This window comes from Notamacropus eugenii, chromosome 6 (genome assembly GCF_028372415.1).
Source record: "Notamacropus eugenii isolate mMacEug1 chromosome 6, mMacEug1.pri_v2, whole genome shotgun sequence".
Classification (NCBI taxonomy): Eukaryota; Metazoa; Chordata; class Mammalia; order Diprotodontia; family Macropodidae; genus Notamacropus; species Notamacropus eugenii.
This window is the reverse complement of record NC_092877.1, coordinates 44,861,392-45,005,570: the sequence shown is the minus strand read 5'-3', so window position 1 is coordinate 45,005,570 and position 144,179 is coordinate 44,861,392. Positions and strand designations below refer to the sequence as shown.

Below are 144,179 nucleotides of genomic sequence, written 5' to 3'. Positions count from 1 at the left end.
CTCTTGGTCACAAGTTTCTCCTCACTCCATTCCATCAGCTATGAGATTAATCTTCCTAAAATGCAGCTCTGATTATATCATACCCCTACCTCTTCATTCAATAAACTCCAATGGTTCCTTATATCTGTAGGATCAAATTAGAAAATCATTTGTTTGACTTTCAAAGCCCTTCATAACCTGGATCCTTCCTATCTTTCTAGACTTCTTACCCTTTATTTCCCTTCATGTACTCTGTTGTCCAGTAACACTGACCTCCTTGCTGTTCTGTCTCCCACATCTGACCTGTTTCTACTGGCTCTCACCCATGTGTGGAATATTCGCTCTCTCCATCTCTGCCTCCTAGGTTCCTTGGCTTCTTTCAAGTCTGAGGCAATGTCAACTCTTACAGAAGCCTTTCCCAGACCTCCTTAATCTTAGGCTTCCCCTCTAAGGTTACTCATAGTTTATCCTATTTATATCTTGTTTATAAATAATTATTTGTTGTCTCTCTCCCATTAGACTCTGAGCTTCTTGAAGACAATGATTGTTTTCTGACTTTCTTTGTATCCCTAGCACTTGGCATAGTGCCTGACACATAGTAGGCAGTTAATAAAATGCTGCTTGACTGACTGACCATGACCTTTGTATGTATGAACTTCTCCTCATACATGCCCATATGTACATTCCTGTATATGTCTTTTTACCAGCTTGGATTCTGCATCATCCCAGCTGGTCTTGCCTGCCTCCTCTCCAGTGCCTGCATTTGGGAAAGCGTCCCTCCAACTCCACCATCCATGGGAGCTGCCACCTCCACCTCAGAGCCTTTTCTTTCAGGGATGTGGATTGTAAGTGCCTCTCAGGGCATACATACCAAGAACCCCAGAATTTGAACTTTGGCTATTTTTCCTCTTGACCTTAAAAACCAGGAATGCACAATTTGGGGAGAAATTCCAAACTCCTGATTGTTTGTCAGTCATATTTACTTCATCCAGTCCATGTCATGTTGGCCCTATTTGGGGAACAGGGAGATACCAAAGGTTCAGTCCTGGCTCAAAGTATAGGGTGAGGAGGACAAAGAGAAGGAGACTTAGGTCCAAGCTTTGCCCTTGGGGAGCTCACAATTGGGGTAGAAGGAAGGAAGAGGCTATAGGAGGAAGAAGCCCTGCTGTCAGGGGAACTCAGTCTATAGGGGAGAGAAAATTCCTGCAAAATCATTATTTAGAGAAGAATATAAGATCCAAGGCTGGAGTCTAGTTCTGTATAATGAATTCAGAGAAGGAAACTATCAATGCACTCTGGATCAATCAGGAAAGACTACATGGAAAGGGCCTCTTAGTTAATTTATGACAGAGTATAGATAATTAACAGGGCAGAGAAATTCCTCCTCACAGACCATTCAACAAGAGCTTGGCAAGTACAAGAATGAATTGGTTTTGATTTAGTCTGTCTTCCTGGTCAGTTTTGGGTTCTTAAAATGGAGTAAAGGGTGGATGCTAGTCACCCAAGAGTTGACCTGTGGGTAAGGGGAAATCCTGACACCCAGACTACCACTAATTCTCTTAGTGTGACCTTAGCAAAGTAATACCTGAACTCACTCCTTTGTAACATGAAGGAACTGGGCTAGTGTTGAGGTCCTTAACCTTTTTTGTATCATAGTCCCCTTGGGCAGTCTGGTGAATCCTATGGACCCCGACATATTATGGCCTACATCCGTAGCTGACGGAAATGCTAAATTCAAAGGTTCATTGAAATACAGATGGAATTCGTTGTTTTATCCAAGTTCATGGACCCCCTGAAATCTACATGGAGCCAGGTTAAGAACCTGTGAGAGGTGTCTAGAAATGCTCCTGGGAACTCAAGGGGTAGGTTGGGAATATGTGGTCCCTAACCAGAAGTCATACCTACATCCATGCCTTTCTACTCCACCATCCTTAAGCCAGAAAGTAAGTGAGGATTTTGTCATGTTGCATATTTCATATGAGAACTATGGCATATATTAATCATGTAGCTCTCATGTTATACATCATAGATCACTGGGAATTCTCCTGGTTTTACATGTTACATGTAATGTGTGTGTTTGGGAAAGCCACATACACTGTGATCCTTGCATGTGTCATGAATTACACATAAATCACCAATGGCATATGGCATGTGTGTTAGGGATAAAATCATGGCTGGCTTCCAGGGTCAGGCTGCCACGTGAATGGGGCCACACCATTTCTTGTTCAGCACAGGTGCCAGTCAGGGATGTTTCTGGGAGCAGAGTTTTAGGACAGAACCCTCACTGTGGTACCTCAGTCACCGATTTTAGCCTCACCCGCCTCTTGGTCTTCTTCTCCAGCTCCTTCGGAACAAAGCGTATGTCATCCTGGCCCTGTGCTTTGGAGGTGGCATTGGTGCCTTCTCAGCCTTCTCTGCCCTTCTGGAGCAGATCCTCTGTGTGAAAGGCTATTCCAATGTGAGTAGGGGATGAGGAGTATGGGGAGGGGTGGGAGGAGGAACATGATAAAGTTGGATGCGAACTGATGTCCTGAAGACCCTCCTTAAATGGAGGAACTGGGAGGAGTATGCCAGTCATTCTCCACTCTCTCTGATTAGAAGAAGGGAGGAACCCCAGAGACGAGGGGTGTTATGGAAGTGTGAGATTCAGCATTTCCTCCTCTTGCAGAATGATGAATTTCTGGAGATCACAAAGTCCAAGAGAGTAGCCAAGTGGGAAACACTGGACGTTCGAGGTAGAAGGGACCTCCCTCTCCTCAAGTCCTCTTAGTGTACTTATATTTGTTGTTACATATAGATACTTTAATTCCTCTATCACATGAACCTTAGGCTTCCATTATTAGACTTCTTTAGTTTATTTATTGAACCCTAAACTACTTGAAGGCAGGCTGTCATTTTTCAGTTTTTTTATGTTCTTATATAGTCTAGGACATGGTAGACCATTTAGGACTGTTTGGCGTGGAATTGGGGCGTTGCTTGTGAATCTCTTCTCCTTTATCAGATGGGAAAATGGGGACTAAGAACAATGGGCCAATCAACAAACATTTATTAAGCTATATGCCAGGATCTTTTGCTAAGTCCTGGGGATACAAAGAAAAAGCAGAAACAGTTCGTTTTCCTCAAAGAGTTTACATTCTAAGGGGGAGATGCCATATGTAAGTCAGAATATACAAGAGAAATAGAGATTGGATGGTAGGTAATCTCCAAGGGGACGGTACTAGCAGGTTGGGGTTAGGGGAGTGGAGGAGGACCAGAAAAGGCTTCTGCTGGGAGGTAGCACTTGAACTAAGTCTTTAAGAAAGCCAGGGATTCTCAGAGTTGGAGATTAGGAAGAGAGAGCATTCCAGACATTAGAAACAAAGGCACAGAGGCAGGAAATGAGAGTGTTGTGTATAAAAACATGGAGGCCAGTGTCATTGGATCATAGTGTGCATGGAGGGGAGTAAAATGCTAGAAAACTTGGAAAGGTGGGAAGGGACCAGATGGTGAAGAACTTTAAATGAGGAAAAGGAATTTTCTCTTTGCTCCTGGCGGTGATAGGGAACCTTTGGAATTTATCAAAAGTGGATGGGGTTGGGAGGGTTGATCTGATCAGACTTATGCTTTAGGAAAATCTCTTTGAATGTTGAATGAGTAGATCAACTGGGAAAACACTTAAGGTTGGGAGACCAGTTAGGAAGCCATTGTAATAGGCCGAGATAAAGGCCTACATAATGGTGGTGGCTGTGGAAGTGGAGGAAAGGGCATATATGTGAGAGATGTAGAGAAAGAAATGACAACATATAACCATCAATTGGATATGTGGGGTGAGCAAGAGAGAGGATGGCGATGCCCTAGACAGTAAGAGAGAGGCTCAGGAAAGGTGAGAGTTTTGGAGGAAATGTAATGAATTTTGATCTGGATATGTTGACTCATCTTCTCTTAGCCAGTCCTGGTACCCAGGTCTTCTCATTCTCACAGTCCAATATTCTGTCCACTGCATGGAGCTGCCTTGGAAGGCCAGTCCATCTTACATCCTCCATATCTTTTGAAGAATCACTTGGACTTTGTAGGATTCAGTTCAATTCAACAAACATTTCATTCGTGCCTACTGTTTGCAGAGTCCTGTAAAATCTGGTTCTAGAAATTCAGAGTCTAATGGGGTTGAGGCAAAGGATATGGGATATGGACTGACTTGATTAAGACAAAGTTATGTGTTTGTCCTTCGTTGCTGAAGAAGACCATGCCATCAGAGAAATGATGACATGACTTGCACTTGACTTTGTTTTGAGTGAGGGAGGGCCGTGCAGGTCACCAGCCTCACTTCTCCTCCAGAGCCATCTGAATCCAGTGACCAGATATTCACCAGGATGACTGGAGATGACCTAAGATGAGGCAGTTGGGGTTAAGTGACTTGCCCAAGGTCACACAGCTAGTGAGTGTCAAGCGTCTGAGGTAAGATTTGAACTCAGGTGCTCCTGACTCGGTGCTCTATCCACTGCACCAACTAGCTGCCCCTTAAGACAAAGTAGAGAATGTAAAGTGCCTAGTAGAGCTAGGAAGATGGACTTCAGTTTGTATCTGCATTACCCCGAGTCATGGTCAGACCAGGCTCATGCTGTGTTCTATTCAGATTTCATGCAATTCGACGAATATTTATTTTTATTTTTTAGTAAGTTTATTTATTTTGAGTTTTCAATATTCACTTCCATAAGTTTTAAATTTTCTCCCCCTCCTCCCTTCTCCTTCCCCAAAATAGCATACAATCTGATATAGGCTCTGCATGTACATTCCTATTAAACATATTTTCATATTCAACAAATATTTATTGAACATTTCTAAGTACCCGAGACTGTGCTATGCTTTGTGAGTCTATACTTTGTGGAGAAGGCATCAGCTTGTAGAGGAGAACATTTCTTCTCTGGGAGTTGCCTATCACAGGCCCAGCTCATATCTTCCCTTTGTGTTAGCCACAATTTCCTTGCATTATTCTCGGATGGGAGGCCGGTGATGCAATCTTTGGTCTTGGTCACCCATGAAATAGACGGCTTATAAAATAAACCCAAACAGTCTCAGGTCTCCACCACAGCTTCCTTCCTTGTAACAGTCCTAGCAAATGTTGTGGGGTGGGGATCAAGATGAGACAAAATGACCCTCAGTTTTGTCCTATAAGCCTTCTGCTTTTTTGAGTGTTGGTAGTAGAGTGGTAGAACGCATTTAGAAAAAGCGACCAAAAATGTGAAGAATTTCACAATTTTAATTTTAATGTTGGTATTCTGAATATTTGTGACATCCTTATCTAATGACCAGTGAGTATTGTCTATACAATTGGAAGAATATTCTCACTATAAATGACACCAGAAAACCTAATCAAGTTGCAGCTAAAAGAAAACATCCTCTCCCCTTGGGGAGTGCTGCTTCTATTTGTCCTTCACTCTCAAAGAGGACCATGACATCCGGAAGGTGATGCCGTCGCATGCAAATGAATTGGATTTAAGTGAGGCAGGACTCTGCAAAGTTGCCAGCCTCACTTTCACTTCTGGAACCATCTAGGTCCAGTGGCAAAATATAGATCAGGATGACTGGAGGTGACCCAAGGTGCAGTGGGGAATCTTGGCCTTTTCAAGCTAAGGGCTTTAACAGGTCTCAGTTTGAGGCAAAGTCTATTCGGTGATTAAGACTTAATAAGAGAGGCAAATACAGGAGTGAACAGGGTATGTGCCATCCTATCCCATAAGGCAACAAGAAATTTCAGTTCCAATTCAACATACATTTATTGAATGTCTATTTTATGCAAGATGCTTGGGATTCAAAGGTCAAAGTGAAAAAGCCCTGGCCTTCCAGAAACTCCCAAAACTATGTGGTGTGGCATTAGGGGTGGTGGGCTGCAAATGGGATATAGAATGTACACAGGCATTAGATGACAAGGAGAGGGAAGATCCTAGGGAACAACTGTGAATAAAAGGAGAAAGTATCTTTCTGTAGGAAGTGGTATCTGCCTGAGCCTTGAAGGACTTCAGGGGTTTGGAAAGATGGAAATGAAGAGTTGATTTCAGGCATGGGGAACCAACAGCCTTTGAAAAGGCACAGAGACAGTCTAGGGAATGTCAGCTTCAGAGACCAGTTAATAGCCACATTGGGCTAGGGTTGTAGACTGTATGAAGAGTGCCTGGCATATTTTGTTGTAGTTGAGTCATTTCAGTTACAACCAGCTCTCTGTGACCCTATTTGGGGTTTTCTTGGCAGAGATACTGGAGTGGTTTGCCATTTCCTTCTCTATCTCATTTTACAAATGAAGAAACTGAGGCAAACAGAGTTTAGTGATTTGCCCAGGGTCACACAGCTAGTAAATGTCTGAGGCTAAATATGAACTCAGGTCCTTCTGACTTCAGGTCCCAAGCTCTTTCCACTGTGCCACCTAGCTGCCTTGCCTGGCATATTGAAGGCATTTAATAAATACTAGTTCGACCTGCTGATTAATATGAAATGTCTGGGAAGGTAGGCTAGAGCCAGGTTCACTGGGCTAAGGTGAATTTTGTTTTCCCCTACAAGTAAGAGGAAGATTTTTAACAAGGCAAGTGATGTGACAATACCTCTCTCTTCAGAATATCGATTTGTCAGATGAATGGAGGAAGATGACTTGGAAAAGAGAGGGGCTGTTGGAAGGGAAGGAAGTAGGAAGTGGAGAAAGGAGGCATCTTCAGAAACAGGAATGTCAACCTCTTTGGGCTCTGAAAGGGCAAGAAATACTTATCAGAAGACAGTCATTGAGCTCCCAGTGGACTTTTCGAGGAGCACAAGGGAGATTTCCAGAAAGTAGAATACAGTGTTTGCAAAGATAAGAAGCATGGACCCTGAACCCAGAATTATATACTCAGCAAACCCTAGCATGATCAATGAAGACAAGGGATGAATAGTTGAGAGGCAAATAGCCTTTGAAAAAAGTTTGTAGAGAGATATATCCACTTCAAAGAAGTCTTTGAACTCTAAAAGCCTCCTTCCCCAAAAGATAAACATTTAAAGCAATCAAGATAAAGCAGTTGCTAAGAAAATAAGACCAAATCACTGCAGGTTCAGGATTGTGTTTCAGAGAAATGGATAATCTAGATGGCAGGGAGAAAAAAACCCCAACGAACTGAGAGGGAGAAAAGACTGCAGAGAAGGATAATCCCCAAATGAAGCCCTGATCTTGATAAAGGGGACATCTAAGGTTTTTGTTATTGTTGTTGTTCAGTGGTTTTTCAGTCATATTTAACTTTTTGTGACCCCACTTGGGGGATTCTTGGCAAAGATACTGGAGTGGTTTACCATTTCCTTCTCCAGATCTTTTTCTAGATAAGGAACTGAGGCAAACAGGGTTAAGTGACTTGCCCAGGGTTACACAGGGTTACAAATTATGAGCCCAGATTTGAACTCAGGAAGATGAGTCTCCTTGAATCCAAGCCCAGTGCTCTATCCACTGCACCACCTAATTGTCTTGAGCAGCAAATAGTAATGCAATCGAATGAAAGGTATAGTCCCTTGTGGAAACTAAAATTAAATGACTTGTGAGTACCCCTAATAGTTAATGAACATGATATAAAAATACTAAATAATCACCAGTAGAATATGCAATTCTTTTAAAAAAATTTTTTGACTACCACCTTCCTCAGTCTTCCCCCTATTCTTTCAGCCCCATTCTCTTTTACTCCCCTTTTCCTTTACTACTTCTTTCCTCCCTTTTAGCTTCTCCTCCCTTTTCTTTTCCCCTTCCCCTCCTACTGCCTATAGAGCTAGTTAGATTTCTATACTTAACTGAATTTGTTGTTCCCTCTTTGAACCAAATCAGATGAGAGTAAATCTCAAACAATGTTCATCTCCCTCCCCTCTTTCCCTCTACTGTAATATATTTTTGTGCCTCTTCCTGTGATGTAATTTACCTTACACCCTTAAATCACATTTTTATTACCACATCATTTACTTTATTCCCGCTCCCTCTATCTATGTATATCCCTTTTATATTTCATAATAAATACACAATTCTCAAGATTAACAAGTGTCATCTTCCTGTATAGGGATGTAAACAGTTTGCTCATATTGAATAAAAAGTTTTTTTTCCCCTGTTTACCTTTCTATACCTCTCTTGAGACCCGTGTTTAAAGATCGAATTTTCTATTGAGCTCTGTCCTTTTCATCAGGAAGGTCTGGAAATCTCTTATTTCATTGAATGTCCATCTCTTTGCCTGAAATATTATACTCAACTTTGCTGGATAATTGATCCTTGGTTGTAGTCCCAGTTCCTTTGCCTTACAGAATATCATATTCCAATTCCTTTGATTTTTTAATGTAGAAGTTGCAAGGTCTTGTGTGATCCTAACTGTAGCTCCTTGATATTTGAATTGTCTCTTTCTGGCTGCCTGCAATATTTTCTCTTTCACTTGATAGTTCTGGAATTTGGCAGCAATATTCCTTGGTGTTTTTAGTTTGGGATCCCTTTCAGGAGGTGAATGGTAGATTCTTTCGATGACTATTTTGCCCTCTGGATCTAGGACTTCTGGGCAGTTTTCCTTGATGATTTCTTGAAACATATTGTCCAGGCTCTTTTTCTCATCATGACTTTCTGGTAAACCAATAATTCTTAGATTTTTTCTCTCCTGGATCTATTTTCCAGGTCAGTTGTTTTTCCAAATAAATATTTTACATTTTCTTCTATCTTTTCATTTTTTTAGTTTCTGTTTGACTGATTCTTGATGTCTCATAGAGTCATTAGTTTCTACTTGCCTTATTCTTATTTTTATCAAATTGTTTTCTTCATTTAACTTTTGCATCTCCTTTTCCATCTGTCCAATTGTTCCTTTTAAGGAGCTATTTTCTCCAGTTAGTTTTTGTACTTCCTTTTCCATTTGTCCAATTTTCCTAGTTAGGTTTTATGCTTCCTTTTCCATTTGTCCAATTTTCCTTTTTAAGAAGCTGTTCTCTTTAGTGAATTCTTTTTTCATATTTTTAAAATCATTGGCCAGTTTTTCTTCTATTTCTCTGATTTGACTTTTAAAATCCTTCCTGACCTCTTCCAAGAATGCTCTTTGGGCTTGAGATCAGTTCATATTCCCTTCTGAAGTTTCAGATGAGAGTACAATCTCAATGCTGCTCTTTTTTGGTATAAGTGTTTCGGTCCTTGTCCCCATAGAAAGATTCTATGGTCTTTTCTTTTACGGCTTGCTTCTTACTCATGATGATCACCCTTTTCCTGGCATATAAAGTAGATCTCTGCTTCTGGAGCACAAGGGGCTCTGTCCCACAGTTCTTGTGCCTTGAATTTGAGGCATTGTGTGTTGTGTCCTCTGGTTCTTTCAGCTGGAAGCTAAAATACTGCAGCTTACTTGGTGCTGAGCTGGTTGGTGTTTGAAAGCAGAGGCCAGGTGAAGGCTTTCTGGGTATCCCTGGAGTTACTCTAGGGCTAGCTGTGTTAAGTATGGGGGAGGGGTGGTCTGGCCACAGGAGGTCTCTCCTGCTGAGTTAGAGCATAGGCAAGCTCAGCAGTTGGTGAACCCATCTATGCTAGGGTCTTCCTGATTCCCCTGGGGTGCTGAGGCACACCTGGGGTCCTGATGTTGGCAGTTGTGAGCTCCACCCCCCTGGGGCTCAGGATCTCCTCCTGGTTTGCTGAACTGGGGTAGTCTGTGACAGCTCCAATCCTGCTCTGGTCCCCTTTAGTCACAGCAAGAGGAACTCTCCTTAGCAATTTTCCTAGCCTCATGGGCTAAGAGACTTTTGCCTAATCCCACTGTTCCAGGATTTTTCCTGGGGAAATATTCTCTGCACTCTTCAATGTCAACAAGGGGAGGGAGATAACAATTACTTATCACTCCACCATGTTGGCTTCTGGAAGTTCTCAATTCTTTTTTTAAAGTAACCAAATATTATTTATAAGTGGAATCTAAGGATAGTTTAAGACCAAAAAAATAGTATGATTTTCTCAGCAACCACAAAAACCCAAAGACAACATATTAGATGCAGAGAAGGCCTTTGATTAAAAGTCTTCTTTTGGAGGACTCACTTGGATTAAGAAAAAAAAATGAAATAGGAATAGTAGGGCCTTCCATAATATGAGAAACCAATATTTGAAAGCATGCATTAATAATATATGTAATGGATAAATTGCCTTTAAAAAGAGCTGTTAAACAGGGATTTTCACTCTTGCCACCACAATTTAACATGGTTTTAGAAATCTTACCAGTGAAGCATGAAAAAGAAATAAAAAGAATAAATATTGATAACCAATAAGTAAAACCACCTCTATTTGCAAATGACAGAATTGTGTATCTAGAAAACCTGAAGCAAAAAAATTAACTGAGTTAATAAAAGCTTTTAACAAAGTATTGGATTAAGCTCCCCTAAATCTGCATGTCTGGGTATTGACACTTATAATCAAGAGAGAGTGATGGAAAAAAAAGAAAAAGAAGAAAATAGCTCTTACAATAATGGTAGACATATATCAAATACCTGGGCATTATTTTATTGAGCCACACTTTTTGAGATGGGGATCCTGGGAATACAAGCAGTAGCAGCTGGGGCAGCTCCCCTTTATTCCCCATCCTTGGAGTGCAGAGGCTTTTCTTTGAATAAAGTCATAAATCAAGAGCTTGAAAGGACCTTGTAGGATATTTAGCTTAGTTTCCAGCTAGGTGGCATGGTGGATAGTGTTCTAGACCTGAGTTCAAATCCAGCCTCAGATACTTACTAGCTGCATGACCTTGGGCAAGCCACTTAACCCTATTTGCCTCAGTATCATCATCTATAAAATGAGCTGGAGAAGGAAATGGCAAACCACTCCAGTATCTCTGCCAGGGAAACTCCAAATGGGGTCATGGAGAGTGAGGTCAGGAAGCTGGACACAACTGAAGCAAAGAAGCAACCACCACCACCACCATCTCTTCATTTTACAGGACGGAGAACGGTGAGGCCCAGGGCATCCACACTTCAGCAGTTACAATGAGTGGCAACATTGGCTGTCATCTATTAGCTTGGTTGTCTACAGTGCTGGATTCTACCTCCCCATCACTCTTGCTCCCTGAGGCCACTGTTTCTCCTCCCACACTCTGGTATTTGCTTGGCCACTGACAATCAGACTGACGTGCAAGGAACAGGAATGGCAAGGGCTGGACAAGTACACCTGCTAGGACAATTGGCAGAAAGAATTTCCCTGGCCTCTTGGATACCAGCTTGGGAGTTCTTATTTCACCTTAGAAGGTCAAGGAATTGCACATCTATTTTGATGGTCGGAGGTTTAATCAAATCTCTATCCCCAAATTGTAATCACCTCCTTGATCCTGAATAAAATGTTTGTGAAAAGTCCAGGAAGATAATGTCTATGGTAAACTAAGTCTGAAGGAATTGGCATGATGTTTTAAGTGCTTCTGAATCAGAGTTGGGGGATAGGAAAAGATGGCTTTTCTTATGGATATTTTCCATATCTTTCCATCTATATATATATTCTTACCCTCTGCTGATGTTCTACTTGTCTTGAAAGGCAGCATGATGTAGTGGAAAGAGCCCTGAACTTAAAATCAGGAGAGAGATGGGTTTCAGATCCTGCCTCTGATATCAGTTGTGACCATAGGTTTTGCAAACCCTTCAGCATTATATGGGTGTCAACCTCTGTGGAGAGGTTGGCCAGGGTGGCTTGGGCATGTCTGGGCTGTTTTTTGCTGGGTTCTTTCTCCCCTTTGTTTTCATATTTGCCTCAGTGAGCTTCCTACGGTCCCAGGATGTTGAACCTAGAGAAGGTATTCAGTGAAAATATCCTTAGGCACAGCTAGTCAGCCTCATTCAGCTCCCTTCCTTAGGATGTGCCCATACCACAGGTCAGGAATTTTCTCTTACAGGGTATGGGCATGTGGAGAAAATCAAGGAGAAGGGAGAGGGGATCTGGCAACCCAGACTGGTTCTTTACTCATTTAGTTCAATCATACCCTTTTCAATCAGCAAAAATCCATCTTTTCTCCCTAAGCTACCCCTTCCACCATTTAGAATAAAAATAAATTGTGTGTGTGTGTGTATATATATATATGTATGTATGTATGCATATATATGTCACAAGTATGTACAGTCAAGCAAAGCAAATTTTTGCATTTATCATGCTCTATACTATATATATGTATCTACACTAGTTGTTGTCTGTTCTTGAAGAGGACCAAAATGACATTACCATGGTAAAGTAAAGTTTCAGTGTGTCTGATTGTGGCTGATCAGACCAATATGAGCTCAGAATGCTCTCCCACAGATTGGGCTCAGATAGTCCGTGTGAACATTTGGGGTGGATACTTCAAATGTGTGCATCCTATGTTTCCTTTGTGCTGTCTCAATTCTGTTTTGCTCAAAGAGCACAGCACCTTTTCTTGATGTGGGCATGCCATGCTGAGCGGTCCTGTGCCAGTGTCTCCCATGTCACACAATCAAATCCAAAGTTCTTGAGAGAGACCTTGAGAGTGTCCTTGTATCGCTTCTTCTGACCATCATGTGATCGCCTGCCCTATGTGAGTTCTCCATAAAATAGTCTTTTTGGCAAGTGTACATTTTGCATTCAAACAATATGGCCAGCCCATCAGAGTTGTGCTCTCTGAAGCATAGTTTGAATGTTTGGCAGGTTAGTGTGAGTAAAGACCTCAGTGTCTGGTACCTCATCCTTCCAGGTGATCTTCCAAATCTTCCTAAGACAGTTCAAATGGAAGTGATTCAGTTTCCTGGAATGGCGCTGGCAGACTGTCCATGTTTCACAGACACACAACAATGAGGTCAGCACAACGGCTCTGTGGACCTTCAGTTTGGTAGTCAGTCTAATACCTCTTCTCTCCCAAACTTTTCTTTGGAACCTCCCAAACACTGAGCTAGCTCTGGCAATGCGTGCATCAAACTCATTGTCAATGTGTACATCCCTGCAAAGTACACTGCCAAGGTAAGTGAACTTATCCACAGCATTCAGAACTTCTCTATTTGTTGTAACCAATGGTTCCATGTATGGATGATAGGGTGGTGGCTGATGGAGCACCTGTGTTTTCTTATTATTAGGCCAAAATTAGCACAGGCAGCAGAGAATTGATCCATACTTTGTTGCATCTCAGCTTCAGAGGCTGCACTGAGTGCACAATCATGTGCAAACAGAAAATCATGCATCAGCACTCCCTCCACTTTGGTCTTGGCTTGTAGCCATTTCAGATTGAAGAACTTACCATCAGTATGGTAGTTGACCTTGATACGTTGTTCATCCTCATTGAAAGCATTTGTCAACATGGCTGAAAACATGATGCTAAAAAGCATGGGAACAAGCACACAGCCCTGTTTCATGCGATTGGTGACTGGGAAAGCACAAGAGCATTGTCCACTATCCAGAACCGGGGCAAACATGCCATCATGAAATTGACGTCCAGTATTGATGAACTTCTCTGGGCAACCAAATTTTGACGTAGTTTTCCAAAAGCCCTCATGACTAACAGTGTCAAAGGCCTTCGTCAGATCTACAAATCTAAGGAGCTGCAGCATGTGCAGCAGCCACATTCCAGTAAACCGTTTCGGCATATGGACCAAACCAGGTTGAGAGTAACACAGCAGTCTCAAACTCATTAGTGAGTTACGGGGGTGTCTACCCCAAGCATGTTTGTGAATCTACATATGAATTGTGTATATATATATATATTTATACACACATACACACAGCAGACATCTACATAAAACTTCTTTTACATAATGTGAATTTATGCTCTGTCATGGGGAAAGGAAGGAGGCAGACAGTGGAAGAAGGGGGCTTTGAGAGCCAGGGACAGAGAAGTAAGAACAAAAAGAGGAACATGAGGGCCAGAGTTAAGAGGAAGAAGGGGGGCAGACACATGGGGGCCAGGGTACAGACAGGAGAGGATTGCATACCAGAGCTGGGTACAGACGGGCTGATGGATGGAAGATGGTAATATATCATAAAGTTAACATATATATTTTCCTGGAATGAGGATTTCTTTCAGATTTTTTTTTACCTAAAGTTGAATTTGCAATGTGAATTTACATAAAACAAGAACTGCTTTCACATATTTCATTCTTCCCTATGATTCACCTCTCTATCAGGAGGTGGGTAGTGAGTTTCAGCATTAATCATCATTAGTCCATCATTAGCCGTTCTGAACCGTTTGTCTTTTCAGTATTGTTGTCATTGTATATAAACTGTTCTTCTGGTTCTGCTCACTTCACTCTGAAACTGTCCCCTTCATCATTTCTTAAAGCACAATTGTATTCTATCACATTCATGTCCCATAACTTGTTTAGCCATTCCCAAACTGTTGGACAATCTCTTGGATTCCACTTCTTTGCCATCTCAAAAAGAACTCCCATAAATATTTTTGTACCTCCATAAGAGTTTGCTTTGCTTAGTTTTAGCCCTTCATTTAATTTATCCTTCTTCTAATTTCACCTTTTTCTTTCTTGAGGGAAATGGATTTCTGTACCAACTGTGTGTGTGTATATGTTCTTCCCTCCTTTGGCCAGTTCAGATGATAGTGACATTAAGATGCTGTCTCCATCCCTTCCTCTTTGCTTGTATAGTCTTCTACTTGCATACCCAAACTATGTAAAATCATTTCTCTTGATTTTTAATGGGAGGTTTTTGGGGGCTCCTGGTGTCAGTGGGGTCTCCAGGATCACAGCATTTGTGGGAATCTTTGGGAAGGAAGTTATAGCATCCAGTAGGTGAGGGAGGTCCCTTGAGGCCATGGAAGTGGCCTTCGGTATGAGCAGGTATCTTTTGGTGCTGTTAGGAGAATTTTCTGATATCTGCTATTTGCTTCTGTTTCTTTTGCCTTCCTGGGCATGAAGCCAAAGGGTGTTGGGGGGGGGCTATCAGGGATGTCCCTGGTCTCCGAGCCCATACACATTAATCCATGTAAGTTTTTGCCACATACAGGAGATTAGAGGGGACTGAGCAGTTCAGTTGGGCATGGTGGAAGTGAGTCTATGGTTGGGATTCAGGAGTCCTGGGTTTGGTCACTAACTTTCTGTGTAACCTTGAGCTAGCCATTTAATTCAGTTTCTGATTAATATCTACTAAGTACCCAATATGTGCAAGGAATTCGGTCTTTCCAGACCTCAGTTTTCCTGTTCTCTATAATGGTGAAGATGAGGTGTGGCTCATCACAGAATGAATATTTACAATGGAAGGTGGTGACTTTGTCCCACCATTCACAGATGCTCTGTTTACTTCCTGGTACCGTTAAGATGGTACAAAATGGTGATGGTGATGGTAATCACTGCTAGTGATGCTGGTTCTCTTTGTACTCTCAGTTGTTAACAGCATATTTTGCACATAGTCAGTGCTTAATAAATGCTTATTGGAATCAGTAGCATTAGTTGTGATGGAAGTCATGATGGTGGTGGGGGTGGTGGTACCTTGAGTGATAGAAAGTTACATTAAAATGATTGTTTTTCTAATTATCCTCTTAATCTCTTCTTAAAAGAGAGTATCAGAAAACATGTGACTGATAATAGCATAGGGCCTCCACCAGGAGAGGTTCAATCAATGTTTGTTGAATTGAATAGCCATCTCAGAAGTGATGACCTCATTGATAGGCATGTCAGTGTATCCTAAGGACAAAACCAGAGACCTCTGAAGATGTATTACACTTTTCAACAGGCAAGAGTTCTAAGGGAACCTGCAACCTTAGAGGGGTACAGGTAAAGTTTACATAAGATATTCTATAGGAAACATGTGCCAAATATGCTAACTAGGTGTTTTGGGGTGGGATTAGGGGTGGTTAAGGAGTGGTCAGTTCTTAAAGGAACATGCACTTTTGTATCTACTGAGCAGGTATTTTACCTACAGTTCATCAGGGAAATAGCCCAAGGGGGCGGGGCTACCTGGAGGTGTGGTTTTAAACCTGAAACATCACTAAGTCAACCAACTGTCAGGGCTGGTTCAGAAATACCAGGTTGTTCTCATCAATGTCTTGTTAGACAAGATAAATGTAAGGGAGAATACGTATGGCTAAGTCTAGGATACATATGATTGGTCAGTGAGTAGTAAATATCGTTATGACCCAGTACACATCCTGTTCAGCCAGTACACAGCTGGTTCAGACTAATAAGTTCTGTAGGTGCAGTTGGCTGCTGTAGCAGGAAGGGAAATAATGGTTGTTGCTGGGGCAGGCTGTGTCCTTGGGCTGGGGAGAAACTGCCTGAGACGGTGTTTTGAGGTTAGGGAGAAATGTGATTTTTAAAGAGAAGTGTGATTTTAGAATTGGGGCCCAGCTCGTGCATCCAAGCACCCCATCACTGTGACCTCTAATGACAGTGTGACCTAATCCTTTTTTTTAGGAATTTTCTGGCCTCTGTGGTGCTCTCTTCATTGTGTTTGGGATTATTGGTGCTTTAGTCCTTGGCCTCTATGTGGACAGGACCAAACAGTTCATTGAAGCCACCAAGATTGGTTTTTGTCTGACTACGTTAGCTGCCATTGCTTTTGCCCTGGTAAGTGTCTGTCCTACATGTTTTGCATGATTTCACATGTATAATGGATACCATGTTGTTGTCTTCTCAATGGGTGAGGGAGGGACTAGGGAGAAGAAGAGAATTTGGAATTCAAAGTAAAAAAATGAATGTGTAAGTGTCTACTCTAGGCCATAATGGGGACAGAGGAATCTTTGACATCTTGCTGATCGAGACCAGTCCCTAGGGCAGGACTTGGGTATGATTTTCTTTCTACCTCTGGGGAAAGGGAACCCATTGGACAGGTCATGAACCCAGGAAGGAGTCTTCTCAAATTCATGGCTAGGCTGAGAGAGGGAGAGTGAACAGGATAGGGTATAAGAATATATTCTGGGCCTAGTTAGAAAGGGGTGTCAGAGGCTAGGCCTAAAGAGTTGAGTCAGTAGCCCCAGGTGAGGTGATAATACTCCTCAGGTCCAGGTTACCAAGGGGCAACAGTAGGGATGGTGAAAAGGTGGTGCTATAGGCAGGAGAGAGAAGGAGAAAAGGTGATCCTGGGATATGGACAATAGGGATAGAAGGATGAGACTGTTTGTTGTCGTTCAGTTATTTCAGTTATATCCAACTCTTCATGACCTCATTTGGGGTTTTCTTGGCAAAGATACAGGAATTGTTGGCCATTTCCTTCCCTGACTCACTTTACAGATGAGGAAACTGAGGCAAACAGGGTTAAGTGACTTGCTCAGAGCCACACAGCTAGTAAATGTCTGAAGCTCGATTTGAACTCAGGAAGATGAGTCTTTCTAACTCCAAACCCAGTGCTCTATCCACTATGCCACTTAGCTGCCCTATATAGAACATTTATAACTCATTCTCACAACAGCCCAATGAGGCTGGCAAGGCATGGATTATCACAGGACTATGCAGTCCCTTCCCCTCCCCTTCCTTTTCCTTCCCTTCCTTCAAAATCTCAAAAGATTTCAAAAAGATGTCAAAAGTTGCTTGGTTTAACCTCTGTCTGATTGAGAATCCCCCTCACTATTCCTGATATGCAGTAATATGTGATCATGGTCAAATCATTTGATTCCTTAGAATCCTGGTTTCCCTATCTGTAAAATGGAGAAAGGGAATAAGGATTTGTTAAGTGCCTGCTATTAAGTGCCAGACCCTGTGTGAAGCACTTTACAAATATCACCTCATTTGATCCTCACAACCACCCTAGGAGGCAGGTGCTTTTATTATCCCCATTTTACAACTGAGGAAACTGAGGCAGACAAAGATTAAGTGACTTGCCCAAGGTCACACAGCTAATAAGTGAGCATGGCCAAATTTGACTCAGGTCTTCCTGACTGCAGGTCCAGTGCTCTATCCATTGCTCCACCTCGCTCCTTTTTTACCCACCTTACAGGTCTGTTGGGAGGATCAAACAAGATGATAGATCTTCATGATACCCTCTAGATATAAGTATCAACTAATATTATTATTAAAATGGTAGGGAACTTGCCATCTCCCAAGATAGACTTTTGGGTTGCTGCAGTTTTTAGGAAGTTCTTCCTAATTTAAGTCTGCATTTTCCTGATTGATTGAGGATTTTGAACTCTAATTTTTCAAGTGATGATGAATAGTTTGTGTTTCCTCTTTTAGAAATCATCCATGTTCTTTGGTTATTTATTCACTGATAGGCGTGGAAGCACCTGGAGAAGAGCAGGGAAATATTGGGTTATGCTGGTAAATTTGTGCCAGTGCTTTCTTGAGCCAATACGTCAGATTTTCCTCAGAAATATTTAACAAGAAGGACTTTTCCTTCCTTCCTTCTTTCCTCCCTCTCTTTCTTTCTTTCCTCCCTCCGTTCCTCCTTCTCTTCCTCCCTCTCTCCCTTTTTCCTCCCTCCCTCCTTTTTTCCTCTCTCCCTTTTTCTTTCTTTCTTTTTTCTTTTGCTTTCCTCCCTGCCTTCCTCCTTTTCTTTCTCCCTCCCTCCCTCTTCCCTCCCTCCTTCCCTCCTTCCTTCCTTCCTTCCTTCCTTCCTTCCTTCCTTCCTTCCTTCCTTCCTTCCTCCCTTCCTCCCTTCCTTCTCCTTCCTTCCTTCCTTCCTCCCTTCCTCCCTTCCTTCCTTTTCCTTCCTTCCTTCTTCCTCCTTCCTTCCTTCCTTCCTTCCTTCCTTCCTTCCTTTTTCTTGGTACTTTTAAAAGCAATCAAATTCACTTCCCAATGACTCTCCTACAACACAGATAGACAGTTAACCAAAACAAAGGACAGATTGGCACCAGACTTCTCAAGAATGTTGTCTGGGCCTTCCAGTGCCATCTTTCTCACCATCCTCTTCTCTTCTCAACCCCATGTCATTCATTTTCTTTTTCACTGCTGTGTGAAGACTGCCCTCTCCAAGGTTAGATCAGAGGCCTCCTAATCACCAAATGCAGTGACTGCTTCTCCATCCTTATCCTTCTTGTCCTCCCAGCATTTGAAAAGATTGCTCACCTTCCACTCCCACGATTGTCTCTCCTTCCTTGGCTCTCTTGATTTTAAGGTCATTTTTTTCTTCTTTCCTTTGCTGTCGCAAGAATTTCTCCCTAATCTGTTTCCTTTTTTTAAATTTTGGATACCTTCATTTTTTGTGGTTGTTTTGCAAAATGTCTTTATTTTTTACGTAATTGAGCCTATCCATTTTGTTTCCAGGACATCTAGGGTGGTCCAGTGGAGAGACCGCTGGGCTTGGAGTCAGGAAGATTCTTCTTCCTTGAGTTCAAATCTATCCTCAGACACTTAGTAACTGTGTGACTCCTGGCAAGTCACTTAACCTTCTTTGCCTCCATTTCCTCATCTGTAAAATGAGCTGGAGAAGGAAATGACAAACCACTCCACTATCTTTGCCAAGAAAATCTGAATGGGGTCATGAAGAATCAGACACAACTGAACGACAAATTTTGTTTCCAAAATAAAGTCAGTCCTTCCATTTGTTCTGTAAGCTTTTTTCTTCTCCTTTCAATTGAGATTAATACACCACTTCTTTCTTTTAGCTTCTTATATAACTTCAAAAATATTTAAATAATTGGTCCATTAGGAATTTATTGTTGTAAAGGGCAGATCAGTCAAAAAACATTTATGCTATATTACACTATGAATACAATAGTATATCACACATTTTACTATGTGCCAGGCACTGTGCTAAGCATTAGGGATACAAATATGAAAAAAGAAGACAGTCCCTGCTGTCAAGGCGCTTAAAATCTAATGGGGAAAGATAGCACCCAAAAGGAAGCTGAAAAGGTGTGGGGGGATTTAATACTGTATTTTTTGCCTTACTGATATCTAGTTATTCCAAAAGTTATTATTGAATCTGGTTCTTTTCCCCAGTGTTTTGTAATGTTGGATTTATGAAACATTGATCTTTTAAAATATATTTTGTTCTACTTCTGGATTTTCTATTTAGTTCTATTGATTATTTTTCTTTTTCATATTCAGTGTCTGATCGTTTTCGTTATTATCACTTTAGAATCTATTTTGAAATCTGCTTGAGCAATTCCCTCGTTCCTCAGTTTTTTTATGCTTTGCCTTTACATTCCTGTAACATTGTTTTTCCACATAAATTTTATTATCATTTTATTGCTTCCTATGGAGCAGCACATTGGTATTACATTTAGTATTTCACTGAACCTACTTTGTGAGTTGAAAGAATAATTGTAGATGTCGTCATACGGATTACATGGAGTCTCAGGACATTGTAGGGAGGGCTTCCTTCTTGAGGGCCAGAGTCTTTCAGAGGGATTGGCCTAGCCATTCCACATGGGCATAAAAGAGGGAAATAAAATCACCCATTCCCCAGATGGTGACATGCACTTAGTTGGATATTCTCTTTTGCTAATTTCTCGGTGCATCTAGCTTGGACTGGCACCTATCAGTCAGGGGTTCTTAAACCAGGGTCTCTGACCTTATTTTTCATTTTTTAAATTTGGTATCTCTATTTCAGAATACTTAGTTTCCTTTGGAATCCTCTGTATTTTATCTTATGCATTTAAAGCCATTATTGTGAGAAGGGAGTCCCTAAGTTTCTCCAGGTTGCCAAAGGAGTCCATGACAAAAGGTTAAGAATCTCTACTCTAGGTGAACAGTGGGCTTAAAATTTAGTAATGATAATTTTCATATTAATAGCTAGCATTTATATAATTCCTTAAGGTTTGTGAAATGCTTTGCCAATATTCTCTCTTTTGACCCTCACAATAATCCTGAGAAGTAGGTGCTATTATTATCCCCATTTTATAAATATTAATAATAACAACTTATGTATACCAAGAACTGTGCTTACTGCATGTGCTAAGCTAAATAATTACATTTATTATCGCATTTGGTCCTTATATCAACCCTGGGAGGAAGGTGCTATTATTACCCCCATTTTACAGATAAAGAAACTTAGGCACAGAGATATTAAGTTACTCGCCCAGGGTCATACAGCTAGTGTGGCAAAATCTGAATTTGGATCTTCCTGACTGAAAGTCCAATGCTTATCTACTTCGCCACTCACATTGGATATGTGACAAAGTGGATTCTTTTTCTTTCTTTCTCTTTCTTTCTTTCTTTCTTCCTTTCTTCCTTCCTTCCTTCCTTCCTTCCTTCCTTCCTTCCTTCCTTCCTTCCTTCCTTCCTTCCTTCCTTCCTTTCTTTCTTTCTTTTCTTTCTCTTTCTTTCTTTCTTTCTTTCTTTCTTTCTTTCTTTCTTTCTTTCTTTCTTTCTTTCTTTCTTTCTTTCTTTCTCTTTCTTTTCTTTCTCTCTCTCTCTTTCTCTCTCTCTCTCTCTCCTTCTTTCCTTCCTTCCTTCTTTCTTTCTTTCTTTTTTATTAATCAACTTGACAAAAATTATCTTCAAGTAAAGTTTGGGTTATGTGACCACTAAGGTCCCTTTTAACTCTGAAATTCTGTGTCCTTGCATCCATGCATATCTCCACTGTCTTGAGTCATCACCAGTTTTGATTTTTTGGAGTGTTAGAAGATTTAGAGCCATGTGGAATCCCCGAAAAAATATAGGTATTAAAAAGAAAGGGTTTATGTGCCAGGAGGTGGCTTAGGATCACTGAAAATACCTCATAGTTTCTCAAATGTGATTAAGTCCATTATTTTTCTATTGTGCAATTCTGTGCCTAGTTTGATTATCTTATGTGCATCATATCTTCTCCACAGGATAAGAGTTAAACTCAATTCTCTCTTGGACTTTCTCGAGCATGAAACTTCATTCATTCATTCTCTCAGCAAAGAAGTTCTCCTAGTCTTTTCTGTTTGTGCCTTCCATAGTCTGTCTCCAGTCATGATTGTCTAATCCAGGTGTGGGGAAGCTGCCCCTGGTCTAATCTTTCCAGATGACAGTCAAACTGTAATTCTCTCTGTCTCCTTCTAGATATAATAACAAAATAACCAAGATCTGTGTGAGAAAAAATCTTGCCAAACCAGAGTAGTGTAGTATCTAATTCCCTAGAGTATATTCCAAGGTCAGTTCCAAAGGCTGACTTTGAAGTATGACTTTTTTCCACATGAGTCCTTTGACCTTTGTTGTTTTCCACTACAATGCTTAGATTTGCTGGAAAACTGATTCTGGGAACAAAACTTATTTCCCACAACTGTTCTACATGTTTTACTCCCACTTCTTTGGACATTTCTATTTCTTGAAGGAAAGTCTTGCTCTGACCATGATGGATGCTTTTTGACAAGCGATGTCTTTCTTCCTTCTGGCAACTTCGAGGACTTTTTCTTTTTCTTTGTTTTGAAGTTTGACGATGAATAGACTGGGCCGGTTGAATTTTGAATTTCTCTGTTGGGATGCCATACGTTAGAGTGTAGCTTTAGGGAAAAAAAATAGTTCTGGGAAATACACTTATGCAAGTTCCTGGAGGCTTTTTTTTTCTTTTATATCTTTCCAGGTCCCTCAAATTCATCCCTTCCCAGTCTTCTTCCACCTGAATGCTTTTTGGAGCTTGTTTTGTCTTTCTACCTCTTTATATGTCACTGTGTCTTCTGCTTCTTTTAGTGTCTCTGTGCTGTTCTCCATCTTGCTGAATTTTGTCATCTCTTCTGAGATTTTGGGGGGCTGCATTCACTGCATTTACATTAATGCCTCTCTGGGTTTTTATTTGTTGGTTTTAGCACTTTCTTTAATTCCTTAAGTGTGCCTATTATCCCTTAACACAATGTTTAGCACATAATAAGGACTTAGGAAATTATCATTGGCGATGTTCATATTTCTCAGGATTGTGGTTGTTGTTTTTCAGTTGTGTCTGACTCTTCATGACCCCATTTGGGTTTTTCTTAGCAGAGATACTGAAGTGGTTTGCCATTTCCTTCTCCAGCTCATTTTACAAATGAGGAAACTGAGGCAAATAGGGTTAGGTGACTTGCCCAGGGTAACAGCTAATAAGTGTCTGAGACTGGATTTAAACTCAGGTTCTCCTGACTCCAGGAGCATTGCACTTCCTTAGCTGCCTCTGTTCATTTGCCTTTCTCTTGTTTCTTTTCATAAACTCCGTAATATGTGCTTTATTGCATCAGAACCATCCTTCAGATTTCTTATCATCCCTCTGCTTAGTTTTAATATACTTGTGTGAATTTCTAACCATTGTGTTTCATTTTGTTTTTATGTTTAAAAGGAATTGTGAGGGTGCAGGCTCTGCTGTTGCCTTTGACTTATCTCTACCTGAAAGGTCATCCCTTGTATAGAGACAAAACATGCCTCTCTAAAATTGGTACTTTCTCCCTCACCTCCCCCCAGGTCTGTTAGAGGACTTGAAATATTTGAAAAATTATTATGCTGCTAGGAAATGTTCTCTTCAGGCTAAACTGCAGGCTCCTCTTCTTTTAACTGACACTCCTATGGTACAGAATCAAGTCCCCTTGCCATCCTCTGGATGCTTTCCTTTATCAGTATCCTTACTAAAATGTATTGCTGAGAATTAGACACAACAGATCCAGAGCTAGGCTGGCCTGAGGTGAGAATATGGCAGGGCTGTGTGATAGCGTAGATATGATGGAAGCTTCTTGAGAGCAAAGATTGTTTCATTTCTCTTTGTATCTCCAGCATCAGCATCTAGCACAATGTTTAAAAAATGTGTGTTGGTTGATTGTTTGGCTGTCACCCCCTTCCCTCTGGATATTACGCTTCTATTAATAGAGCCCACATTTAGGGTCTGTTAGTAGACATGGGCTCCTGTGGCACACTTTGGACATATTGAACATCCAGTTCATTAAAACCTCTGGTTCTTTAATTTTTGAGTTATTATCTAGCCATGCTTCCCTCATTATGTTATCTATGCCATTGAGCTGGGTTTTTTTAGGACTCTTCATTTATCTCTATAAATTCCATCTTACTAAATTAGGTCTGCATTCTGGGCTCAAGATGTTTATAAAAACTTTTTAACAAAACAAGTGTTATTAAAACTTCTCTTGGGAAGAGCAAGTATGTAGACATACCAACAGCAACAAAAGATTTTTTAAAAAAGCAAACAAAATAAAACTGAAGAGAGATTAACAGCACATGCGCTCATCTTTTCCTGTTATTTGCTGATTCTTTACCCCAAACTCCAAGCTACGTATACTTACTAGCACAATAAGAACCAAGTCATCCCTTCCATTTTTGAAATCCTTTAAAAAATCTTTTTTGGATATGTTGTAGTTATTCTTAAGTACCTATCTGTAGTAGGTTTGTTTATTTATTTCTGCCCTTCACATAAATCGTCTCACTTCAGATAAATTACATGCATGTCTTTTTGTATTTACATTCTCATGTTTCTTTGAATTCTTGACATTTGCCATTTCTTATAGTACAATAATATTCTGCAATACCTAGATTTTGTTTCTAGCTTTGGGGAGTTTAGGAGGGATATTATAAATAGTGCTGCCAGGAATATTTTTATATCCGTAGTTCTTTTTTCTCCATCAGGGACCTCCTTTATCAGTAGTCCTAGTAGTAACCCCATTGGGTCAAAGGGTATGGCATTTTAATAATTCTTATTTACGATTCCATATAAAGGCATCAACAGTGGAATAGCACGCCTGTTTTATCACAAATGCCACAAGAATCCTGTTGAAATAATTTTGGATCCCAGTTCTTTCGTCTGGCTTATTAGCTATACTGCTCAGCTTTGTGCCATCCTACCAGTTTGCTGAGGATAGCATCTATGAATTCATTGATAAAAATATTGAGTAGCACAGAGCCAAGGACCGATCTCTGGGGACACCATTGTCTTGCCTCCCAATTGAAATTATTCACTACATCTATGGCCCCATCACTGAGTCAGTTCTGAGCCCACCTAATTGTAGCAACACGTAGCCCAAACTTTTCCATCTTGTCCACAAGCAAAGCACTTTGTCAAATGGTTTGCTGAAATCTAGGTAGCATCACCACCTTTTCTTAGGTACTTACTATTTTTAAAGCCCTCTACTTCACAGCATTTCTTTGGTTTATTAACCCAATAACTGTGTCAAAATGTGAAATAAGGTTAGGTCTGGCATGGCATAGTTTCATAGAATGGGAATCACAAAACCTCAGTGGAAGATACTAAAAGGCCAGAGAGTCCAACTTTAGACTGAAGGACTACACAACCACTGTGCTGACCTCATTATGGTATGCCTGTGAAACCTGGACAGTCTACTTGTGCCATGCCAGAAAATAGAACCACCTCTCTAGAGAGAGATGGAAAGCCTGCTTCCTTTCAGTCCTCTGAAGTCATAATTGGTTGTTGCCCAGGCTGGAGGCCTGAAGTCTTTCAGTGGTGCTTTTCTCCATTTTGGGGGGTTATTTTTAAAAATCATCTTCCTGGTTCTATTTACTTCACTCTGCATCAGTTCACACAAGTCTTGCAAAATTTCTCTGAATTCTTCATATTCATCATTTCTTATGACCCAGTAATATTCCTTTATACTCATGGAGTGTAAACAATTTGGTTAGCCATTTTCCAACTAGTTAATCCCACCACCAACATAGTGGGAATGAGGAACAGTTCTGATAGGTTTTCAGAGCTAGAGATAACAAGAGCTACATTCTCAAATTTAAACAGGCCCATGTGATGGATTCCTTTTGATAAAAAGGACTGGTGTATAGTTACCTTTTAGCGTGAGATGTGGAGAACTGGGCTGTGGCTTGTTTAATATTTGTGATCAGCACACTTGGGGTCTGCAGTAAATGATATTCAGCTATAAAATAGCAGAGGCTATTTAAAAAGTAATAGAACCCAAGCTCGGTGGCTAAAGGAAGCAACACTTGGAAATATGGCTACAACAATCCACTTTTGGGGAAGCCATAAATCTTGCATTTGGCCAGTTGGACTGTTTTGAAAGGCTTGGTGAATGTTATCTAGCATCTAACAGTATTTAGCAAGCCTTGGTAATACCAGGCAACTTTCTCCACTGATCCAAGGCCCCTGTGTCCAAAGGCACATGTGTCTTTGAATTATGACCACATTTGAGGGTCAGTTTCTTAGCTTGGGGTTAGAGGTTAGTCCGTAGTCAGACTCAGAGGCCAGTCTGGGGTTGATGTTGGAGTATCTTTCTATGCATCTGGCCTTTTTCTCTTGCTAAATCTTGAAAAGGACTTTTGTAACAGCAACATTATGTGATGATCAACTTTGATAGATTTAGCTCTTCTCAGTAATACCATGATGGTAAACGCTATTCACCTTCAGAGAAAGAACTATGAAGTCTGAATGCAGATCAAAGCATACTATTTTCACTTGTTCTGTTGATTTTTCTTTCTTGTGGTTTTTCTCTTTTGTTCTGATTCTTCTTTCACAACATGACTAAAGTAAAAATATGTTTATTGATTGTACACGTATAACCTGTAGTAGATTGCTTGCCAACTTGGGGAGGGGGGAAGGAAGCAAGGGGGGAGAAAAAAATTTGGAACTCAAAATCTTATAAAAATGAATGTTGAAAACTATCTTTACATGTAATTGGAAAAAATAAAATACTATTAAGTGGAGGGGGGGGGGGGGGGGAAGAAGTTAGAAAGAGAAAAAGAAAAGGACTTTTGCCCCGGTGTTGGCCTTCATTACAGTCATAGACCTAGGTGTTAATGGCCAGCGGAATAGGGGCGGAGCAGGGGCAGGGCAGTGTTCCTAATGACTGTGCTCTCTGTCTGCTCCAGGTGTCTCAGATCCGAGGCCAGATGGCGTGGATAGCTGTGATTTGCTCTCTATTTGGATTCTTTGGCTTTTCCATTTCCCCAATTTCCTTTGAGTTAGCTGTTGAATGTTCCTATCCAGTAGGAGAAGGTACCTCCACGGGTTTGATCTTTGTGATAGGGTGAGTACTGCCCTGGTCCTCTGCTAAGCCCCCCATAGGCACATCCTTCCAAACTTGCCTCTGTTTATGTCCAGTCATCTGCACATTCTGTCTTCTGCCAACCCTACATGATCCTCCTTACAGCCTTCCATCCACCTGCTAACCCTGTATGACCACTACACAACCTCCCATTTCTGTCCTTCTCTCTGCCAACCTCGTTTGGCCTCCCTGATTGTCTTTCAATTTCCTTGGCAATTCTGTGTGACTATCCCTACAACCACCCAAATGTCCCATTCCTATCTTCCTTCCTTCTGCCAAATCCTGTATAGCCAACCCTACAGCCTCCCCAAATGTTGTGTCTTCACATCTTCCCAGTCTATCAGGAATTCCTGACCTCTTCCAAAACTGTGTAGCCACCCCCATCCCCTTCCCAAGTGTCTCACCTCAGCCCACTATTTCTCTCTTGATCCTGTTCCCCCATCACTGTCTTTCCATCTCTGTACCCACTTCAGACCCAGATGTCTCATACTTTTTCTCTGAATTTCTCTCCTCATTCCCCCCATCCCCCACCAAAGGGACAGTGGTACTCTGTAGCAGAATTAGCTTAGAAAGCTGCCTGAGAGAAAGCGCAACCATGACCAAAGGCCTTGTTGGTCCTAGAGAGTGAGGCCTCATTATATACCATGATGCCTGGGAGTTGTGTGGTCTTTTTGGGTGGGAAACTACCTTTAGAACTGAGAGTCAGGAGTCTGGGAGAGACAAGGACTCAGACTCTGGCTGTATCTGTGCTGCAGACAAATTGAAGGAGCGATCATCATGGTCCTGCTACAAGCCCTGACAATACAGCGCAGTGGCCCTGTCCTCTCCATGTGCCAGCTGCAAGAAGATACCATCCTGGACTGGTCAAGTGAGTAAATAGCACCTCTGTATGGGCCTATGCCTGGGAGCTCAGGCAACTACAGGCGTAGCGGTGGATTCAATTTGATAAATCACTGGACATTTATTGATTCCCATCTCTTCCTGTCTTGGTTGCCCCATGCCAAGCCACACTGGATTCAATTTGACAAACTTTTGTAAAGAGTCTACTATGTGTAAAGTATTCTATTAGGCATTAGGGATATAGAGATTAAGTCCCTGCCTTCAAGAATCCTACATTCCAAATGTCATTCTTTTCCATTCCACCTTATCCCATCCCATCCCATCCTCCTTCAAGCCACCACATTTTCCCTCATTTTCTTCCAGCCAATCCTACTGTCCTTTATTGTACCCTACCCTATACCATTCAATCCTGGCATGACCTAGCCTAGTCCATTTCAACCACACCCTTCTTCACGAGCCTCTCTGGCTTTTCTCCCACCCTTTCCTCACATTTCCATTTCTAGCCCCGCCATTCCACTCCATAGACACACACATGTGCTATTGAGTGATGGAAAGTATAAGTCCTTATACAGCAAGAGAAATTCTCTTTAATTAAGATTCGAGATATTCAGACTCAGATTTAGAATTCACATACATTTCAGTGAAGACCTGTATGAGGCAGGGTTGGATGTGTGCTGAGTAGACTGGCAAGTTCAGGGATGTGGGAATTCAGAAAAGGAAAGTATCAGGGAGGGTTGGGATTGTCAGAGAAGACAACATGGAGGAGGGGCCTAGGCTGAGCCTTTAAACTGGGATCCATGTAGACCCAGATTCATGTAGTACAAAATCCAGATGGGGTGATATCAGAGTAAGGAATGAATCCTAGAATATTCAGGGAGATAATAGATCTTAATCTGGGGCCAGATTGAGGCTCAGTCATACTACAATGGTTCAGTTTGGGGTTAGGGCTCAACCTGGGTCCAAGTGAGAGCTTAGGCTTGGAGTAGAGTTGGGGATCATCTTCAGGCCACTATCAGGGCTCACAGTGTGGTTTTGATCAGGGAACAGTTTTGGACTGAGGTCAAGGGTGGAAGGGACTGGTTAAAGGGTTCACTGTGGGACTAGGTCATAAGGAGAAGCTTCACTGGCCCATAAGAAGATGTTGACTTCTAACCACTGCATGACCTGGGTTGGCTTATGACTGTGTATCTCATGAAGAAGGGTGGGGTAAGATGGGGTAGGGTCAGGCTAGGCCTGGGCTTTATGTGCCCATCTCTTCCCATGCCAGATGTCATAATCCAGGGCAAGTTTAGGTGGCCTGACTTATCTTTCTTGTCTTGGGTTTCAGACTCCATGTTGTTTCTGGCTGGACTCTTCTGTATCTACAGCTGCATCTTCGTTATTTTCTTCCATACACCATATAAGCGGCTTCAGGCAGAAGCCAACACTACTTACAGGCTCCACAAGGCAGGAAAGGATGAGGAAGATGGGGCTTCGGCTCAGTGACCTAGATATACTACAGAATTAACTTCCTACCGCTCCATGACACTTGGATTTCTAGTTTTCAAATGTTTCTCAAAAACAACTTTGATGATATTTTTGGCAGAAAACATTTTCCGAACTGGTTTTTTTTTGATCCTTCTTTTTTTCCTACCCCACTGGTATTCTCTGACAAGGCAGATGCTGAACTGGAGAGTAACTGCCAAGGGTGTGACTCTTGGTCGAGTGCAACCAAAGCAGCTTTTGGGGTGTGGTATCTATACAAAAGGCAGTGGGGAGACCCTCTATGCCATGTCCTTAGGGAAAGACCTCCTAACAGCAATGAGGATTAGGGGGACAGACAGAGAGGCACTGGGGAGAGTTCAGTCCATACACCTAAAAGAAACTTTATTAGCAGGCAGCAGGAGGGAATCCATATTGAGAACTGAAAAGACCCATCACATATGACATTGAGAGGGAAGGATTTCTTCTTACAGGAGACACACAGAGAGGAGAGAAGGAAGAGAGGGAGAGTTCATTACATGTTCAAAGGAGAATCTTCACCCTAGGCACTGAAGAAAAATGTCATTCCAGAAACTAGAAAATTCTAAATAGTTGGGAGAAACTCCATGCCAGAGTTTATAAAGGAACGAACTGTAGATAGGATGAGCCCATGGTTGGGAATTTGGGACAAAGCTTCTAAGCTACTGAGCTCCCTGTGATGAGGTCAACCTGTTTCAAGGTCTCAACATGGAAATGCTCCTCACCAGATTCATCTCAGCCTGGGGAACATGGCAAGCCTCTCCCAAGTGAGGATACTAACCATGGTCTAGGCCAAGGTCCTATCCTGGAAGGTCCTGTGACCAGCTAGCAACTAGAAAATCATAGGACTGTTGACCAGTCTTGTTTGGTTATCAGGAGCAGTATTGTGAGGGCATGATTTTCATATTGTGCATAGGATAATGGGGGTAGGGAAAGGAGGGGAAGGGAGCAAATGTTGATTAAGTGCCTCCCAAGTGCCAGTCACCGGGCTATGTATCTTCCAAATATTTTCTCATTTGATCCTTACAGAAACAATGCAAGGTAGGTGCTATTATTATCTCCACTTTGCAGTTGAGGAAACTGAGGCAGACAGAGGTGAAGTGATTTGCCAGGGTCTGAGGCCAGATTTGAACTTGAGTCTTCCTGATCTGTACTGTGCCACCCAGCTGCCTCAATAGGCCTGGAGCACAAATGTGTGTTCCATCCCTTCTTATGTGATGGAATGGAAAAAAGTGGGGCAACTAAGTGGCACAGTGGATAGAGTGCTGGGCCTGGAGTCAGGAAGATCCATCTTCACGAGTTCAAACCTGCCCTCAGACACTTATCAACTGTGTGACCCCAGTCTAGGCACTTAACCCTGTTTGCCTCAGTTTCTTCATCTGTAAAATAAGCTGGAGAAGAAAATGACGAACCACTCCAGTATCTTTGCCAGGAAAATCCCAAATGGGGTCACAAAGAATTAGATACAACTGAAATGACTGAACAGTGGAAAAAAAAAAATTAGATTTAGAGTCAGAGGACCTAGGTTCAAATCCTGCCCTTTATTATCTACGTGAGCCTACAGATGATTCCTCATCTGTAAAATAAGAGGGTTATGTTAGAGAATCTCTAATGTGCTTTCCAGCTCTGAAAATACCACGGTCTTCTGCTCCAGATTAGGAGGGTTTTCTAGGCTTCTATATTGCCATGCCCAGAAGAAAATTCCTGTGGAAGCCAATGACCCTAAGGACAAGGCTCTGTTGAGAGCCACTGACCCCACCCAGGACAAGGTTGTTGGGTAAGCAGCCCCCTCTTCCCTACTCCCCATGCTTGGGGCACCCAGGGCAGGCCAGGAGACAGATGGAAATAGTTCAGAAGCAGGACTCCCCTAGCTCAGAAGTGATGGGGCTTATTCGGGCCCAGACATGGGCAGTCAAGTCAGGACTGTGTTTGCTGAATAACCTTTATTGAATGGACAGTGTTACTCTTCCTTCTCCTCCCTATGGGTGATGATGTAGCTCAAAGCTTTATAGTCCAGGTTTCCAGCTGCGTCAATGGAAGCGAATTGGAACAACTGATCAATCTGTGGGAGGTTTGGAAACAAAATCATGTCAGGACATTCTAACAAATAGGGTCACATCATTTCCTGTGATGGCATGGGAGGAGAGCAGGGGCAGAGGAGAGGGCAGCACATTAGGACCGAGTCAGACCTGACGCTTGCGTGTTAGGGACAGGAGAGTTTCATGATGGTGTGCTCGGGACAATGGGGGAGGGACTTGGTGAGGCAGACAGCACTGCCTCCATGCCATTGGCCTTCTGGGATGGGGAGACCAAAGGGAAGCATTCTCCAAAGTGCTTTCATTCACTTCATTTGTAGACACCCTAGGAATGATAGGAGAGAAAAGAGAATGCTGGTGGTTGGTAATTACCAGCTTGAGTATGCAGATACAGGCTTTGTCCACTGTTTTGTTGGTCTAGTCCTCTGACTTCATCAGTATAGGGACTTGCTAGTGTAGAAATTCACCCCACTGATGCAGCTCTGAAACTTCCTGTCTTAGAGATTTGCCTGAGGCACTGAGAGGCAGTGATTTGGTTGGGATCCCCCAGCTAGGAGATCCCAGAGTCAGGGCTTGACCCCAGCTCTTCTGACATCAGTATCCAGTAGGCCGGATTGTCTCTGTTTATTCACATGAGACTAGGAAAAGGCAAGTGATTGCTGTTCTCTGAGCTAGTAAACAGGCTGAGAGTGGAAGCAGGTTTAGGAAGGGTTTAGACAAGCCCTGGAATGGCAATACCACAACAGATTAATAAGCAAGAAGATAGAGCATCTGGAGGAGGGGGCCCTGTCCCATAAGGACAGTAGAATTAGAGGCGGAACCATTGTCTGTCCCCACTAGGGACAGCCCCTGACCTGCGGGAGTGGAGATACAGGCATGAGGCTGGGCTAAACCAGTATTAGCAAAATGTTAGTTTCTTCAAGTCCTCGGAGGCTCTAATTAAATTGCATCTTTGCTTAGTTGTATGAAAGGAAACAGGATCTTCTTAAGTCCTTAAAAAGTTTGCTCCTTCAAGTTATATGACCCTGGGCACTATAGTTAACTCAGCAAACATTTCCCACACAGACAGATGGAAGATTGTGGAGTGTGGGTCAGGCCCACACTCTGCATTGTCTTACACCTGGAGTCCACTGAAGATCACTTTCTGAAAACAGCCAAGTCTCCACCATGATTTCCATGCTGTAATTTGGTCTTTTTTCCCCCTTTCTGGACATTCAATGAATGGCAGCAAATAAAGTTCTAGATTCTAGATTCCACCCCCAGTTATTCCCTCTAGTTATTTTTAATAAAGAGATGTTGTTTTTGTATTTTTGTGGTCTTAATTATTATAAGTATGAATGGTTTTCTGAGAAAGCTGATGTATTTGTAAAGTAAAATAAATATAATAATAAATAAAAGACATATAAAATATAAAAATAAATAAAGAAAATAAAAAATCACAAGCATGTGTTTGTATAAAACAACTTCAAACGTTGTGTGTTTTGTCTAAGTTTGATGAAACTGAAGAAGAGGATGAGGGAACATAAGGCACTGTGCTTATGGAACAGCAAAGGGGCCAGTCGCCAAGCCCTAAACCCATATACTGGGAACTGGCAAAGGGCTATGGCCCCATAGTAGAGGAGAATCAGCCAGTGACATTTTCGGGTAAATCACCGAATTTGAGGGTTGGAAGTAATTTCAGAGACCATCCAGTCCAAATCCTAGGTGAATCCCAGCCACATCCCTGATGAATGGCCACAGCCTCTTTTAAACACCTCCAGTAACAGCAAACTCACTATCTATCTACTAAGGTCCACTTTGGGACAGTATAGAATTGTTAGGAAGTTCCTCCGTATAGCAAGTCAAAAATCTGCCTCTGCAACTTCCGTCCATTTCTCCTAGTTCTATACTCAAAGGCCAAACGGAAGTCTTAGTCACTCTTCCCCAAATTCTCCACTAGAGTCCTTAGATGCCTCGTTGTTCTTCACAGGTCACCCCAGTATTGCAGAGTCAACACAATCTCTTTGGGAGGCTCTAAGATCAAACTGGAAAGAGTTTGAGTAGAGACCTGGAGATAGACTGTGTTTGATATCCAAGCATCTTAGCTAAGTTTGTAAGGGTTCATCACCCAAAGGTGATGTTGATGATTTGGTCACCAATTTTTCTGACTATGGTAATTCATAAAACTGACAAACATAGAAAATAGCTGTCAGTCCTGTGCAGCTTCCTGTTTCTGTTTCAGTATATTGGTGGGAAAGGGAGTATCAGATGGTAAAAATAACATTTTTGGACTTCTCTATGAATAATGTAACTTTGTATTTCTAATATGAAATCTTTAATGATGAACGAATATGCAATTGAAAGAACTGAACCACATCTATAATGACATTCTCACTCCAAAAGAAACTAAAAGACATGAACAAGTTATAGCTAAATGGAAAGATGACTCACAGAAACTCATAGGAAAACAAATAAGAGTTAGCCTTGTTCCACTATGTACCCTTAGCCAAGAAAAAAAATTTCATGGGCCACTTGGTCATCTTGTTTTGCATTGCTTATGATGAGCAAAATTAAATGAACTACCAAAAAGATAACAGGAATTTATGCGCAAAAATCCACTGTAGAGTATAAAGTAGAGCAATGCTATGAAGAATTTGGTAAAATTCTTCAAGTCAACATATTCCTTGACTTCAGTATAAAAAATGGGCATGGGAGGAAAATGGTGAAGATAATGAAAAGTATTTAAAAATAATGATTCAAAGTCAGAAAATGAATGTACCAAAGGCTTGTAGATTATTCAGAAGCCTCATTTCATCTTAATACTTTAAGATAAGAATCAGACGATGTTGAACCATCAAACATTACACATCACCACTGAAAGAGCAGTTTACTGTAGAGACTTTTTCAGCGTGGCATGCATTTTCAGAACAAGCTATCCATGTGTATTTAGATCATTGATTAGATCAAGAGAAAATTTTTTTAAAAGGCTAAAGATGAGAAAAAGATACTTAGTGTAATGACAACAGCCCTAACCTGACCTGTTTAAATGGTTTACTCTAAAAAATGGAAAATGGGGGAAAAAGAACCGCAACAAATACTTTGACTCTGAATACTGACTTTTCTAATGTAAAAAATAAAATTTGGCAGAAAGTGTCCAGAAAACCCTCTTCTTCCTGCCAAGTGGAGATACAGGGCCTAGGGCCTAGGGTAGCATCAGTTTCTAATACATAATTTGCAAAACACCGGGGAGGAAGAGGATTAAAGACAGTTAGCCAAACTGCCATAGGAAACAATATAAAGCAGTTGAGAAGGAAAAAGGGCCTGCAGAAAACTTGGTATGAGAGACAGCTAAGCCACATCATCATGAGAACATCTGTAAATGAAACCGGAAGGAGGACAGCAAATCTGTCAGTGTCTCTGTTGCTGTGTAGTCTCCTCAACAACAACCCCCTTGTTAGATCAGTTAGTCAAAAAGCATTTATTAAGTGCTTACTGTGTGCCTGGTACCAAGGACTTAGATTGCTTAGAACACTGACTGTCAGAACTCTCAAGGAAGAGAGAGACAAATTCAGTTATGGCGAGACTTAGGACAATAGGACTCTATGGAAATCTGATTTGTACACACCCTTACTGCTCACTCCATACTGATGCATGGAAGGAACCAGCAGCAAACTCACAACTCCAAGTAGACTTATAGGCATGTATACTTCACAATGTCAACAATGAAAAAGGAGACTTAAAGTAAATGCTACTGCCACCATGACTCAGCCCCTTCCCTCACTGCCAAAACACAGAGACATACAGCTTCTGATCCTCCCACCCTGAAGTAGGGAACTCATACATAAGCTGGTTCCAGGCTAACATTCTTTGCCATCTGTCAGCAGTCTGTCTGCATGCTGTCTCCTCTACATATATGATGGGGAACTGCACTCACTTGCTCCCCTGCCTGACTGTCCCTGTGGCCAATGAGAAAACTAGAGGGGGAATCTTCCTATGTAAATAGTGGCACCGATAGTTACTCCTTCAGGACTTGTGTGTTTAGTGAGGTAGAGAAAGTGACTCTTCCTTAAGAAAATTAATTCTAAAAGACCAGCTGGGCCTGACAAATAATCCTAAGGAGATTCATCTGAATTTTAAAGGTGCTTGGGGATTGGTCTTCAAGGTATTTCAGAGAGGGGGAAGATTCCAAAAGAAGGGAAACATCAGACAATATTACTTATAAAGAAAAGTGACTAAAAAAGCAGTAGCCACTTTAAACTCACATTCCTATGTTCTCATCCCTATGAAATCTTTATGAGAAGAGTCTGTGTATGTACTAGGGCTATTCTTGAAAACAACTGACAGGATTATATTTCAGATGATTTTCTATGGAAGAACCCATTTATATAATCACAAAACTGATTGGAAGGTGTATATAATAAAAGATCCTGCTGTGTAAATTGCTGATTTACTTTTTTTTAAAAAATGTTTTACTTAGTAAAACAAAAAGCATCTGTAGATTCCTCAAAGCTGGTATCTCCCTTGCATATGTTAAAATTGCACAAAACTCTGATGTGAAATTTAGAGTCCTTTGCTGCCAACATGGTCTCTGACACGTATTAAGCATTCAATAATCACTTGTTGGTTGGCTGAAGAACTCATTGGTTGTTCACTGAGTGAAGGTGAAAAAAAGGGAGGTGCTAGTGATATTGATATTGTACAAGTGCACCTTTTCTCAGATGTCATCAAACTAATCAGCAACATCCATGAAACATGACAAATTTTTAGTGACATTCATAGCAATGAGAAAGAAGTTAGCTGAGAATAACAAAACTGACGAAAAGCATACTTTCACCCATATTAACATGGAGCTGAAGCAACAGCCCATTTGAATCTCTCTGCCTCTCTCTCTCTCTCTCTCTCTCTCTCTCTCTCTCTCTCTCTCTCGATGGATAATGAGCTGAGCCCAGAACTGAATGGGAGAGTACATATGAATTACATTTGGGAAACTGCACAGAACCCAAACTGCTTGCTAGCAGAAAGACCCATTTTATGACACCAACATTCTCCTGCTAACGTACATGTCTGTGAATTATGGAACACCATGATCTCAAAAGAATCAAAATGACAAGTAATCCTGCAGGTGGCCTTGTCAGCTACAGCACAGCACCACTGACTTGTACATAAAAAGTGGTATAAAAGACCTTCCCAAGAACATAGGATCTCTCACAGGGTGGCCACACAGCAGATGAATAGAGGAAGGAGGAAGACAACAAGGAGACAACCTGTGTGCTACGCTGATATCCTAAAGAAATTAAAAGAGCCCACAGTCACCAGAGGCTTGGGGGGGCGGGGTAGTGGGTAGATTCTTTATGAAGGATTTGTGCAAGGGCATTAACAATAAGAATCACCCAGGCTAAAATGCATAATATTGTGTGCCAGACACTGTGATAAGCACTTTACAATTATTATCACCTTTGATCCTCAAAACAACCCTGTGAGATGCCATTGTGATCCCTATTTTACTGATGAAGAAACTGAGGACAAGAGGTTAAATGACTTGCCCAGGGTCACACAGCTAGTAAGTGTCTGAGGTCACATTTGAACTCAGGTCTTCCTGCTCCAGGCCCAGTGCTCTATCCATTGGGCTACCATCTACAATGTGAATGTCCAAAGTATGTGTACAGCTGAAAGAAGCAAATAAGCACATCATACTATGTGCCACACACTCCGCTAAATGCTTTACAAATATATCATTTAATTATTTTCATATTATTCATATAAATAATCATTTAATATTAATTAATAAACATTTAATTCTCATAACCCTGGAAGGCAGATGCCATTATTATCTCCATTTTATAGGTGTGGAAACTGGGGCAGGCAGAAGTTAAGTGACTTGACCAAGATCACACATCTGGTAAATGTCTGAGATTGGATTTGAACTCAGGTCTTCCTGACACTAGACCCAGCTCTCCCCTAGATGTTCTCAGTGAAAGACCAGCTGAATGGGTTACCTATTTACCCGAATTCCTAAAACAAATTTTTAAGAAATTTTAAAGGTGAGTTATATGTTAACTTTTTAACTTAAGTATTACTATTTGGGAAATCATATAATTCACACGTTATGGAATTTTAAATCATCTGAACAACAGGCATTCTCCATCCACTTGTTTTTATCTCTGAGGATAGTTAGACTGAACTTTTTAAAGTCTTTTCAAAAACTCATTTATGAATCTCTGACTCATTCAGAGATTTGATTATATCAATACAAGGTCATTTGTAAATGAGACTCAGCAGAGAGCAACATGTTTAGGGAATCCCTCTTCCATATGGATTCAGTCCTGGTCCTTTGGACCTTCCATGACCATTGCAAATATCGTTAGTGAACCTGTGCCTCCCTCTTTTATAGCCAATTTGTTACAAATAATCAGAAGATAATCAAGAAAAGTTTTGTTACTTCTCCCAAGAAATTTGGTATGACTTTAACATAGGCAAAGAAAATAACTGGTTGGAGGAGAGCCTTTACAATTTCATTTTATTCTTCCACATCAATTTTTTAATAGTCAAGAAACAATAAACACAGGGAGATCTTATCTTTTTAACTCCTTAAAGCAAATTTTGGGGCTGTCAAAATGCAATCTATGTAGGATATCATTTACAAAAGTCTTCCTTTTTCCTTCTCATACTTTCATCAAATACATCCCTGACAATTGTGTAGATTCCTTTCATAAAGACTTTTTAAGAGATGAGAAAGTAGGGCTATAGATCAAAAGACACTGATTTTCTCTTGATTGACATTTTTCTGTAGTAACACTATCTATAATTTCCCTATTTTTCTGTATTTTTGTTTTCATTGGTTATCTTGAGACTTGTTCTCTTATGCCCTTAAAATGGCATGGCCTCCAGCACAGACCTCATCTGTATACACTTGGTTTGTCCCAGTCACTCTTCCTGTCTTTATATGATTTAATAACATTTCAAATTCTTCCTGCAGCATAATGCCTGTAGAGATGCTTTGAATCCAGACATAGTGGCACCACAGTGATTTGTTGGGCATTGCAGGGGGAATCATTATGGAACTACTGACAGATCTTTTCCATTTTTTTTGTTTATTGTCCTACTTCTAGCTTCATTTATAAGTCTCTCGGGATAATTTGGCCTAAATGGTTCTCACCCCAAACTTTCTCTGGAAAGTTTTTCCCTCCATGACCTCTTGCTGTTTTACAAGGAGGTATAATTAAGGATCTTTCACCTTCCTTCTTTTAGAAGGTTTTACAAATGAGTTTATATTCAAAATCCATGTTGTTCCTTCTATGGCTCTCTAATTGGCAAGGAGATCTACTGCCCTTTTGTCTACTCTGCCATCATGATGGCAGAAGTGGAAGGGCTGCACAAACTCAAAGGACCAATTTGTACTTTTCTTTGTTTCATGGGTTGTATTAGTAAAAGAACTCATCCCCAGCCTGCTAGAGATGAGCCAGGCTGCTCCTTTGGGAAACAGACATCATGTCTTTCCAGCATGGTAGATCCTGCCTGAGCTTGAACTGTGCCTTTGAGAACCCATGGCTACCTCCACACCACAGTAAGTATTTCTAGTGGGAATTGTGTGGAGGAACTTGTCACTGTCCTTCCTAAAATGTGGTATACAGAACTGAACACTATAATCTAAACGTGGTCTAGCCAGAGCAGAGGACAGTGGAACTACCACTTCTTTCAATCTGGTTACTCTGTCTATTACTATGGCCTTGCTGAATTAGAACTTTTAACTATCATGCCACTTTGTCAACTCATCTTGAGTCCATTAAAGCCCCAAGACAATTTTCCACTCATGACTTTTATCCTTCATCCTACAATACCCAAGAGTAAATGTCCACCATACAACAGTCATTATAGTCATACTAATGAACTTGCTATAGATAGGAGCTTCTTAATCTTTTAGTGTCATGGACTCCTTTGGTAGTCTGGTAAACTCTATGGACTTCTTCTTGGAATCATATTTTTAAATTTGTAAAATATATAGGATTATAAAAAAGTTAATTATGTCAAAATAAAAATGTATTTTTTTCTCATCCCAGTTTATGGAATCCCTGAAGTCTATGGACCCCAGGTTAAAAACAGGTTCTCCCAAGAGGAAATAGTCATTAATGTCATATGGAAGAAAATTTTCCTATGTTTCTCCCATTACCCATAATTGGCCTTGGATGACTTGCTCTGTACACGCACACACATACCAGCCTTGACCTCCCTCTAGTGGATGGAGCGATTAACCATGGTTTAAGGGCATCAGAAACACACCCAAGATCTCTTCATAGAGAACACTGTGTGCTACCTTTGAACTCCTGGACAACTACATAGCCTCTGAGTACCTAGGACAGAGTACCCAGCTGAAGCTCAGGAAAACTAAACTATTATAGTAATCAGCCCAAGGGGAAGATTCATGGAACATTACAGTGATCTAGAAGCCACTATAGCTGTGTAGTCATACATAGAACTCTCAAACCCTGTAGCAGTCATACACTAAATGAAGTAGATTCTTGAGTCACCCCTAGGACTTTTCCACCTGGGAAATATGCACCTAAGAGTTAGAGTTGTTAGACTGATCCTTATTGGGACCCTTCCCTCTTTCTCTCTTATGTTAGGCTAATATACCACCCCAGAAGCCTCTGCCTTGGAAGAGAACCCATATGCAAGGAGATCCTCCAGTAAAGTCCTGTCTGTTTCAAATATGCCTCGACACCTCAGGATTTCAGCCTCTGCTAGACAAAACGTAGCCCTACTTTCTAACACAAGGGTGACATACACAGTCTCTGGGCATGTTCAGTAGGGAAAGTGTATAAGAAGAAGAGCAAGAGAAAAAAAGCAAACCTCTTCTGCAGTCATCTTGTCAGCCTGGGACATCAGCAGACGCTTTATGCTGATAACAGCAGAAGGGAAAGTCATCCTGGTTAGTTCCGCCTTTTTTAGATAAATATCACAGTATCCCAGTGATCAATCAGATTCAACCCTAGAACTTTGGCCTTCAGGGGATGAATTTTTCAGCAGCTTATGTGAGTTACAGAAAGGGATCCATTAAGAAATCAAGTCTCTATCAGAACTGTATATTAAAATATGCTTTCCAGCAGGTGAGCAGAATATTGTGCCATCCATTCATAAACACACACACACACACACACACACACACACACACACACACACACACACACATTCAAAATCCACAGAATCCATTTGAAGTGAGACGCTACCTCCCTCTGACCTTCTGGTCTGACTCTGGATCTCAGTGGGGTCATCCCTCACTCCTGAGGACCTGACCCTCAGAGTCCCATGTCCTTTATTTCCTCTGGCCCTCACTCCTGACTTTTTCCCCCCACTTTCTGTGACCAGGATCCTTTCACAATCCCTTAATCCATGCTGCCATATTCCTCATCCCTCTATCCCTGCATTCCCACATCCAAGAGACAAACTGAAGAGATTTACTAATCCTTATTAATTTTCCAGTTGGCCTCTGGGTCCAGCATCTTGAAGGCATTCAATATTGTCTCTTCTGTATCTGTCCCTGCAGGAACAACCAGAAAGATAAAATTAGCCAAGACCCTGTGAGAGATTCTGACTGAGCCTTCCTTCCCTCCAGGGTGTCTAGGCCTGGACCAAGTCAGACTGCCAGATTTCAGAGAGATCCCAGATGCCATCTACTCCAACACCTACATTTTAAAGAAGACGAAACTGAATGGAAGGGACTTGCTCTAGGGCACACAGAAGAATGGCAGAGACTCAGGACCAGAGGACCCTGGTTTCCTATAGTGGGAAGAGTGTTGGGTTTGGGATCAGGAGACCTGGTGTCGAATTCTAGCTCTTCAGCTTAATCCTAGGAAAGTCACCATCTCTCTGACCCTCAGTTCCCTCATCTACAAAATGAGGTGCTGGGTTTGCACTTGCCACGTCATAGAGTTGTTCTGAAGTAAGTGCTCAGCAAACCTTAAAAGAAATATGATCATTTCTGCTCTATCTCATTACTGCCATGCTGTGGGAGAGCCAGAAGGAGCAGACAGTTTGATGGGGACCACAGAGCAGCACATCCAGAAAAGTGTGTGCTGGTGCCAGCCTGGGAACCAGAGGCATGGAGAAAATGTGGAGGCAGAGGAGAAGGAAAGGGAGAGGATGGGGAGACAGTAGCATGGGCTGGAGCAATGAGGGAAGAAAAGACCCTGGAAGAGCTTGTGGTCAATGGAGAAGAGGAGGTCACAGCTAGCCAGTGAGGTTCTGACACTAATTCTTGTTGCAGCTTGGGAGGGAGAGATCAGAGGGGCCTGGGAGGTCAGGTCTTCCTGGGGGGAGAGACCTGAGACTTTGAAGGTTAAGGTGAAGCAAGGACTGGGCACGTGGTCCACATTCCATCTGGGTAATGAGGCATGAACAAGCCTGTCCGAGAAAAAGAAGAACTTCTGGAGTTCCCTTGGCTTCTGATGGGGACAGCCTGAGGAGATGCCTAGCAGGAGCCCAACGCCTGGGGCCAGCAGGCCATCTGACCTCTACCTCAGCTGCAGCTGGTGAACTCACCATTCAGCTTCTCTCCAAATAGGTTCAGGAACATTGTGAAGTTGATGGGACCTGTGGCCTCCTTCAGCATAGCATCCAGCTCATCATCTTTAACATTAATCTTGCCTGTATCAGGGAGGTGGGAGTGGAGCAGGATAGAGATAAGGAGAGAAAGTGACAGGTTGTGGGAAATGGAGAAAAGGGACCATGGGTGCACAGAGAAAAGGAGGAAAAGAGAAGGAGGGGAAGAGAAAGGGACAAAGAGGGGGACATAGTGAAGGTGAAAGGAGAAGTGAGGGAAAAGGGAAGAGAGAGAAAAGGAGAGAGGAAGGGAAAAAGAAGGAAGAGAGGTATCGGGAAAGAAGAGAGAGAAAAAAGAAAAAAAGGATTAGGGAAGGAAGAGACAGAGGGGGAAGGGGGAAGAGGGACAATGAAATGGGAGTGGTTTGGGGTTGGAGTGGAGAGTCCAGGACAAAAGGAACAGGAAGATAGAAACCAGGAAAAGGAAAAAAAAAGATGGCGGCAGGGAGGAAAGGGCAGAGTCAGGCACTAAGAGAGAGACAGACATAGATAAGTAGAGAAAGTCAGACAAAGGCAAAGGGCAGAGATGCACAGGTTTCATTCCTGCACATGAATTATAAGGGGGAATAATGTCACTAGCATCTGAATCCTCTAAGGCTGGGTCCAATCTGCTCCCCCCCCATCCTCCTAAATAACCAAACCCCACCTCCCCCACCTCCAGCCTATTTAATCATAATGATCACAGTAGTTAGTAAGAGAAGCATGAAGTAGTCTGGAACGCCTGGGTTCAAGTCCCACTTCTGACACTTACTAGCTACGTGACCCTGGGCAATCATTTACTATATAAGTTCTTAAATTTAGATGTGGCTTAGGCACCATATAGTCTAAGCCCCTCATTTTGCTGATGAGAAAATGGAAACCGAGAGATATTAAGACTTGCCCAGGGCCATGCATCTCACTATTAAGTGTCAGAGACAGGTTTGGAGGCCAGGTGAGCTAACTCTTAAGTCCAGTGCACTGTCCAGTAGGCCACCTCTCTTTCTGATTTAACTTCCTCTTAGGCCTTGTGTCCTTAGCCATCTAGGCTGACGTAACAGGTGCAGCCGGTATCTGAGTAACTGATGACTCCATCAGTATGTTTTCTTGGGCACAAGGGCAAAGAACGGAGCCCAGAAATGAATATGCAGAACGGAGGGGGATGGAGTGCATTTGGGAGATGGTGCCTGTCCTTTAAATACCACTATTCTCCCAGTGCTGAATCCCAACAGTTGTGAATCACAGAATGCCACACTGAGGGAAGACTCCAAACTATGGGAGCCCCAGAGGATGACGAATTCCATGGTGGGTGGCAGTGGGCTGCAGCACATTATCACTGATGGCTTGTAGAGGAGAAGCGATGTAAAAAATAGCATTAAAGACATTTATGTTCAGAAATGGAAGCGAACTGGTCGTGCAGTGAGAAGAAGGGCCAACAGATGGACAGCCTGGGTGCTCTAATGGTTTTCACAGAGTGTTAAAAGACCTCAAGGAAGGGCTTGGGGCTGGACCCACTGGCAGATTTATGAGAGGGCAGGGCAAGAATTACCCAGGATCAGGAGATGTGAATGGATTGAGCTCGAGACCAGCTGAGTGCTCACATCAATGAGATAATGGACCCATTGATGGATGAAGGTACAATTAGAAGGAGGGTCATCATAAATATAACAGCTTACCCTTGTTTGGTGCTTTGAACCATTCCAAGAGCAGAATCCCATTACTGGAGCCTCCCATCAGTCATGTGACAGAAGTATAGCAGGGAAAATTACCTCCTCAAGTCTCTCCCCCCTCCTATCTGCTCTCCTTCCGCTGCTTTCAGTCTTGTTGTTGCTTGTTTGTTTTTTCCCTCCACATCCAGGCTAGAAATGTGGTGGGCACTCTGTTGGCCTGGTCCCAACACTGGTGAATAGAGAAGCTTTGATCTGCTCCATTTTTTGACTATCTCCTCCTTAGGCAGCCTACCTGAGACTCCCTCTCTGTTCCTCTAAAGCCTCCTTGAACTCTGTGGCTAAGACCATGCTCTGCCCTCTTCAGCCCTTCTGTCTCTTACACTGTGCAGCCTAGAATTAGACATGGCGATTTTCAACTGACTGTGATCCCGCCATCCTCCTCTTCATACTGCCTGCCACAGCAGCATTCTCCTGGGACGCTGCCAGCGCCTTACCCTTTGGAGATCTCATTCTTCCAGCTTGTGCCCAAGGCCCAGCTTTCTCCCTTGAACTACATACTCTGCCCAGGACCCTGGTGAGGTTGACCTGCAGACTTTGGCTAAACCCAGCCAGAATTCATCCCCTGCCTCCCTTTCCAATTCTAATTTGTCCTCACAGCCCTCATCATCCATACCTAAGAGTGTTAGCCTCCAAATGTGCAGTTTATGCTATCATGTTAGGATTCCATCATTTTATGTTAACACAGAAAGAACAGAAAGGCAAGGGGTGTATAGCAGTGAAACAAGGCCCTGGCCTTGATTCAGAAGACCTATGGTAACTCTTGGTTACTCTATCTCTAAATCTCTGTCCAGCCTCACTGAAAAGGTTTTGTAACTGTAGCATGCTGTGCATATGAGAGATTAACATTATTAATTTTATATACTATAATAATGAAATGTTCTTGAAAATCATGCATATAATTTTTCTTTAAAAGCAGCTTAGGATGGATTTTCCTTCTGAGAATACATACCTAGGGAGGCGTAGGTATCTTTCAAGTCTTCCTTGTCAATAAATCCATCCCTACTCTGATCCATGAGTGTGAATGCCTGAAAAACAAACCAGGCAAATCAGGAATGAGGAGGGGTGGCTAAGGTGAAGGGGACAGTAAGTCCCTTGTTGGGTCTCAGAAAGGCATATACTATTTAAACCACTTTGCTTACTCAGTCCTCATGCTTACTCTCACAGAGAGGAACTAGGTTGTGGGTTTGTTTCTTTTTTTAATTAAGAATATGTATAGACCCGGGCATTACCCCAGCCCCTTAAACAGGCTTGTATCACTTTAAATCAATCTCAAATAGGAAAATCAGGATTGACACCTAAGTAAGAGGAAATCTGTTTTTCCACTTTACAAAAGATTCCTAGATTTACAGGTAGACATGCCTTGGTTTTCCCTTGAAAGGAAAAGTTCTTAGGAGCACTTGCGGCTGGTCAGGGGAGGGGGAGAGAAAGAGAGGGGAGAGGAAATGGGAAGAAGACTTACTTCTTTAAATTCCTGAATCTGTGTCTGTTCAAAGTTGGAAAAGACATTGGATGAGGCTCTCTGAGCACGAAGGGCACCACCTTCCTTCTTCTTGGTCTTCCTGCTGGCCTGAAATGGGAGCAAATAGTTCAGAGGTGACCAAAGGGTCCCTAAAGAGTGCAGGGGATAGGAGGCCCAGCAAATAGTGTCATCATCAGCTCTCCCTTCCTTCCCTCCATTCTAAGAAGAAATGACATTCCAAGGCTCACTAACTCAAACCAATTATAATTTTTTAAAATTAATTTATTTGTTTTCAGTTTTCACAATCACTTCCATAAGTCTTAGATTTTCTCCCTCTCCCTCCCGAGATGGCATGCAATCTTATATGGCTTTTATACGTACATTCTTAGTAAGCACATTTTCACATTAGTCATGTTGCATAGAGGAATTAAAATGAACGGGGAAAACCATGAGAAAAAACAAACCAAAAGAAAACATAACACAAGAGAAAATATTCTGCTTCATTTTGCATTCCGAAACCAATTATTCTTTCTGTACCCTGAATCCCATCCCCTCCAACCTCTTTTAAGACCTTCTTAGGCACCTTTAATCTGGTTTCTAATCACTAGTTCCATTCTCTCTGGCTACATTCTTCCCAGTCACAAAATAGTCTTTCTTGTTCACACCTACAGATAGATTTCAGGGGGGTCTGTGAATTTATTTTTTTAATATTTTGATAACTGTTGCAATATAGTTTGCAATATAGTGTTGCAATATAGTTTCCCTAATAATCCTATGTATTTTTGTGACCTTTAAAAATATTATTCTGAGATGGCATCCAGGTAGCATGCTGTGCATATGAGAGATTAATATTATTAATTTTATGTACCATAATAATGAAATGTTCTTGAAAATCATTCATATAATTTTTTATTTTTAAATTTTAAATTTAAATTTAAAAAATTTTAAAATTATTTTTTAAAGCAGTTTCGGATGGATTTTCCTTCTGAGAATACATACCTAGGGCTGTGTAGGTGTTCAAGGGGTCCACAACAACTTTTGCCTCTGACACAAGGCAAAACCCCTTCATTGCTAAACTTAATTTTACAAGTTCGCTACGGACAATGTCTCCACTAGACTCTCAACTTTCTTCTCAGCCTCTTGTAGTTGAGAGTCTACTCCACTCCCCTAGCCACGGTGCATTCTTTAAGTCACCAATGACCTAATTATCAAACTGAAGGGCCTTTTTTTTAGTCTCCTCGTTGTCTTCAGGTTCCCTGCAGCACACTGAGTACTGCAGTCTCTTCCTGGATTCTCTTTCCTCTTTCAGCTCAAAGTCACCACACTCTCTTCAGTCTCCGGATTTTCTCAGCCTCCTCTGGTGGCTCCTCATCTCCTTTCTGACCCTTAAAGTTGATATTCCTTAAGGTTGTATCCTTGACCATCTACATTCTTTCCCTTGGCAATCTCATTCATTCCTAGAGTTTTAATTCTCCTCCTCCCTGTCTCATCAGATAATTGCCAAATCTTTAAGTCTTAAGTTCCAGACCTGTAAATCCAAATACATAGAAGATATCTCCAATGACAGGTTCTACTAGCCTCTTAAAACCAGCATGACCAGCACTGAGCTAAATATCTTGGCCCCAAACATACTCCTCCTTTTGACTTCACTCTTTCTGTAGGGCCTTCATTGATTGTCATCCTGTTTATAACCATGGGATATCTTTGACTATTCCCTCTCCTTTACTTCTTCTATTTAATCCATTACCAAATCCTTCCAGTTCTGTCACCAATGATCTTGCCCCTATCTCCTTCCCTCTATTCCTCCTGTCACCCCCTTCCCTCATTAACATCTTTCTGGACCAGTGTAATAGAATCTTAATGGTTCTTTCTGTCCTTTCTCTCTCCCTCTTCCAGATTCCAGCCACAATAATCATTGTTATTCATAAAGCTGGTCATGTCACTGTTCAAATATCTTCGGTGGTTCCCTATTACCTGAGCAAAAGCCAGATTCCTCTGCCTTGTATGCCCCCACAATCTATGGGCACTCACCTTCACGAATTCTATACCTCAGTGAAATGAGCCAATCCCTCCCCACCTAAAAAAAAACCCCAAAACAAAACACCCCATATCCTATATTCTCTTTCCTGCCTTTATAATTTTGCTTGAAGTGTTTGACATGACTGGAATGGCCTAACTCTTGAGTTTCCCTCTTTCAGGGCCATCTCTAAGGTCACATCCTCCATGGGGCCTTCTCTGATTAGAGGATCAGCTGTGATCAAACTCAGATCTGGCTGGGGTGAGTATTAGCCTTCTCAAGCTTTCCTTCTCTAGAAGAGTTAACTGGGATAAGCAGAGAATATAGATACACTTCATAACTGGTGGTAACCAGGGGCCTCTTACAGGATGTACCAATGTCATCCTTGGACCCTGGGACACTTACCATTTCTCTGGGTCAAGGCTCTCCTGCTGGTGCAGCTCTGGCTCTTACTCTCCTGTCCCCCTGCAGGCCTCTTCTCTTGTGGTGGGAAGAGTGCACCATGGGTCTTAAGTTCCTGGTAAGCAGTCCCTCAGGACAGCTCAGACTTCAGCTTTGGCTCCACTCCCTACATGGCCAGGCTTGCAGATACCAGAAGACCCCAGGGACTGAACAAGTGTTGTGTGTGTTTAGTGGGGGTGGTAGGAGAGTGTGATCTAATGAGGAAAACCTGGCAAGGGTACATATCTGAGTATTGGGAGATTGTGGGGAGGCACTGTGAGGAGATGGTAGGGAGGGTCTGAGGGCTGAGAAATCTGGGAGGAAAGGGTGCATCTGAACAGAGAGAAGGCTTTTGGGGAAGAAGGTGATACTGAGGAGATGATAAGGTCAAGGCAGAGAAATCTAGATATATGTGTTTCTGAACTAAAAGATCTAGTCCCACAGAGAACTTTGAACCAGGTAGGTTAGGTCAGAGAGAAAAAGAGGAAATATCAGAGAAAGAAGACCAGAGCTTTGGAAAGGGGACTTAAAGTAGAGAGCGGTAGCATTTCATGGTAGGGAAATCTAGGAATAAGGTTGTCTGAGCAGAGAGATCTGAGCCTATAAGGAGCCTGTTTAGGGCAGGAGAGACTCAAAAGGTGTCCCTGAGTATTGAGACATGTGTTAACTCTCCCCTCCTTTCATCTTCCCACCCCCACAACAACAAAAAATGCAAATCATGGAGAGCCTAAAAGTCTGGGGCCAAAAAACTGAGCGCAGGGTTTGGGGCTTTTTTAATGATAGGAACCTTTTTGGCAGTCTGCTATAGCCCAGGGCCCCTTTTCAGAATTATTTAAAGATTTAATTCAATGCATAGGGTTACAAAGTTCTGTTGAAATAGTTACTGAAACACTTAAAAAAAAATCCCATTAAGAAATCCTGGTTTAGAGTTAGAAGGAAGAGACAGGATAGAATGTCTTCTTCCATCCAGCCATTTTACTGCTTATGTGTCTCCTCCCTCCCCCGGCCCTGTGGAATCAGGTCAGAGTGACCTCTGTGATCCCACTGCTTTGGGGACATTCATTTGTAAGAATTTCATGTAAGACTTTGGGTCTCTGTGCTTTCCCCTTCCTTCTGTCCGCTCCTTCTTCCCTGGCAATTATGAAGAGAAGTCAAAAGACTGTGTTATCCTTCCCCAGCAACTGTGACTCACTGGAGGCCACAATTGTCTCCTTCAAGTTGCTTTGGAGGGTCAGGGATGACAGTTCTTGGGGAGATGTCTCTGACAGGTTCAAGGAGAATCTGAGGAGCAAGCTCTAAAGATAGCACCCGGGATGAGAGGCTGGGTCCAGAGGGATGATCAGGATACAGGCAGGAGGGCTGCTGACTGAGTGGCAGGGAGGGAGGGGACCAAGAGAGAGCTCCTAAAGACTAACCCCCAGCTTGGGAGAGAAGAGACTGTAGAGTTAAGTGACGCTCTCCCTACCCCACCACCCCTCCTCCCATCAGACTCTCTTATCTTTAGTAAAAATGCCTTGGGAATATCGTGATCATGTTTGGCCATCTTGGGAATAGAGCAGATGAAACAGGCAGGAGAAAGGGATATGCCTCCACCTGCCATTCCTCAGAGTCCTGTGGGGTTTGGAGTCTGGCTGTTCTTACATTTGAAGCCTATCCCTTTCCCTGGATGCTTATTCTAATACAGGAGTTGCTGACCTGCCTGTTTTATTTAAAGTTTGGTTGGGGAATGGCAATAAATCTGCATGAAATATGCCTCTTTTAATTTCACAAGGTGGATTCTGTCGCACTATATATCACTAGTCCAATTCCAGAACTTGAAAAGGCAAGACAGGAATGAACAGAGGCCCTGAGTAGGCAGGAAGACAGGAGATCATGGGCCTGAGCAGGGATCAGACTTAGTAGAAGAAAGGAAAGGCCAAGTGAGGTGGTTGATACCTCTCATCCCTGAGGCTGGAAAGGCTGAGGTTGGTGGATTGATTGAGTTTTGAGGTTCTAAGCTATTGCGATCCTCTGAGAGTACAGGGCCACCAGGCTGCCTAATGAGGGTCAAACTGGCCTAGGTCAGAAAAAAGGAACAGGTTAAAGCTTTTGTATCAATCAGCAGTGGGATTGGGCCACAAGTGATCAGACTTCTAACTCTGGTAAGAGAGGGCAACTTAATTTCAAAAATGCAAGGTGGGTGGTGTGCTACCACATTCTTGGGCCTGAAGAAAAGGAGGAAAAGATGGATAGAGACAGATTTTGTGGAGAAAATAAGGAAAAACTCACACTGGATGTTTCTCAGTTAAGCAGAAAGTGAGTTTATCTTCTAAGGTAGAATTTAGATATTGCGGTTATAAAAGGAAGTTGGAACAGCCCGTCTAGGAGTTAAAAGATATAACAAACAGGCTATTCTCAAAGGAAGAAATCCATGTTACTAATAGCCAAATGCGGGGAAAAATTTCCAAATCACTATTAATTAGAGAAATGTAAATTAAAATAATGTAGAGGTTCTACCATACACCTATCAGGAAAATACAAAAACAGGAAAATGACAAATGTTGGAGGGGCTGTGGGAAAACAGGGACATTAATACACAGTAGAATTATGAACTGGTCTGGTCATTCCAGAAAGTAACTTGAAACTGTACCCCAAAAGTCACTGAACTGAATACCTTTCAACACAGGAATACCACTAGTAATAGGAAGCATTTATATATCACTTTAAGGTTTACAAAGAGCTTTATAAATATTATCTTATTTTATAGATGAAGAACTGAAGCTCAGAGAGATTACATGATTTGCCCAAGGTCACACAAGGTCACTGTCTGAGGCTAGATTTGAACTCAGGTCTTCTTGATTCCAGGTCCAATGCTCTAGCCACTATACTGTCCAGATACCTTTTACTACTAGGATTATACCCCAAAAAGATAAAAATGAAAGGACATATATGTACAAAAATATTTATAGTAGCTCTCTTTGTTATAACAAAGAACTGTGAGCTAAATGGGCTCCCCTCAGTTTGGAAATGGCTGAACAAATTGTGGTATGTGAATGCAATGCCACATGAAACGATAAAAGGGATGGTTTCAGAGAAGCCTGAAAAGCCTTGTATGAACAGATACAGAGAGAAGTGGAGCAGAACCAGAACCACATAGACAAACACCATTGAAAGACTGATTAACAAACGCAATGACCAACCACTCTTCCAGAGGACTGATAAGGAAGCCTACTTCCCATCTTCTGGTAGAGAGGGGATGGACTCAACATGCACAATGAGACGTAGGACAAAGGTAGGAATTTTTGACCATGCACATTTCTTGCAGGGGTTTTATTTTATTTTATTTTTCTGAAAAGGATGTAGGATGTTAATAATTGAAAAAATTAAAGAAATTTTAAAAACCACCTGGGGAGTGTGACAGGGAGTAAATGACAGCAAACATTTATTAACATAAATAATTATGTGCATGGTATCGTATTAGATTACAAATTCAAATGAAACAGATTCTGATCTCACAGAGCTTATATCCTGCTGGGGGTGGTGCTGGGGGGTTTCATATAGATTATGTACAAAGATAAGTAAAGTAAACAAAATCTAAAAGCTGGAAGGGGGTCTTTCTCATCTAACCCTTCTACAATATCCCTAAGTCATATTCCAATCTCTCCTTGAAGACCCCTGATAATGGAGAATTCACTATTTACCCAAATGTAGCAGCAAGCACCCTGACAGATCCAGGATGGCCTGCTGGTACAGGTTCTTAAATCTGTTTTTCTAAAAGGAAAGCAACTTTCGAAGGGTCAACCATCTTCTTTAATCACATATACCAACAGAGAAAATACATGCCAAGAAATAAAGACCAACAGACAGGGCTTTCATCTGACCATAAGCAATGCATACATCACAGATCAACAGACAGATCCAACTGTTTGACCACTACATACACACAGTTACCAGAGAGAGAAGCACCAACATCTGCATTTTCAAGGGGTGGGGGTGTAGGGGCTACAGCTACCCAGAATCTCATCTAGCACAGGAATCTTCTTCCAAAGAAGCCCCCACTTCAGTGTATATATACACCTTTGAGAGCCAGAGGGCATCAGGACCCTCATGACCTAGTGCCTCATTAGTTAACGAAAGGTGTGGGCCTTCCTACAAAAAAAGATTCCTCTAATCAAGCTCCTCTTAATGGGCTCCGGGTGAGGCCTATTAATGGGGGGAAGATCTTTAACTTTAATGAATATTACACTAAGGCAGCTTATATATTGTAATTGTGGATAGCTCTATTGGGTAGTTTTTCTTTGTATGACAGGCTGAAATTTGTCTCTCTCTACATTCTGCCCATTTCCCTCATTTCTGTCCTGTGGAATCAAGCAGATAAAGCCCAGTTCTTTCACATGACATCCTTTCGGATAATGGAAGACATTTAACAGATCTTTTCTTCTCTAAGTCTTCTCTTTTCCAGGGTAATTACCCCAGTTCTTTCAGTTGCTCCTCATAAGACCCTCTTGGTTACCCACCTCTGGATTCTCTACAGCTTGTCAATGACCTTTCTAAAATGTGATTTCCTGAACTAAAAACAATATTACAAGTGTGGTCTGACTGGGAGAGTAGAGTGAGATAACTGCTTCCCTTATTCTACATGATCTCTTACTTTAGCCTAGGACAGCATTAATTTATCAATTTCTGTAACACATTGTTGACTCAGACTGAGCTTACAGTCCATTCATTCATCTCTTCGCAGTAGATTGTCTAGCCATACCTCCCTCATCCTACAACTATAAAATTGACAAAATGACTTCACATTATTAAATTATATTAAATTATCAAATTATTAAATTTGATCTTCCCAAAGATTCTTGTATTTATTATCCAACATCCTTTCCAGCTTTGTGCTATCTGAATATGTTAGAAAAAATACTATTATTCCTTTATCACTGATAAAAATATCAAAAAAGGCCAAGCAAACTTCCTGGGCATTACACTGGATACTTCCTTCTAAGTTGGCAAGGAATTATTAACAATTAACTCTTTGAGTTCAGTCATTTCACTACATCCACACCCAGCTAATTTTACTCTCATCCATTTTGTGGTCCTTTAGTCCATTAGTCTTGTCCAACTCTTCATGACCCCATCTGGAATTTTCCTGGCAAAGATAGTGGAGTGGTTTTCCATTTCCTTCTCCAGCTCAATTTACAGATGAAGATACTGAGGCAAACAGAGTCAAGTGACTTGCCCAGGGCCCCACAGCTACTAAGTGTCTGAGGCCAGCTTTGGCTATCGCTCTATCCACTGTGCCACCTAGCTGCCCCTTTACTATTATCCTGGCAAATGCTAGCCAGGTTTTTTTTGATTGCATACCCTGATCAGTAAAAAGTTTTTAAGGCCACCCCCAATACATACATATTTATTCATACATTATTTTCATATACCAACAATTACAGTGTATTATAAAACAAACAAAAATTAGATGTTTTTGAAAGATGAGGTAGTGCCATGAGCAGATACATAAGAGTAGGAAAAGTCACTTGGGCGACTGTGAAGGATGGATTGGAGAGGAGAGGTTCTCAACACAGAGAGGTCCATTAGGACTATCAGTAAAATCCCGATAAAACACGATGAGGGTCTGAAGTAGGGTGGTGGTGAATGAGTAGAGAGAAGGGGTAGGCAGTCCTCGGTGACGGTGCAGATGGCGTCGGGCTCGAGAGGGAAGGTTAGGGGGTTGGGGAATGAGGGGAGGGGAGGGCGGGATGCCACCCATCCCGTGCCTTTTGGGGTGAGTTCTTTCCAGGCCCACTTCCATGATGGAGACCACGGCCTAGTCCCCACCCCCCTCCCTTTACCAAAAATAAAAACAAAACAGAAACCCAGGAGACCGCGTCCCATGCTTGGTAGAAGCTACGCTGTCCGGCAGCCCCTCGGAAAGGGATGGGACACCCATGCTGGCTCCAGGTGATCACCGCTTCCCTCTCGGGAATCTGGAGCGGGGCAGCTCAAAGCCGGGGATCCCAGCTCCCCTGTGGGAGGCGCGGAGAGAGCATCCCTTATCAGAGGAGCGGCCTGGGGGACGGCGGGCCACAAAGGTCAGAACCGCCCTGCAGGAGCTCCGCCCCAGGCAGCCACAGAGAGGCGCATGCGTGTGGGCAAGCTCGTACCGGTGGCCCCGCCCTCCTGCGCAGGCGCGCACGCTCGCTGCGTCCTCGTTCTTGTTCAACCACGCCCCTTCTGTCTTTGCCCTCCAGCAGCTCGGCCCAGCGGCTGCTCTTTCTGCTTCCGGGTCGAGGGTCAGAAAAAAAAATGGTGCCGCCCGTGAATGTCTCCCCGCTCATCAAGGTGAATCTCCACTTTGGCTTCACCCCAGGCCTCCGGGAGGAGGGAGGGTAGGGAGGAGGAGAAGGAGGCCCGGGAAGGTCGGACCTAGCAGCACGCACACCCCGCCTTTGCTTGCCGTCCCCGACCCCGGGTGTCCGGCCTCGCGCGGGGGGAGGGGGTCGTGTGAGGACGCGCCTTTGTCCTCGCGCGCGGCCCCCACTCACCCGCGTGTCCGTGTCCTTGTGTCTCCCGCAGGTGGGACGCTATTCGGCCCTGCTCTTGGGGGTGATCTACGGTTCGAAGCGCTATGGTGAGTGACCCCCGACCCCAGGAGCCCCCAAACCCTGCCCCCTTCGCCCTTGGTGGCTGACCCCCGCCCCCGAGCGCTGGAGCCCGGGCCCGCCGGCTCCCTCCTCCCGGGTTAAGGTCTCCGCGGAGCTGAAAGCTTGCCAGACGGACGGTCTGTGTCTGTCCTTAGGAATAGGAGGAGGGGAGAGAATTAAAACTCAGTCTTGTGGAGCTGAATGTTGTAAAGTGAACATGAATAAGTTTAAAGTAAAATAAAGAATGAGACAAGGTGAAAGGTGAGCCTCCAGGTGGAGGGCGCCGGGCAGGCGATCTGCGGCGTCTGTGGGTAGCCCTTAGAGTCGTTGTGTCTGAAATCTGCGTACGTGTGTCTGTCTGCACACACATGAGGTGGAGCTGTGCATGTGTCTGCACACATACATGAGGTGGAGCTGCGTGTGCACGTACCTGCACGTGCGTGGGTAGGCTGCGTATAGGTGCCCATGCCTTTCCCACTTCTGCTGTACCCTCTGTGGGTAGGCTGCGTATAGGTGCCCATGCCTTTCCCCCTTGTGCTGTACCCTCTGTGGGTAGGCTGCGTATAGGTGCCCATGCCTTTCCCCCTTCTGCTGTACCCTCTGTGGGTAGGCTGCGTATAGGTGCCCATGCCTTTCCCACTTCTGCTGTACCCTCTGAAGCCTAACTCCTCAAAGGCTCCAGAGGGGCGCTTCTGGGGTCTTCAAGGCATTCCCCCGCTTTGTTTCCAGGAGCTCGGTCCCTAGAACCGTGGTGCTGGGGTGAGTTTGTGTTTTCTGAGGGCATTTAAGAAATAAGGCCCTTTTAGAAGCTTCAAAGCCTGCTAGGGTTGGCAGAAAAGCAGCTCTGGCGTAATACCCCTTACCAAGAGGACATGCCAAGGAGGTTTATGCCTTCCTGAGCTTGTGACTTTGGTTTCTGCGTAAATGCGCTCAAACCAGCAGCCAGTCAGAGGAGCCTACCTGAAAATAATGGCTAATGGATCCCCCACACAAGGGCGTCTGAGCCAGTCAGTGTTCCTGTCTGGATGAGTGGCGGTGGGCGTCATGGACAGGCCCCTCTGGAAATGGGCTTGGTGTGCCCCCAGTCTGTTCTCCACAGATCCCTGTGAAGTGATTTTGTCTCCACTCTGATCAGCTGCCCTTCTGCCAAAGAGAAGCTAAGGACGGAGGGTGAGTGGGAAGGCCCTTGACTGGGCTCCTGCTCTCCCATGCGTGTGTCCCTGTAGGGTTTTAGATACATTTTAAGGAGCTGACTAAAGGGTGTTGATTTTTTTCCCTCTGGAAAGTAGAATGAAAGGTGAGTGCTTCTTGTTAGTTTAAGAATTAGATATTGATGGGTTGGTTAAGACTCTTACTTAGACATTATCTCATAGAATCCAAGTACCCAGATGTCAGAAATGGTCTTAGGAGGTGTCTGGGACCATCCTTGTGCTCTGCTTGAAGGAAAGCTGAGAAGCTGTGACTTAGCACAGGGAGTAAGTAGGAATAGTCAAGATAATGGCTAGCATTTTTTACAAAACCTTTGCATGTATTACCTTGTTTGTGTGTCACAGCCACCCTATGAAGGTAGGTGCTGTTGTTATTCTAACTTTACAGCTGGGGAAACCTGTATCTGAGAGGTTAACAGACTCGTTAGGGTCACACAGGAAGTGTCTCAAGGATTTGAACTCAGGTCTTTCTGACTTTGAATCCAACACCAACTCCTGAGCCAAGTGGCAGAGCCTGGGTGTGGACTCTTGGGCCCTCTGAGGGCAGTATAACATTCTGTCTTGGAAGTAAATTGGCTGAGGGATTTTTTTTTTAAACAGCTTATCTAAAGCCACGGGCAGAAAAAGAGCGGAAGCTAGAGGCAGAGCTAAAAAAGAAGGAAGAAGAAATGAAGAAAGCTCAGCAGAAATTGGAGGAAGGTACTAAAGCCACTACTATGATTTTATAGTTGGAGAGAATCCCCTATGTGCCCTTGTATAAGGAGAACAGACGAGAGCTGTAGGCTGGGAAGCAGGGGGAGCTTACTCCATAGGTAGCAGGCAGAGTGGTGTCCACAGTGACTGTCCTGTGCAGAGAGAAGGAAAGGGTCCGTCACTTCCCCTGGAGGGTCTGTGGCTGTTTCCGAGGCTTGCTGCTTAGGACCTTGGTCAGGGCTTTGCTCCCTGGAGACTCATTGACTGCTTTTTTGCTTGGGGTTGCCTGTAATGACCCTAATTTTTCCTTTTAGTTCATAAGGATAATAGTAAATTAATGAATCCTTAAAGGGTTCCACCAGGGATGTCAAAGAATTGTGGTATTTTCCACCATCCTTACTCTTCTGAATGAAATCAGAATATTTGAAAATGCTTTCTAAAGAAAGCAATTGATGTAGAAAATAGATGATCCCTGTTCTTGAATTTGATTTAAAACTAAGTGGAGAATAGGCAACTTGATGTATAAAAGGTTTGTCTTTAAAATATTATGTTATTGGTGTGGCTATGTTTTTACAAGATAATAACTTGTTCTTTTTCCCCTCCATTCTAGCCCGAGGTGACACCATATTGAAATAAAAGATTTGCTGTGTTTTCTTCTGCAAGAGTTGTGGTATAATAAAACTTTGTATGATGTATCAGTGTTGCAGCTCTTTCTTGCTCTCTCCAGTTATAGATGAATTTAACAATATAAGAATCCTGCCCCTCTCCCTCCCCCAGCTCCTGGTCCTTGCTGCCCAGTGTACAGGCCATGAAGGATGGTGGGGGAAGAAGGTCAAGTTACCCTTGATATTACCCCAGAGGTCAGCCAGTCTCCATTTTCTCCCCATAGTAATTGGTTAGGAATCTTTTATCCAGGAATCTTTGAACCTGTATATATTCATAGTCTGATACCTAGTCATGTAGAGAATTCCCTGTTTGGTCTCCATTCTGTTACATTCCATTGTAAGCCCTGCTGTTGAGACTTTGGGATAGGACGTGGTAGCTCCCCGAATAACATCATTTCCCTCTGGACTGTTCCTGCCTTACACATCATTACTTCTCTGGTGATATCTAATGCTATTCAGTTGGCAGAGTTTGGGCTGTGTTTTCCCCAAGTCCTCATTATCCATGAGGAAGCACATGGGCTGCTTTTCTGCCCCATCTCACCCTTCTGAGATGTTCCTAGTATTTTACATCTGAATTGACCTGTCTGACCTTCTAAAATCTGGAGTTTGTCTTGTGTCCCTTCTCCTAACCACCCTGGGGCCCCACTGATCACTCCTCTCTGCAAAGTGCCTGTTTATTGGAATATTTGCTCATTTTTGTTACTGCTTTATGGTTACAAAGTGCTTTCATAGACCTCATTGTAGCCTCACAACATCCCTGTGAGGTAGGTAATACAAGAAAGATTCCCGTTTTACAGATGAGAAAACAGGCCAAGAGATTGTTACCCTCAGGGCTCCACAGTCCCAGGGCAAGGCCCTCTTTCTTTGGCCCAGCAGCTCCTCAACTTTGACTCAAGATCTCTTACAGAATTGTACACAACTTGCCTCTTAAACATGCTAAGCAAGTAGGTTGCAAACACGTTTCTATAAATTTCTGGAAGCTCTAGTTAAACTAACCATGATCATGGTGTTCACCCACCATGAGAAGAAAAACTTTGCAGCACTTGTTACAAACTAAACCCTTGATTGCTAAGAGGAAATTAATATCCTTTCATGAACAGGCAGCCTTACCTTCCTAACCCTCCATCTGTTTATTTGTTAGTGAGGAACAAGGTGCTTACTGAACTCACCATTGTATTAGGGGAAGACCTCACTGTGTGACGGGGGTGATATTTTTTGACTCACCTCACTCCATTTCTTCCTTGGTTTTTAAAGACCACATCTAAGCTGTGAGGGGCCTGTTGCTGCTGTAGTGGTGGAAAATGTCATTTTTTAAAAAGAGGAATGAATTATCTAAATTGATTCAGGTTGAGTTAAGTCAGCATCAAGATGTATAATCAGAATATGAGATGGGTTGAGCTTGTGTCTGGAATGTTAAAGGCCTGTCTAGAGGAAGGCTTTCTAGGGGATTGATGGGAGCATATGGATGGGAATCCTATAGAATGAGAAAGCATGGATGAATTGCAAATCATTGTCAGAGGAGTTGAGCTCATGAATCCATTGAAAAAGAATTAAGGCAGCTCTCAATTGGTGATGATAGGTTTTAGAATCTATAAGCTATGGATTGTAGGATTTTCATGGAGAAAGCAGCACTCAGCTCCATTTCTGCTTTGGTCCTTCCTGATGGACCAGATGGGACAAGTATGTTTTCCAATGGACCCATAACTTCAGCCACACGTTAGATTTCAGTGTTTTGGTTTCACTTGGAGGGGTTTGAATGTAAATTTTATGTAGATCAGAAGATAAATTAGAATACATCTCTGTGTGTGTGTGTGTGTGTGTGTGTGTGTGTGTGTGTGTAGCCAATCTATGCACATATACACAGTACCTAGTGTTCTTAGGGGAGGTAGTACCTACTAAAAATCTAAAACCTTTTAAAAATGTGCCAAATTGAACTTTTAGTTCTTGGCTTGACTGTAGTTTACAAAAATAACTGTAAAACCAGTACAATTTTTTAAAGGTAAAAAAAAATACTTTGGGGGAATTTTTCCTTTGGATTTCCAGAAACCTGCTTATCTTTGCAGACTGCAATAAGAAACATCAGTTCTGCAAGAGTTTCCACAAGGTGCCTGGGAGATAGGAAGACTCAGATGCCCAGCTTGGGGCATCAGCACTGAAGGGCATTTAGAGAATGCAGCAGGTGGAAGACTTTGGAGCCGGGCCTCCATTGCAAATCTCGGTACCAGCTGCAATAAAAGAGAAAGAAAAAAAGGTTAGAGATTTGTTGTTTTGTTTTTGTCTCTGGGGTCAGAACTGGATTGATCAGGGCTCTTACTGGCACCTCAGAATAGAGGTCACTTTGCCACAGTCAGTAAAGGATCAAGTGCAGGATGATAGGTGAGCTCAAAGCTGATTAGCTCCTTTTGAGTTATATTTAAGAAATTAGCCCTTCTAAATATAGGTGCCACCTTATGTATGTTTACTTCATGTTGTAGCTGTGCTTCCAAGGATCTCTTACAAGTATGAGAAGTTTCAGGACTCTCTTTACTTAGCAATCACTGCCCCCAATTGCCTCTTAAAAAAAACCCCAATAAACTAATACAAATAAATTCTATTATAAAGAACTCTAGATAATAATAATTGGCATTTAGATAGCACTTGAAGATTGGCAAAGTCCTTTACAAATATCTCATTTTTTCCTCACAACAACTCTGGAAAATGGTAGCTTTTATTAGGCCCATTTTGCACTTAAGGAAACTGAGGTAGACAGGGTGAAGACAAGTTAAGCCCAGGGGTCACACAGCTACTAGACGTTTGAGACTGGATTTGAACTTGGGTCTTCCTGACCCTAGACACAGCACTTTATCTTTGCCACCTAGCTGCCTCTGTTATGATGATTATATAGATGCTAGATTACGTTGTTATAGCAAAATCCCGTTCTGATTGTGCAGGATGAAACCACTTTAAAGTGATTTGAAACCAGCCAAGGAAAGAAGAATGTCTGCACACATCACTCCCATTTCTTTCGCATTCCTAGCTTTGTATCACTGAGACTGGTGGTTTTGTTTTGGGACTGGTTTGGATGTTTAAAAGAGTCCTTTTTGTCTGCCATTAGTGATTGCTAAGGGCAGCTGAGCAGGAACCTCTAATTGATAACAAGATAAATGAATTGTCGAGAATTCAGTGACAAATCAGCTTGGTTTGTCCTCCACCTCCTGGATCGTAAACAGCCTGCAATCCCATCACTTTCCTTATGGAGAGTCTCTGCTACCTCTGCAGAGCCCAGGATAGGGCTGTAATAGCTTGGTAGTTATTAAATCAATCAGCAGAGCTCTGGATTTTTGAGCCTTCTGCCAGAACACAAGCATTTTTTTTTCTCTTTACATGAAATGTTTATCAGTAATGGTTGCTATTGGGAAGAAGGTTGTTACCCATACTGTACTGATCACATACTTGTCTGCATTCAACTGTGACTGTTCTATTAACAGTTAATATATTTTAACTTGGGGTAATTTAACTTGAAATGATGTTTAATTTTTTTGACCGCCAGGAACCTACTGGTGGGTAAATAATTCCAGTAAACAGAGGTGGGGAATGATGAATGAGGGATTTTTTTTTTTTGACATTGATCATGGGTATTTGTAGACTGTGTCTATTAACTGTTTAACAGTGCCTGGCACACAGTAGGAGCTTAATAAATGCTTATTCTCTTCTCTTTGGAAGATAAAGGAGGAGCTAAGCATCTGGCCACATATATATGGAAGAGAAAGAGGTATATTTATAAGTCACATTTCAATAGCACTTTAAAGTTTACAAAATATATTTCTTGATAAAACCTGTAAAGTAGGAGTGCATTTATTATCTCCATTTTTCTGAAGAGAAAACAGGCCCTGACAGATTAAGTAATTTACCAAGATCTCACAGCTTAGAATTAAATGGTTTAGCTGGGATTTGAACCTAGGTATCCCCTCAGTTACAAATTCAGTGTCTTTCTAGAGTCTAGACTACAGTTCCATATATTGGAATGCTGGACTTTGGGCCAGAGATGGAGAATCTCTAATGAGGGCCAGAAAGAAGTTTCCCAATTTCATGGAGAGGGCTTTCAATCAAATACAGAAAAGGAAAGAGGAGAACTCATATAACATTGTTAAAATGATACTATGGAGGACAAGCATGATAGAGAAAGAGAAACCAGTGTGGGGGACTGCAAGGTCATTCAAAGTCAAAAGTGAACTAGGAAGAAAGTTTGAAACCATTTTTGTGGTCCAGATGTCCACTTACAAAGTTTGGGAGATAAAGTAGGCTTGTGACCTTAATGTAAAAAGGTAAATATGATGTCGGAGAGATCACTGAGTCATGGTGGAAGGACTTTGCTAAGTAGGAACATGTCCAGAAGATATGCTAGGACAGTGGAAGGACTATCCCATTTATATAAAGCTTGGTTCCCAGATCCCTTAGTATTTAGCCAATGAAAATTTGAATGACATTACTGTTTTCAACCTCTAAAGGACTGTCATATGGAAGACAGATTAGACTTATTGGGGTTTATCCTGTGCCTTTGGAAGACAAGACTTAAGACCAATGAGTAGAAGTTATAGAGAGGTCGGTTTTGCCTCTTTCCTCCTAAAGATTAAGATGTGAGCTGCCATGTTAGATAGTGAGCTTCCCATCACTGGTAGTGTCCAAGAAGAAGCCGGAGAGCTGTCAGGAATGTTGTAGGAGAGATTCCTGCACAGGAAGGGAGGATGGCCTGGGTAAGTTAATTTCTAACTATTCTAATAAATATTCTATTACTCTAAGTATTCTAATCTGGCCTTTCTAATCCTGAGTTTCTGATTTAAGAGTGCTGGGGTCCTCTGTAATCTTTGTCTTCAGGGCGTAATCGTGTTTACTGGTCCATGTTGGCGACAATGCAGTACCTTTCTTTGCTACAATTTTCCCGTCTTCTTTTTTCTTTTCTTCCTCCAAAACCTTCACTTTGGCCTCATACTCATCAGCCAGGGCCTTCCACTCCTTCCTGTTATTCTGCAGCCTGTCAAACATGGGTTGGATTTCCTCATGGAAACGTGAAAACTCCTGAATGGAAGAGAGAAGAAGAAAGAGAGGTCAACCTTTGTGAATTTTATCTGGGAACTGAAAGTTAGTTATCTTTTAAATCTGCATTCTAGCGAGAGTTTTTGTCTTGTTTTGTTTTAAAATATAGCTCCTCAGGAAGTAAAAAACCATAATTCAGATTTGACAACCCATGAAGGGAAAATTCTTGTGCCTTCTTACTGTGGATCTGAAGCCCCCAGCACCAGAGAATCAGTTATAGGCAGCAAATATCTCCGGCAGTACATGTGAAACTATATCTTCTCCAAAGGCAGGGACCACATTTTCTCCTTGTCTCCCTATAGTGTAGGCTAAAGGGGAGGAGGAGAGGCTCTCTCAAGGCTTGAAAGTTCATTTGGTTCTTTGGAATTAATTGGATTTTATTGGCACAGATGGTAACAATGACCACCCCGTTAGAAAGGGCACAGGACTTCAGTAATTCTTTGCACCCCCTCTTGTGATCCCATCCCTATCACCATCCCTTTCCTCCATCTCATCCTCATCAATCCTGTTCAACTCCATCACACATTGTCTCATTCCCATCGCTGCTCTTTTCCCCCTCACACTGACCTGTTCCTCTTCACTTTTCCTGTTCATTGACCCATCCTCTTCAAAGTCACATCCCTCTACAGTCCCCCTTGGCTATCCCATTCCCCCTTACGTCATCGTCCTCTCACTGAAGGACAGCAGAAACACAGATTCAATTGAATATGGTGACAAAAGTTGAACAAAGTAGGTTGATTATGAAATAGCGGTCGCCTTCTCTCAGCGGAGGCGTTGAGCTGTCATTGTGGCAGAAGGCCGTGTATATTGTCAGACGCGGGCGACGTTTTGGTTTGTTTTGCTTAAAAACGTTTTTGTTTCAAGGAAGGAGTCTATGGGTTGAGGAGACCAATTATTGGGAAGTAGAAGCAATGTTCTACAGAAAAACAATTCCAGACTGTTTACAATATGGAGAGCAGCCTTCCCTCTAGAGAGAACTGATCGTGTGCTTACCTTGTATACAAATGTGCACACGAAGTCGATGAACCCCACTTGCAGTTTAGGCAGCTCAGCAGCTTTATTTCTGTCCATCATGGGCTTGGAGAGGAGAGAAAACAGAAGTTCAAGCGAGGACACAGTCTTCATTATTCCCACAGTAGCACAGGCCTTGAAGGCAAGTGTCAAGAGCCCTGACACTAAGCTTACTGAAGACACACATTCCTGCTTCCCTGGAGCCTGTCTGGGCTAAAATCAATGCCACTTTCTACATTTATGGCTTTTAGTATTCGATAAAATAGAAATGTCTATTGTTTTCAAATGTGTAAGAGTGGCAGTCCGATCAATCAGAGGCATAAACTAGGTGTGAATAAGGCCTAGACATCTCTTCTGGATCAATCAGTCCATCAAGGGTATTATCCTAGGTGTGAAAAGTCCTTGAAAGTCATTGGATAAAATGGAGTGGAGGTATGTTGAGAGTAGATGAAAAAACTCAGTGACCCCTGTGAGGTTTTGCATAAAATAGCAAACCAGTTGGAATTGGGCATTCAAGCGTCTGACAGCAGAGTCCCTGGGAAGGAATCCCTTGGTGGAAAGGAGTGCACTTCTGTCTGCTTGCCTGTCCCTTTGATCAGAGGATGTGTGAACTTCTGGGAGGGCTAGGTAAGGATGGTCAGTGGATTTGAAACTTCTCAACAGTGGCCTAGAGTCTGTACCATGAGCCAAGGATAGAGCCAAACAGAAGCTACACCATCCCTAAGGGGAACATCTCAAATACTCCCCCAAAGGTGCTTCCAGGGGGGGTGAGTTATTCATTTGCCATATGTGCTTTCTGAACCTGGACCCACTTTTCTCTGGATTCCAGATGTACTTGTGGGAAAATGAGTCATACAGTTTTATGCCAATTTAATATATCACTTTAGTAAATACTCCTTTCTAAAAGCTAATTAAGTCTGAGTAATTAATATTGCCTAATAATCATCGGGGGAAGCATATCATGTTGGGAGGAGGGGAGGTTCATGATATAGAATTAGGAAACATCCCCTCCCCTTACCCTTCAGAGTTACCTCTAGAGTCCTGAGAGAAGTAGCAGCTACTTTCTGGGAACCCAAATTGCTAGTTTGAGTGTGTGTGGGGGTGGGGGAGAGGGTTGTTGAGAGAGTAGCTCCAGCACCTGTGCTACAAATGTACCTATGCCAAAAAAAAGGACTGGTTGAGCATTAAACTCAAAACCCATGGTCTCCAAAGTAGGGGTTGTGGAATGACTTGATGAGGCAACCAAACAGAATGTTGCAAGACAAGTCTCATCCCAGCCTCTCTCCAATAGTTATTCAGACTTTTCTCCAACCCAATTACTTTACCTTTTTCATCCAATAACAAGCAATATTCCCCTATTCCACCTACTCCCATAGCTGGCCTCCAGGGACAAGTTCCCAACCTTTCCCCATCTGCAACGAGTATTAGACTTTGGCATGGTTTGTAAGCTCAACCAGGCTCTTGAACTAGCATATGCATAGGCAAAATCTGCCTGTTGTAGACACCTATGGTGGGCTTGGCTGTGGGCCAGCGTCTGAGGAGGGAGAGCCTTCTTCTCATTTTCAGTGGACAGAGTGAGACAAACAATGAGCAGACATGGACAGATTGTGTTCTGTATTGAAGAACTCATTATATTTTCCTTCCCCTTAACCTACCCTTCTGAATGCCCCTATTTATTTCCAGGTCACCATTATCCTTCCTTCCTTCCTTCCTTCCTTCCTTCCTTCCTTCCTTCCTTCCTTCCTTCCTTCCTTCCTTCCCTCCCTCTCTCCCTCCCTCCCTCCTTCCGTCCTTCTTATCTCTCTGTCCCAGGTCCTCAACATCTTTGTTATCCTTGATTTTTTACTAACTGAAACCACTCTCTTCAGAGTTATCGACAACCTCTTAATTGCCAAATCTGACAGCCTTTTCTCAAATCTCATTCTTCTTGGCTCCTCTGCAGCATTTGGCACTGCAGATCCCTCTGGAAACTTAACTCTCTTCTCTCTAAGTATGATAAGAAATCTCATACTGGAACATTTTTAAAACTTAGAATTGTTCAAACCTGTTTAAAAATCTTCCAAATAAAGAGTTTCATTGAACTCTGAACCCATTTGTTAAAAATAAAAAATGCAATACATTCCAATTAGTTTGCAAGAAAATCAAGTGACTTCAGGGAACATGGAAATTTACTCTCCAAATTTCAACAAAAACTTTGCAAAATTGGTGGATGGGACTGAAAAATGATCATGATAATTTACTAAGTGCAGCCAACAATGTACTTCTTCCATTTAGAGACAGGTATCTTTGTGAGGAGCTCTTTTCAGCTATGACAGCCATTAAAATTAAAATAAACTGCACTTAAAACCAGACCCTCAAATGTCTATATCACAATTATTAAATCAAGATTTTCAAAAGTAATGAAGCATATTCAATCACATTGCTCTCCCTAAAAATATTATTGATATTTTTAATGAAAACAAAAAGATGTACCATTAATAAAACATTTTATTCATCTATATATCATCCTTTAAAAATTTTATTTTGTGTAAGTTTTATAATACACATAATTAGTATAGGAGTATTTGTATAATTTGTAAATAACAAATATATGTATTTGGGTACATTATCAACTTTTTTTTCTGATGGAGGCATGGAATCAAAAAAGCTTGAAGATTACTGCTCTAAATTATTCATATTTTTGGACTTCCCTATTGAGCTCTGGCCATTTAATATGGATTTGTTTACAGTGTTGTAATCAGCATTCATAAGTTGTCCTATTTATAGGCTACTGCACATATGAACCATCTCCAAGTCTAAAATATCATGATTAATTTCTTTCAATGAATTAATTTAAATTAATTTCTTGTGGGAATAGTTCCTCTCATTGTTACCTGCCTTCTGAAAGATGAGAGTAAATTAAGAATTTATTTGCTGCTATGCAGATGTCGGAAAAGTCGGAAGTCCCCCATCACTACCACAGCTTACATATGAGCAAATTTTGATCTGTATAGGGAAAGCAGCATCTATTTTCTCCATGTGGTAAGGAAATCTACAATATACCATACTGTAACTTCTGTTTCTCTCCTTTTATCCTCACCCAAATGTTCTCCATTGTGGAGGCCATCAAGGTAATAGATTTGCATGCCATGATTTCTATGCCTTTTGTTAATTCATTTCCTTCCTTTTGGGAAATTTTCCTTCTTTGTAGTAGCAGAAGAGTTAACTGGATAGGAATGCCTAAACTTGGGCCTAAGAATTTAAAGTCTAATGATATACCCAGTAGTTTAAAGGAAATGTACTCTTCTACTCGTCCTGCAGCTTAGTCCTGGTCTCAATATTCCAGAGATTACTAATTATTTGAGATTTTGACATACTATCCTGATAAAGGGACAGTGACTAAGCAATGAAGGACAAAGATATTTTGGAGGGATGAGAGCCTGAAGAAGAATCTATATATGTTTTTATATTTTTGTTGGGCAAATCTGCCATCATCATCATATGTTGATATTATTTAGTTGTCTCCTTTGTGTCTGATTCTTCATGACCCCATTTGAGGTTTTCTTGGCAAAGATTCTGAAGTGGTTTGCCATTTCCTTCTCCAGTTCATTTTACAGATGAGGAAACTGAGGCAAACAGGGTTAAGTGCCTTGCCCAGGGTCACACAACTGGTAAGTATATGAAGCTGGATTTGAACTCAGGAAGATGAATCCTCCTGATTCATGCCTGGCACTCTACCACTGTGTCACCTAGCTGCCCCATCATCATATGTACAGATATAAATATATGTGTGTAAGTATATCCATTAATACATTTTTGACTTTAGGAAGGCAAATTTTCCCTAAAAAGTTCTACAAAATGTGGCTCAGACTTTAGTGGTATCGTATTAAACCTGTGTATTAACTTGGAAAACGTTGTTACTTCTACTGTATTTAATCATTCCAGCAAATAGAAGCATCTCTACACTGAATTCCTTCCATTGGGATTTTATAGTTTTCTTTGAATATGCTGAATTAAATCAATACTTGAGGATATAATGCTTTTTGTCACCAATGTGAACAGAAATCTTCCTTCATTGTATTTTCAAGCCTTGTGTCATGAATGTGTAGGAGTGCAATTGATTTTTGTGGATTTTCTCATCTCGCCAACTTTGCTGAACTCAATTATTTTCTTTCATCATTTGGAGGCTGATTCCCTGGGATATTCTTGCTGTACAATCAGATCAACTGTAACACATGATAGTTTGGCTTCTCCTTTTCCTAGCTATTCTTTCTATTTTCCTTTAGGATAGTGGAAATAGTACTGGATTTAAGAGTCAGGAAGACTTAAGTTCAAATGCCACTTCTCTGTGACATCACTTGACCTCTCTGAGCCTCAATTTCCTCATCTGTAAAATGGAGATAATAATACCTTTAGTGCCTACTTTATAAGGTTGTTTTTGGATGTATGTTATGGTGCCTTATAAACTTTAAATCACAATATATACATATGTTATCACTTACTCTCTCCTACTTTTGATGATCAGATAAAAACTGTCCTGCTGTAAGGATTATTCTTATTATCATTTTTAATGTATTCCTCCTTTATCATTAGCATCAGCACCAATGTATCTACGGCTATATTAAACTGGAAGGGTGACCTGGGACATCCCAGTCTTGTTACAGTTTTGAAAGAGAACTACTCCGGTGCTTCTCCATTCTTTGTAATATTGACTCTTGGTCTTAATATCCTATATTCTTTGTCATGTCAAGAGAAAAGTCCTCCATTTTCAATTTATTTTTAGACTTTTAATCAAGAGCAGACATTGGATTTTGTCTAATGCTCTCTTAGCCTCCATGGAGACAATTATAAGATTTTCATTACTTTTCCTGTTAATGTGATAATAGTTTTCAGGGAGGAACTCTACTTGGCCCTAGGGGGAAATTATTAGAATGTGCAATTGTGTTCTGTCTGCTAAAAGTCTACCTAAATGTTTTTTTCATCTGTGTTTGCCAGAGAAACTGGTCTGCAATTTTCTTTTTTGGCATTGTCTTAGAGGGCATAATTTTACTGACAATATTCAAGTCCCAATTATTCAGCCTTGTTTCAAGGGTATTAGATGACAGGACTAGTTTGTAGGTCATTCTGTTCTGTTCTATTTCATTTATCTTATATTAATCTTATCTCACTATTCCCCCTCCCAACCCTCACTTGGTGGTAACTATCTTCATTAGAAGTCACGTAGTGCCTTGTTTTGCACCTCCCTAATACATTCATCTAATGTTATATGTTATGATTGTTAGAATTTGTGTTTTATTCCTCAGCTAGACTACAAGCACTTTGAAGGTAGGAAGCAGGTGTAATCTGCCTAATTAGATAATATATGTACAAACACTTTGTAAACCTTGAAGCACTATTTAAATGTTAACCACCTTCCCCTACCCCAAATGTGGCATGCTGGTTACTGGTTAAAGGACTGACTTTAGAGTTGGGAAAAAGGGGATTAAATTGTGCCTCTGACATAAACTACCTCTGTAACCACAAGTAAATCATTTAATCTCTCAATGTCCTTGGCAGCTTACTTAGACTGTGAGTTACTGAGGACTTTATGATCTGTATCGGTGGAGGGAATTTCCACACCAGGCGTTCATAGCAGTGAACTCACAAATCCAAAACAACAGCAATGACAAAATTATCATCAAAATTTTGTACTAACCTCAGACTCTAGAGCACTGCTATAGTGAAATGAGCCCTGGATTTGCAGTTATACAATCTAGGTTTGAGCCCTAGCTCTGCTACTTCTTACCTGTGTAAACACCTCCAGGTTATTTAACTTCTCTGGATAGCAGTGTGCTCCTCTGGAAAGTGGGAGGTTGTACTAGATGATCTCAAAGGTCCCTGCTACCTCGGAAAGAAAGCCTATGATCTGTGCTTCAAGGACTACTCTGAGGATCTCAAAAGTAGAATTGTGTCATTGAGAAAGGTGGTGTTTCGCCCTCCTTGGAGGTCTTTAGGTAGAGTCTGGGATGACAACTTTTGGGGTATGTTATAATGGGGCATATGTGTGTGTGTGTGTGTGTGTGTGTGTGTGTGTGTGTGTGTGTGACATACAGGTTGCTCTAGATGGCAGTTGAGAACCAAAAATGGTGATTCTAGGTCCCAATGAGCTGTCCGTGGTTCTGACCTAGACAGTCCTTTTCCTCTGATCAGTTCTTGGCTTGTGGTTTTAGATTTCTTGCTGGCTATGCCTTCTCTGAACCTTGATCCCTATTGTAGTACTGCTTCTTGCCAGCTGAACCTGTTGTTCCTGCTGTGAGTGTTACTATGGCCTTAGATTTGCTGTGATGTGATCAGTGCTGATCTCCCCATTTGTTCAATTGTTACTTCACTGAAGTCCTGTGCAGTATTATATATATTTAGAAAGACACCCTAGTGTAATGAAAGGAGTGCTGAACTTGGCATCAAGAGAGACCTCAGTGCAGATTCCAGCTTTAATGCTGAGAGTCTTGGCAAGACACTTAATTTCTTTGGTCTGCTCTCCTGTTTTTTTCAGATTGTGACCTCCTTCAGGACTTGACCCAAGTTGGCTGTTCTCTTTCCTCGCATATTATGAGCTCCTTAGAAAAGGGCACAAATTTTGTCCTTATCTATCTCACCAATATCTCCTAGTCAGGAGACTGCACGGAGGAAGGCTCTTGTACACAGTAGGTACTCAACACATAAGAATGAAATAAAGTAGAACAGAATAGTTTTACACATTGGTCCTATCAAGCAAGGATGAATAAGTGGGATTTGGATGCTAGCAGTAAAAATTATGCTGAATGGACCTCAGGGGATACGTCAGAAGCCTGGTTGAGTTTTTTTTCAAATTTAGATGTGTTTCTTTACTCTAGGTGTATGGAATGAAAATACAATACTTACAATTGGCTGCTGGTCAAGTACTGTTCTCTCCAAGTCACCCTGTTCCCAGAACTCAGCAGCCACCAATAGTGCTACCTGTGCACCATAGGGAAGAGAGTTTAATCCTGATAGATTTGACGTATTCACCTAGAATCATTGTAAGCTTTCCCCACCAGGCAGCTTTCTCTGCTCTTGGCCACTTGTCTCTTCTGTCCTGATAACTCTTTCCCCTGACCTACAGAATGGAGTTAGGCCTCAGCTAATGTTGGGCACAGAGCCCAACAACCATGGGATTCACCATAGGCAGTCCTCTATGGTAGCACCCGTTGCTGCACTGGTATGTACATGTACACACACACATACACACATATGCACACACAAATACACATATATGGTCAATTCAGAAGGTAGAGACACTGCTATAAGTTTATTTCAACACCATATCTACTCAAATTTCCTCTTTTAAGGGAATCTCATATCCCCTACTGTAGCTTCCCACCCACTTAGGAGACAGTCTACATATTTGGTGGGGGGAAGGTGTTCAGGATACTGTTACTTTAAACATTTTTATGTAATGCTTAAAACTCTACAAAAAATAAGACATCAGGTTCTTACCTTACTCTGGACTTCCCAAGGCTTGGTGATGGCAGACAAGTCACATGCGGTCATCATCATTGCCCTGTAAGACAGCAAGGGCAGTATCAGAATCCACCCCCAGCAATGCCTAGATCCCCTCACACTTTATCCATGTCCCACCCATAAGAAAACATGGGCCCAACAAGGAACAAGAACAATTTGAAGGCAAATTCCCAATGTCCCTCAGAGAAGGTACCAATCATTCCTGTACCCACTGTTCATCTAGTACTCAGCTACATCCATCACTCATCCCCTTAACCCATTGTTTCAACTATCACTCATATTCCCATTTCAATTCAATTCAGCCTTTAGGAAGGGTCTTTTTGCATTCTATGTTCAAACTCTCTCTTTAACCTATTACTTAGCCCCTCTACTCCCAGTTCTTGTGGCTTCTCACTTCTAACAGAGGATTATAGTCACGAAATATCAGAATGTGGAGGCCTAGTCCAGGGATAGGGAATCTGCAGCCTTGAGGCCACATGAGGCCCTCTAAGTTCTCAAGTGTGGCCCTTTGACTGAATCCAGTTCATTCTGTGAAGGGTCACATGTAGCCTCCAGACTGCAGGTTATCCACCCCTAATCTAGTCCTATCCCCTCAATTTATAGATAAGAAAACTGAGGTGAAGGGACTTCTCCAATGTAACCTATTTAGTTTGAGGTAGAATCCAGATCTCTTGGCTTCCCTTTCTATTGTACTATGAGGCACTAGAGGCAGCTAGGTGGATAGAGCCTGGGCCTGGAGTTCCAGAAGACCTGAGTTCAAATCCAGCCTCAGACATTTACTAGCTGGGCAAGTTGCTTTTGTCTACTTCAATTTCTTCAACTATTAAATACGGATCATAATAGCACCTACGTCCCAGGGTGGTTGTGAAGATGATCAGATCAAGTAATATTTATAAAGCACTCAGCACAGTACCTGGCACACAATAGGTGTTTCACAAAGATTTGTTTCTTTGTTTTCTGTCTTGTTGCCCATTGTGCCACCTACTTATTCTACACACATATGTCCCAGGAAGGGAGTATGAAGAAAGAGATGCACCTACTATGTGCCTGTCCCATGTAGCAGAAAGAACTGAGGAGAGCAAAGAATACCAGAGACATTTTCTATTTCTTCTAGAGGGAAGAAGAGATATGGAAAGGAAGGAGAAGAAGTCCTGGGAGAGTCCCTAGGAGGAATAAATACTATATTTCATCTTATCAGATCCAGAGTTAGATTGTGTTGAGATTTGGGGGTGTGGAAAGTAGGGGGAGATCTTAATGCTGAAATCCAGTATGTTATCTATTGCTCCTAGCTCTGTGTCATCTGTGAATCTGATCAGCATACTGTCTTTGCCATAATCCAAATCAGTGAAAAAATATTTAACAGAACAACATCAGGCACAGCTTCCCAGAACACTCCAGTGGAGGCTTCCTTCCAAGTTGATGGCTAATGATTGGATCTGGTCATTCAGTCTTTACCACAACAAAAACATGATTAACTATGTCAAAATGCTTTGCTAATTTGAAGCCAACACTCTTGGGGTGGGACAGGATCAAAAGAGAGAACAGAAGCAATGGGGGGCAGGATAGGATGGAGGGAAATATAGTTAGTCTTACACAACACGACAATTATGGAAGTCATTTGCAAAACTACACAGATATGGCCTATATTGAATTGCCTGCCTTCCAAAGGGAATGGATGGGGAGGGAGGGATGAAGAGAAGTTGGAACTCAAAATTTTAGGAACAACTGTTGAGTATTGTTCTTGCATACAACTAGGAAATAAGAAATACAGGTAATGGAGTATAGAAAGTTATCTGGCCCTACAGGACAAAAGAGAGGATGGGGACAAGGGAAGGGAGGGGTGATAGAAGAGAGGGCAGATTGGTGATAGGGGCAATTAGAATGCTCGGTGTTTTGGGGTGGGGGGAGGGGACAAATGGGGAGAAAATTTGGAACCAAAAATTTTGTGAAAATGAATGTTAAAAGTTAAATTAATTAACTTTTAAAAAAAAGAAAAAAATGCTTTGCTAATATCTAGGGTAACTCTATAACATCCCCCTGATCTACTAGTCTAATAACTCTACCCCCAAAAGGAAATATATTTAGTATGGCATGACCACATTCACTGGCATGATTAAACCATATTGAGTCTTTGTGATCACCATTGCTTTACTAGGTGTTCACTTACTATCCCTTTAATTCATGTGATCTTGGAAATGATATTGATGAAGACATATTATCTGTGTCTGCCCTTTATTATAAGAGAGTGTCACAGGTGAATCTGTCTGTCTTCCTTGAGCAGAGCCACATAAAGCCTCTGGATGTGTGTGTGTGTGTGTGTGTGTGTGTGTGTGTGTGTGTGTGCGTGTGCATGTTTGAGAGACACACAGAGACCCTAAAAATTGAGAAACTCCTGTGAAAGGAACATATATCAAGAAATAGACCAATGAAATCCTGACAAAGAGACATTACCTAAGGAAGACACCATCAGAGGAGACATCAATTAGTTAATAAGACCAACTGACCAGAGATATAGATCAGGTATGAAATGGGGGCTGAGAAGAAGGGAAGATCCTGACCAGAATGTTTCTGATCAAAAGGGCTTGAAATGAAAATGAAAGGAGAAGGGAAAATTGGCTCATATTTTTTTCCATCAAGCTACAGATCACAGAACAGTAGCAGATGTGATATAGAAAGAATTTGAATTGAGACACTCCAAAAAGGGGTAGTAAGAATAACCACAGTCTCAAAGTTTCAGATGGCACAAAGCTGTTGTCGACAGATAGCCAACACATGGAATGGCAGACTCAGGTTCCAAAAGGGTCTTGATAGGCTAGAGCATTAGGCTGAATACAATACTGGGGTACCTTCCTCATTGGACCTTATTCATGACATACTTTTTTCTCAAGAAGTATGTCAGGGTTCAATGGTCCTGAATACTCAGGGAGGAGTTAGCAGTAAAAGTTCATGGTCTCTAAGAAATATTGTTGAACCTTAAACCCTTTGTCAGAACCTAGGTCCTGTTTGGCTTCTACATTTCATGGGTTTATTCTTAGCCCTTCTGGACCAAACACAAGTTCTAGGTAAGATTACTCGCCTCTAATGGATGCTGCATCTCTTGGGCTTACAATATAAACCATGGTGGAGCAATAAGGTTTGTACTGTGCAAACCTGTGTCATGATCTTTCTTTCACTGGAAGAAAATTAGAATTTGGTCCAAGGGCCATAATATTTAGAAGATCCACCAATTAATTCATTAATCAGACATTGGAAGACTACAGGTATATTGGCCAATTCAAAGGGCATAACTATGCATTCATAGTGCATGAGCTGTGACCAAAAGGTTGCTTTCTGCTCATTCCTTGCCCAAGTTCTAAGTAGGTTAGAGGCCCTCTCAGGTCTCCATTAGTACAGATCCAGACCCCTTAGGCCTTAGTCAAGGTAACTGAAATCAGTGGAAGGGAGCAGCCTTTATGGTTGATAATTTCATCCAGACCTTGTTGCTGAATTAAAGGATCTAGCTTATTTCCCTTCAGGGGAACAAATAGAAGAAAAAGAGATGCCTCTGCTAGAAGCTGGGAAGATATTTTCTCAGAAGTATCCCTACAGAGACCGAGTCTGTTAATCATTAAATGAATAAATTTGTCCATAAGGAGTCTCACTCTTCTCCTACTTCTTGGTGGTTTGCCTCTTCTAGACCAGAAATTCCTACCTCATGCCCGGTTGGTGCCATTTTCTGAGGCTCTAGTGGGAAATCCCTGTGTTGGAGAATCTTGCCTCCCCAGTCAAATTCAGTAGTTGTGGGAAACCACAATGGAAACCGTGACCATGATGACTGTTGTGCTCCTTCAAACGGGGTGACATGGACCTCTACATATTCCCAATTGTCCCTGGCTTCCTTACTGCTCCTTATGTAGGGTCCCACATTTAAATCCACCCTTTCCTCTTTTCTACAAAGGCTATAAGAAGCAGGTGTCTTGATAAGAGATCTTTGAAGTCTTCATTCAACTTTTTCCTAACTATTTCCATTGATATTGCCTCCCCTCATCCCAGAATTGCTTGTGTAGTAATGTATAATTGCAACTGCCAAAACACAGAGATAGAGGCAACTACCAACTGCTGCCCCCATCTAAGTTCCAACATTATAGTCACTGTATTGGTTTTTCAACAGAGAGTACTTGCATACTGCTAAGAACTCACACTACAAAGCACCCTCATTTCCCAACATTGTACTGTCCTCTTATATTAGGACAATTGCTCAGTTAATAGTGGCATTTTAATGCCCCCCCACCTCCAAGGCCTATTCTTCCACTAAGGTCCAGGTCATAAATGCTAGTTGGTAGTAGCTTAGAATGTCAATGATTGGTCTTGGTGCCCCTCCAAGATAAGGGGCAATACAACATCAGGCTGAGGTAGGGGAAGAGCTGTAGTCCAGGGCTGGGGGTAGGGGTGAGTGCAGTGGCTCCCAAATGTGCCAACATTGCTGCAACATTTCCTATTCAATATCTCCATCTAGTACATCCAGCTGTTTCCAGAGACTGTAAACAATCAGTGCCAGACTTTCCAGTGATGAAAGAGGAGGAGTGGGTTCTAGGGTGTTCTCAAGCCACCCCTTGAGGTTGATGGGGACCAGACACTCAGGCAGGTGATCAATCAGAATCATAGCCCAGGCTGTCTCAGAGAAGCCAAATCATCACAGACTCAACTAATGCCAGAAAACCGACTCTCTCCCTTCCATCCTCCCCTTTTTGAATGGGAAAGGGACCAAATGAAGCCACAGTATTCAGTGAAGCCAAGGAAAGGAAAAACAGCACACATAGGATATCTCTAATATCTTAGTGCAGTTTTATGGTGATCAAGCTTATTCAAATTTAAGCCCTGTATTCAAGCATAATTTGGTCCTTTCTTTTGCTCAGCTCACACCTTTCAACTTCCCTGGTGATATTTTTAAGGTTCTGACATTTGGGGATGATATAGAAGTCAGACTCAAAGGGAGACTGGACTCAATGCCCTTGTGACTGAGGGAACAACAAGGGACAGAGATGACCAAAGTGAATACTGACTAGGGCAGACTAAGGGACAGAGTGGGCACTGACTTCAGCAGATACTGACGTACTGGCTTGGGGAGCAACAGAACCATGTAAACCAATCGATTGGCCTAGGAGTTGGTCTCTGTCACAAATGGGCCCCTTCCACAACCTTCCCTAGCCTGTTCTTGGCATCAGGAAGCCTTCTCCTGAAAGGGGTCACTCACATGACAATCTCTTTCCTTGTTGTCTCCAGGGAAAGGTACTCCACCCAGCTTTTCTTGTCTTCGTATCCTTTGGATTCATCCACAATCTTCTGGAACATTGCTCTTTTTCTTAGGGGCACAAGGAAGGCAGGGATCAGATATAACATGGAGACAGACCAACCCCATGGATTGGCTGATGTCCACCCTTCTACCTACCCCAGATCACATTACTCCATCTTCACAAAAACTCAAACAGAAATATTCATAACCCAGTTCGCAATGCTTCAAGGAGTTTCCTTGGACAATTATTCCACTCCCACCCCACCCCACACCATTCCATTCCCTCTTTCCACCTCAGCCCAGTCCTAGTCTTGAAGCTCCAACCCCTGAAGTGAATGACTTCAATTTTTGTATCTTTCTCCTATAGTACTGAATGCCCCTCTCCTTGGGACCTCTTCTCCCCAAGCCTTTTACACAGAGTTAGGGCCCAGCATTCCTATGGTGGACAGGGAAGCAGCCTGCTCTATTATCCAGGGGCCTGCCCTCTGGATGCTCGGGGTTCTGAGACTTGACCATACTTGAAGTAGAGAGCTAGATCTGTGGCAATAATGGCGATGTCCATCAGGTGAATCACATGCTCATGTTGGCGCCGATTCAGATTCTGATAGATATTCAGGCTCTGAAGCAAAGATTCCAAGTTAGAACTATCATGGGAAAGGAAGGTCATATATGCAAATATACAATGGTTGAGAGGCACATGGTACTTGCGGAGAGGAATGTGGACAGAAACAGCTAGTCTGGAAGCCAGCAGATGGTGCTACCCCAGTGCAGAAAATAATTTAATTCTGGGCTCCAAAAAACCTATAATGGATCTTCCCAATTTAGAAAACAGTTTGACCAAATAAACAGTGAACTAAAAACAAATGGTTTCATAAAATTCTCTTCACCATCTGAACTCAATGAAAGATTCTCAAAATTGTTTTAGTAGAAGCACCAAGAAGCAACCCCTTCCCCTTGAGATTGCCCCATCCAGGCTTCCAGCCAAGATAGTATTCCTTTCTCCTCTCTCCCCAGCTTGGGACCGATCATGGGCTTTTTATTAATTCAATATAGGTGAATTTTTAAAAATGAAATTAACTTAATTGTATTTTCTCTTGTGGCCTTTTAAAAAAATAAAAATGATTTCTTTTTATTATATTTTATTACTTTTTAAACCCTGAGAACCACTTTTTTCTGCATTTTTTTCAGTTCTACAGCCCATACTTTTGATCCCTCTGCCTATAGAATCTCATTTTCTTGGTTACTGCCCCAGAGCCATTATATGTATGGATATATGCATGTGTGTATGATTATGGGTATGTGTGTGTATGTATGTATGTGCATATGTGTATGTATGTGTGTGTGTGTGTGTATGTGTGTGTGTGTTCTAGAGTGGAGTGGGGTTATGGTTAGAGATGGTGGGGTGAGGTAGGGGAATTCTTTGGAATCAGCAGCATTGGGGGAATATTAAGGATTGTGAGGTTGTTTCTTCCAGGTTTTAAGTGGCTATGAAAGGCTAAAATTTTGAAATGGTTGCACTCCAAACAGCTAAAGCTCCCTGCCCAACCCCTCCTTAGTATCAGCTATAGCAAATTCCAAACTTGTCACCGATAGGGCACTACGACAGACCTCTTCTGCCAGCAAGAACTTCCCAAACTCCAGATGGTGTCTTTCTAGAATTGATGAGCCATGAAGCTTTGCTAATGGATTCTGGGATCTATTCAGGCAGGTTTGTGTTGAAAAAAAATAATAATGATAGTTAGCAAGTGGGTAATTAGCCTTAGGAACAATGAAGAATCAAAATATTATGTCTCTAAACAATGAGGAGGCTCTACTGTCTCCCCTCTTCCTAGAAATCCCATCTCTTGGTTCAGAGAGCCCATCTTCCTTCTGCTCATGCTACATGCTAGATCTAGATCCAACTTCATTGTCCTTTGGGGCCCAGAGGGATGGCATTTGCAGAAGGAATTCCCCATCTCTACCCCACTCAGTCCTTCTAACTATGTTCACATTGGATACATAGAGTTAACCTTCCACCACACCTTGGGTACCAATGATTATGACCATTTCATCAAAAACACTCCTTCCTCATTTCTCTAACTCTCAGGATCTCATAAATAAGATGAGAATATGGCTTTCAGGGGAAGGGAATTCCCTAAAAAAATTGACATGAACAGCAAAATTCTCCTGAATCCCAGGGCATTTCAAGTACAGTTCAATTGAGAAAATCATGTAGTTCTAGGGGAATTATGTATAATTTATACATGTATAAATTATTATGTATGGTGATATCCAAATTAAATTTTATTTTTTCAATTAACCCAAATCCACTTTCCTTCCCACCTCCTAGTAATTGTAACTTGAAAGAGATCCTACTCCCACCTCCTCCACTTCCTCCCTGAACCCCGAGAGAGCAAGCCTCATCCTAGGAGAACACCTACTTCATCTGGTAGAGGTTGTTGGTTCCTCTGTGGTCAATGTCATGGCACAGACCAGCGGTTACCATAGCAAAAGCTTCCAGATCTGTGTAATAGTCCTTCAATTTGCCTGTCTGCAGGAAAAGAGAGACCTACCATTTAGCCTCTCTGCAGTTCTTAATGCTGTCAATCACCCTTCCTTCCTGGATACTGTCTCCTCCCTTGCATCCCATTACACTAGTCTTTCCCTCCCAGCTTCTCTTCTTCCTCTCTGACTACTCTTCAGTCTCTTTTGCTGGATATTCTTCTACTTCCTCCTCCCTAACACTGAATATTCCCCCAAAGCTTTGGTCTAGGCCCTCTTCTCATCTTTCTCTGTACTTTCATGGTGACTTCATCCTTCTCTCATGGGTTCAATAATCCTCTCTATGAAAATGACTCACAGGTTTATATATTCACCCCCAATCTCTACTGAATTCCAGCCTTGAATTACCAATTGGCTCAGCATATTTCCCTCCTAATAAAGTATTTTAAAGTCACTTCTAGGCTTCCTATGAATCACTGGCTTTTTGACAACTGGGAATTCTGCCCCAGTTGATGTCTTCATCAGGTCATGAAGACCTTCGCAAAGCAGGGTCATTATACAACAAACTCCCTAGTCCTCCTTCACTGTGGAATGTTAACTATGCTTGTACCCTGGACACTCAGCTTCAATGCTCACTAAAGGTGTCTTCTAGTGAGGGTCAACCCATCACTTCCTAAGGTGGTGCATTCCACATTTGGACAGCTCCAATTGTTAGGAAGCTTTTCCTCACTTTTAGCTAAAACCTGCCTCTGTCTTTTCCACCCAATACTCCTAGTTCTGCACATTTAGGGTCCAGCAGAATGAGCCAAAGCCCATTTTTTCCATGAGAGCTTTTCAGCTGCTAGGAACTGCTCATCATGTCTTCTTAGGTTTGTTCTTCTAGCTAAATATCCAGAGTTCTTTCATCTGATCCACATGGTCTGCTCTCTAGTTCCTTTAGGTTATCCTTTTCTGGAAGTGATCCAGATAATATAATGGGGCTGCCATGCCCCTCTTTTGCTATCTCATATTGAACTTGCAGTCCACTAAAAACCCCAGATCTTTTCCCATACAAACTGATTATCCAGTCCCACTTACCCCTATTCTGTATAGTTGATTATTTTTTAATATGAAAGATTTTCATTTTACTTTTGTTAAATCTTTTTTACAAAATTTAGTCCATTGTTTTGCCCTCCTAAGATATTTTGGGACTCCTGTTGTTCACCACCATTTTTATTGAAGTTAAATTATTTCAAAGCTGCAATGGGTTGTTGAAATTCTGGATATCAAAGTATGTTTGAAGTCAGGGAAGTGTCCTTTCCTTCATCTCCCTCTTGTCCTTATTACTGGCTCTTGGACTTCCAAACTGTGCTTTATAATCCTGCAACTTCTCTCAGTATTTGAGATCTCCTCAACTGAAAGTATATAACTATCCCTGAGGCTTCTTCCACATGAAACATACCTATGTAAAACCCACCTCCTTCTCTTATTAGTGTGTGTGTGTGTGTGTGTGTGTGTGTGTGTTTGCCCTTCATTGCTGAAGAAGACCATGCCATCAAAGAAAGAATGACATGACTTGCACTTTGTTTTGAGTGAGGAAGGGCTGTGGAGCTCACCAGCCTCACTTTTCCTCCAGAGCCATCTGAATCCAGTGACCAGATATTCATCAGGATGACTGGAGATGACCCAGGAGGAGGTGACTGGGGTTAAGTGACTTGCCCAAGGTCACACAGCTAGTGAGTGTCAAGTGTCTGAGGTGAGATTTGAACTCAGGTCCTCCTGACTCCTGCACTGGTGCTCCATCCACTGTACCACCTAGCTTCCCCTTCTCTTATTATTGAGTTCCTCCTGAAGTCTGTGTTTTGTGGAGGGATCCAGGCTGGCCTTTACTTCATTCCCATCTTGACTGCCAGAACTCAATATCATGTGGTACTGGGTCCCTTCTATCCTACTTTCCTCCTATTCCTGCCTTTCAGCTTCCTTTTATGTGGTATCTTCTCTCATTAGAATATAAGCTCTCAGAGGGCAAGGACTGTATTTCTTTTTGCCTGTATTTGTATTAAATGTTTATTTCCTTCCCACCCTCTTTCCTTACCACTTAGCTTTCCTTCCTTCTTCCCTTCCTTCCTTCCTTCCTTCCTTCCTATTATGAGTCTTGTCAGAGCTTGCTAAGGGCTAGATAAACTCACATAAGCCCAAGGATCCCTGCTTGGGATTAAGAATTCACCAAGCACATACCATGAGAAGTGTGAACATGGTTTGAGCCACATTAAAGCCATGGCGCCAGTTATGGTAAGTGATTCTTCGGTATCCTTTGCTGACGGAGTACAAGAAGCGAACTAGGACCTGAGAAGAGAGTGAGAGAAAGAATAGCAGTCAGGTCTATGTCTCCTTATATGCTTCTTAGCACAGCCTTCTAACTGGTCTCCTTGACATTAGTCTAGTCTCTCTCCAGCCCATCTCCCATACCATTGCCTGAGTAATTTTCACAATGTTCCACTTTGGTCATGTTGCTCAAATTACCTGCCAAATAAAATACAAAATGCCTTATCCTATGTTCACGGCTGTCCACAATCTAGCTCAACCTATTTTATTTTGATATAAGGACGAGCTTCCTAGCAATTAGAGTTGTTCACAAGTGGATTAAGCCGCCCCAAGCATTAGTGAGCTCCCCCTACTAAGGTCTTCATGGTGGGGATATTATGGGAAGCTGGATTAAACAGGTTCTGCTTAGTGCCAAAGAGCTGAGCAAGGAGCAATGGATAGAAGGTGGGGGACAGGGGGCAGGTTTTGACTCAGTGCAACTGTAGGGAAGACAGCAATATTGACTCCTAGTGGAAACTAGGGCAAAGGCTTCCCCCTCCAATAGTTCTACTTGGACTTGGCTCTTTTCAGTCCTCTGATGTGCTTGACCACCAGGGACATTATAGGAATGCCACTGAAAGAGTCTCCTCACCTCAGCTCCACTTATTTTCTTTATCCTAGGGAACTTCATTTAGCAAAAATGTAGTAGAGTTGATTAGAGCTAGACCGAGGAGAATTCTCCCATCTCCCAGTGTCCTATGCCCACAAAGCCCCTGGTTCCCATACAGATCAGCTCAGGAGCAAGATCCAAAAGTGCCATGTGGAAGGAATGAAACTGCACTTTTCATAAACCAACAAAATTATCAGTGTTTGAAGCATAGATTGCTTAACCATTTTTTAGGAATGACATAAAATGAATTGCTTGTATATGGTTGAACTGCAGAAAATTTTTGAATATATGATTATTCATTTTATAGCTTTCTCCAACACCATACCCTCCAAGACAATGTTCAACCCAAGTGGACTTCCAGGTGTGCCTTGATCTCTTCCTTTTCTTACTCATCTCTAGATCTACCTTTGCTCATGCCACACCCACACCTGGAATGAATTCTTCACTCTCCACCTCACCTTACCACCTGTGCCTTCAGAGCCCCACACTAGTGCTAATTACTCCAGGAAACTCACCAACCCCTTCAGCTGAAAATGATCCCTCCCTCATCAAATTTCTCTATGCACTTTGACCTCACCTTTGTAATGATCTCACTCTCCCTTGTATGGCTATTATTTGTCTACACACTTCTACCAATGAATTGTTACTTCCTCGAGTGAAGGATCTGTGTCATTTCTATGTACATTTGCTCTATGTATTTATGTCTATCTTCATATTCCTTGCATGAAGTGCAAGGCCCCAAACATGGTTAGTAGTTAATAAATAGCTGAATGGTTGTTGGATTTCATCCTCTGATCCCTCCAGATGCCTAATTTTCAGATTTTCCCACCAGAAATGTTATATGCCATTCCTTGTCTAGTACTCTAAAATCTCTCTGATCACCGTTACTCTCCTTCCAGCATTCTTCCATCATCACATCATCCTTATGTACTTATTGCCCTCCTGTCCTCTCATTAAAACATCATCCTTTGTTCCTCCCCCTTTCTTTCTTCCCCTTGCCCTTCCACTCTTGTGCTCCAATTGCCCTATCTCATTCCAGAAAGAAAAGTAAGAATAAATGAGTTGGTAGAAGAGTCAGACTAGGTTTTTGAGTGACCATTGTCTTTTTCCTACCTCTTGAGGGATCTGGAATTTCTTGACCACACCCAGCTCATAGTACATCTGGATCCCACATTTCACCAGCTCCAGCTCTGTACATTCCAGGTCTGAGAAGTGGAACTCATAGATGTCGAACTTTTTGGGTCCTGGCAACTCGTCTTTCTAAGGGGAGTGCAGGATTTGGATCAGAATCTCAGGGTGATTATCCATAATTAATCCCAGGTCATAAACTCTGGGAGTCTGAGACACAGGAAAAGAATGATTGGAAGGTCAGAAAGTGGGTCTTTTTATAAAGATTCATTCTGTGAAATATGATTATGGAACGATAAGTGTAAGTGTGCTTGAATGTGTGTGTGATGTGTTTTTGTGTATATACATACATATAGATAGATATACATATACATATATGTATATATGTGCTGAGGCCATGTGGTATAGTAAATAGAGAGCTGGTCTCAGAATCAGGAAGACCTGGGTTCCAATCTTGTCTCTGATATAAACTGGTTGTATCAACCTAGATGAATCATTCAATATCTCAGTGCCCCAGGCAACTGTCTAAGACTAGAAATTGAAAGCAAGGCATTGACCATCATTGATCAAGGGTAATTCTTCACCCAGGTGTTTCCTATACCAAGGAAATCACAGGTCCATTCTCTATCCCTACTGCTTACCAATGTATTTGTGTGTGTGTCTTTGTTTGTGTGTGTGTGCACACACCTGTGTGAAGAGGGTTTGGTTTTGACAAAGAAAGACAGAGAGCCATTGAACAAGAGCTATATAGAGAGAAAGAGGGTTGGTAGACCATTCCCTGTGGATGTACCTGCCCCTTCCCACCCACCCCCAACCCCACTCAAACCCTTGTCCCTTGCTCCACAAGGCTACTGTCCCTTTATCTGCCTGGTATGACTAACCCCTTACCAGAATTGCTCTGAGTTCATCCTCATCACAGTCCACTGGTTCCCGCCCCAGCCGTTCTCTTGTTGGCTAAAGAAGCAACATAATTCATAGCACAGAGTTAGAGCTTCAGACACTTTGTGAGGTGGTTTCTCCCTCCTCTTCCTAGTGCCTCCACTTATTGGGTTTATGAATGTGGTTTTCTAGGGATTCTTAAACTTGCTAGGATGCCATCTTGTGGGGCCACTGGAACCTCTGTTCCCTTGTGAATCAGGAATGTGTCAGCCATACTCTTTCTAAGATCTTAATTTGGGTCCTTCAGTGCCCTGCTTAGAGAGTAGATGCATATACTAGGTCTCCAGGAAACCAAAGCCAGAGAAACTCATAGCAATAAGTACCAGGCCCTGCCCAAGCTGGTGATATCATTCCTATGACACCTTAAGGGTATATCAGCATGAGTCAATGTCTACATATGTTAGTGCATAGAGCAGGGTTCAGTGGCATCTTATCATTGTAACTGACTGGGTCTCTCTTTTGCTTAAAAAATATTTTACTTGGACTCTTGAGATAAATGTGCTTCCCCTTCACCCTCATCAGTCCAGTCAGGGCCCAGACTTCCAAATTTAAGTTTCACATGGACAAACACATCACAGAAAGAGGAAAAAAAAACCATGTGGAGCCCAAGAACACAAAACAATTTTCTAACAATGACCTCCAGTAGACCCAGGCTAGATGTGTAATTTTCAAGGAGTGAATATGAGCATGTGCACTCAGAGATACAGACATAGGCAGATATAGAAACAGACCTAGGCATAACAGCTCACAAGCACTCAGAGAGGCAGGCATAGTTACCCATTGGGGGAAGACAGACAAATTGCCAGGCACTTGTGCTCAAGCACATAGAGAGAGACACACAGATACACACAAACACACACACACACACACACACACACACATGTAAAAATAAGAAGCTCTATGGAAAATAATACCAGCACTTCCTGGATTTCATCCTTATCACATCTCACGTGGTACAGCACCATGTCTTGGGCAATGTCCTTTCGGTTTTCCAGTTTATTCATCTTGTCATAGGTGTCAGGGTTGAGCACAGACCAACCAAGGAATTGTGTTAAGGACTAAAAGAGAAATGCAGGCAGAAGCATCGTGTTGGCCAGTGTGGCGGAGCTGTCAATTATAGCATTAACATAGCTATATCTTTGTTCAAAGTGCAGGGAAAAGAATACTTCTTCACTTTCCAGGTTATCAGAGAATTGGAAGTGTTTCTTTAGGAAGAAAGGGGGGAAAGAAAGAAGGAAGAAAGAGAAAAAGAGTGAAAGGAAGGAAGAGAAAGAGAAAGGAATGAAGAGAAAGAAAAAATGAAAGGAAAGAAGGAAGGAAGAGAAAGAAGGAAGAAAACAAGGAAAGAGAAGATGCTATCTTTGTTCAAAGTGCAGAGTGGTTTCCATCCTGGAAAAAGAATATTTCTTCACTCTCCAAGTAATCAGAAAGAAAGGAAAGAAAAGAAACAGAGAATGAAAGGAAGGAAGGAAAGAAGGAAGGGAGGAAGGAAGAGAAAGAGAAAAAGAAAGGAAAGAAAAGAAAGAATGAATGAAAGGAAAGAAGGAAGGAAGAGAAAAAGAATGAAAGGAAGGAAGAGAAAGAAAGGAAAGAAGAGAAAGAATAAAAGAAAGGAAAGAAGGAAGGAAGAGAAAAAGAATGAAAGGAAGGAAGAGAAAGAAAGGAAAGAAGAGAAAGAATGAAAGAAAGGAAAGAAGGAAGGAAGGAAGAAAAAGAAGTTGCTCTCTTTGTTCAAAGTGCAGAGTGCTTTCCAATCTGGAAAAGAATATTTCTTCACTCTCCAGGTTATTAGATAATTGGAACTGTTTGTTTAGGAAGAAAGGAAGGAAAGAAAAGAAAGAGAGAATGAAAGGAAAGAAAGAAAGAGAGAAGGAAGAAAGAAAGAGAAGTAAAGGAAGGAAGAGAATGAATGAAAGGAAAGAAGAGAAGAAGGGAAGGAAAAGAAAGAAGTGTTTCAGTGGGAATAAGAAGAAAACAGAAAGCAGTTTTTCCCTTGTGCCAGTAGGTTAGAAGCTATAGGAATGTGATGGAGGAGAAAGGGAAGACCATCTGAGCCCCTGACACTGAATAATCAATATAAGCAAGGGGTGCTGGTAGCTGGCTTAAAATGGTTGTGTAGAGACGATGATCACCTTTGTAGTATGAGCATTTACACCTTGAAAACAGCCAGATATGACACATCAGGGCATGATGTTTGTTCTTGTTGATGTTGTTGACTATAGACTTAAGAAAGCAATGGAGAAAGTGTTGATACCGAAGATTAAGCTTCACAAATGTGTTATGTGTAATTTTTTTTCTGAAAAGTTGGTTATCCAACGTTTAGCAGCATATTCCTGGATATAGGGTGCTTCTTGAAAACACAAACATACCAGACCTAACAAGCACTTACTGGTTCTCTAAGAAATGATAATATGGATCTGAAGATGTAGTCAGGTTGAGCAAGAATGTGGCATATCTCGTTCCCTAAGAATGAGGCATACCTGACAAAAATAATATCCAAGTCGAAAGCCTCCCGAATGTGATGGAGAACATATGGAGTCTTATCAGATTTGATGAATGCTACCCACTTCTGCTGATTCACAGGGCTACAAAGAAAATGTCCAGAAGGAATCCAGGAAGTATTTCTAAGGATTGAGGAGTTTTTAGCGAGGAATTAGGAGCTTATGGAGAGTAGGGACAATGTTTGCATCATTGTGGCTAATCAAAAGCAAGGAATTCAGAAGAGAAAGGCAGATTTGGGAAGTGAATAACTAGATAAGAAGACAGTGCCTGAGAATGAGATTTGGATTTCTGGCCCGTGGCTTAAAATATAAGAATGCCAAGTATTCTGGTTAAAGTAGCGACAACATCTAAACAAATGTTTGCATTTGCCTGAAATCTTACCAACCTAACCAAAAGTACTTTAAACTTAAAAGCAAGAAGGAAGGAGAAAAGATGCCCAGAATTTCAGTTGTCAAAATCCAAGAGAAGAGAAATAAAATCCAGGGCTGTAGATGTCTATTAAAAAATGTTAAATTGGAAAAGACCGGAGGCCTTTAGCAAGTTCAATATGAGTGAACAGTGATGTCACAGCTAACAAAGATGCTGCGATCCTAGACTTGATCAAGAGGCAAACCTCTTCACCAAGAGGAATAAGGAGGTGATAGTTTATACCTCTGCTTTTGTCAGACTGCATCTGGAGTATTCTAGTCAGTTCTAGGCACCCCACTTTAGAAAGGCCATTGATAAACTGGCAGACCTCCAGAGTGGTGAAGAGCCTTGAAATCATGCCACAGGAGGCAGCTAGGTGATACAGATAGAGCACTGGGCATGAAATTGGGAAGACCTAAGTTTAAATCCAATCTCAACACACTTAGCTGTATGTCTTTGGGCAAGTCACTTAATCTCTTTTTGCCTCGGTTTCCTCCACTATAAAATGGGGATGATAATAAAATAACACCTACCTCCCAGGGTTGCTATGAGTATCAAATGAGATAGAATTTGTAAAGCACTTAACATAATGGCTAACACATAGTAGGTGCTGTATAAATAAAGGAAGGAATATTGAAGGAAGACTGTGGAAAGCCTTCATTGCATCATGATGGAAAAACTCCTAGAATGTCAACATAAAAGTTGAAATTCTAATGTAGATTTTCATAATGTGTTTAATAAATTAAGATATGGAATAAAAAATATTAGCTATTATTGTAAGGATCAAAGAATGGAAAAAAACAATAAATAATATAATAGAGTAACATGGAGAAGAGAATAGTGATAATTCCTATTTTTATACAGAACTTTTATTTAGCAATTTGTATAGCGCTTTAGAATTTTCAAAGTGCTTTACTTATACTACCTCACTTGATACAACAAGCCTGGGAAGTAGCTGTTAGCTTCATTCTCCAGATAAGCAATCCGAAGGTAAGAGAATAAGTGATTTTCCCACACAACTAGCAAATGTTTGAGGCAAGATTTCAACTCCACTTCTACTTATGTCAAGACCAGCTCTCTATCCACTCCAAAGGGCTGTCACATGGAAGAGGGATGAGAGTTGTTCTTCTTGGCCCTAGAAGTAAGACCTAGGAACAATGAATGGCAGTTCCAGGAAGGCACATTCTGGGAGAACATAAGGAAAAGATTTCCTTTTGATTGAAGTTATTCAATGGGTTGCCTCAGAAAGAGATAGGTGCTCTCTCAATTGAAGTCTTCAAGCAAATGCTAAAATGTTACAATTTCCTGTGTATTCTAGAGGCTATACCTGCTGTAGGCTGACTTCTGAAATTCCTCCCTACTCTGAAATTCTGTGAATGGTGAGAGGACAAGAAACAACTCCATGGAAGGGTTAGGTTAAGCCTTTCAGAAAAGAGAACAGTAGACCTAGTAGGGCATGTTTGCTAGCTTCTAGAACTTCATAGGCTGGCATGTGGAAAAAGGATTGGAAAAAATTGGTTCTACTTGACCCTAAACAGAGGAACTAGGGCTAGTAGATGGAAGATCTTCCCAACATTTGTAAAATGGATAACCATACTAATACTACCTACTTCATAGTTATATAATATGCTATGTAATATATTATTATTACTAATAATAAAAACAAAAACTAACGGAAACACTGTGTCATATCCTCCCAATCAGGCAACGTGATGATGGAAGAAACTCCTGATGCAGTGATTGACTAGGTTTGGAGTGAGGGATTGTGAGCTCCTTCAGTGCTCCAGTTCTAAACCCAAAACATGTTAGCTTCCAAAGTTCCATTCCCATACTCCGAATACTTTTTTCTTCAATATTCTGTCCCATACCCAGAACACGTTGATTCCCAAATGTCTGTTCCTATACCTCTAACATTTTGATGCCCAATGCTTTGTTCCCATACCCAGAACACTCTATCTGTCAAAGGTCTAACCCCCATACCTGTAAGACTTTAACCTCTAACCCCTTGTTCTCATTTACAGAATACTCTGCTGAAAATTCATTCCTGTGTTCAGGACACTTTGACCTATAATGTTCTATTCTCATACCCAGGACAATTTTTACCTCCATAAGAACTTCATCTTGCTCATCAAAGGGTTTCCCATCTTTCCTGTTGTAAAAAGTAGCAACGCCAACAATCTCCTCTTTTTTGTTGACTATGGGCATGGAGAGGACATTTTTTATAATCCATCCAGAATCATCTAGTGGCCCTTCCTAAGTGAAGACAGAAACAAGGAATGACTATGTACTCGGGGACTTTATTTCTGAATTTGTCACATAGGAAGCATTGACATCACCGATTTGCCTCTCAGGCAGAGACAATTTTGTGTGCATCATTGCTGAAGAGAAGCAATTTTTTCCTCAAACAATAGGCAATTCTCATTGACAGCCAGACAGATACTCACCTGAAATTGAAACATCTCATCTGCAGGGGCATTCATAATGTTACAGATCTGAGGAAGGATCAGAAAAATAATTTCACCAGAAACAGCAACAGCATTAGATGGAATTTTAAAGAGTTACTTGACCCACAACCTCAAACACGAAAAATCAGGCCTCTAAATGGATGGATGGGCATAAACAAATATATTCGCATTCACTAAACCCAAGGGGAGGGGGGTTGGGGAGGATGAGGGAAAACTGCTATGTCCTTAAATGGCTGAGCATAAGTGCCAATAGCCTATCATGTGTACCATCCTCAAGCCTCTAATGACATTAGAACGACCCAAAGGACTTACAAAGCCACTTTCTGCAACGTAGGTTGGCAAGCCACTGACCAATGCCCAGTGATCTGCTGGAGGATTTCTGAAGAAGAGAGAAATGCAGAATAGTCTTATCCAACCTAATATTCAGGGAAGTCCATTCATCAGAATACCTGCATTTAGAATACGTGCACAGAATCACACACACACACATATCTATATGTATGGAAGCTGTAGGTGGTGACCATGGTCATGGAGAGAGAGAGTTGACTGTCTTCGCATGTCTGGATGACATGGATTCATCCATGACCTAGGGATAACTATGAAATAGAACTAGATTGAGAGTGGGTCATGAGTTCAACTCCAGTCAAATCTTTTGCTTTCTAGAACTACTGGATTGAAATGGGCAGACTGACCAGTTTGCTTATGAGCCACTATCAGATCCAGTCCTGGGGAGAAGAACATGAAAAACAATGATATGGTACAGTGGGAACTAGGCTATGAAGGTCATGGGCTCCTATGGGGTTGGAGGGTCTGGTTCACATATACTTACGCATGTACCCATGTGTGTGCAGGAGTTGCATACCATGTACAATTAGGATAAAAAGCTACAGAAACACTGGAGGTTCTGGTATATTTATGTTGTGTGTGTGGAGAGGGGGAATGACAAAGGTGCCTAGGAGCTGAATATGAGCTAGAGAAGATGAGACTTCTGAAGTCAAGAACCACATACATATCTATGTATGTGTATATGTATGTGTGTGTGTGTATGTGTCTGTGTGTATAGACTAGTAATTTCATGAGAATTGGGAACTTCCAAGTAGGGTAATTCTCTCTACTGATGCAGGTTGGTACCATCTCTGTAATTTATCATCTTAGAGAATTGCCTAGAATAGTAAGAGCTTAAGTGATTTGCCTAGGGTCATACAACCATTCAAAATTTGAACACAGGTTCAAAATAGCAACAAAATGCCTTTCCCCCTGTATATTCAGTGAATTAAAATTTCCAAAGTACTTTCATATCCTATATTATACTGTAAGGCAGATGGGCAGATATTTCCATTTTACAAAAAGGTAAACTAAGGCTTAAAGAATTTAGACCAGCCTCCTCCGGGGTAAGCCTTCTACTCATCTTTAATTGATTCCCTATTACACTGTCCAGGGTAACCATTATAGACCTTAAAGCACCCCACCCTCAGAAGGGACCTCGAATTCTTCTTTGCAAGATTTACACCATCTATTCTAAGTTCTTTCATGTCCCATGAACTATGTAAGTTCTCACCTATCTTTACCCTCCTAGAGGTGGCCTTCTTTCTTATCAAGGCTAGTCCCTCTATCTTTTTCCTTGCTAGCTCCTTTCTCCTATTAAACAGTGTTCCAACTATCATCATCCCTCCCCCCGCCTTTCCCCAACTGCATCTTCAGTCTTTCCCTCTATATTGGTTCCTCCCCATCTGCCTCCAAAATATGTTCAGATCTCATTGGTCCAACATCTTTCTTTGGTGCTGACATTCCCTCAAACTTATGTCCCCTTTCCTCTCCTTTCATTGCTTGACTACACTCTTGGAATCTTGTCCTCTGAAAGGTAAGTTTTCCCCTTATCTCTTCAGGAAATAAGCCTCCACTTAATTCCTGCTCCCTCTCTAGCTCTCCTTTATATTTGGTCTTTTCCATTACAATATAAGTACCTTGAGGATAGGGAGTGACTTGCTTGTTTTTATTTGTTTACTCAGATTTCTCTCTCTCTCTCCCTCCCTCCTTTCTTAATCGTCTATCCATCCATCTATCCAAACTCATTGTCTCTGCTTCTTTATTATCCATTCAGTTCTTAACCCTTCAGGACTTGCTTTTGATTCTCACCACTTTACTGACATTGGTCTCACCAAGGTCCCCATGATATCTGAATCACCAGCTTCAATGAATTTCTTCCTGTCCCCATTCTCCTTGACCACTCCGTGGCATTGGATCCTGCTGACTGCCCTTTATTTCTTGATGCCATCTCTACCCTTTGCTTTCATGAACTCACATAGTTCTACTTTCCTAGCTCCTTCTCCTCCTCTGTCTTTTTTGCTGACTTGTTACTGTCCCACTGCCTGACGTTGTTTCCCTTCCTGCAAAGTTCAAAATAATTTCTCTCTCCTCAGTTTCCTTCTAGCATTTTGCTAGGACCCCATCCTTTGTTCTTACCACATTTTTTTGTATTGTATTTATTTGTATAGTTGTCTTTCTATCTTATCGGATTGCATCCCATTATCTATGTTCTTATGGCCCTAAGTGCCTTGCACAAAGTAGATGCTTAATGAATATGTATTTAATTGAATGGAGTGACTTATCAGAAGTCACACAAATAGTGAGTGAGAGGGCTGGGACTAGTCCAGGTCTCATTCCCTTTCTGGGATACTTTCCATTTTATTGAGCTATATTCCTGAATAGCAGATTTCTAATGGGCCATTGAGAAGAATTAGGGAAAATCCAGGGATATTCTTGACCTGTGGGGTCAAGAATCAGGAGTGCCCCTGTTCTCTTTTATCACTCCAAATGTTCCCTGCAGTTTCTTCATCAACAGGTTCTGGGCTGGCCAAGATGGGGTGTGTGTGTGTGTGTGTGTGTGTGTGTGTGTGTGTGTGTGAGATATTCCTTAAGAAAGGGTTTTCAAAGTGCTTTTCTGAGCAAAACCATTGTGTTGCATGTCAGTTCAATAGAACTCAATTAATACAAATAAACATTTATCACGTACCTATAATGTGCAGAGCATTCTGTTACAGTATATTATACAGTTTCATGGTGTTTCTGGGTGCCATGCTATTATACCAAATCATATTGAGTATGTTATATGGTATTTCCCCTTCATTTGTACCTCTAACAACTTCCTTAAGGACCTGCTCACTTACGGAATGACTTTAATATCTTCTTTGCCATGAAGGATATAGTCAATTACTTTGTAAAACTGGATTTCCTTTAAAAAAAAAAAAAGATAGCAAATTGTTACAGATTTTCCTAGGGTCCTGCTCTCTGCTGGCCCTGCCAAGTGATAAAAGTTGTTGTAGACCTATCCTGAGATCACAGCCATAAGGGAGACTGAGCACCCATGCAAGAACACCCACACACACAACAGAGGATCGTAGAGAGCTGGAAGGAATTGTAGAGGTCATTTAGTCTAGCTCTCTCATTTTACAGGGGCAGAAACCAAGGCCCAGAGAGAGAAGTCACTTGGCTCAGCTCACACAGGGGTTAAGTAGTTGAGCTGGAATTTTAACTCAGGGCCTTGGACTCCAAATTCAATGATCTCCTTGTTATACCTTTCTGCTCCAAACGTATATATGCTTATATACCCAGTGACATTTACACACACACACACACACACACACACACACACACACACACACACACACACACACACACACACACACATACACACGATACATAAATGGAGACACCCAAATACATGCAGATGCCAATAAATATGAATATATGTGCATCTGTGTACATATGTGTGTGTGTCCCACCCATTCAGCCTCCCTCTCCAACACAAATGTGCACACATACTCGGATATTCTTTGCCATACACATATTCTTACAGTCATTCACACAGCTTCACACATACATCTATTCAGATTAATTGCTACACACATATATCACATAAAGACACAGAAGTGCAAATACACATATATTCAGCCACCTAAAAACCTCACACATGTACACCCATGTTCTGACATACCCAGCCACACAAATCCAGTCACACACATATGTGCTTTCACTCTCAAAATTGTGAACATCTGAGTTGTACCATCAGGTCCAGTCTTAAGCCTACCCTGATCCCATAAGGTAAGGGTCACTTCTCTCAGCTTCTGCTCTTGGCTGGGGCTTTTCTTTCTCCCCTTTCCCCGACAAAGGGTTATTCTAAGCTTAAAGGATACCAGAGCTACCAATGACTCCCACCAGAAACACCTCAGGAACTCACTCTGCCATCAGGAGTTCGGGGGCCTGAGTATGGTTGAGCTTCTCCCATAAGCACTGGCCAGATATCAAAGAATTCCTACAGGGGAGAGGAAGACATTGTGGTTAATACTGGACATACTTCAGTGCAGGACTTAGGAAAAGAGTCTGACTCTGAGACAGCAGGAGACATGTGCTTAGCTTTGGAGGAAGTCATCACTTTGTCAGTCCTTATGTGACTCACCTTCTCCTTAGTCATATCCAGGAGGCCCACAGAGTAGCGGTCACAGTTTAGGTAGGCTCGAACTGTGTAGAAGGCCTTGTGGAATTGTCTCTCAATATCTGTAAGCTCCTCAAACACCTTATTGGCTGACCAAAGCAGTACCTGAGGACAGAAACACGAGTTGTGCCCCGTGATGCTCTCAGCCGCCCACACTTCTGTTAAGTATAGCTACTTGATCATGGGGCAGAGCTGGTGTGGAAGAGGGAACATAGGAAATAATGAGAAATGTTCCTAAAGCAAAGAAAAAAAAGGACCCATGCTGAAAAATGAATTGAATGATCCAGTGCATCTTCACAGAGCATCTCTATGTGCTCAGCCTCTCCTGTGGTTATAAACTGAGGGAAAGGAACAGGTAGGAGAACCAGGCTAGACCCATGGAGAGCTCAGAATCTGGGAGAGAGAGAAGAGGAACAGATTCAGACCCTGCTCTCAGTGAGTTTCCACCCAACCTGGGATAGAAAGGGTATATTAAAACCCCTCTGCATCTTGAATTTTCCTTTTTCTCTCCTCTCAACCTTGGCCAGCCAGGCATGGGACCTGATCCTTCAACAAGACAACTTTACTCCATTGGGTTCAGTCTTCTCTAAAAGGCCAACATAAGTAGATGAGTTGATAAAATACTTCCCATTCCCCCCATGGAAAATGTGGGAGAGCAGGATTGGAGGAGAGTCCTGCAAGTATCAGGGAGGGAAGAGGGAGAAGAAAAGAAAGAGAGAGACAGAGACACACACAGAGACAGATAGAGATAGAGAAACACATGGAGAGGGACAGATATTTAGAGGGGAGAGGGAGAGGGAAAGGGAGAGAGAGACAGACAGAGAGATAGAGACAGAAAGAGAGACAGACAGAGACAAAGAGAGATAGAGAGATAAAGACAGATAGATTTAGATAGGAGAGAGAGGGAAAGGGAAACAGAGACACACATACAGAGACAGACAGAGACAGAGATAGCGACAGAGAAGGAGAGACATAGAAAGAGAGATTTAGAGAGGACAGGGAGAAGGAAAGGGACAGAGAGAGAATGCCCTCTTCAATTGGTTGAAGGGAGATGCTGTCCTCTCTCCTGGGTTGGCTGGAGGGAGGTGAGGGGGTGGATGAGTCCCCTCAATCATTTCCTTACCTGGCCTCTTCGAGTCTCACAGTTGTGCAGATAGCTCAGATGATAGATTTTGAGGTTTAAGGTGGCAAAATTCAGATACTTCAAGAAAATCTGAAAGAATGATTTTTAAAATCTGAAAATTATAAAAGATATTTCACTAGATTTTTATAGATCATTTTGTAAAAATCTATTGTGCTTACCCAAAAGGAAGATGAGATTTTACCCTTGTCATTTAACTTACAGGAATCAGACTAATTTCATATATGAACATCATACCATGGTTCAGTGGGCCATTATGAAGAGTTAGTTGGCCTTAAAAAAAAAATCCAACACATCCACACAACGCAGGATATTTTGTAAGGGAAATATTGTCTTTATGTTCCTGAGTTCCCATTGTTTACTTTTTATCACTCTTTTATTACAATTAGCTAGTTACCCTCTGGGCTTAATGTAATAGTCCTTAAGCCCCACACAGGTCAGGTGGGTGACACAGAGGATAGAGTACTGGGCCTGGAGTCAGGAAGACCCATCTTCATGAACTCAAATCTGACCTCAGACACTTATTTGCTGTATGACCCTGGGCAAGTCACCTAATCCTGTTTGCCTCAATTTTCTTATCTGTAAAATGAGTTGCAGAAGGAAACGACAAACCCCTCCAGTAGCTTTGCCAAGAAAATCCCAAATGGGGTCACAAAAAGTCTGAAATAACTGAACAACATTTCAGGTATTAGAACTAAAATGGGATAGATACCATTGTGATACTTTTAACACTCTTTCCTTAGACTAATAGAATCTTAGTGTTGAAAGGAGAACTAACCATATGATTGTCCAGTACTATAGTGGAAAGCCCTTTGGATTTGGAGTCCAAAGGCACTGGTTTAATTCCTAGGTCTGCTATTTACTACTTAAGTGACCTCAGCAATTCACCTCTGAGGCTATTTCCTCATCTGTCAAATGATCGTTAGGGCCTTTTCAGCTCTAAATCCCAGAAGTGGGCATCCAGTGATGGGGCGGCCACTACCTCCTGAGGCAGGTATATGCTTCTGAGGAGCTCTGTTAGAAACTTTTCATTTTATTGAGCTGAAATCCTCCTCCCCCGTCTTCCATCTGTTGCTCCTAGTTTTGTCCCCTAAGAGTTAAACAAAGTATGTATTCTACATGACATAATTCCTCCATATCTCTTCATTGCATAGTAGGAAAAACACTGGTGAGCAGGTAGCAGTCTTGGTTTCAAGGTCACCCTGGGAATCCATTTGTCCCTAGAAATGCCTCAGATTCTGTAACTATGGTACACTGTGAGAGCTGGGGTTAGCTGGGAATCTGGGACTGGGAAGAAAAGATCGCTGTGCGGAAAATTCACAAAACAGCTCAGATGCAAAGACACATGGAAATATACAGACTTATTTGGAGATGCACAGAAAATAAGAAGCCCTCACACCTAGGCAGTGCATTACAGTTTTCAAAGCACTTTCACATACAATAATCTCATTTGATCTTTACTACAGCCTTCTTCAAACTGGGCAGGAGATTATTATGCCCATTTTATAGATTAGGAAACTGAGGCAAAGTGACTTGTCCAGGGTCACAAAAATAGTAAGTAGAAGAACTAGGACTTGCACCAGGTTGTGTAACTCTAATACCAGGGCTCTGCTTTTGCTATCTGTCAGCCTATACAGACACAAATGGGCAGACACATACATAGGCATATCTATCTATCTATTTATCCATACATATATAAAAATACAAATATATATATAAATATATATACACATATGTGCATGTATATGTATATATAAGATACACAGATACACAAAAAGAAAAGTAGAGACAGACAGACATAGGTGCAGTCCATGCATATCAAGATACCCAGGGGGAGCCATCCATTCCATCCATCCAATCATTCATTCAACATGTGGAGAATCTACATTAAGCGCCTACTGGAAACTGCAAGACACATGAAGCTTAGATAAGACACCGTCTCTGCTCTTCTGGAGATTATGATCTAGTCAGAAGATCAAACATAAGCTCAGAGGGCTCTTATACCAAATCTTATAGGATAAGTTCACTGGGAAGGTTTTGAAAAAAGAAAAGCATGTGAGATTCAAGGTGGAAGGTATGTCATTACAGGCATGTCTCAGGAGACCAGGGAAAACTATATAAAGAGGCAGCATTTGAATAGGATTTTCAAGGATGGACAGAAACTCAACAGGGAAAAGGGGAAAGGAGTCCACTCCAAGCAGAGGGAACAGAAAAAACAAAGAAACAGATAGGAGAATGTTGGCCATGTTTGGAAGGCAGTGAGTTATCCAGTTTGATTGGACCATAGAACGGCTGGAGATGGGTAGTATGAGAACATCCTAGAAATGTACAGTGACTTGAGGATGTTGTCCTAGGATGGTAGCAGAGGAAAATCAATGTACATATGGGCGGGGGGCAGGGGTGGCAATACAAGAAATGAAATCAGCAGGTCTTGGCAACTAATTGTAAGAGAAGCAAGGGAGACAGAAAGGTCAAAGGTAATCTCAGGGTTTCAACCATAAGAGACTGGGTGAATGGTGGTGCCACAGATAGAAATAGTGAAGTCAGAAGGGCAGGTTTAGGGGGAAAGATAATGAGCTCAGTTTGGACTTGGCGAATTTGAGGTGTTGATGAGACCTCACCAATCACCTTATGGACAGTTGAAATTAATTAGATCATAGATTTAGAACTGGTGGGGCTCTAGAAGTCCAACCCCTCACCTTACACATAGGGAAACTGATGTCCAGAGAGGTCAAGTGACTCATTGACCCAGCATCACAGAACTAGTAATGTCTGAAGCAGGATCTGAGCTCAGTGACCATAAGTTCAGTCCTCTGTCCATTATACTATATACCTCTCAAGGTACAGATCTGGAGCTCAGAAGAGAGGTCAAGGTTAGAGATAGAAATCTGAGAATCATTTTCATAGAGGCAGTAGTTGAAATTGTAAGCATGAGTAATATTGCAAAAGGAGAGAGTGTACAAAAAAGAAGAGGAAGTGGCCAAGGATTAGGGGAACACCCACATAAAAGAGGCAGGGAGACAACAAGGAATCAATATAGATAGAACACAGAGAAGTGGTTATAAGAGTAAGAGAGGAAGGAGGAGATCACAGCATCCCTGAAACCCAGGGGTCTTCCTCTACTATAAAAAGTTGCACAGAGACTAAGGGGAGAGGTGATTTTTTTAAGGACTATTGAATTTTGCAATTGGGAACTTAGTAAACAGTCTTTTGGAGAGCATATTTGGTGAGGCTATGAAGGTAGAACTCACGTGGCTAGAGTATTAGGAAAGGAAATGGGAGTATTGTGTGTAAGCAACTTTCACAAATATGGTATCCAAACAGGTTAGAAGGGTATAGGTAGAAAATAGGAATGCCTATTTTTCTATGAACAGAGAGGAGGATGAAGTGGGTGATTTTTGGGAGATTGAGATGCCTCTAAACCGAGAGAGGAAAACTCATGTGTTGCCATACACCTCTGATGCAGGCAAAGACTCAAAGGACATGAAACTAGTTATAATCTTTGGAGCAAAAGTTCTTAACTGGGGTTCCATGAGCTTGTTAAAATAATTTTCATAGCTATTCATTTCACTCCAATTTGTTTCTTTTGTAATTCTATATATTTTATGCATTTTAAGAACATTATTCAAAGAGGAGCCCTTAGGCTTTTCCAGGCTGTCAAGAGGAGTCCATAACATAAGAAAAGGCAAGAATCTGTTTTTTATTGAATGCAAGGCCATTAAGAAACATGTAGTATTGTGATGTGAGCTGGAAACAAAGACAGAAGTTGCAGTGAATGGGTGGTCTGGATATTCACTTCATAAAGAAGAGTGAGAGGGACTGGTACCCTTCCCCCAGCCCCTCACACATGGTATTGTATGAACGCCGAGTATGAATAGTAGGTGAAGCAAAAGCTTCAGGAAAGGTGTGTTCCCAGTGAATATGCGGAGTGAGAGCTGAGAGAAGGGCAGAGTCAAGATGGCGGAGTAAAAGCAGGGACCCCTTGAGCTCTCCCCCAAACCCTTCCAAATACATGTAAAAATGACTCTAAACAAATTCTAGAGCAGCAAAACCTGCAAAATGGTAGAGGGAAACAAATTTCCAGCCTAAGACAGTCAAGACAAAGTCAACAGAAAAGGTCTGTTGCACCATTCTGAGAGAGGAGTGTAGACTCCCTGGCCATGCTGGCATACACTGGCTTTGCCACTCCCAGCAAACCCAAAGCACAAGTCAGATGGCCTGTATTCTCAGTAAAGCAGGAGAGGAGGTCATCTGCTATAATTATGGAATACAAGAGAGAAATTAGGTAAGAGAAGAAAGAAGTTAGGAATGGAGGCTCCGGGGAATGACAGAGGGGGTCTCTGGGATCAGAGGAGGAATGTTGATCTGCATGAAGGGAAATGCTTAATAGTGGGTAAAGTTAGCTTGATTCTATCTTTCTTTAGTGACACTCAGCAGCCCTGGAACAGGAATGAAGAAACTGGATAGTGGAATTACCCAGAATTCAAAGTTGAGGAATGGCAAAAGGTCAGGAGAGCAAGAGATTTTTTAGATAGTAGCGAAAAATTAGAGTGATAAACCATGGGGCTGGATGAGTAATGATACAAGGGAAAGAAGACTATGGAAGACAGACTGGGACAGAGGGATGAATTAAGGGAACCAATGTCAGACAAAGCAAAGACTAAGCATAATGTGACTGATATAGTGAGAGAAACAGAAGGATACGAGGGTGTCCAGAGAGCAGAATTTCAATGTGGCATCTGAAAAGCACACTGAATTTAGAGTCAGAAAACAGATTCAAATCCCAGTTCTGTCACTAATTACCTGTATGACCTTGAACAAATCTCTTCACTTCTCTGAGCCTCAGTTTCTCCATCTATTAAATGAGGGAGTTGGACTGGATGACATCTAAGGTCCCTTCTAACTCTAAAGCTACCATCCGATGAATGTTCATAATTTTGGAAGTGGTGAAATTCTAAGAGAAGGGGAAGTCAAAGTTGTGACCATGATAGTAGGTTACCAAATTGGTGTGGAGTAGGAAATCACCATATCTGAGATTGAGGAATTGTAAAATTGGGTTGCTGTGGAGTAGGGGCAATTATCAACATGAATATTATAGCTTCTGAACATAATGAAAAAGAATAGGATACCACAAACCAAAAAATCAAAATCAGTAGAAAAATTGGAAGGTGAATCAACAAAGACTGAGAGAAAGTAGTGTAAATAAATTGCACTAACATATACGTAGACATAGGCATCAACGTGAGACACAAGGGTAAGCAGGGTTGTGCAAATGTGTAAAGATGCACAAAAATATACATACATACATACATACATATATATATATATAGAGAGAGGAATATGTAGGCACACAAAAACCATAGAGACATGTATATATATATATATATATATGTATACACACATACATATATATGTATAGACATGCTGATAGGTATGTACACAGAGAGGAGACATAGTACACCAACACATACATATATACATACAGAGATAAGCAGACACACAGAGACATATGCACACATAGTATGTTTGTCCAACACTTACATCTTGATCTTCACTGGTGAAGAAAGGGCCATCGGTTTTATTTATGGCCATGATTACAGCAACGACATCTTTGCCATTCATGATGGGTGTGGCAAGTATATTCTTGGTCGCATACTCAGTAAGCTCATCAGCAAATGGGCTGAAGTGAGGGCACTGGACAAGAAAGAAATGAAAAATTAAATAAAATTCACAAATTCTTTTAAAATATTATCTTGGATAAAGCCCTGTAAATTTCTTCATCTCTTTTTAAAGTTCCACCCAGTCTGCTGTTCACTTGCCCAGGAATGAAACTATGAGCCTAATGGGGTGAATGGAACTGGCCCACTAGTGTTACCATCACAAGCGCCATTCCTCCACAGGCTATTTGGATTCACTGTACTCCTCTCACACAGACTGGCCCTGATTCTAGAAACAGACTGAAAATATACGCAAACTGACCCTGGACTCACCCATCACCATGTGTTCAGACTGATATTTAACCACACATAGTCCCCAACATTGCTCTTTCTAAACTGCCCCCTGACTCTAAGCACAAATTTCATGTTTGGATTTCATGATAAAGCGCATGTCCTTTGAAAGAGCCAGTAACCTGGTAGAACTGAGAGAGGCAAATCACTTCATCGGTGAGACTCTCAGGGGTGGAGAACAATTTCAGCTTCTTCTGGTTAAATCCTAAGGTTGATCAGAACAAGATATTGGGAAGGGAAGGTTTCACAGAGAAGACGAACAGAACAAACCCTGAGATGGACTTTCCTCCTCATCTGGTGTTATAAAATTAGCTGGCCCAGACAGCTCTTTTTCTGAGAGACTGAGGGCTATTCTATTTCCCTACACACAGAACTCTCCTCTGAGGATCACCCTGGAACAAGAGAGAGGCTAGTCTATATTATCCTTTCTGATGGGTGGACTCTAAAAAAGGATGTCAGTGTCCTCCTCCACAGAGAGCCCTCTTTTGATGAATAGGCTTTGTGATAAAAGACTCTTCTAGTCTATTCTCTTCTACAGAGCTCTCCCCTTTTAAGGATGGGTCCTGAGAGAGAAAGGCCAGTCTTCAGTGTTTGCCACAGAGAGTTCTCTTCCATTGTGGTCATGGTAATGCTCAATATATGTTATAAAAATATAAAATTCCATTTTGCAGGAAGCACAATGGAAAATACTTCAATGAAAATAAAAAGGAGGAGAAACATCAGTGCTGCTTTGGTGAGCGTACGCTACACAGAAGTGGATCCAATGGAGGAAATGAAAGATGAGTTTCTGACACTAAGCATGAGCAGAAATATGACATAACTGTGATGAGGGAATTCAACTCTCTGTTGGAACTCTGCCCAAAACACAACAGCAGACAAATTTGTGACTTTCCTTAATCATAATTCCTAAATTCCTAAATCATAATTCCTCCCCTTCCAAAGGTGAGGAAGCAATGAAGAGGATTATAATTCTGAACATGATACTGACCAACACGAAGGGACTGAAGTAGAAAAAGCCAGAACCTTGGGAGATAGTGACCACTCCAATGACCACTCTCCAGAGGAAAGGAAAGTTGAGTATAATCTGGCACAAACCCTCAACTATTGAAGAGTGGATTTCATAGGTTTCAGAAATATGATGGATAGTATCCCATGACCTTAGACTCTAAGAGGAAAGATGATTCAAGAGGGATGGGGAACTTGGGAGAACACAGTTGTAGCAATACTCTTAAAGATAATTCAGACCATTGTGGATACCCAGTTTGCTTAGCAATAAGATAGTTTTTTAAGTTTAATTTTTTGTATTTGTAAAAAGCATTTATTTTCTCTCCCTTCAACCTCCTTCCTAAAATTGAAAAAAATAATAGAAGTAAAACCTTTGTAGCAAATGTGCAGAGTTGAGCAAAAAAATTCCACTATGGTCATGTCCAAAAATATGTCTCATTCTCCATTTTGAGTCTATCACCTCTCTGTTAGGAGGCAGGTAGCATGTTTAATCATCAGGTTCTTGGAATCATAGTTGATCATTGCATTGATAAGAGTTAAGTTATTTATTTTTATAATTTTATTATTATTGTGTAAACTATTTTGTGTCTGTCTTACTTTATTCTCCATTAATCCATAGAAGTCTTCCTAGGTTTCTCTGAAACTGTCTCTTATGTCATTTCTCATAGTATTCTCAGTAGTATTCCATTATACTTATATATTATAGTTTGTTCAGCAGTTCCCCAATTGGGAGGTACTCCATTAACTTCCAGTCTTTTTGAGCTGCTACAAATATTTCCGTCCATATGGGTCCTTTTCCTCTTTATTTGATCTCTTTGGAGAATCATCCTAACAACATTCCTACTTAGGGTCAATGAGATGATGATACGTGACAATGAAGAAGGTAGAACTTTTAAATTTTTATTTTCCCCGTTTTCTCTATCAACAGGAATGCTCAAGTGGTGGAAAAAAGAGCAAAAATGGTTACCAGTGAATTGAAAATCAAGGTAATATTTTTATTTGTAATTTGGATGAGATTATAGAGAGCACGCTTATTAAATCTGCAGAAAGTGCAAAGCTGGTCGGGATAGCTAATGTGTTGGATAAGAATGTCATAATCTAGCAAGATCCCAAAAGGTTGGAATATAAAGTCAAATCTCCTAAAAATGACATTAAATTAATGATAATCAGTGCACTGTCTTATTAAGAAAATAAGATACAAAATGTGGAAGGTGGGTTTAGACATTTTCTTGAGAAACATATGTAAAGTTTTAAGTGGACTCCAAGCTTAAAAGGTAACTATGTAGTCTTGGACTTTAGAGTGTCAATGTCCAGAATGAGGGAGATGGTTACCCTACAATCCAACGTTCTGATATGACTACACCCTAAGTACTGGGTACATTTTATGAGTCACATTTTAGGAAGGACATTATGAGAGGAAAGGGACATCATTTATGAGATTTGGAGGCGAACTCTGTTAAATTGAATTTTTCTGGGTAATGGGGCATAGCTTCTTGATGCATTGCATTTGCTTGGCTTCAGAGACTTTTTATTTAATAAGTTGATATTATGATAATATAGCATTTAGAACTGATTAGGTCCCTCATTTTACAAATAACAAAACAGATTTGGAGAAGGTAAGTAAGTTATCCAAAGTCAACCAAGTAGTAAGAAGTGAATCTGACGTGAAATTCAGTGTTTTTTCCATATTTGCCTTACAGCTATCAAAATCCTCAGACTAGGTATCTGGGTACGGAAAAACAGAACCATGCGCCCCAATTGAAGGCCCTGTGTTAGGGACTGGAAGTGAGTGTGCTAAAGCCCAGGCTGGTGTTTGTTAAGTATGTGTTAGTAAGTAAGTACTTAGCGTACAAAAAACAAAACCGAGTCCCTGCCCTCAAGAAGCCCACTATCTAAAGAGATTGTGTGCACAAGAGGACTCTACAAACCAAGCCCTCAGTGTTCATTCCTTTTTAATACATTCTTATCCAGAACTTAGCAGACACCGAAGAGAATGGACATTTGCATACACATAGTAGGACAGAAAAAGAGAATGAAGCTTCAGACCTCCAGTATGTATTTTAAGAGTAATAGAATAGAATAAGTAGTAGAATAAAATCAACCTGTAGCTTTCAAAGCTGTCCTACTTGTTGGCCTTGCTTTCTGATCTTCCTCCTCCCCTCTCCTCCCCTCTCCTCCTCTCTTCTCCTCTCCTCTTCTCTCTTCTCCTCTTGTCCTCTTTTCTCTCTTTCTCTCCATATATATGTGTGTGTATATATATATATATATATAAAATGTGTGTGTGTGCACATACATACACGTATACACATACATATTATACATCCATTCATATATATATATATATATATATATATATAAAGATGTCTCTCATTGTTAATTTCTCAAAGAAATGAAAAGAATCCCAGAAATAATTTAGTCCAGCTGAAATGAGTAACATGAAGCCTAGAAAAGTAGAGTGGCAAAGGTCAAAGAGTTAGGAAACAGCAGAGGCAGGGTTTGAACCGAGGTCCTTGGGCTCCAGATCTAGCATTCCTTCCACTACATCCCACTTTTTACTCTTTCCCCCATCCTCTACACCTTCAGAATTACAGAGTGTCAGCACTAGATGTCAGAGACTAGTTCAGAAGTACCTCGTCTCTTTTTGGGGGGACAGATATGTTACTGATCTCTTTGGCAATCTGCTCTAGCTTATGGCTTGCTGTTTGTCCTTTGTTCTTGAAGGGGACCATGACCTCAGAAAGGTGATGCCATGACACACAAGGGAGTTGGATTGAAGTGAGGGAGGGCTCACTTTCTCCTCTGGAGCCATCTGGGTCCAGTGACCAGCTATACAGGATGACTAGAGATGGCCAAGGATGCATTGGGGAACCTTGACCTTTTCAAGCTATGGACCCCTTCTCTGAATAATAGTTTTTTAAAAATGTAAACTCAAAGAGATTAGTGAAAATTAAAATGTGATTTTTTTTCATGTTCAAGTTCATGGACCCCCTGACATCTATCCATTGTCCCCAAGGAGTTAAGAACCCCTTGCCTGAACTCACCATGCCTCGTTTCCTGTCATCTCTCCATCTCAGCATAGTCTGTCCTATGTGCATGGTAGGCACGCATTCCTCTGCCTTCCATTCTCTTAATGCTAGTTCAGGGGCCCTCTCTGACTCTAAACCTTTCCTGACTCCCCCATTGTTAGTATTCATTCCTTCCTATAATTGCTTGAATAGTTACTTACTATAAAGTTCAGGGGTGTCAAACTCATATAGCAATGGGGGCCAATAAGCTGTGCCCAAGGATCCTGGCAGGCACAGATTAACTTTTTCTATGTTTTATTATATTTTTATTTATTTTTTAAAATATTTCCCAGTTACATTTCTAACTGGTTCTGGCCATACTCTGCAGTGTTGTGGATTGTGTTTTGGCACTTCTGGCATAATGGATAAAACGATGGACTTGGTCAAGTCAGGAAGACCTGAGTTCAGATCCAACCTCAGATACTTGTGAGGTGTGTGACTCTGGGCAAATCATTTACCCCTGTCAGCCTCAGTTTCCTTATTTCATGGATATTATGAGATAGTATTTGTAAAGTGTTTTGTAAACCTTAAAGCATTATGTGAGCATGAGCTTTTACTATTATTTTTGTCTTTTTTCAACTTGTACTCATGGCTCTTGGCTTTTCCCTCTCTGGCCAAGCAGAATAAACCTAATTCCTCTTCTGTATGATAGTCCTTCAATTACTGGAAGACAGTTAGGTTGGCCCCTCTTCTCCAGGCCAAACATCACCAGTTCCTTCAGATGAGCTGGCTATGGCATAGTCTCAAGGCCCTTTACCATCTTCTGAAGGCTCTTCAGCTCATCAATATCCCTCTAAAATGTGGTGCTCAGAACGAAACATAATTCTTCAAATGTGAGACCAACAGGATTCTCTTTTCTCTTGTTTGGATACCATCCTTCTATTAATGTACCTGAAGATCATGTGAGAGGCAGCCCGGCATAGCAGGTAGAGGTGAGTCAAGTCAAGAAGCATTTATGACATGCCATCTATGTGCCAGGCACTGTGCTAACTGCTAGGGATACAAAGAAAGGCAAAAAAACCCAATTCCTACTCTTTGAATGACCTGGATTCAAGTCTTGTATCATATGTGTATGTGTATATACACACACATATATGTAAACACACATATATACACATGAATGTATGTATATTCACATGTATATATATACATATATGTATGTATTTATATATATATTGCCTGTGTCATCCTGGGCATGTCACTTAAGATCTTACCCTCAATTTCTTCCTCTATAAGATAGGAATAATAATAACTTATCTCAGGGAATTATTGTGGGAATCAAATGAGAAAATAAGTGCTTTGCAAGTGAAAAAGTACTATAGAAATGCTATTTAGCTAATATTATATCTTCTAGATGTGTATTTTAAAAAACAAAGTTGGTTGGTGAGTTTTCTGTGCTTTCACATTGGTCTCTTTAGATAACATACTTTTAGAATTTATGTTTGTGTTAGAATTTCGTTCTTGAGAACTTTCTTGGGTCTGCTTAGACCATTGGTTTACAAAGTTCGGTCTGGAGACCCCTAAGGGACCCTGAGACTCTTTCAGGAGGTCCACAAAGTCAAAACTATTTTCATAATAATACTAAGATATTTTCATTTCTATTGTATTAAGTGCTAATAGTTATAATCCATGTAGACAAAAGCTCTTTAGGGAATGCTCCATGATTTTTTAAGAGTGTAAGGGTCCTGAGACCGAGAGTTTGAGAACCACTGACTTAGATCATTAAATCCTAGCTGGCTAGTCTCTGAACCCTTTGAAATCCACTCTACAAATCTAGAGTACAAACAAAACCTCTTCTGCTTTTTGATATATTTTCTATCATAGATTCTAAGATGGAGCAGAGTTATAGATGGAAACTCTCTTCTGATCTAGACCAATTATAATTGTAAAGCTATGTTATCTCACTTGGTCTTCACTACAAACCTTTGAGGTAGGTGCTATTATTATCCCTTCCATTTTTTTTTAATCAAATGAGGAAATTGAGGAAAGTTAAGTGACTTTCCCATGCTCACTAGCTAGTAAGTATCTGAGGTTAGTTAGAATCAGGTCTTCCTGGTTCAAAGGTCAGCACTCTATCCATTACCTCCCCTCGTTGTCTCAGTAAAACAATTCCCCCACAGCCTTCCATGACTGGTTCAACTACCCTAGGTAAGAGTGGCCCACATAGCTCTTCTATGAGGCCTGATATGCTTCAGTCTACTCAAGGCCCAGAAAAGCCCCTCGGTAGAGCATTATGTACTCCCTGGAGGGAGCCTCAGACCATCAGGCGGTTGCTTGCATCCAGGCATCACTGTGAGTGAGTTGCCTAAGCTGTCCTTGTGTGGTGACCTGGTCTAATTCCCCACCTCTCTCACAGGTAGTCCCTCCTGCCATTCCCACTGCTTCTACTGCAGCAGCCAATTCCTCCTTGTCAGTTAGAGTCAGATCCAGGATAGCTGCATCCCTCATTGCTTCCTCTTCTTTTTGCAGTGTGGAATTATTACTAAGACAAGTTACAAACTTCTCAGCTGTTTTGTTTTTGGCAGAGAATGCGTTCCGACAGCTAAATCCCCTCATGCCTATGACATTATGCCTCCACACCAGGTTTACAATCTGTTCCTGAACACTCCTTCCATTTTCTCTTGTCCAGGCAGGCGGCAGCACATCCCCATGACAGGCTCACTCCCTCCATTAATCCTCACCCAGATGCTCTGCCCCTCCGATGTCTGGGTTTCCTCACATAACCATGAACGCAGCTACTCCTTTGTCATGTTCATATGTTCTGTCCCTGCTGAACGAGGTGAACCCCACCATAGCCACATTCTAGGCAGGCCCCGGCCTCCCAGGCCCCTGAGACTGAATTTACCTGCTAGCCTTAGGATCCTTGTTCACCTGATCACCCATACAGTGCCATGGGTTTTATTGCTAGTTTTGTCCTCATACTGTTTATATTCCTTTCCCTAAATTGCACCTGCTGTTCTCTATGGCGTATGGCTTAGCAGACATATGTGGGCTGTTCTCCCTCCCCTTCCACTTTCAGGTTAAACCTCCCTTAATCAGCTTTGAAAGACTCTATATCATTTTTTTATCAACCCTTGTTAGATGCATCCCTCTGCTGATCATGAGCTCATAGCTTCTATTTTTTAAGCATTGGTTCAGAAATCCAAATTCTGTCCTCCAGAACCATCTTTTTGACCAGGGGTTCACTTCCCACACCTGTATCTTTCAGAAGCCTCTAACCTTTAAAGGTCAATGGTGATTAAAATACCACGCCTGCTTCCAAGATCTTCGCGGGGTTTGTTTGTTTGCTTGCTTTGTCTAGGACTTCAAAATTCCTTGAAATAACTTTCCAAGTTCCTTTTGGTATCATCTTCCCTTATATGAATCCCCAGGAGTGAGTTAAATGGCTTTCAGATCTAACACGCCTCAAGAGGCTCTGTATCATGTATTGCTATATATCTCTCTGTCTCTGTGTTTATCTCTATCTATCTGTCTGTCTATCTATCTATCTATCTATCTATCTATCTATCTATCTATCTATCTGTCTATCTATCTCTATCTATCTATCTATCTATCTATCTATCTATCTATCTATCTATCTATCTATCTATCTATCTATCTATCTATATCTCTATTGCTTGTTTAAGTCAAATCCTCTTGATACTCCCCAGTAGAAAGTTACCAGCCACCATCATTCATCTCTTCTCATTTCCACGACTCCTAGTTAGACTGTAAACTCCTTAGGAGTGGGGATCAGTTTTGGTTTTGTATTTTTTATTAATAGCCCCTAGCTCACTGCGCAGCACATCGCAAGTGTTTACTAAATGTCTGTTGATTGATTGATGGCTGGTGTCTTTCCCGGTAGTATCTATGGCTTCACATCACCATTGCTGAGAACATAAGAAGCTACTTCCTCCTTGGGAGGCCCTCCCTGGGAAGCCCCTCCAGGCTATTCCATAGCTCCAGCTCCACATTCTTATAGTCCTTATCCTTCATCTTCTTGCCCTCCTGTCTCCTGACACAGGATTCCTCTTTGCCCCCTTTTCTTCATTTTGCTTTTCTCTTTGAAGTACTTCTTCTACTCTTTCCCAAAGTTCTTCATTTTCCCCAGTAAGCTGGGCAATGGGAAGGCCTTCCTTCCTTCCTTTTCTTTGAGTACTCTGCACCTCGTACATACATAACTTCTCTCCCACTGGCAGAAATACAAACACTGTCTCTGTGGATCATTGTGACTTTGCCCTTTTCTTCCACACGTGCTGGAAACAAGAGACTGGGTCGGTCTTTTGCTGTTCTTGTTGGTAGCCATTCTGGCTGACACTAATGGGCAAACTATGATGGCAAATTGCCTGCTTCCCACACCTTTTTGCTGAGTTGGGTGCACCATTACTGGAAGCTCTTAAAGAAGCCCTTATTTATTTATAGTGGGCTTTCGTCTGTTCTCCTGATATGACCTAGCTTAATCGACTGCCTTGGCGAGGCAATTAGCAGATTCCTGCCAAGTCCTAATGGAAACAAAAGCTGGCCTAAGCAAGTTTTTTTTTTTTTTTGAGATGGTCATTAGTAGAAATCTAAGTATTAACTACTTTGCACCACTTTCCACTCCTCTCTCTGCAGACACATTGATCTTTTCCCAAAAGCTTTATTGATGCTTTTTTGTTGTTTACCCCACTCATTTCTTGGTACACGCCATTCTCCTTGCCCCTCCCTCTAAACTCTCCTTCCTAACAAAGGAAAACAGTGAAGCAGAACCTCTTGGCCCCATGACTACAGCTAATAGCATGTGCAACATTTCTTGTTTGTCATCCATCCACCAACTCTACTGAGAGATGGGTGATATATTTTATCATCTGTCCCCCAGGATCAAACCCACTCTCACCCTTCTGATATTTTGGCTGCAGTCAGTGCTGTTCTTCTTCCAGCTTTCTTTTATCTGTACTTATCATCCCCTGCAACCTTGTTACTGGACGTTTTCTTTAGGAGAATAAGTCTCGATTTAGGCATTAGTGGGTTCTAGAGTGTATTGCAGCTGAGGGTAGAAGGGAGAGAGGGAATAGGAGCCACTAGAACTAGGAGCCATATGATGACATCAATAGAAGGGGAGCAGGCAGTTAATTAAGGGTTAGATCCATTGTTTCTGTGAACCCAGCGACCAAGTAAACTCAGACTGCAAGAATATCAAAGGGTTCCAAAGGTTCAGGTTAGGGTTTAGGAATCAAGAGAAGGAACTAAGAAGGAAATCCCTTAGCCCCGGATCCTGGATCCCTTGTATTGGTTCTGAGAGGAGCATTGTATTTCATAGATGCTGACATACTGAAGCATGTCCAGAGGAGGATTACTTATAACAATTCATGTAGGTATGAGTAGTGAAATTGTAGTCAAAGGGAACTGGATTCTCATCCCATCTTGGTGGCTTAGAGTTTATGGAACCTTAGACAAATTACTCAACGTCTTTGGGCTTCAGCAGTTACTTCATCTATAAAATGAAGGCTTTGGACTTGACCTACAAGATCCCTTGAAGCTCTAAATTCTTAGGATCCTTAGTAGGGTGAGAAGACTAGAGACCACACCATGCTGAAGTGAAGGAACTAGTGATGTTTGGCCCAGAAAAGAGCAGACTTAGAGGATGTGACAGCTATCTTCAAGGATTTGAAAAAACAACAACAAAATTTGAAGAACTGACATATAGAAGAGGGTTTACTCCTAAAAATTTCATCATTATTAGAGCAATTAGATGGATCGTACATAGACTGAGGCCACAGGTGGGAGTTGACTACATTGGAATGATACCTCAAAAATAAAATTAAGGGGGAGAAAGAGGGATGTACTGGGAGAAAAGGGAAGGGAGAGGTAGAAGGAGATAAATTATCTCACATAAGAGAGGCATGAAAGAGCTTTTATAATGGATGGAAATTGGAAGTGGTGGCAGATAATGCTTAAGCCTTACTCTTATTGGAATTAACTCAAAGACAGAATAACGCACACCCTCAGTTGGATACAGAAATCTATTTTACCATACAGGAAAATAGAAGGGAAAGAGAATAAGAGAAGGGGAAAGCCAGTAGCAGGGAGATTTGTGGAGATGGTGGTCAGAAGCAAAACACTTTGGAGGAGGGACAAGGTTAAAGGAGAGAGAGAAAAAAGGATAAATAGGAGAAAACAGGATGAAGGGAAATACATAGGGTTAGTAATCATAAGTGTGGAAAAAAATTTACAACAAGTTTCTCTGATAAAGGCCTCATTTCTCAAATATATAGAAAGAACTGATTATAATAAAATAATAACATCATGTATGATATATTATGCACATAATATAATAATAAAATTATAAGAATGTTATTCCTCAATTGATAAATGGTCAAAAGATATGAACAGGCAGTTTTCAGATGAAGAAAGCAAAGCTCTCTACTGTCATGTTAAAAATGCTTGAAATCACTATTAATTAGAGAAATGCCAACTCTGAGGTACCACTCACACCTATCAGATTAGCTAATATGAGAGAAAAAGAAAATGGTGGAGTTGCGAACTGATCCAACCATTCTGGAGAGCAATTTGGAACTATGCCCAAAGGCCTATAAAACTGCATACTTATGGACCCAGCAATACCACTCCTGGATCTGTTTCCCAAAGAGAATTTAAAAAATAGAAAAGGACCTGTATGTACAAAAATATGTATAGCAGTTTTTTGTCATGGGAAAGAACTGTAAACTGCAGGCATGCACATCCATTGGAGAATAGCTAGCTGAACAAATTGTGGTATACGATTGTGGTGAAATATTATTGTACTGTAAGAAATGATGAGTGGGATGCTTTCAAAAAATCCTGGAAAAATTCATATGAACTGATGCAAAGTAAAGTGAACAGAACCAGAGCGATGATTCCAGCTTATTCTGAAGGACTTATGATAAAACAAAAATGCTGTCTACCTCTGGAGAAAGAACCGATGGGGTCTGACTGCAGTTCAAAGCACACTGTTTTTTACTTTCTTTTTTTATGACATCTGAATGCAAATCAAAGCATACTTTTTTTAACTTTTTTTTTCTTTCTTTGGTCTGTGTTTTCTTTTACAACATGACTAGTATGGAAATATATTTTGCATGACTGCACATGTATAATCTATATCAAATTGCTTGCCTTCTCAATGAGGGGGGAAAGGAAAGAACTCAAAATTTTATAAAAATGAATGTCAAAAATTGCTTTTATGTGCAATTGGAATAAAATAAAATATTTTAAAATAAAAAAAGAAAGTTTGGAACTGCTCTGCTTGATCTAAGAGGGCAAAATTTGGAATACAGGCAGAAATTAGAGAGAGGAAAACTTCAGTTTGCTACAAGGAAATATTACCTAATATTAAAAAATATGGGAAGTAGTGAGTTCCCCGTTATTAGGGGTATTCAGGCAGAGGCTAGAAGTCCATTTACTGTGGATGACACAGAAGACATTTCTGTTTAGGTATGGGTTGGACTAGATGACCTCTAAGATCCCTTCCAACCCTGAGACTAAGTGATCCTATGAGGAATGGAGAGATTAAGGCTGACCTACAATATACTCTGATACTGAGAGCTGTCCTATGAGCGTTGGCCCTCCAGAAGAGAAAGGATGGCGTTCAGCATTCCTTTGTCAATATCTTTGTTTCATGGGTTAACAACTCATTATTAACCATATCTAATGAAGAAGGCTATTAGGAAGAGGGATGGTATGTTGAGAAGACTGCAGATTAATCACAGTATAGGATGTTTCCAGCCCCTAAGAGAAAGCTTTAGGCTATAGCTCCCTGTTAGCTACATTGGTAGTTAGTTTCATTCAATCTTTGTCAGTCCAGAGATCATTCTTCTTGTCAGAGAAAACTGGAGAAAATAAGAATTGGGTAGCTCTGCTGTTTCTGTTATCCATTACATCATATTACACACACACACACACACACACACACACACACACACACACACACACACACACACACACACACACACCCCTTCATATATATTGTTTTATATATCCAACATCTGTCAATCCAGTCATGTCCATCTGTTCATCTAGCTATCCATCTGTTTATCTACCTCCTTTTCTATCTCTCTATTTCTGTTTGTCTGTATATCTATCTCTGTATCAATGTATTTATATATATGTATGTATGTATCTGTCTGTCTGTCTACCTACCTACCTACTACTGCCAATGTGGTCCCAACCAGACACTGATTGGATTGGAGTAGGTACAAAGGAGTCATTTTATAGCTTTGACTAAAATCTAAGCAAAAAAAGAGTGAATGGGATGCTGGTTGCCAGGGAGGACCCTGATGGAGCTGGTTTCTTGGAGCATATGTTAGGACAATCAGTGGGTGATGATATCAGGTTATAAATGTGATAAGAAGAAAGGATTGGGCTCATGTGGGGTGCCCTTTCACTGGTGATCAGGCACATTCAAGGGCCTGAATGAGCCACACTTATAGAGTAGAATGGTAACAGTGGCCAGTCATTACAGTCTATGTAATCCCAAGTCTGTCACACACAGAGGACTAGAGTTCAAATTCTGGTTCTGCCATGTGCTGCATGTGTAAGCTTGGTTTAGTCACTTCTACTTCCCCTCTTTGAAGCTCAGTTTCTCCATCTGTAAAATGAACAGGCTGGACTACATAAGCTCTAAGGTCACTTCTAAATTGAAATCCTAGGACTCTCCATACCATGTCCGATGAGACACCTTCTAAATGAAACTTTCTCTGACCCTTCCAGGCCCTGGTGCCCTCTCCTTTCAAAACCACCTTGTCTCTGCTCTGTACATTTAGAATATGCTGCTATATGTGCATGTTGTTTTACCCAGTAGAATGTAATCTCCATGAAGGCAGGGGTGACTTTGCTTTTGTCTTTGTGTCCCCAGCATCTGGCACACAGTAGGTGCTTAATAAATGCACCCTTTTTTTGTAGATGTTGATCAATCCTGACCTTATATTTTCTGAGTTCCAGTACTGACTCTCCACCTAGTTTCTGGACTAATCATAATAATATCACTTTCAGGTTTTTAAAACCTTTTACCTATCTTATCTTATTTAAGATAATCTTATAAGACCCCCATGAGTTGCTATTATTTTATCCATTTTACTGATTGAGAAACTGAGAATCAGAAAGGGTAAATCATGGTTCAGTGGATAGATTATCAAGCCTGATGTCTGGGAGACCCTTACAGTGTGATCCTGAGCAAGTCACTTTACCTTTGTTTGCCTCAGTTTCTTCATCTGTAAAACAGGGGTACTTGCCTCCCAAGGTTGTTGTGAGGATTAAATGAGATGATATTCATAAAAGTACTTGGCACAGCACCTGGCATATATAGGTGGTTATGGAAATAACCTTTTATATAAATGGCTCTATAAATGTTAGCTATTATTACAACGATGATGACGATGATGATGATGATATATCCAGAGTCACAGAGCTAGCAGGTATCTGAGGCAGGATTTGAATCAGGTTCTTTCTGACTCCAAATCTAACAATCTGTGTATGATGCCGAGTGCCACCTGGATGTCCTTCCAGAATCAGCATGTACTAAACTAGCCTCGTAAAATTCTGCCCCAAATGTGTTCCCAACCCATTTTTTTCTTTCTCTCTTAAAGGCACACTCTTTTCTAGTCACCCAGCCTTGATTCCTTTGAGTGGTCTTTCATTCTCCTTTCTTCCCCAAGCCCAACATCCAATCACTTCCAAGACCTGTGAGTGCTACCTCCATGATATTTCTTATGGAGGAGCCTTCATCTCTACTCTGGTGGCTAGCATCCCAGTTCAGGCCTTCAATATCTCTTGCCTAAGCTATTATAATAAACTCATAAGCTCCTATCTGATCTTTCTACCTTCTGTCTCTTCTGTCTCTGGTCCATTCACAGCAGCTGAAATCATCTAAGGCACAGGTCTGATCAGGTCACTCACCTCCTCAAAATCTGGCCAAGGCTTCCTGTCTTCCACTCAAACTCCTTAGCTTGAAATTCAAGGCCTTCTGTGATCTGGTGATATTTTACTTTTGCAACCTTATTACAAATCCCTCTTTTTTACTCACTGTCTTGTTAGTGTCCTGGTTTCTGTAGATTCCTTATCCAGCTTGAACCTCGTGCTCCCCTTATTAGCCCATGAGACTTACTCATCTCTTCTGCCATGTTATCTAGGCAGCTAGGTGGTTCAGTGCATAGAGTGTTGGACCTAAAATTAGGAAGACCTGAGTTCTAATCCTGTATCAGACATTCATTAACTGTTTGATCCTCAGCAAGTAATTTAACCTTTCTGTGCCTCAGCTTCTACATCTGTAAGATAGGTATAATAATAGTATCTACCTTCCAGGGTTATTAGCATCAAATGACATATTACTTGTAAAGTGCATTGTAAATCTGAAAGCACTACATAGTTATTATTATATTCCTCCACTCAGTTGACTCACAGATCTGTATTTACAGTCCCACCTCCTTCTTGAGATATAAAATTGAACCCCCAACTACTTGTGGGGCATTTCCAGCTGAATGTCCCACTAGCTTGGAACAACTAAGTAGGTGGCACAGTGGACAGAGCACTGGACTTAGAATCAAGTAGACTCATCTTCCTGATTTCAAATCTGGCCTCAGTCACCTACTAGCTGCGTGACCCTGGGCAAGTCACTGAACCCTCTTTGCCTCAGTTTCCTCATCTGTAAAATGAGCTGGAGAAAGAAATGGCAAACTATGCCAGTATCTTTGCCAAGAAAACCCCAAATGGGGTCATGAAGAGTCATCCAGGATTGAAATGGATAAGCAACATTTCCACTAGTATGTCAAACTCAAGATGTCCAAAGATGAGTTCATTACATTCCCTATCTTGCAAACCACCCCCCCTTCAGTTTTCCTTTGAGGTTTCCCATTCTCATTCATGGTATAACCATCCCTCCAGTTAGTTACCTTTGACTCTGTAACTACTCATTCCTTTTACAAACATTTGCTGAGCTCCTACTAAGAAGATAACACTGTATTGGGAGGTGAGGGGGTACATGAAGTCAATTCGATTTAACAAATAATCAATGAACACTGATCTTATAGTCAAGAGAGAACCATGTTGGAATCTTGACTTTGCCACTCACTTCCATAAGGCCTTGTGTAAATTACTTAATCTCTTTGAGCCCCAGATGCCACGGCCATAAAATGGTGGTACTTACACGACCTCCCTCACAAGTTGAGCAGTGCGAAGAAAGTGCTTTGCAAGATTTAAAATACCATAGAAATTGGAGTTATTATTTTTGATGACATTTGGGAAATGGATGTTAAGGAAGAGGGAGGGAAAATCATTGAATATGGCTCCAAGGTTTAAAGCCAGGGTAGCTAAGAAGATAGAGGTGCTATCAACAGAAATTGGGATTGGGGACAGGTTTGGGAGAGAAGTTTCCTGATAGTGACTCTGGCTTAACCTTGTCATGATAGTCTGCCCAAGACCAGGAGTCATGGGACAAATCTCAGCTGTATTTCTTTCTGAGTCTAATCCAATTCAATAAACATTTATTAACTCCCCCCCCCCCACACACACACACTATGTTTTAGGCATTGTCCTAAGCAGTAGAGAAACAAAAACAAAATTAAAAAATAGGTCTTGTCCTCAAGTTGTTTAGAATCTACTGGAAAGGATGCCATTTGTTTACAATATCTAAACAAATAAGCGTATGCACAATAATTTGAAGAACAATTAGGAAAGGATTTCCATAGGAGGTGAGTTTTGAAATAAATTAGAGCAGGGAAGGTGAACCTGTGGCCTCAAGATTGCGTGTGGCCCTCTGGGTCCTCAAGTATGGCCCTTTGACTGAATCCAAACTTCATAGCACAAATCCCCTTCATAAATGGCTTTGTTCTGTAAAATTTGGATTCAGTCAAAAGGCCACACCTAAGGACCTAGAAGGCCACATGTGACCTCGAGGCTGCAGGCTCCTCACCCCTCATAGAGATTCTAAAAGTCAGAGGTGAGGAGAGAGTGCATTCCAGGTACGGGGGTAGTCTGCACAAGAACAAAAGTGGGAGATGGACATGCTGGATTCAAGAAATAGTAAGACAGCCAGGCTGGCTGGAATGGAGAGTGTGTGAAGGGAAATGAAATGCCATAAGCCTGGAAAAGTAGCCTAGAGCCAGACTGTGAAGGGCTGAAGAGCATACACATCATCATCTCTTGCCAGTTCCAGTCAACCCTTTGCTCTATGGTTCACAGAGCCACCATGATTTGTCATTATTTATTTCCTCAGACTGAGGGTGCCAAGTAGTCAGCCCAAGAATGGGCATGTCTGTGTTCACTGCATTTCTCTTGGACATGTAGCAGGCTTTTGAGATGGCTCTGTGCAGACAGAGCAAAGACTTCAGCGACCTGCTCTGGGAGCTTTTCAGGAATCTAGTCCAGATGGACACTGTTGAGCTTTCCAGCCTGGGAGGGCCTGAGCCTACTGCCAATTATGAACAAGGAGAAGCTACAGCTAGGCAACAGGCTGGAATTAACATTGGTAGGTTTGGGTCTGGAAGAGAAAGACTTTGACTGTGGGAACTGAGTGGAGTCAAGGGAGTGAGAGACTAGAAGTTGATTCGTGGGACGAGGGACTGGGCATTATGGCAGCTTGGCTTCATGAGCCATTGCCCCAACCTTCTGGTTCTCTAATGAGAAGTTTGGCTGGGATGGATGGAGGCATCCGTCCTGTTTCCTTCCAGGAGATATGAGAAAGGCATACTATAATTCCCTTTCCCCTCCCTCTCTGTCCACATGGAATGCTAATTGCCAAACTGATTTCAGTCCTCTAAAATTCCTGTTTAAGCAGTTTGAATTGACCAGCTAGATAAAATTAGACTGATCCTAATGGTTCCTAGTTGTTCAGTGGAACAGAATGCAGAGAGAAAGGAACCACTGAATGGTTTTATAATATACAAAGATACAAAAAGGACAGAAGGTCAAACCTTAGTCCTTGGCGCCATTCTTTCAAACCAACAGAGAATCTCAGTGAGTCTTGATTTATTAATTTTGATAAACTTCCCACAGGTGTAACTACTAAAGCACTCTTCTCTGCCCATAGGTTAAGTAAGCCTGGTTGTCCATGCTTGCTGGCTGGGAGAAGGTTGGGTGAGCAAGAGGCACCTCCCCAGTCCTGGTTTAATTTGAAAGTTGCTCTTTCCCTGAGTGAAGTTCAGAGCAGAGCCATTGACTATGGAAGTCAGGCTCCTCATGCCAGCCATAGATGGAAGGAGTTGGGAGAAAGTGGTTCCACCCACATTTTGAAGGTAAAGGCTAAGACCATCTCTAACCCCAGCTGATGCACCAAGCAACATACATATGGCTTCTAAGGACCCTTCAAGTTCTAATTCTAAGATCCTGTGATCATATATGTGCTGACTTCTCAATGCATCTTCTCCAAAGACAGTTGTTTTCATTCATTCATTCAACAAACATTTATTGTACACCTATTACATGCAAGGCTTTTCGCTAGATGTCTGAGGAACAATAGGAAGGAAGAAGTGTCATGAAAACCAATGGAGGGAGAATATCCAGGAGGAATAGGTAACTGACAGGATCAAAAACTTCAGATAAAGGAATATGAAGACTGAGAAAAGACCATTAACCATCAATCAGTGGGTATTGGTGACCTTGGGGAAAGGAGTTTCAGTAAAATACTTGTGGAAAGAAGCCAAATAGCAAAGGGTTAATGAATGGTCAAGTAGAAGGGAAGTGGATGCATTTAGTATAGCTTATTCTATCTTAAAGTCTGATAGTAAATGGGGAGGAATGAGATGAAGTGGTAGGGAAAGGAAGGAAGGAAGGAAATGGTTCAATCAGCCACAGCCCTGATGTCTTGTAGATTTGCTTGTGTTTTCTTTCTGATAATTTGTGCTCATTGGTACTGTTTGATTCATGGTGACCCATTTGTTAAAAAAGGAACAGGAGATGAAGTAATCTGAGATATCATTATATTTGGGTCACATGGATTGTAGATTAATTATAACAGATTAGAATAAGAGGATTTGTAATCACCCTCATTCCACTTCATGCTCAATTGAGATCAGTCTGTGATGTTAAATGGGAAGTCTCTTCATGTTCTTCTCCCCCCTCCATAAAAAGGAGAAATAGTGGAACTCAGCTGAGGATGGAGGAATTTCCAAAAGAAGCTGCTGTGCAGCCTCGTAGTGGAGGAGAGATATCAATGGCATTCCCTACTCATATCTAACTGAAACAGGGGGAATGGAATTTTGGAATTTTATGAGCATGCTTGCCCCCAGACTCTCCCTTTACAGAGACGAGAGACTGGTCTAAGAATTTGAACTATCTGCAGTCTCCTTAATTCATCAGGGAGGAAAAGAGTCTCCAAGGAAAGGAGAGAGGAAAAGGAAATGAGGTGCATGTCTAAGGAATGGAATGGTAGAGAAAAAGAAAAAAGATAGAGGTCCAGCAAACAGATCCTCAGTAGGAACTCAGGTTGGACACACTTGACAGTGGAGAAGAGTGGAAAGGGTACTTGATCTGAGTCAGAGGACCTTGGTTCATATTGGTCTTAATACTTGTGTGTCTGGGGCTAATCACTTGACCTTTTCATGCCTCAGTTTCCTCATTGTAAAATGAGAGGGTTGGACTAGATGAACTCTAAAGATCTTTTCCCCTCTAAATCTGTGATCTTATGGCCTTTTTCCAGCTTTCCTCTTTCTTTCACCTTCAATCTATTTCCTCTGCTATTTACTCTTATTAGTATTTTAAAAATATTTTTACTATGTGCTAAACAATGTGCTGAATACTGGGGATACAAAAGAAGAAGGAAGAGGAAGAGAAGAAGAAGAAGAAAAAGAAGAAGAAGAAAAAGAAGAAGAAAAAGAAGAAGGAGAAGGAGAAGGAGAAGGAGAAGGAGAAGAAGGAGAAGAAGAAAGTCCTTTCCCCCAAGGGAAAAACAACATAAATGATTAGGTACCTACAAGATACATACAAAGTAAATGCAAGGTAATCTCAGAGGGTAAGGTTTCAAAAGCTGGAGGAACTAAGAAAAGCCTACTATAGAAAATAGAATTTGAGCTGAATCTTAAGTGAAGACAGGAAAAGCAAGAGGCAAGGTTGAGGAGGCAGGAAATGGGAGGCCATCCATACAAAGGCGCAGAGATAAGAGATAGAATGATTTGTTCTAGGAACAGTAAGTCAGCCAATATAGCTGGACTGTGGAGTGTGAGGAGAGAGAAAAGTATAAGAAAACCAGAAAGGTAAGATGGGAACCATTCATGGAGAGCTTTAAATGCTAAAACAGAGGACTCTATATTTGATCCCAGAGATAATAGGATGCCACTGGAGTTTATGGAAAAGGGGTAGGGAGGTGATATTGACACAGTCAATGTTACACTTTAGGAAAATCACTTTAGCAGCTGAGTGGAGAATGAATTGGAGTAGGGAGAGACAAGCCAGTGAGACCAGTTGGGAGGCCATTGAAATAGTCCAAGGGAGAGGTGATGAGGACTAACTAATATGGTGGCCTTGAGAGTGGAGAAAAGCATAGATGTAGGTATTTATGTATGATGTAGAAAAGATGTTCTGAAGGTAACAAAAATAAAATAAAATTTTGCAACTGATTGGACATATTGGTTGGAGTAGACTGAGTGCTTGAGGATGATACTAATGTTGAAGATACGGGTGAATGATAAGATGGTGGTGCCCTTGTCAATAACAGTAAAGTTCTACCTAAAAACATGATCCCATCTTCTAACTGCTCTAGCCCCATCCCCAACAAAACATAAAAAACCTTCTTGACCTGACCATCCCCATGTATCCCATACCTCTCCTACTCTTTAATGCCTAACTTCAGGTAAAGAATAGTCTACAATTGCTTTCTTCAGTTCTTCCCTATCCCCTTGCTTCTTTAACCCCTTGCAATCTTGTTTTTTACCACGCTCCTATAATCTCCCCTTCAAGTCATTAAGTATCAAATCTAAGCCTGTTTCCCAGTTATCCATTTTGACATCTCGGCAACATTTGAAACTGTTAACCATTCACTTCTCTGGGAGATTCTCTCTTTCCTTGGTTTTCATGTCCCTACTTTCTCCTATTTTACTTCTAGTTGTATGATCTTTCTTTTCTAGTCTGCTTTCATCAGCCTCCTGTCCCCTAAATGTAGGTAACTATTCTCTAGATAGACTCCATATATATTCTCTCCTCATGATCTCATCGGCTCCTACGGGTTCACTTTTACACAGATGAGTCCCAAATGTGTTTACCCAAACATCATTCCAGCCGCGTATCTCCAATGGTCTGCTAGGCATCTTCACGTAAATGTCCTATTATTACCTTTAACTTAACAGGCTTCACCTGGTAATTCCCCCGAATTCCCATCTTTCCAACTTTCCTATTTCTATAATCACACCACATTCCCTTTAACCCATATTCAAAATCTCAGTCATGTTTGACTCTTCTTTGCTCCTCATGTCTTATAGTCAATCAGTCAAGTCTTAACAACTCTATTTCTGCCACATCACTAGCATCTGTCCCCTCCTCTCCAAACCTCTCCCATTGTTCCATCCTAGTTAAGGTCTTTGTCACCTCTCCCCTGGACAAGAACCCTTTGATTGTTTTCCTGTCCTTTAGTCTCTCTAAGCCATCTCCCTCATAATCTTCCTAAAGTATACATCTAAGCATGTCACTCCCCTGCTCAAAATTCTTCAGTAGTTTCCTTTTGCCTCTGGGATGAAATATGAACCATTCAGCTGGTCACTTAAAGCCTCCCACAGTCTGCCTCCAGCTCAACTTTCTGCCTTCATTTATTATCCTTCTCTTTGGCATTCTCCCTGTTCCAGCCAAACTGGAATATCAATCATTCTCTGAACTTCATATGGCATTTTCTGCTTCCAAATATTCATGCAAGCATTTCCCCAGACTTGGAATTCAGTTCTTTCTCCTCTCTGGCTGTCTGAATTCTTTATTTCTGTGAGTCTCAGTTCAGTTCACAAAGCCTTCCTTGATTCTCTCATCTGAAAAAGATGTCTACATAATCAAATTTTCCTAAAGCACTTTTCCTGCTCACCCTTAGTTTCCTTCTACCTTCAATGGCTCCTTTCTTGTCTTGTTTGGTTCCTTTTCCTCTTTCTCCTACATCCATAATTGTAGGCATCCTCCTAAGACTTTATCCTCTTCCCTCTCCTCTTCTCTCTCTACACACTTTCCCTTGGTGATCACATGGCTTCAATGACCACTTCTCTGCAGAGGAGAAACAAGTAAGTAGCCCTAGTTTTTCTCCATGTTCCAGTCCCATATCTCCATCTGTTTGCTGCAGATATTTATTTGGATGGCCCATGGTCAACTCAGAAAGATTTCAAACATTTCATCTTACCCCCTCCCCAAGCCTGGCAGACTCTTTCCAAATTCCATTATTTTGTTCATATCACCATCATCTTCCCATTCAACTAGACATAAAACCTCTGAGTTGTCTGTGGCTTTTCCTCCTTCCTCACCCCATATATCCAATCCCAATGCTGAGCACAAACAATTGTGTCTCCACAGTATTTCTCACATCCATTCCTTCTTCTCTGCTCACACAGTGATTGCCTTGGTCTGAGCCCTCACTGTCTCTTTCCTGGACTATCATAATAGTCTCCTAGGCTTAATCTTGTTCCCTCTCCAACCCATTTTTCACACACCACCACAGTCATCTTCCTAATACAAAATTCTCATCATGTCACTTTCTGGCTTAAATTAATGAAATATGAATTTCTCATCCTCCCATTCAATATTCTTTCCAATTTGGCTCCAACCTACTTTTTTCAGCTGTCATGTTCTATATACTCCCCTTCTTTCACTTTAGTATTTTCTCAGTTCTCATCTTCTCTGCCTCCATGTATTTAAACAGGTGATACTTCTCCATGGTGTCTCTCCTGAATTATCCAGGTAAAATGTCTCTTCCCTCCTAGAATCTTTCTGGTCACTCAGTTTGACTTTCAGCACTTACATATTCTAACTTGTACCATGGGTATTTGCATATATGTCTTATCTTCCTAATAGAGTAGACTATAAGCTCCTTGAGGCAAGAACTATGTATGGTTTTGATATTTTCAATCCCCCAGAAAAGAACATGAAATTTAGTAGGTACTTAATAAATAATGAATGGCAGAATAAATTAATGACTATGATAAAGAGTTGATGCCCTGGAACAGAAAAATTGAGTGGGTTTGATCCAGGACAGATGGACTGAATAGACAGGTAGGTCAATATTTTAACCCAAGACAGATGAACAGACCATGGGACTGACCCTAGGTGGAAAAGGGAGGAGTCCTATTATTTGTTCTTCACATGGACTTGAGAGCCTAGCAGTGAGATAAGAACTGCCCAGTGGCTTCTGCCTCTCTCACTCTGCTTGACTCTGTTCTGATATATGAGGAGGAGTATGCTAGTAAGTTTTTAACAACCAACTCCCCTCCCCAAATGCATATATGATGACACACCTTTAAATTTAATCTACATTATTAATATTTTATCACTTCATTAAATCTAATTAACATTTTAGCTATCATTTTATTAAATCTAGATAGTAAAAAAACCCAGCTTTGATTCGTAGCATTTGCTGATTTCTGAGGTGTGAATGCTCACATTGAAAATTTAATAATTGGCTCTCCTTAGCCTATATAAGTTGACTCTGGCATACCCCTACATGAGGGTAAAACCCTCAACCTGTACTCTTAATTGCAGCTGACTTAAGCAAAAAGAGTCAAAGGTCTTTTCCAATGCTCTAACAGCTGACCTTATTCTTACTTCCTACTGCCAAAATAACCCAAGGAGAAACCTGAATACCATAGGCATTATGACTGTCATCAGACAAGCATTCTCACTGATATAGGTCAATGACCCCTGACCCTAAATATTCCAACCAAATTTCTCTAACATCACTCATTGACCATTGCGCCTTCTAGTCAGGTCATTCTATCTCATCTTTACTCCAAATGGTGAAGAACACCGAACATCACAAGACAACTCTGAAGCCCTGAATTTACTATGACCCTCTGGTCTGGCCATCCTAACATCCTGAAACCCTGCACTGACCATTATGAGGTAGACCAGTTAGTCAATCAACAAGCATTTATTAAGTATTTACTATGTGCCATGCCCTGTGTTAAGTGCTGGGGATACAAAGAAAGACAGAAATAGCCCCTGCTCTCAAGGAGTTTCCTTTTTAATGAGAGAGGTGAAAACAACCAGATTGTATATAGTATCTATACAGAATGGATGGAAGGCAATCTGATATGATGAATAGGAGACCACCCTGATGCTTTATGGTGTAAAGTTTATGCCAACCACAGAATCTCTGGTTATATGCCTGTGTTGACCTTCATGTTCTACCCTTCAGAATGCCACATGGCTCCCAGAAAGTAGCCGTGTACGCTTCGTAGTTATGTCCATTCTCTTTCCCATCTACCCAGTGTTGTGGCCTCAGCTACTCAGGACCCAAAAGAGCTATGATTGTAGAGATGATCTGGTTCTTTGAAGCATCATCTCTCTCTGGATTTATGCTTCCCCCTGGGGTTTGGACTGTAATGATCTCTAAGGTTACTTAGAACTGGGCTGTCTCAATGGCTTGATTATTTGACCTAGGGCAGGGGTTCTTAACTTGGGGGGGCACAGTTCATGGATAGATTTCAGGGGGTCTTTGGAATTGGATAAGAAAAAATTACATCTTTATCTTTCACTAACTTCTAACCGAAGTTTAGTATTTCCCTTAGTTACTTAAAAACATTATTTTGGAAAGGTATCCATAGGCTTTACCAGTCAGGGGGTCCATGATACACAAAAAAGGTTAAGAATTCCAGTCTAGGGCCTTGAGGACCATGCCCATGACCTCAAGAGCAACATAGAAATATCAAACACAGCTCCCCCATCTCTCCTTCAGTCATCCCTCCTCCTCTCTATCCTCAGACATTCCACAGCAATTTGTCTATACCTTTCTTCCCCTCCCCCTCATCACTATCTGAGTATAAGTCAAATTTCCCCCAGAGATCAACCAATCAGCAAATATTTAATGTGCCAGAAACTGTTCTAGTTACCAAATGTAGTAGAATAGAAGATCCTTGAGGGTAGAGACTGTTTGACTTTTGTCTTTGTGTCTCTGGGGCCTCTGATGTTTCATCATTGCACATCATTACCCTAGATTCTCAAAGTCTATCAAAAGAATGTAAATTTCTTTCCTTGCTGATAAAGCTTCAAATATGGTCCCAGAAACAGATGATATCTGTTGCCTGAGAGCTAACCTAATTAAGGATGTAGAGGTTCATCCCTAGTAGGCTAGCTATTTGGCGATGAATTCTTTGGTTCTGATAAACCATAATACAAAGAAAAATTCAAAGTGGCCCCGAGTCCTATGTGGCTCCCTACTGTTTCTGTAGTGAGGTGGTGATCATAAAATCTTTAGACTATCTGAAAACATTAACTTGCCTCTTAGCACTGAAAATGTAGAATATTTGTCCAATGGCTAATGAACTGACATAGTAGAAAAACTGAACCATATCAATATTGATATTCTCATGATTAACAAAAATAGAAGACAAAAGGAAGTTGTGGCAAAATGGAAGGATAACTCACAAGTTCTCTTTGGAAAGGCACATAAAGTCATTGTGGAAGTATTTACATAGTGACCTTAGGCATCAGGAAATATTTCATGGGATACTTGGTCACCTACTCATGGTCATAATTATAGTCAAAATGAGTATCATGAAAATAATTGCAGCTAATTGCCAACATCTGTTGCAGAGCACGAAGAGACAGAAAAATTCTCTTAAGTGCTTAACAAGATCTTCCAAATAAAGCCAATGGATAATTTGATATCCAGTGGCTTCAGTGTAAAGGTGGGCTCAGGGAAAGATGGCAGACAGTTATTTGGATGATACAGCTCACGTCTGAGAATGCAAAAGAGGTACTGATCTCTTAGAAGTCTCATGCTTCAATATCATGGGTATTTGCTTCCATAAAAAAACAAAAGATACTTGGCATGAGAAGTATCAAGCAACATCTCACATATACAAAACCAAGTTATACTTTAACTGCTAGGAAACAATTGACTGATGTGGAAATTGTATCACATCTGGCTGCCTGTGTGCAATTAAAATAGCACCATCAAATTAGAAGAAAGAATAAAGACGAGAAGACTCACCTTCAACCTGACCCATTCAAAATGCCACTGATACTGAGAAATGGAATATGGTGAAAAGGAAAAGGTGGTAGTAGTGGTAGTAGTAATAGTAGTAGTAGTAATAGTAGTAATAGTAGTAGTAGTAGTAGTAACAGTAGTAGTTGTGAGTCGTTTCAGTAGTGTCTGACTCTTTGCAACCCCATTTGGGGGTTTCTTGACAAGGATACTTGAGTGGTTTGCCGTTCCTTCTCTAGCTCATTTTACAGATGAGGAATTGAAGCAAACAGGGTTAGGTGATTTGAACAGTCACACAGCTAGTGTCTGAGGTTGGATTTGAACTCATGAAGATAAGACTTCCTGATTCCAAGTCCAGTGTTCTATCCACTGAACCACTTGGCTGCCCCAAAGTAAAAATACTTACCTTCATTGTCATACTCCCTACAGAATTTTATTGATGTAAAGTAGCTTTTACAATGAGGAGTTCAAAAGAATGTAGGAACCGCCTTAACTAGCAAACACTTGATGTTTTTGACAAGTAAAAATATATGGCAGCCAGTGGTGGCAAGGGTCCAGAACAGTGGTGTTATACTCAAATACAAATGGAGACCACTTACCCTTACATAAGGATCCCTTGTGGGCTGCATATTGACTTAGTTTTAAAATGTAATGTTATCTATGTTCTATTGTATTTTTATTTCTTTTGTTAAATATTTCCCAATTATACTTTAATCCAGTTTGGGCTACACGTGGGAGTAATACAGGCAGGGCCATTTGTCTGATGTCACTGGTATAGAATGCATACTAAATTGTAAAAACCATAGAGGGGGAAGATGGACGATGCATGGTACCACATCACAAAACAGCATAAATAAGTTTACAACAAGATGGCATAAAGCCCAGCTAAACCTATATCATTCCAAGAGCTTTCACAAATGAAAGTAGGAGAAATGAGAGTAGAATGAAATAGGGAAAAAATTGTCACTGCTCATTATCAAGGAAAGGGGAGAAATGACACTTGGAACCTAATATTTCGATCTCAGATGTGCTATTCAAAGTTGAAATGACACTCAAGAAAATGAATTTAAGATGAATTGCTGGACCACACCAAATACACAAAGAAGAACCCAGGGAATTCTAGTGACACAATCTTAGAAGTAATAAATGATCATCTTACAAAATATCTCAAGGAACTATGTGTAGTGCTGTTTTCTTGTGGTCCCTGCTATTGGGAAAGCTGAGAAGGGTGCTTAAACTTGGAAGTTCTGAGCTGTGGTAGGGTTAAAACTGATCAAGTATCCTCATAGAGTCTAACACCAATATGGTGAGTCTCTGGGAGGGGGTGGAAGTGTCACGAGGATGCCTGAAATGGGATGAATCAGCCTAGGGCAGATAGGGTAAGCCTTTGCACCTATCAGCAGTGGGATTGGGCTGGTTAGTGGCATCAGCATTTCCAGCTTGGGTAAGGTAGAGAAATTTAGTCTCAAAAAAAAATCTTAGGGAGAGGAAAAATGCTGAAAGAATGGAAAAAAATATTGATGGCATTACCCCTAAAAGGCAACTGTGAGGACATCAATAACTACTAACCCATATACTGACTTTCCCATCTTTTGGAATCATTATGAGGACATCTACACATATATCAAGAGAATCCTTGATGACAATGTTCGATGAAATCCTTGCTAAAAATGTCAATGCCTTCTCCCAGCAGATTTTGTCTTTACAATTCACATCAAACTAAAAACTGTGAAGAAAACAAGATCCTGCTGTCTTTATTTTGTGTTGATTATTAACCGCAACAACAACAACACATTTAGCTTGATAGAGAAAAAAAGTAACCTTACAGACTTTTCTCCTTAAGATTACACAAGAGTGTTTGACAAATGTAGCCACAGAAATAAATCTGCTTAATAACTGGAGCCTGCATTATTAATTTCAAGCAAGGCCTAAAATGGGGAAATGCATGTTTGTCAAAGGCGTTTGTCAGTGTTGTGGAGGAAGTCCTATGTAAAGAGATTTCTTGGAAATGGTGGTCTTCTGTATACTTTTGTTTGAAGATGGCATTTGACCAAATGCTTCAAGCTCTAGAACATGACAGTCTCTTCAATGAGATCCATGATTATTCAAAAGATGTCAGCTTAATAATCCATATGGGAAAAACAATGTGAATAATAACTAGCATTTATATAACATTTCAAGACCTCAACTGTTAGCTACTATTTTATAAAGAAAGATGCATATTCTGGAAAAAGCCTCCAAATGAACCTGAAATATCTCATCAGAATCTGTTAAGGGAGTATTTGAAAATGTGGATCTTAAGAAGCTGTCATCTTGAACACTGCCATCATAGCTAATGATGCTTTCACTTTGCTCAGTGTTCTTATTCTTCCTCCTCCTCTTCCTCTTCTTTCTTTCTGACTTTCTGTCTTTCTTTCTTTCCTTCCTTCCTTCTTTCTTTTTCTTTCTTTCTTTCTTTCTTTCTTTCTTTCTTTCTTTCTTTCTTTCTTTCTTTCTTTCTTTCCTTCCTTCCTTCCTTCCTTCCTTCCTTCCTTCTTCCTCTTCTTCTTCTTCTTTTTCTTCTTCTTCTTCTCCTCCTCCTCCTCCTCCTCCTCCTCCTCCTCCTCCTCCTTCTTCTTCTTCTTCTTCTTCTTCTTCTTCTTCTTCTTCTTCTTCTTCTTCTTCTTCTTCTTCTTCTTCTTCTTCTTCTTCTTCTTCTTCTTCTCCTTCTCCCTCTCCTCCTCCTCCCCCCCAGTATTATCTCATTTGATCCATACAACAATTCTGGGATATGGGGGCTATTATTATCTCCACTTTACAGTTGAGCAGACAGTTTAAAGTGGTTTCTCCAGTATCACATATCAAGTAAGAGTCTGAGGCTGTATTTGAAATCAGATCTTTCCTAACTCCAGTTTCAGGACTCTATCCATTGTATCACCTAGCTGCCCAAAACAAATGCATGGTAGGAATAAGTAGGTTGCAGCTAATTTCCAACGATGGCCTATGTGCAAGAAGTAGAATGGGAAAGGTCTCATGATTAGGTGATCGGGAAAAGGGGTGGGCCAAACACAGGGTGAGAGCAGGAGATAGCAGATGGACATCTCTACCTCCACACTGGTACCTGTGAAGTGTCAAAACTCCTCGTCCAGAGGAAGGGGTCCAGCCTGTTAGATTTTTCTTCCTCTGAGAGAATATAGACAAGAACTGGACAGGAGGAGAAGATATGGATGTGTTGTGATTGGCATCAAAGGAGTGAATCAGGGACATCACAGAATCCCTGAAAGATTGAATCAGCACCGATGCCTTGTTCAATGCCTAGAATGCAGAGAATGCTTAACAAATGCTTATTGAATCGAATGGTTCCAGAAGATCAGGTTCGCTCTCTGATGTCATCCTCATAGGTTAAGTCTCCCAACAAAGTGATTTCCTTTAGCAGCCCATAATGAGTTTGTCCTATATGAGCTGATCTAAACCCTCTAAGAATGTTTATGGCCAGTCAATATACTCTCTCTGAATAATTAATTCCACATGTTGAGGACCTGTTTCACCATGATGAGTGAGTGAGAACCAATGCAGTGAACAATGGATCTGGAGCCACCTGACTCTGCCACTTAGCACCAGTGGGACTTTGCACAAGTGACTCAGTTAGGTCTCAGTTTCCCTATCTGTAAAATGAGAGGATCAGACTCAAAGACGTCTAAGGTCCCTTCTGCTTCTAATTCTATGACCCATGGCTCTAATCAGGATTTATAGGCACAGGCTGTCTATCTGTGAGGTTGGACCAGAGTCTAATGACAAGCAGCTGATACTTTCTTGGTTGAGTTTTTCCAGTTTTATAAGGAAGAGATAGGAGTTTCTATAACCTATCACTCAGTGAATAGGGATTTGCTGAGTGTCTACTGTGTACCCAGACTCCTGCTGGGGGCATGGGGGGCACTGCCAGCCCACCTGTGACTGCAAAATCTCAAACGTGATTGAACTAGATTAAAATATAATTGGGAAATCTTTAACAAAACAAATAAAATATGACATAGATAATGTTGATCTGTGATTTTCTAAGTCAACATGTGGCTTGCAGGAATCTGTGTCTATTTGAGTTTGATCCCACTGGTCTATAGGATATGTAAGATAGAATTCCAGCCCCAAGAAGCTTCTCAAGGGGCTCACTTATTTTATTGCAATATCTAAGGGGTGCAATAGATAAAGCACTGGACCTGGAGTCAGAAAGACCTGAGTTCAAATCCAGCCTCAACACTTGCTAGCTCACATCCTAAGCAAGTCATTTAACTTCTGCTTTCCTCAGTTTCCTCAGCTATAAAATGGGAATGGGGCAGCTAGGTGGCACAGTGAATATAGTGCTAGGACTGAAGTCAGGAAGACTCCTCTCCCTTAGTTCAAATCTGGTCTCAGACACTTACTAGCTGAGTGACCCTGGGCAAATCACCTCACCCTGTTTACTTTAATGTCCTCCTCTATAAAATGAGCTGGAGAAGGAAATGACAAATCACTCCAGTATCTTTGCCAAGAAAACCCCAAATGGGGTCATAAAGAGTTAGACATAACTGACCAACAACTAAACAACTACAAAACCCAGTGTTGTTGTGAAGATACAATTTGTAAAGCATTTAGCAGTGTCTGGCATATAGTAGGTACTTAATAAAAGCTTCTTTCTCCTCCCCCTCTCCTCAAGGTCATCAAGGAGCCCTCTGTTTTATTAGAATCTCTCTGCAGAAAGTAGAAACCAAGTGACATCCAACAGTTCTCTCCAGCAGTTTTGGAGCTAGGACAAGCAGGGATGGAAGCAGAGAAGTCTTGTGGAAAGACTTTGGAGCTTGGGACACAGAGTCTCATGGGCGGACAGACCTCAGGACGCCTCAATATATAATGCCAACAGAAACCCTAGGGTGCCTCTAGGCCACTTTTGAGAAGCTGCTGCCAGGGGTGAGACTAGAAATGGGCAGGGTCCCACCTGGGGCACAGGAAAGCCTTGAGACCTCACTGAGGCTGGACTATGCCAGCCTCCACTTTTATTGGACAATAGGTAGCTCCTGTGGGAATTATTCAACATGGGGTGCCATCAGACCAGGGTAACAGTGGCCCATCTGCCCGAGAGTCCAGCCCCCTCTCATGGAGCAGATCTCTACCCCTCAGGATGAGGACATAGGAAAGGGAGATAGGAAGTGAAGGAACAAGAGAGAAGCCATAGTGCAGAGGTAGAGAAGTAAATGTGAAAAGTGCACAGCACCCCTCCCTAGATACAGATACGCAACAGAGAAAGACTAAACCTAAATAGCAAGAGAAAAGCAGAAAACATACCCAATTCTGTCATTTCCTACCCACATGACCATGGGCAAACCAGCTTAACCTCTCTAGGCCTCAGTTTCCTCATCTGTAAAATGGGAGGATGGAACTTGATGGCCTTTAAGGTCCCTTTTAGCCCTAAATCTGTGATTCTATGAATACACAGACATTATAATTAAATTCAATAGTAACTAAATAAATAAACATTAAGTCCCTGCTGTGTGCAGAGACCTGTTCTTGATTCCAGTGGTGATACAAATTGTAGATAAGATAGTCCCTGCCCTCTTAGGATTCAAAGTCTATGATAATGTACCAAGACAGATAACTAATTATAATGACAACTTTGTAAGTAATATCCTTATATCATAATCTAATGTATATCACATCATAATATAATTGATCATGTTAATCATATTACATGATAAATGTCATAAAGATGAAAATAAGATGCCTTATGAGGTTTAAAGGGGAAAGAAGTCTTAGTGCCTGGGAAAATGAAGGAAGGCTTCATGGATGAGGTGGTTTTCTAATTGGGCTTTCAGTGGTAGGGAAGTCAACAATTTGAGGGCGGGAGGAAATTTAGGTTTAGGAAACCGTATGAGCAAAGGCACTGAGGTGAGCCTATTTGGGGAGACAGTTTGGAGGAATGATTCCAGACCTAAAGACACAGACATTTCAGACCTGACTAAATGAAGATTCTTATCTGGAATAAAAGAACTTGCCAGACCATACATGTGAATCATAGGAAGAAAGAGTGAGCCACATTATCTCAGAAAGTGAAGAATCTCCTGAAGGTAGAGATATGTCTTTGGAGATAAAAGGTATCAGGGCCATTAGAGCCCCCTTAACCAAAGATGACTTCTGATCCCTAATGTGCTAGGAAATATCGTTCTTGTTCCTAGGAGAGATTGGTCCACTCTATACCTGTGAGCTCCTAGATATCTGCTTGTTCAACCCCCTACCCGTAGAGACTCATCAGCATTGGAGACCCTACCTCATTAACGTCCTGGATGTTGACTGTCTTCTTTGTCTGTGCCACATGCCCTATGATCCCGATGTCCAGAGGGAAGACAATCTCAGAGTCAGGGGGCACCAGGCAGTCCTCCAGGGTGCTGTTGGGCTGAACGTTGAAGAGCCTTGTGGCTAGTTCTGCAACGCCATTCCTCTGCCGGTACATGAAGAGGCTGCATCGGTCAGCATGGATAATGGTACATACCCTCCTCAGGATTTTGAAGACCACCTTCTCCATGTTGACACTTTCTTGCATGTCCTGAACAAGCTCAAAAAGGACTTCACTCTCTTCTACCTGGCATAGTTCTTTAAAGGTTGAGAAATCCACCAGGCCCCTACCTTCACAGGCACCAACCACATTTTCGGGGCTCAGAACCTTTTCAAAATATTGCTCTGTGAAAGTGGGGTTTTCATTGAGAAACTTCTCCACATCTTCCTGGCTGAGAGCCATGATGGCTCCTCACAGTCCCTGGGTATACCACCAGGAATTGTAAGCCTGGGGCTTCCCCAGAAACCCTCCCACTATGTTCCCTGGATGTTCATGGACCCAAGCAGCACCTTGTCCTAACTGGGGGTGATGCAGGGCCAACTGCTTTCAGTAAACACTGTAATCAGCAAAGTCTTTCTTAGGGATGATTATGGGGAATCCGTGGGAGGACAGAGCTGCTCAGGAGAACGGATTGGATGACTCATGCTAAACCAGGGAGAGAGCTAATTCAGCCCCCACCCCCTGCCTCTCCCTCAGAACCTAAAAACTCCTGTTGGGCTGGTCACAAAAACAAGATTTTGGGGACATGCAATCCAGAGTGTAAAGGATGTTTTTGGAACCTGTGTTGGTGAGGTCAACCCCCTTCCTCGAACTGATTTCATGGGCATCTAAAGGAAGATACTTACCTTCCAATTAAGCACAGGCTCCTCAGACCTAATCCCTAGGGGACCTGGTGGTAATCCCAGCTAACAGAACGACCTTTTCCCCTTTCATAACACTTCTACCCAGGAAAACAGTATTGTGGAATTCCCTTTAAAAATAATATCTTTACTGACCCACACTTTGTGCCTAGCTCTGTGCTCAGTCCTTCACACTGTGGGGAAAATAGGAGGAGGAACTTGGGGAGAGTGGGATTTTATATTTATACACATGAAACAATTAGCTTGACAGAATCGAGGACTAACGGGCATGTAACTGAGCCATTCTGTGTGTGTGGAACAGAATACACAGTGCTATGGGAGGTCAGTAAAAAGGGAGATGATCAGGAAAGAATCCCTGGAGGGGGCAGGATGTAAGCTGAGCCTTGAAGCCCTGGTGGGATCTCGTGGCCTAGACAAGGGAGTGGTTACTGTAGGTGGGGGAAAATAGCTTTAGCCAACGTGGAACTGCCCATGGCAGCATTTCCATACATAAGCAAATTGAGTAAATCTCAGCCAATACAGGACAAAGTGAATAAATGGTTGTACTGTCCAGTAGCTCTGGGATACCCAAGTTGCACTTTATAGCTTTGTTACCATCAGAACAGTTACATAAGCATACACCCTTTATTACATAATGACTGTTCAGTACCAATTTCTCTACTTAAATCCTTCTCCAATGCCTCATCAAGGCACAGAAGTGCCCTGGAGTTACTAATAGTAGCTCCACCAAGAGGTCATAAGCTCTGGAAGGTCCCAATGAGCTAGAAAAGATGGATCCAGCGACAGGCCATGGATTCCTTGTCCAAGGACCAGCCTGGCTCATCACTGAAACTGTGGCCAGCCAGAGATGAATTGGCTTTAGGACAGCTCCTAAAAACCATTTCCCAAGATGAGAGGAGGTTGGAATCCTTGCTGGTAGAAGGAGTGGTCACTCTCAGGAAGTCATAGGTCTTAGTTTTTTTTTATTCTGCATTTAATGAACACAGCTCCCCCCAAATTCCATCTACAAAGTGGAACAGAGATTATGTAAAACCATGAATTTCTATAACATACAATTTGCTTTTAAAAATATTTAATAAATTCAACATATTACTTTCAAAACTCTTCTAGTTGTCTATACTTCCTTCTGAACTTTTCTGTTCTCTTCTGTGCAATTAAAAAACACCCTTCAACAACCCTTGACCTTCTTTTCTTTCTTTTCTTTTTTTTCTGGCAACACTATCAATAGCTTCCCTGCTCCTCCATAATTCTACCTCCAATTTAAAAAAAGGGGAAAAAACAATGTTTATAATGAATAGATCACAGATTTTTTGGAGTTCTTGAAGTAATGAATGTAATTATGTAATCTCCCAATTTCCCCAGCTGAGAAGGATTAAAAAAATAAGAGGATTTTTATGGCAAACTCATTTAAAATTAACTTGTTGATATTTTAAACGAAAACACACACATCCCCCTCCATTTCCACTTCCCGCCCTCGTCTCCATACCTACACATGTCCCAGCGCTGGAGACAATGAAGGGCCAATTAGAGATTCTTTCTCTTGGTGCATTCCATTGGTTAGAATTCTTCTTTACAATATGACTAATGTGAAAATATATTTAATATGAATGTGAGAGCCTATATCAGATCGCATGCTGTCTTGGGGAGGGCAGAGGAGAAGAGGGAGAAAATTTAACTCGAAAGCATGTGGAACTGAATGTTGTAAACTAAAAATAAATAAATTTATTTAAATTTTTTTTTTAAAGAAAGGTTGACTGGTGAGTGGTCAGGCTAACCATCTGCAGAACTTGGGAAATAAAGCATGATTTGGCCAAAAACTACACACACACACACACACACACACACACACACACACACACACACACACACACACACACACACACACATTCCAGTCCTTCAACAAAAATGTCCCCCCTTTCCTTCCCTTCCCAAAGAGTGATGCCCCTTTGTACAGAGAAGGACTTTCTGTTGCTATAAACCCAGCAGCGATGGGCGTCTCTAGGGGATTCCTATGTCCCTTGATTCCTTCCTTCCCAAGGACACCAATGCCTGCTTCCCCTTGCCCCCAGTGCCTTTTTTGCCATTGTGCTGCTTCTGACCAGAGCTCCTCTCTTCCTGACCTTCTGGGTCAGAGACATCCTTTGACATCTCCCCCAGCTTCTTGCCCCTACAGCTCATGGACAAACTCAGAAGTTTTCTGAGAGTCTTCGCTTCTGGTAAGTAGAAACATGAGAAAGGTTAGAGTAGTGAGAAGTCTCAAAGTCTCTCAGTAAATATCAGTTAAGATATATATACTATACTACATATCAGATATATAACTGATATAAATAATCAGTTAGGATATATATCAGCTAGGCCTAGGAACTCAGGCCTGAAAGGTTCTCAGAGATCATTTCGTTAGAGCCTTACCAGAACAGGAAGTCACTCTGCAATATCCAACTTCCATGCGAAGAGTTCAGTGGTTGGGAAATAACATACTGCTTTGCAAGACAGCCTTGGAGGTAGCCCTAATTTTTAGGAAGTACTCTCTGGGGCAGACAGAATGACGGTTCTCCATGAGAGCCCTTCAAATACTCAAGAGGGCTATCATACCTTGCCTAAAACTTCTATCCCAGGGGTGGGGAACCCTCAGCTTTGAGGCCCTCTAGGTCCTAAGACCAATCGAAGGGCCCCCACTTGAGGAGCTAGAGGGTCACATGTGGCTTCAAAGGTTCCCCACCCCTGCTCCAGTCTAAAAACAGTTTCTTCAACTTCTTCTCCAGTTCTTTCACCATCTTGATCTCCCCTTCCTGGATGATGTCCAGTTTGTCAATGTCTTCCTAAAGTGTAGCATCAAGAATGGAACACAATTATCCAGATGTGTTCTGATCAGAGCAGAGGACAATGGCACAATCACCTCCTTCATTCTGAGCCCTAGGGCTTTTTTAGAATTGTCCTAATTTGGTTTTTGACTGCCATGTCACATGGTTGACTCACATTGACCTTGAAGGCCACTGGATTTTGTTTATATGGATTCTTGTCTAACAACATTTCCTCCGACTTAGACGTGTGAAGTTGACTTTTTGAAAACAAGGGAAGGCCTTTATATTTGTCCCTACTGAGTTTAATCTTTTTTTTAGCTGACATTTACATAAGGCTTTAAGGTTTGCAAAATATTTTATCTACATTTTCTCATTTGATCCACATAGTGTCCCTGTGAGGCTGGTGCTATCATTATTTGCATTTTACGTATGTGGAAACTGAGGTTCATAGAAGTTAAGAAGTGAGTTGCTCAGGATCACATAGCTAATAAGAGTCTGTAGCAGGATTAGACCACTGTTCTATCCACTCCCTGAGGTTGTCTCTCTTATTAGATGTAGCTCTCCACCCCAACCCCATTCTAGTCCTACTGAACTCTTCTTACCTCTTGACTGTATATGTTTAGCTATCTCTCCCAAATTTGTGACATCTTGAAATGTGATGAGCATTCCCTCTATGCCTTTGGTGACCTAAGTCACTGATGCTTTGATGGATCCATGATCTCACCAATGTGAGTAATTCCTCCCATTGTGCATATCACAGTCCACCCACACCTTCTCATCTTATTCTTGTTATGCCTTCAAACAGAGGGTATTCCTCAAGACTCTTTACTTTCTATACTACCTCCTGGTGCTCTTCTCAGCTTCCATGGCTCAAGGATCATCTCTATGAAGATTTCTTGGAAAGTTTTATTTCCAATCTTCCCTGAGCCCTAGTTCCACACCATCAACTTTGTCTATTGGACATTTTGAACTGGATATCCCATAGGCATCTCAAACTCAACATGGCCGAAACATAGCTCTTACGTTTTTCCCCAAGACCCTCTAATGTCCTGTACAACCTTATTACTGTTGGCACCATCATCCTCCCACAGCATCCTAAATTCACAGCCTCAGAATTCTCCCCTACTTCTCACTCTCCCTGTTTTTGTAGGATGTTGTAATCTTTCTTTTTCTTCCAGTACTTAATAAAGGCACACTGATTTATTGATTCTCCAAGGCTCTTGGTGCTCAAAAAATACATATTTCCCTCATCTTCATTTTACATATGAAGGGACCAAGAATCAGAGAAGGGAAATTTCTTGTCAGGAGTCACCTATCCCTCAAGTAGCAACGAGCAGGCAACTCAAATCCAAATCCCCGAAATGGAGATGAAATCTTCCATTCACGATATCATTTGGCCATGTTTATGGCACTTTGAAATTGATTTCATTACAATAACTCTGAGAAGTAAAAACACAACTATTGTTACCCCCCCCCCCCCCCAACTCTACAGAGGAAAAAACTGCGAGTCAATGAGGTAAGGAAAGCTGCTCATGGTTAACTCAGGTATTAAGTATTGGATTCAAACTCTGGTTTCTTGACTCTATCTATATGCAGTCATCTTTCTGCTATCCATAGGCCTCAGTTTTTTCATTGATAAAATGAGGGCATTGTACAGGATGATCAATGAATTTTCTTTCAATGCCAGATCCTATGAATATCTCGTGATGGGTCCTGTAAATGGGCACAAGTCAAGAATGAAGGTCAAGAGGAGGGATTATAGAATCAGAAACTGAGAGCCAGAGGGGATCTAAGGACACATCTATAGCCCAAGCCCATAAAGAAACTGAGGTCTATGGAGATTAAGGGACTTGCCCAAGGTCACACAGGGAAATAAGGGGTAGAACCAGGATTCAAGTTCAGGTGCCAAGACTCCAAGTTAAATCCTGTTTATGCAGAGGAAAGGGAGTCTAATGGAAGAGGAGAAGAGGGGAGAAAGAATAGAGAATCTAAAGGGAAGTAGTTGGTGGGGTGGGGGGCAGGGAGTCTGAAGCTGGAGAGTAGAGACCCTAGGCTTGATAGCAAGAGCTAAAGAAATTAACCATTGGTTCCAGGCCCAGAAAAGTAGAAGCTCAGTAGAAAAGGAAAGCTGGACCACAGAGCCAAGGGAAGGTGAGCTCTAAGAGGTCTAAGATCTTCAAGACCAAAGGTCAGTAACTGGGTCAGGGCAGCCAGTGAAAGTCTCTGGAAATCTAATGTGAAACATTGCCATCAGCTGATCCTTTGGACCCTCTCCATAGACAGTAACTCAAACACCAGATCTGTACCTCTTGCCCAAGCTCCTGCTCAGCATCTAAAGCAACTCAAACTCATAAACTCATCATCTTCCCCTGCCCCCAACTTGCCCCTCCTCCAACTTCTTTATTCCATTTGGTGAAATAAAATAAACTACCCAGACTTAACCAGACTTGTACCCTCCATGTCAATGTTTTTTTTTTAAAGAATTTAAGCATCCCAACAAAAACAACCAAATAAACAAAAAAAGGAATAAAATCAAATATGACATTTTCTCATATTTTACTTCTTCCACTCTATCTTCTATTCTATCCAATCACTTATTCACTTCTGTCAATTATGCCTCTGCAAGATTGCTTTCATCTGCCTCCTGTTCTCCACTCCATCTGCCACCACCCTTGTACAGGTCCTCATTTCTACCCACCTGGACCACTACAATAACCTCCTTATAGAACTTCCTACCCCCACCTTCCCCCCCAATCTATCATATACTCATTGTTGGGCTCATCTTCCTAGTGCTCCAGATATACCACATTACTTCCTTACTCAAAAACCTTCGTTGGCTCCCCATTGCCTGTGGAATAAAATATAAACCACTTAACCTGGCATTCAAGACCCCTCAGCCTTATATAAACCAAACTAATGAGCATTTATTAAGCACTTATGATTTATAAGTCACTGTGCTACATAAGACAGGATGAAAAAAAGATTTTGCCCTCAAGGAGCTCACATTTTACTCAATCTATCCCTGCTACTCTGCATTCAGTTAGTCAGTCAATAAGCATTTACTTTTTATGATTTCTTCCAGTTTTATTTAAATTTTTATTTTTAGTCCTGAATTCTCTCTCTCCCTCCACCCCCCCAACCCATTGAGAAGACAAGAAATACAATATCCATTATACATATGAAGTCATGCAAAATCTATTTCCATATTAGTTATGTTATGGGAGGAGGAAAGAAAGGAAAAACAAAGGAAGTGAAAAAATATGCTTCAGTCTGCACTCAGAGTTCATCAGCTCTCTCATTGGGAGTGAAGAGCAGTTTTCACTGTATTGATTAGGATAGCTGAGCCTTTCACAGGTGATTATCATTACAATATTTGTTATCGTATATGACGTTCTTCTAGTTCTGCTCACTTCACTTTGCATCAGTTCATATAGGTCTTCTCAGGTTTTCCTGAAACCTATCCCTTCATCATTTTTTACAGCACATCACAATCCTATGTTCAGCCATTCCCCAATTGATAGGCATCCCCTCAGTTTCCAATTCTTTGCCATTACAAAAAAAGGAGCTGCTATAAATATCTTTGTATATAAGGGTCCTTTTCCTTTTTCTTTACTCTCTTTGGGATACTGCTCAGTCAGAGGGTGTGCACAGTTTTATAGACATTTGGGCATAGCTCCAAAGTCAATAAATATTTAAGTGCCTTCTGCACACTAGGCTCTGTGCTAAGCACTAGGGACAACTAATATGAGAAAGAAAGATTGTCTATGTCCTTAAGCTTATGAGTCCCTGCCCAAGCTCCACTTAATGGCTGTCTTAGAGTGGTTATCATTAATAACAGTTTCTGTTGATTTAGTTATTTTTTTCTTTTGTTCATTAAAAGGATCATTTCCTGACTACTGCTTAAAGAGACCTATTCACTCAATGGGCATTACTTCCCTCTAAGCAAGTATCTGAAAAGGTTAGCCTAAAAAGGCCAAGGTCTCCCATTGCATCCTGGGCCATCTCCAGTCATCTTGATGAATATCTGGTCACTGGACCCAGATGACTCAGGAGGAGAAAGTGAGGCTGGTGACCTTACACAGCCCTCCTTTACTCAAAACAAAGTCAAGTGCAGGTCATGTCATCATTTCTCTGCTGTCATGGTCTTCTTCCAAAATGAAGGAAGAACACAGATACAATGCTCAACTGAAATGACTGGCTGAATTCTCCCCAGTTTCTGCTCCTTCACGCACCTTCAATCTGGAAGCTCTTCCTACCAAGAAAGCCTATGGCAATCCTCAAGGTTTATGAGAAAAATGCTTTCAAAGATTATGTATTCTAATAGGAATTGGGTCTTAGTCTTCAAACATCTCTGAATGGATTGGATTTTCTGGAGGAAATTCTTTGCGTTAAGGTTTCCATAGAAGTTAAGAATAACTATTGATCTATCTATCTAATAATTATCTATATAAATATCTATTCAAATCCATTCAACAAACATTTTTTAAATGCCTACGAGGTGCAGGGCACTCTCATTGTGTGCCCTCAAGGATCTTGGGTGTCATGGCTGTATACATTAATTACAAATTAATGCAGTGGATACTGCAAAGGGCCCCTTTACTGCCAAGTACTTGTGAGAGGATGAGATGGCCATATTCATATCTCCTTCCCCTTCCCTAGGTGGGGAAGGGCATTTCAAGAAGTGACTAGGGATAGGGAGAGTTAGAGGTACAAAAGCCCCAGAAAAGGATGGAAAAAGGATGTCAAGAAAAACTGATATCTCAAGCAGAACTAACGAGCAACGAATCAAGGAGTCAGCATTAAAGAAGAGCAGTATGGGGAGAGAACAACATGGTGCCCAAGCATGGTTAGACCCCAAGTCCTAACCCCCACTGTTGCCAGAGCATCAACCAGTGTAATACCATAAAACTACAGAGTTTGTTCAGATCATGGAGGGAAAAGAAGGGAGAGCTAATCAGAAGAATGATTTTCTGTGGGTTTTGATGCAAATTTTTTTTTGTCCTCAATGTGTAAATAAGACTGTCCTATGTTTTGAAGTCTTATGATCTGGAATGCTTATGAGGGAAGTTGGTGATTATACTCTGAGGAATGCCAGGTACTAAAGTCACCAAGTTCCAGCTGATTGGAAACAATGAATCAATTAAATAAGAGGACCTTAAAGTTTACTTTCAAATCAGGGAGAACTTCTGAGATTCAGAGATAAGTGGTCTAAAAAAAATTATGAAACAGACCACTAGCTTTTGAGGGGGAAGGCATATCAAGAAAAACTTCATGGAGGGGGAGGCATCTGAATTGGTGCTTTAAGGAAGAGCATTCCAGCAGGCATGGTAGGATGTAGGGGATGGTGGCAAGTATGTAGCCTGAAGCTGGACAAGAAAAAATAAGATTGGAGTCTGGATGGAAAACAGAGTGTATGAAAAAATAATATGAAATAAAAAGAAAGATAGTAACCAAGTAGTGTTAGAATTTTATCATAGAGACAGTAGGGAGTTATTCGAAGGTTCATAAGAAAAGAATTGCCATGATCAAATGTATTCATTCGAAAGACTATTTTGGCTGATCTAACCCATTGGGTATGATATACTGAGTATCACATGAACTGAGCCCTACTTTCTCACAGGAATGGGAGACAGGGAGATGACTTGAAGTCCCCTTTACAAAACTGATAGAAAGAAGGCAATGGAAGAGTCTAATTGGGCAAGACCATCTTGAGTAATATAGGGTAACTGTGGCTATGTCTTGGCTCCTTGCACCTTGACATTTCTTGCCTCGTCTGAGTCTTGTTCTACTTCTGTCTTGAAGTTTTGTAAACATTTGCTTTTAAACCATCAGAACCTCTACAGATTAGCCAAAGGTCATGTGGCAGAGTGTGGGAATGATCTGGTCACCAGAAGGACTAGGGTTGCTATACCCTACAAAGTGGAGCTTGGATGTTCACCAGCAAGATTACTCTACAATGAAAATAGGTCTGGGAAACTCAGCCAGCAGGGCTCTCTTCTCTGCTACTGTTTAGGGGTTGTTTTTTTTTATCATCCTATAAGGTCCAGCTCCAATGCTACTTCCTCTGTGAAGTCTTCCCTGATTTCCTATGAAATATCTTAGCACTCTGGGTCTCTCTTACTGGAGTCATCTGATTCCATATCCCATCCTCACTACTACCAGCCTCCACATGTAATACTAGCTCCAACAGGACAAGGATTCTGTCTTCACAGGGTAATAGACTTGAAGCTGGTCTAGACATTTCAAGATCATCTAGTCTATTTTGCAAATGAGGAAATCAGGACCTAAAGACTTGTTCATAGTCCATATCAGAGATTGAATCTGAACCTATTAGTCTTTTTCTTTTTATCTCCAGAATCCAGCATGGTTCTGGACATATAGTCAGTGCTCAGGAAATATTTTATTGAATCAATTAAAAAAATTATTCAAAGAAAGCTGCCCTCAAGAGCTGTTGAGCACTCTGTGTGCAATTGGCACATGTGGCATATGGATTATGAGATGGAGTACTGCTGGTCCCTGGGGTTTGGGGAAATCTTACCAACTACTTCAGGGAAGTCAGGGTCTGGGAAGTCTGAAGATTCCATACAAATGTAAGGTATGGTAATAATTTGCCATTTATTTTACAGTATTTATTTTTAAAAATAGATTTTTATTGATATCTTTTACTTTTATATCACCTACAGTCCTCCTCCCTCTCTATCATTCATTTTCTTTAAAACCTATAGTTTCCTGCAAAGGGAGGAAGGGGCAGGGAAATGAGAGCAGGATCCATGCCAACCACAAGAACAAAGAATTGGCTTCCTGTCAGAGGAGATCCCTATTGCTTTTATGTGTAAAAGTATCGCAACTTGAGAGCAGGCTGACTTCCAAACCTTTCTGGTCCCTTGGGTCATGATGACTCAGGCTGAAAGTTGTAAAACAAGAAAGAGTTGCAGAGATTGTAGAATACTGCCAACTGTCTCTAATTGAGAATGCTCTCTCCAAGGTCTTTAATGACCTCCTTTGCGATCAGTCTGAGAAGTTCTCTTCTCAGTCCTCTTCCTTCTTCTCATCTTTGATTTCTTTGCAATGTTTGGCACTACTGACTAGCCCAGCCTACGCTGTCCTCAATATCCTTCTTCCCCGGGCTTCCTTGATGCTGTCTTCTCTTGGATAGTGGATTATGGGCAACATGCACCAAAATTAGTCAGGAAATGTGGTGTAATGGATAGGGATGTGGGATTTGGGTCAGCATGACCTGGTTCAAACCCTATCTCAGGTGTGTAAGACCCTGGGAAAGTGAAAATTTCTATTTACTATACTGTCATTAACTATAAAAGAAGGGAGTTGGATTCAGTTACCTCCCGGGACTTTATCAGTTCAAAGTCTAAGATCCTATGACAGCAGCTAGCTAGGCACAATAACAAAGACCAAAATGTGGGGCAGAGCCGTGGGCTTTGGACTGCTCCAAGCATATAGCTTCATGCCCAGAATTCCCAAAGTATTTTGTAAATCTTAAATCTCTATATAAATCTTATGCTCTTCAGGGGAAATTCTGCATGAGGGTGGGGTGGGGTGTATATAAATTGAGCCATAGAGATTATTATTGAGAGAAGTCCCCCAAAGTGAACCCAGTCTTCTGGTCAGGGATCAGGAGTCAAACACTATATGGGTCATATATTTTTCAAAGGAATCTTCTTAGTTCAGGACAAAAGTCTTTCTTGTACAAAACACATTTAATATGGAAATTGATCACTAAAAGGTACAGAAAGGTTGTCTGTACCTAGATGGCCAAATCAAGTCATCAAGCATTCATTAAAATACCAAGTACTATGAAGATACAAAGAAATGTAAAAGTCAGTCTCAAGGAACTCACAGTCTAGCATGCAAACAGCTATGTCCAAACAAACTACATGTACATAGAAAATTAGGAATAGTTTCTGGGGGAAGAGACCAAGATTAACAAGGATAGAAAAGTCTTCTTGCAGAAGGCAAGACTTTAATTGAGATCTGAGGGAAACCAAAGAAACCACAGAACAGAGATGAGGAGGGAGAGAGTTCTAGGCATGGAAAGAGTCAGCAAAAATGTCCAGAGTCAGGAGATGGACTCATGTACTAGAAAGCCAGTGGGACAAGATCATGGAGTATGTTGAGAGGGGAGAGGGCCAAGGCGTAAGAATACAGTAAGGCTAGGCAGGAATGGGGCAAGGGTTCCTAGAATGTGTAATTAAGTCAAGATGGTGATGTTTGTTGTCAAACATAATGGCTGGAGCCAAAAATTAGCTTGACTGAATTCAGGCACTGTGGGAGCAGATCTGTCTGTCTACCTTTGTCCCTGGTTTCCATTATACCAGCTCTGTGGGAATGTCAGTGTATGAATCGTCTGTGTGTGTGAGCATGAGCTCAGCCATAACACAACACAAGATGTGTGTATTTGTCTATGTGCTGCTTATGGGTACAGGTACTTGCCTATATATTTGTGCCTGCATCTCTATGTCTGGGTACATCTCTATGTGTCTTTGTTCATGTATGTACATGTTTGTGCACGCATGTATATCTTCATGTTTGTGCATGCATGGGACAAAGTTATGCCCTGAGTTCCTTAGGGAAGTTTTCAAAGGCAAAACAATGGGCCACTGGTTTTCTTCAATGTGAACCTGACCCAGGGGAAATTGTGTGTGCTCTGGATTTGCTGCAGATACTGTCCTGCTCTGCCACCAGCTGTCCTGAAAATGGGTGTGTTCTTGCTGATGGAGGAAAATGAGAGGATGAGTGAAGTAGCAGCTGCCATGGTACACAATGGGCCCAGCTGGCTAAGTCAGAGGGCACCCAGCACACAGAGCAGTGACGTCTCCTGCCTCCAGCTTGGACACAGAAAGGGAAATTTTCCTTTCAGGGATCTTCTCAAAGTCCTTATACAGTAGTTTGCCTGTTTTTTCTCTCCCAAAAATACCACTTCTTTTTGGAAAGAAGGTGGCTGGGGGCTTCAGAGGTGATGAAGGAGCTGGAGCTCCCTGTGAGAATTTCCCAGAGTTCCATTCATAAGCTCACCTCCGACCCCCACACAATCTAGCTAGTGTTACAAAGGATATCAGGCAAGGAGTTTCTGGGAGACCATAAGACAAATCATTCAATCAGAAAGCATTTATTAAGCACCTACTATGTGCCAGACCCCTGTATTAGGCACTGGGAATACAAAGACAAAACTGAAAATAATATTTGCCCTC

The 144,179-nt window shown here is 41.5% G+C and overlaps 3 protein-coding genes across 4 annotated transcripts in view; 1 reads left to right on the top strand and 2 right to left on the bottom strand.

The window, feature by feature from the left end:
- The window catches only part of SLC49A3 (solute carrier family 49 member 3), a 54,566-nt gene extending 25,444 nt beyond the window's left edge, over positions 1–29,122 (top strand). The window contains 6 exon segments of the mRNA XM_072619729.1: positions 687–824; positions 2,321–2,437; positions 16,288–16,440; positions 26,518–26,675; positions 27,449–27,561; positions 28,861–29,122. Coding sequence (XP_072475830.1) covers positions 687–824; positions 2,321–2,437; positions 16,288–16,440; positions 26,518–26,675; positions 27,449–27,561; positions 28,861–29,018 — 837 coding nt within the window. The 3' untranslated portion in view covers positions 29,019–29,122.
- Positions 29,123–30,957: 1,835 nt separating this feature from the next.
- MYL5 (myosin light chain 5) lies at positions 30,958–47,453 on the bottom strand. Its single transcript, XM_072619730.1, has 7 exons — positions 47,232–47,453; positions 44,810–44,917; positions 44,300–44,375; positions 41,585–41,689; positions 40,505–40,583; positions 39,896–39,944; positions 30,958–31,095 (listed from the first exon to the last, which is right to left on the bottom strand). The coding sequence occupies exons 1-7, from the start codon at positions 47,232–47,234 to the stop codon at positions 30,994–30,996; spliced, it is 522 nt and encodes a 173-aa protein (XP_072475831.1). The 5' UTR covers positions 47,235–47,453; the 3' UTR covers positions 30,958–30,993.
- An 11,012-nt stretch (positions 47,454–58,465) lies between these two features.
- PDE6B (phosphodiesterase 6B) lies at positions 58,466–131,714 on the bottom strand. Of its 2 annotated transcripts, XM_072619727.1 has the most exons (22): positions 131,247–131,714; positions 99,348–99,500; positions 93,789–93,878; positions 92,630–92,770; positions 92,411–92,485; positions 91,341–91,405; positions 88,486–88,552; positions 88,153–88,200; positions 87,812–87,961; positions 83,713–83,856; positions 82,748–82,813; positions 81,845–81,991; positions 79,996–80,103; positions 77,718–77,827; positions 76,906–76,993; positions 75,816–75,916; positions 75,259–75,366; positions 70,002–70,065; positions 69,408–69,482; positions 62,511–62,594; positions 61,343–61,499; positions 58,466–58,669 (listed from the first exon to the last, which is right to left on the bottom strand). In XM_072619727.1, the coding sequence occupies exons 1-22, from the start codon at positions 131,712–131,714 to the stop codon at positions 58,608–58,610; spliced, it is 2,571 nt and encodes an 856-aa protein (XP_072475828.1). In that variant the 3' UTR covers positions 58,466–58,607. The 2 variants fall into 2 exon arrangements, with proteins under 2 accessions (XP_072475828.1, XP_072475829.1); XM_072619728.1 differs by lacking the exons at positions 93,789–93,878; positions 99,348–99,500; positions 131,247–131,714 and having other exon boundaries at positions 61,414–61,499; positions 92,630–92,644.
- Positions 131,715–144,179: the final 12,465 nt, after the last annotated feature.

Excerpts from the sequence above, each read along its gene's own strand:
- MYL5 (XM_072619730.1), bottom strand. Across the intron at positions 44,376-44,809 it reads AGATTCAGGAATTTAAAGAA|GCATTCACACTCATGGATCA; the intron begins GTAAGTCTTCTT and ends TTTGTTTTTCAG. Across the intron at positions 41,690-44,299 it reads AGATACCTACGCCTCCCTAG|GCAAGATTAATGTTAAAGAT; the intron begins GTATGTATTCTC and ends TCCCTGATACAG.
- PDE6B (XM_072619727.1), bottom strand. The coding sequence starts at position 131,714 with ATGGCTCTCAGCCAGGAAGATGTGGAGAAGTTTCTCAATGAAAACCCC. Across the intron at positions 92,771-93,788 it reads GTGAGACTCGAAGAGGCCAG|GTACTGCTTTGGTCAGCCAA; the intron begins GTAAGGAAATGA and ends TTCTGTCCTCAG. Across the intron at positions 75,917-76,905 it reads AGTTCTTGCTGGCAGAAGAG|AGCCTGAATATCTATCAGAA; the intron begins GTCTGTCGTAGT and ends TCTTTGCTTCAG.